Here is a 126,159-nt window from a genome sequence, read left to right as displayed (position 1 = left end):
TGTGGGACCGGTGAGCTGCTTTGTAACCCTCCGCTGAGTCGTATGAATGCTAAGCTCTTGGGAGTGCGCTGTAGCCCTTTTCCCACTACACATTAAGCCAGGCACAGTGATCTTCAGCACTGGCCAGGAGAAGTCAGTCACAATGGCGTATCTGTGGAAGAGGCATCTCATCTCTCTGTGTTGTTCACCGGTCTCCAAAGCCCTCTGTGCTCACAGTGATTTGACAGTATTTAGTGTGTTAAACATGTAGAAATGCAAAGGGACTGCTGACTTTTTCAGTGCAAACGGGCAGGGTGCTTCCCAGGGACATTGTGGCCTTTGCATGAGCATCTGCGAAGTGTCAAATGCAGTTCGGCCACTGCAGTCAAAAGCCTTGCATGACTTTTGTGTGGGCTTGCATTTGACTGAACGACTTCTGTTTTCACAGCTGACGCCACTCCCTTTGCTGGGAAGTTCTGGCATTAAGTACTTGCATATCTGAGATAACGACACCGTTACTCAATGAGGTCCTTTAGTTGTGAATGCCGGGTATCAATATCAGCACTTAAGGAAAGACCAAGCAACTGAAACCAGTATGCTTTTTGATAATGTGCAGTGTAAATAACGTGTGCCGATGCTTTCCTCACGTCTCCAAGCTCCCAGGGAAAAGCCAGTTCAAGAGAGCAGGTTCCATGTATTTCATGATTGCTGATGCTGAATAAACTATTAGATGTACAAAGCAAGAGACGACACAATAAACAGGAGTTTTTCTTTTCTCCGCGGAACGACTCATCCGACTAACTGCGGCACTGAATTACTTGTCTGTCTGACCACAGCAAACAGCAGTATCGTACGGCATTAACACTAAGATCAGATCATTAGTCAGATTAGGAAAAAAAATGTCAATACAAATATCACATAAAAAGATTTCCTGCATTTCACGAAAAGACTGACATTACATTAAGCCAAAGCTTATAATGACCTTGCTTTTTATAGCTGGCTTCGGATATAATAATCTGATTTGGTGTAATCTGTTTCAATCTCCGGTAAATGCTGACAGTATGTTTCTCTGAGGACGAGCAGCTCCCATTGGCCCAGACACAGCATCACTGACATCTGCTGTTGATACAGCGCACCTCATATATTACCGTCCAGTTCAAAAAGGCACACAATTCCTCTGACCTTTCAGATTAGAGCTGAGTAATGCAGTGATTTTTTTCCACCGTGTATAATCCAACTGTGCTCTGTAATTTAAACAAATTAAATCTAATAGTCACATCTGGGGAAATTATAACATGAACAACAGAAAAAAAAGAAGTATACAATATTAAAAAAAAAAATTGGATTAATCATATTAATTTGTTGCTATTTCATTAGTTTCTTTTATGAGTCTCACATTAAGACACGTTTTCAAAATAATAGCAAAGTACCCTTTTAAACTCTTAATAACTATAATATATAAATATACATGATTATAATGTGAAATAAATAAATAATATGATCAAATAAATAAAACAGCATGGCAAACAAAAAATGATCACACATTCTGCATAAACCGTAAAATGAAACATGAGAATTTCACATACAAATGAATACCTGCATGTGTAAGAAAAAAAAAAACATTGTACTGTTGGACTGCTCTCAGTAAAATAAGTGAATCAGGAATGAATTAAGGATTGTAAATATTATTACTGTGGTCTCGTGACAATAAATTATGGCTGCATCCCTGGGCCAAGTTTGATACTGCTGATCAAGAAGGCTCTTTTTTGGGGGCCCTGACACTCTAAGTGGAAAATCTACACCAACGTGAGCGTTACCAAGGTGCCAGTGCAATAACTGGGTCATTGCTTTAAACACCTGCTTCTGGTGGTCACTGCTCTGACAAAAACAGCCTATCCCTAACGGTGCATTGCAAGCACAGTGTTTTAAATCAGATATTTCAAAGCAATTCACAATGAGATGGGAAGGCCTCATCTGAATCCCCAGCCGTAATGTGGTAAGCATCTACATCACATGATGTGAATGGGCGGGAATGCCTCAGCATTTAAAGTGGGAGAGGATTCGGTTAACACCCCAGCTCCTTCCGAAAAGAACCATCAGGTCTTTAACGTCCTCAGGGATGGAAGGTCTTGGTTAAACACTTTGCCCTACAGCGCAATGTCCCAGTCACTGCTCTGAGGCCACTGCTCACATTTGGAGTTTGTGTGTCTGGATTTTGTCTGGAATTGGAACAATTCCTAGGCTAAATGAAGCAGGAAACCACATACTCAATATACTCAGCTTTCAGAGACGCATAAAAAGTACAAGAATTGTGTACTCGATGAATAGGGCCCCCTACTGCCCATGAAAATTATTACATGCTGCGACCTTTGGGTGTCTCCCACCCATCTACAGAACAGGCCCAGACGTGCTCATTTTAGCTTGTGAAATCTTGTGGGGGCAGCCTACAAGGTCATATGACCGCTGACTGGATGTTAAATTGCAACATTGCAGTGATGTCTGACAATGAAACAGATAATTGATAATAATATTCCTTCATTCTGTGCTGTATTTTTTAAATTTACTTCTTGCACTTGGCTCCAAGGCCCATATTTACATGTTTGAACGATCTATAAGGCAGGTTTCTCCTGGGATCTGGAATGTTTACATGAAAGAATGAAACCAAAATGTTTCAGGTGTTTAGAAATAAGCCCTATAAAGGCCACTGAACTGCATTCTCTGTGCCAGATAAAGGCATCAAAAGCTTATGAATGACACTGAAGCCACTTTGAGGTCATTGCACATGTGAATCATTTCCTGTTATTAATAATTTTTACTACAGGCATTAATTTATTTTTACTACAGGCAGGACTTCTCTGTCTTGGATTGTGGCCCAGCCAGATGGAATAACTTGCAATATACAAAGAAGATATGTTTCTCTGTTGGTAGACCAACAAAATATTGTATGAAATGGTACTGAGGAGAGGCGGTGTGACATCTCAGAACAGCTCAGGTCTGGGATGGAGGGCTGTTATAATTGCTATTTATTATGAACTGGTCCATTAACACCTTTAAAATGACTAATGATGGATAATCAGAACCTTCTACTGAAGCAATTTTCCTAATATCACAAGTGGAATGACAATCAATATCTCATATGGAGTTTTTGTGGTTTTATTCACTTTAAGACAAACACCTTCCTGAGACCTCATTACTGAATTTCCTACCTTACTGTTTGTACATTGTGTGATTCAGAGAGAGCTCACATTGTAGTTTACTCAGAGCAAGGTCAGGGTGTAAAACTGTAGCCATGAGCAGAATATGAGAGTTTGCAGGTAAAGCTAAAAATTGAGTTAAGTGGCTAACCAGCCTTAACTCAACTCTCCTTGAAATTGTGTACAGCTCATTTAGATGACCATTCTCAGTTATTACAGTGCCCCCATCACCAGCAAGTTACGTGTAGACGTTATTTGATCTGCCCCATGCATCAGTTTGTCTGTGAACAAGAAAAATGAAAAATTTGTGGACAGATTTTGATGAAACTTGGTTATTTCCTATGAAAAAGAAAGAGACTTGATTTTTAGTCTTCTGCTGCAACTGTTTAATGTCTGCGTCTCTAATTTGGACAACATGTAAAATACATTTCTACACAACAGCCACGCCTGTTTTAGAGAGAGCATAGCACAATTATAAGGGTTAGTGCACCATCTAGTGGTGAAATCAAATATTGCAGGCAACGTTGTAAAAATTTCTGCGCTGGCGGAAGCATGTCAACATGTGTCTATATTTAACCAAACAACCATTATATGTTTTATGAGTTATACATTAGAAGCCATTTTCTAATCTTGAGCGCGGAACATGGTAAACGTCCATCACCTTCAGAACTATGTAAATAGACAGACTCTGTCCCACTACTGACTTTGACAGTATTCAAACCTTAATTATTAAGCGGTAGTTCACAAAATACCAAGTTTTTTTCACAAGCCCACTGATAGAAACACTGTTGTTAGAAGTGATAGATTTCACATGTCAGCTGTCAAGAGTCTACCTATTGATCAGTTTATTAGGATCATCTGGATGACGGCAAACCCATGACCTGACAACGCAGTTTTAGGAAATGAACGTATTCAAACGGATTCAGAAAGCAACTGACAGAATCAAGGATATATCATAAACAGTCTCTGCATTAAGAAAAAATGCACAAAAATAACCGCAAAACTTTTGTTTCCTTACGAATCTGGGTATAACTAAATGTCAAAGATCTGTATAGCAGTGTACTGAATCAAACATATGAACTATTGTGCCATATTTACACAGCTAATACACTTAGCTTCAGTTGCGTATTTGTTTATTTATTTCACGATCCTTCTTCGTCTTCTTTCATCATTGCCACGATCATAAGATTTCTATTCGATTCTATTCTATTCTATTCTATTCTATTCTATTCTATTCTAATCGATCTTTCTATTACCTTTGCAGTATAACCAAGTTAATTATGTCTGAGATTATTTCCCATTGGATATTACTCTGCCAGCCATCTTTTCATCCTGCTGACACAATGGAGTTATGACTGAGGAAATTTATGCTGTTTTTCCTTAGGCTCTCTATAAACCTTACAGATCCTTCATACATGCCTTACAATGCCCAATAACAACCTGTTAAGTTCACAGCTGTGACATGATCCTGTAAAAGAGTTGTGAATCGACAGTCAAAATATGTTACAAATGTAAAATTCCAGCATACCTTTTTTTTGTATAAGAACATACTGTTTTCCAGTCCTAAGAGCACTAATCAAATGGCCTGTGTAATTTTGCAGGTTGATGAACTTTATTTTACACACCACATCTCCTTTAATTCGCAAGAATCGCTTCCCTACTGATTCGTGATCTAGTGAGAAACTGAGAGGCAATGAAAACACAACCAATGACTGTAGCCCCAGTTATAAACAAAAAAAAAACATTTATTGCTTGAAATGGAAACCAAGTAGGTGCATGTAGTCTTGTACACTGTTTATGAAACATAGTTTTTTAGTTTTCAGTCATGCAGAAAACATTGAAGTTATCAGAAAGTGACTTGGTAAGAATGGTAAGAAATGGATGGTCATCTGATTTTGTTCAATTTGATGAAAAACATCAGTTTAACAAAACTTTAAACACTAAGTATTCATTTAAAATAAAATATTATTGGATAATATGTTAACTTTTATCACTGGCCAAATTAAAATAAAAATTAGGCACTTTATATTATCTAATGTGAGATTTAAATGACAGTACAATTACTCCTGTGAGTAAGAATCGTGAAGAATCGTGATTTTTCACCTTTTTAAAGTCCATTCTAAATACAGCCATTGTGTTCCTGGATACAGGTGCTATCAATGGAATCTTTTCAATGCTAATAGCTCTGCACTCATTATTTTGATTGTATCTGAATAAACATTGTTGTAAACATAGATACAGAACTGCAGGACTGGACACACCAATTCAAGCAATGGTAGAATGTATCTAGGCTGGGTGATCATGATGTCAGTTCATTGTATATCCACATCCTTTCAAGACACTATACTGAATAGGGTACTTTAAGTGCACATTAGAAGGACAGTTTTGTCTGTTCTATTAATAGAACATCTATGTTTGTGAGTAAATGAGTTACAAGGTATGGACGCATGCCAGGAGCCTTTCAAAAGAAAGATACCTTCTCTATGGCTCTTCTAGGCACACTGAAACATGTTGTCTAAGTTTTTAAAAATGATTTAGCCTCTTCCAGCATCAGTGGTCCTGGTTTTCACTTTGTTTCAATCTGGATAAATTTCATAAAGAGCTGAAGACCATGATTTATGATTTTCTTCACTAAACTTGAATCTGTGATGAGCATTATTTTAGCTGGTATAACCACAAATTGATCCTATGTTAATTTGCAACTTCCACTTCATTGCAAGCAGGTTACTATAACAGCATAAACCGACATTAGACAAAGAAAAATGAAATTTTTTGAAACACCTAACTAACTAGCTTAATATGAAGAATGAATTTGCACTACAGATGTCTCTAGTAAAGTGTCCATACAAATATATTAATATATCCCTCCTGCATTTGATGCAAAATTATTAACTAAAGCTTTTGCCACTTTTTTTTTTTTTACATAGCCACCTAACTAGGTGAATTGTATACAATTGTAAATAAAATTGTTCCACTTGGACCACTTAACAGCCATCTGCCCAGATCAGTTTAAATCACAGTTAAATCACAGCCTAACAGTTACTCTGCAGATAGCTAGCTAGTTAAGTAACATTTTAATTTCAACATAATGGCTGATAATATACTACAAATGCTTTACAAATATACAGTGGACTTTAAATATATACCCCAGCCTTTACAGTGTATTTTGCTTTTTTGTGTCAAAGTTTTAAGTTTTGGCAAAATAAATTGTGCATCCACCAAACACATTGAGCCCTGTAGCATTTAAGACACTGGTCTTAGAAGCTAGCTGGATAAGGCCACAACAACATAATAAATAATTTAATCCAAATAATTTAATCCTTCATTGCTCATCATTTTAAAAACATTTTTATCATTTTATATGGGCACATCAGAGCTGGTATTGGTACAAAAGATCATGTAGAAAAATGTATTAAAGTTCTGTAAACCAGCAGAAACTATAATAATTATTTTGACAATACTGACAGTCCAAAACATAAAATTAAGAAACGACATGGTGAGATACACTTGAGACTTGAAATACAGTATAACACAATACATACAGATGATGGCATCTGGGCACAAATGTATACAATATGAAATTCAGTCAGCAGACAACATTGGTTCATCATTGGCAACGATTGCACACATGATCATATTGCTTTTAAATCGCAAACCTATGCCAGCCACATCTTTTCTCTAGCAATACCTGTGTACATACTGATACATATTCACATATCTTTGTCCTGCAAAACGCAACAATAGGTTCTGGAGATTATTGCAGATAAGCACATTAAACCAAACCTTAATTTGATAAGGATGGGGGGTTTTCAGTACTTTTACATTAATGAGCAACACCCATAAATACTATCTGTAAAAGGAACAAGAGCAACAGGAGATTGAAACACAGGTGACTCATGAAAACCTCCCCCCCAGCGAATGGCTTCTGAGATTCGTCCCTTGTTGGACTTGACCGACAAAAGAGGGCAGAGGGTGCATAAAGGCCCCCCTGCTCTGAATGTGAGCATGTGGGTTTCGCATGCACGGAGCGGGAGGCCCTCTCCCCTTCCTCTGTTTTTTACCCAAGCACAACCTTGGTCACGGGAGTCTCAAGCCACCATGACTGTAAACAGCTACACAGTGTCTTATCAGAGCCAGAACTACCAGCCTGTGTTGAAACTCAGGGTTAATGAAGGACGTTGGTTCTCGCTGGCGGACACACCCAGGCTGAGATTGCGCGAGCGCGCGTGTGTTTGCCTTTCCGTCTGGGTCTGGTCCCCTCTCCCTCCTCCGCTCTTACGAAGCACGTGCGGCCAGCTGTGCTTCCAGGGCAGCGCCTGTCCCGGGTTCGGCCGTGCCTCTACGCGCCACAAACCGCGTCCTCGTTCACGGGTTCTCCCCGGGGCTCTTGGCGTCAGGGGCGTCGCTCTGCGTGGGGTCTGGTTCCTCCAGCTCCACCTCGCTGAGCTCTTCTTCCTCTATGGTGCCGTACAGCTGGTACGCCGGCGGCTCCTCCTCGTACGTCGCGGTGATGTCGGGGGCATCCCCGAGACGGTCGTCCTGCTCTGGGTGCTCCTCGGTGACCCATGTCACCTCCTCCCCGGTGGTGCTGGGGTGCAGGTGACACTCTCTGCCGAAGCCCAGGGAGGGGTACCCTGTGTTGGCGGGCATGGCCAGGGCCTCGTCGTACAGCGGTGGGCTCTCCAGGGCGTAGAGGTTGTAGGGGGGAGGGGCGGAGCTGCCGTTCACCAGCCCGGCGAAGGAGTGCCCACTTTGAGGGGGGTGCGAGACAGTGAAGGCTGGTGGGAAAATATAAGAAAAAGTGGATATGGGCGGGGCTCAAACAGATCACGGAATATCTAATCAAATTCCTGTGTTGAGTCAGGCGATAACAATGCACTCACAGGTGAGACACCCACAATGTTCACATTACAACATGCTGAGGTTGACTGCTGAGCAAGCGTTTCATTTGCCTGAACGCACCAGTAACAAAGAAAAACTACAGAAAAGCGAGAGAAAGCTTACAGGAGATTGTGCTTATGCTGTGTATCGTGCTTTGGTTGTCCATGGCAATGACAGTGACTTCGAAGGGATGGGCCTCGAAGGTCGGAACATGTGGCTTATTTGATCTACAGCATATCTTGACGCAGCTCCCGATGAATCCGCAACCGAGCAAGGCGCATATGAATATAAGTATCAACCTGTAAAAAAAGAATAGAGATTATAATAACAGAAAGCCGCACATTGCTCAGTTACTTACAGTTAGTATAGATTAATTAATTCCATAAATGTCAACCTGATATAAAGTTAAAGAGTGTACAAAATTCGAAACATTAATTGCAAGTCTATGAAGAGAACACAAGTGGGGCAGAACGCCGCGTAGACACGTGTCTTTCAAACAATTTTATTCCACGAGATGCGACTTTTGAGAGACAAATCGTTGGTTTGAAGCGTTGTCAACGATTCAAATCTCTCAAACCCCTTGACCAAAGACACAATTAGTAGCAATATATACTTCTTCCGATTGTCAGTGTCGTTAAGATGTTATACAAAAGCAATTACACCAAGCGGTCGGGACAGCGGAGACACTGACCATCTTCCATCGTAGACAGGACTCACACCTCTTCGGACTGCACCTTGGCTCCCCTACCCAAGCATAACTAACCTTCCTTTATTTGTAAACCTTTACGCGCGTTATCGGGCCACTGTGTAAGAGACGGATGCTTGTTCGAAACGCGATCAAATTATGTTCTGTATCATGCACCGTCTTTCACGCTCACACTATGCATCTTAGTCACCTGTCTTTTTAAGTAGCCCTGGATAAGCACTTCTGCTTAATAACAAAAGGTAGAAAAAAAGGTAGAAAAACTTACCAAACATACCACAGCTTTGACAGGTCTACTTTGCGACAGCTGCATGAGTGAGGAAAAAAGAGAAAGCTTCATTTAAGCTTTTAGGTTTGAAAAACATCTTACATTTACAACAAAATAAGTCAAATAAGTAATACTGATACAATCACAGTTAACATTAAATAGATAAATGTACACGCACTTACCCATCTTCGCAATCGTCATCGGCGACAGTAAACGATACCTGTTATTAGAGATTAAAAAAAAAATCAATTTCAAATCCAGCAAAACACAGTTAATTGGCTTTGAACTGAGTGACTTGATTGAGAAAAGGAGACGTTTGCGCACAGCCACCTACTCACCAGTAAAAGCAATAAAGTGATCACAACTTCGAAATTCCTCATTGCGCTCATTGTCTTAAGTTTTAGGTCGAAAACTTTCAACCGTATGTAGTAAAGAAAGTCAGTATCATCACTCCCTAGTCCCCTCCCGGCTGTGTTCCAACCCTCTTGGTGACTATATCCACGTATTCTTCTGCAAGCGGCTTTATAGGGCAGGTGACGCGTGCTTGTTACTTCCTCGAAATCACTCAAGTGGAATAGAAACGCCCCCCTCTGATGCCCCCTCATTGCCAGCTAACAGGTTATTGGATACACTTCAAAAATGCGTTCACCGTCGCGCTGGGTATGTCAGCGAGATTTAAATTGCAACAGTAGGTGGGATACTGTGTTTGTCCCTTTGGCACAATTCTGAATTCATTTTGGAAGTGGAGACAAAAACCCCAGAACCTTTTTGCACTTGCAGCTGTTACGATTATGGGAAATACAAATGGATTGGAAAGGATAGAAAATAATGCATTTGGAAAACATTCATATGGGCATGCGGTCATGCACACAATCATACACACACACACATACACCTTGAAAAGATGACATTACATTATTCATTTTTTTTAAAACAAAAAAACTAAGAAGAATATATACATCCGAAATATTACATTATCAGCATTTTAGCAGACACTCTTATCCAGAGCAATTTACATTGACTTTTTTTTTTGTTTAACAATGATATCCATTTATACAGATGGATATTTACTGAGGCAATTGAGAGTTAGGTACCTTGCCCAAGGGTACAACGGCAGTGCCCTAGTGGGGAATCAAACCAGCAACCTTTTGGTTACAAGTCCTGCTCCTTAACCACTGTGCTACACTGCTATGTATAGTGTAACAGTGCAACCCAAAATTTTTGATTACAGCTATAGTACCAGTCAGTTTGGACACCTGATTAAGATAGTGGGAGACATTCAAAGCCATTTTGATTTAAAGACTTAGGCTTAAATGCTTGACATTTGTTTCCTAGACAAATATAAATAGTGAAATTGATTCCGATGTATGAATTTCAAAAATTCATACATAGGAATCAATTTGACTGTTGATTTCACTTTTTCGCTACTTTGAAGAACTTAAAATAAGTTTTGATGTCTTCTATTGTTATAAAATGTGGAAAACTGTGAAAATAAAGAAAAAAACTCTTTTTTGAGCAGGTGTGTCCAAACCTTTGACTGGTACTGTAGGGCAGGAAAGTTAAGTCATATAACGGTATGTGAGAACTGAATGAGGTATGATGGGACAATTTAAAATAATATTAGCATAAACAATAGAGCTAAAGCTCATGTGCAAAACCTATTATTATAATGGAATTTTTCCCTCACTCACATAGGCGTGACTATGCCTTTTGCCATAAATCCTTGGGAAAAGGTTACATTTTAATTAGTTAACGGTTGTAACTGACTCTATGAATTAACAACCTCCAGGTCCCCTGGTATGATGTCATACAAGGTTTACAATGTCATGACCTAATCCAGGGTCCATTACTGTTAAAGAAAAGGTCTCCAGACCATTCTATTTATACCTTTACATAATATGAACCAGGAAGCTGTACAATTTGCAGGGAAACTTCTGAATTTACAAATAGTAAACGTAAAGGTCACTAAGCATATAAAAAATGTGTAGCTGGGTAAATCTCACTGGAATTTACCTCTAGCTCGTTCAGTTCTAGGGGCCGAAGCATTGCCATAGTTTTCAGCCACACACACACACACAAACACAAAAGCACTTTGAAGCGTCAGGGGCTGGAACACCGTTTCTGCTGTGTTCAGCAGGTACTCATGATGGAGTATGTGGGAAAGGACAGCAGTGTCAGCTGAGAGCTAGACACTGCAGTGCCATGTTCCAGTTCAGCCACCCTGTGGTATGGAGGAGTGGGTGCACTGGTGACTCTCTGGCATTCCCTGTGAATTAGTATTACTGTAAGCTACTCCTTACTCCAGGGCTGCTTCCTGGTTGGCATAAAGCGCAGTCACCGGTGTAGCGGAACAAATTGTGTCTGTTAGGGAGTCACGTCACCGCCAGGAATTAGCCTGATAAGTATAAAATGTCAAGAAGATCAAAAACATCTTGGTTTGTAAAATGAATTACAAGATTAGTTTTTAGTGAAGTAAGTCATAAGTATGGTATTTGAAATGTCTGTGTCATGTTTTGGTCCTCGACACAGACGTATCTGAGCCAATCAAATCTGAAGAAGTTCAGATGCTGAAATAAACAAACTGTGCATTTCGCCACACATCAGACATGGGCTTAATACGTAAATTAGCACAACCAATCAGATTGCTAGAAAACAAAAAGGGTTGAACCAGGTCCAGACAGAAGTCTGTTAATTTCTGTTGCTTATTATGACTTAATAAATCATTAACAGGTGCCCTTATCCTGAGTCACTGCAGAGGAAAAAAACCCCTCACCTACACTTGATTGGTTGCGTCTGTGACAATGTTTCAATGGTATGTATGAGCATTCCAAAACCAGTTTTCATCTTATAAGGAAACTGAACTCTGCGTGACTCCCACATAATATCTGAATGCATCACGAGACTATGCTTTTGCTGTGTTTCTGACAAACAAAAAATGATTGGTCATAGTCAGGTGTTTTTGCATGGAGGTCTTATTCATCGGCGGTCAGCAGTGAAGAAGATCTTATCATATTATGCTCGTAGTTATTCGCTGGTGTTTAGGAACAACATTACGTGACCTCTGTGTAAAAATGCTTATTGTCAAACCAGTAGGCCAATTAAATATTAAATATATTAAATAAGTGTTTGTGCTCTTATATGCTTGTGTGAGATCCGTATTGTTGGATCCCATACTTATGAATTAGCCACTGAGCTAATGATATATTCAAAAGCCTCACTTTTTTGCAACTAGCTAACAAAGAAGACAGATTTGAGAAAATTAAATAACAATGAAAAAGATAGATAATATGCTCAGTAAAGGCTCATGTGTAATATTACTAAGCACCTATTTGAGGCTAATGTATTTACATGTCAATGTCACTCATATTTACTTGTAAAAAAACATGTTCTACATGTTCTGATCAGCATTTCAGAATAATCAAATTAATATTGTTCATATAGTATATTTCCCCAGAACTCATGGGCCTGTGCTGTTAATGACTCCAGATTCACACCTCTTCAGTGTTGAATGGACATCAAATCATGACCATGTGATTCTGTGTCCAGAATCATAACCAGGTACTCCATGTTCCATCTATGGGTAGGACACCCCCCCCCCCTTTCCTGATTGTAAATGCTAGACTGTACACAGAGCGGCGTATTGAATATTATGTAATAAAGCTAGGCACATTAAATTATCCACCAGGTGGAAATTTCCGTTACTGAACTGTAAGATCCTCAGGTTCCCACATCAGGCCGGCCCTTCGTGACGCCTCGCACCGGCGTGTTGCTTCCCTGTTTCCAGGCTGTGTCGTCACACAGGGGCTGCAGCATGGATGAATCGGTGCAGTGCGTGAGTGCTGTCCCCTCCCGCACGTTCCCACAGCAAGACATCCTGAACCCTTTCCTCATAGCCCTGATAACATCGCAGCTGATTCCGTTGTTTGCCTCTGCCAGGTGTCTAGGTTAAAGCCGGGCTTATTCCACTGCAATATGCTGGTGGCCGGACAAACTATTGACATCTACCAAGCCACTCCTTGGACAGCGCTTCAATTATCCTGTGATGAAATCAATTTAATCATAATTATTTTACACAGAGCAAACTATGGAAAGCACAGCACAACTGCCCGCTCTTATCTGCCTATTGAAATAGGTGACCAAAATATGGAAACTCCCTATTTTATCTGCTGTTAAAACTTTGCTTTCCATAGAGCTGTTGAACATTTTCCATTTCCAGACTGTTTGTGTATCCACTCCAAACAGCAATCTCCCCTGTTCCCGTATTATTGATAATGGGTGATTATCTGCGTCTGTTTCACCAACCCAAACGTATTAAAACAAACATGCCAACTTGTTCCGTGGCCAAGGAATGTCAAATTACACGTGACAACATGGGACGATAAGGGGTTGTAGAGGGTGAGGTGTTGTCAAAACAAGACCAGAAATACATTTATAGCTCATTACTGTAAAACAAGCAGACCAATGACAGTGAGCCACTTTCAAGTCAAAACAGAATAGAAATGCGTACTGAAAACACAAGAGAGTGAAGATATAAAATGCTAAAAGAGGGCTTGTTAGGCTTTGGTTGAAAAATTGTGTCTCACCTTTTCTTTTACCTTTACCTTTTCTGCAAACGTCATCTTTTTTTTTTAAGTTTTTCTTGGTTGGGAAATTTCCACAGCTACATCACAACTCACTCTATTAAATGACCTGGCTGCCTCGACTGGTGTAATTACCGTATGAACAGTTTGACGATCATATTCATCATTTAATTACCTCTCTAGATGATTACTTTAATGGCACTGGCTGAGAACTGCAGTGAAAGAGCACTGAAATATTGTTGTATGTAACAGAAAGGTCAGGGTAGCTCAAAGGATCTGTTCTTTGTGCCAGTTCACTCTGGCTCATGGAGTGCTCCTCACCAACCTGCAGTTCAGCACTTGAATTTTCTGTGATTTGTGCCTGTTCTATTTCTTAGTAGAGTACAAGCCTCTGCCACCCTAATGAGCTGTAATCCCTAAAATCAATCCTTTTCTTCTTTATCCCACAGGAAAACATTTCACCAAGTTTAACCCAAACTTGGCTGCAGAGGTAGCAATTACCAGTTCCTATATAATTATTTACATTCCCTACTGTATATACGCACACACACGTACACACGTGTATGAGTTTGGCTTGAACAAAAACCAGGTATGACATGATTCCTGAATATCAAAACACCCTGTGTTTGGGTGGACATACTAAGCAGGCAGAAAGTGTAGGGTTTTGCAAGGCTAATTTATGAATGGTTGCACTGAGCAAATTGAATACCACATGGCACCAAACGGTTTCCCTGGGTTTTTACATCAGAGATGAACCTTAGATGCCCTTTAAACAGCTTTTAATTCTGGGTTTCCTAATTGCAGGTTTTTACCAGGTTTACACTCATTTGTTCAGTTTTAACCTCCCCCCTTTTGCTTTGAATTGAAATGAAGTTTTATTCATGCTCAGAAATCCAAGGTTTAGTGGGCCTGGCATTCCCAACAGTGCTCCAAAGGGCTCTGAGATTGATAATAGCAAATTGTTGGGGAAGACAGCCTGCTTCTCTGCTCATAATAAAAATGATCATTTTGTATGATTTGAAGAAAATACAGAGGCCAACACTGATGTTTCTATAGATGAAAAGCCTGATGATAATGATGCCATGTCACCCTCTCATAGTTACTTACTGTTGTTGTTGATTGCATTGAGCAAACTTGTTTTCAAAGTGGGCTTTGACTGTTCAAAGCAATGATTCTTTAAAATGAAAAATAAGAATATCTGGCAAAATAGCGAGTAAACCTTGTGACAGGTTAGATGCATGTATTTTTAAATGTGCAACTCAATATTGAACAATATATGAAGAAAAAGATATTAGGCCAGTGAAGAGGAGCACCGATTCAATGTACAGACACAAATAGTATTTACAAAAAGAGCTATAGCACTGGAAATGCAATAAAAAAGATCATGGGAGTCTAGCATTTCTCCACTGTGTGCGCTTCAGTAAAGTGTATCCTGCTTGACCTACATTTGGCCTGAATAGGCACTCTGTTGTTGTTAATCTGGAGTGTTCTCCATTGCATCGGGGTAGAACTCTTCTCATGAAGTCATGCTTCCTCTAGAAAACGACTTAGCAGGAAACACATACTACAGCCGGGTGACAGGAACACGAGCGTCTAATCTGCCTTTGATAATTCACAGAAAGAGAGTGTTCACTGTAAGCTTGTTTGTCTTTCGATTAGCTGAGGGAAAAAAAGCACCATTTTATACCTTTGTTTTCAGTTAATTTACCTCGAGCAGGAATGCTAAATGACCTTGGAATTAGGTTCACGTGAAATGCTGCATGGCTGCATGGTTATAATAAAGCATGCACCCAGCACATTTTGCCTCCTGTGCAAGTGCATGTTAATATTTACTTCTGTTTTTTTTTTTTTTTTTTAACCTGGCCTGCCATATCTGAGCTTAAATCTGGCTGCATTGACAGAATGTTTTGTTCTTTACCTGCCTCTCCACCGATGCAGATCAACCACCATTCGCGGAGTCTGCTCCCTGTAAAAACACAGTGGACATATTCATAGCCCAGGCAGTCAAAGGGCCTGGTCTTTGCACAGGATCAAATGATTCAGCTTTCTTTTCCCATTTGAAGGTGTTGTTCTTACTTTCACAGATACAGTATGTACAGATCTAAATGTCCATCCAATGAACAGATGAACAAGCAGTGTTTTGTCTCTGTATTCATCACAAATCTCATTTAATTCTTTCAACATTTATGTCAATGATTTATCAGTGCATATCAATAATCATTGAGCTAGATTACAGTGTGCCTTCCCCAGGCATCCAATCAAACATTATTCACGGTTACCATACTTTTAAATGCAGCCACACCACTGTCACTCAAAGAGAGGGGAGAAGAATAACACAGAAAATGATTAAATTGTGGATGCAAATCAGAAACAGATTAATCTGGATTACCTAAAACAAGCAGTAAACCTTAAATCACCTGATTAAAAAAAAATGCAATTTAATTTAAGTGGCAGTCCATGGTTCACTAATTTTTATTAATATATTTTCTTTGTTAAACCATTTTAGCTTGCCAATTAACAGTAGCAATAAATTTAAGGCCAGATTTGTTGTGAATATAATTATGCAAATTGTATTAATGAATATTATTAAATAATATGCATGCAACATATGTAACAACTGCACTGGTTGCTGATGTTAGCCTTCTGTTTGCAGTATAAAAAAGGTAATCATTGTGGTGTACCACAGGAAGCTCAAAAAACGGACGTAAGTACAGATAGCAGAAAGCACCTCAGCCTTGCACTGCAGTTTTTTAAATTTTAGTTTTTATTTCTCTGAAGTGGGGCAGTCCTTGTTGCAGGGGTTACATATGTTTATGGTGCTCACAGAAAATCAAATTACATAAGGCACATCTAAATGCTGTGGAAAAAATAACAGAACAAAACCATGCCCTCCCGGCGCTATAAGCTAAACACTGACGCATTTCCACCCTGCATAGGGGTCTTTCCAAGGCCAACCGTCTCACACACAAAGGTAGCATTTAAGGATAGCTCAGGTATTTCAAGGCCACAAGGCATGACAAGTGCATGAGGTGCCTGTCAGCCAATAATAACTGCAGAAATCACGATTCACAAAATTGTACAAACAATGCAGTTCTGCTGTATACAGTATATACAAGACAGTGAGACATAGCATTTAGTCACCACAAACATAAAGACATGAGTATGGGTGTCATGCCATTATTTCAGGACTGACAGTGGTAGGATTTGGCACAATTATTTAGGATGAATCAGAGATTCGGTTCATTCCATTGTTTTGCCTGCGATTTAAAGACAGCAAATCAATTTTCCTATTTATTGTACAAGTACCTTATCAACGTTAACACCCAGTAGGTTGCATGTAACTACATCATTTGGCCTGAATTTAGGATCACCACCTGCGTAGTCTCTCGCCACAGGCTGCCAGTGGGGATGTGGTGTCTGCCACCTTAATGAGACCTCTGTGCTCTGTGGTATGTGTGTGTGTAAATGCGCAGAAGTGAAGGGGGGAATCAAATGGATGACTCCCTTGGATCCCCAGGCAGTAAGAGTTCTGACTTCCATGTTCTCTTTGGATCAGGGATAGTTTCTTTCAAAATGGCTGCCTCATGAGCGGTCTGCCCTACTGGCCTCCTATGTTTGGTCGCCATTTTCCTAAGGTGCTGCGAGCTGCACTTGACAGCCTCTGATATTTTAATTGCATTTCGTGGCAGTAAGGTTTTTCTCTTTGAATGTGTCACGTAGTTACAGTTTATGCCAGCATCCTAAGTCCTGGAGTCCTGTAGATTTGCTTTGCCAAGGGTGAGTACTGATGCTAGTACAAGATAGTACAAGGTGTGATTATTGGAGGCCTGGCTTGCTGGATTTTGGACTCCAGCAGTACGTTTGTATGTGAACAGAGAGCGCATTCGTGTGCTCTTTTTATGGTCCATTTGCTATATCCCCCACCTGCCAACTGTTCTTTCACATTCTTGGCTTTGGCAATGAGGTCCCACCTCTCTGAACAGAGATGTATGAGGCATAGAAACTGTTCCACTGGCAGGTTGTCCTTAAATATACCGGGGTAGTAGCTTGAGGCTAGCAACAGTATGTTGTGACCTCTTTCCTTTATGTAGCAGGTAGTTTCCAAGCCACGACCTTGTTTGCTTTCCAGAGCTTCTAAGAAGCGAACACTGTCAGAGAAGTGTTTTAATCAGAATTTCTTGTTCTTATTTCACCCTTTTAAATCAGAATAGAATGGAGCAGAGTGCCATAGGCTCATCCGTGTTATTGTTTCACAGCGGACAGACATCGTCAATGTATCTGAGCCAGGCTTTGACTTTTAGCAGTAGAAGGATTGGCCATGATGTTAAGCATAAATTTAGGCCCAAACCCCCCTACCAGCTTGGTCAAATTGGACACTGTAACTGAATCTATCATTATATCTTTAATGTGGAGACAATGGTCATTTTAAAATATGGAAAGTACTTACTGAGCTAGTCTGCCCATAAAGTCATTAGCTGGAGTCTGAATCTCTGCGTGAGCATGTTGTGTATCAGTGGGATGCTGGCGTTAAGAGCCTTGGAGTCTAATGAGGCCAAAATGATCCCCTGTGTTGGTAACACAATGCCTTATAACTTATGGATCAAATCAGATGAGTCTCTAGCGTAGGACAGAAAGACTTGGATGAAAGGCTCGAATTACTGGTCCAAAAAATTGTGATTCGGGTTCCAACAGTGAGCCACTCTGTGAAACTTCAGGCATACCACAAGGCCTGTGTTTTATTCTCAATGCGGGGGTGTGACTCTGTGATCTACACAACAATTTACATTCCCTCTTGGAAATTTTGCCTCTTCTCATGCCCGCATGGCCTGTATTTGGCTGTGTATTTGGCTTGGGTTGGAAGGAAGTTTCTCATAAAAAGCGGGATCATTAACCTATCTCAGTGCTTCTTCCCCGTATGCTGGACAGTGTCAGAATAGTACAGCTCCTCCTTTGTAAGTCTGTTTAATGATAAAAACTGTATCATTACAGAGTTAAACAAGAGCTTTTCTCTAACACTGCAATGTTGACTGATTTGCTACATGCACTTCTTTTCTTTTGTGCTGGAAGTTGCTCTGGATAAGAGTGTCTGCTAAATGAATGTAATGTAATGTAATGTCTCAATTACAGCAACTGTGGGTCCAGACGGTGAATTGGCTGGAAGATGGGGACGGAGGCCAAATGGGGTTCTCTTTCATAAAAGGTCCTTGAAGAACAATTTCGCTTTCAATTTACAAACAAATGTGTGTACATCAATTTTAGAGTCTCACACATAATATTTACCTGTAGGAACAAACCAATATGTCTGAGAGGACTTCAGGCGGAACTCTCCATTTCAGCTGACTAGGCAGGTTTAAACACTGAGAATCGGTGATGGAAAACTAGCTGGTGATACATTTTTAAGAATTAGGTCATTACTCAACCTATGATAATGACTGAAAATGAAAATGCTCTAAATGAAAATTCACATCATGAAACAATACACTAGTACACTAACATGAAAATAATGGAAAATACACATTTTAATTTTTTTTTTTTCACTGAAGCTTTATTTCCCCAAAAATCAGTGATGATTACATGGCTAGATCAAGAGAGAATTAAGAATTGGATGTAGATAAACATGCTAGTGTAGCTAAAAAATAAAAAATAATGTTCTGATTAATTTCAAACAAAAGGAGAGATCAACTACCTAAAAAGGAGAATGCTGTACCTTCCCTAAACCTGGCCACATCTCTGCCACCAATTTGTCTTTCGTGTGTCCTTTGTGTTGTCCTGCACATTTGACTACACCGGGATGGTCAGATACTCATCTGAGGTGCAGCATCCGTGGCCTGCATGACAGAGGGGATCTTGCGTTAAAATGGATTGCTTGTGTTCCAATACAATAATTTCATATGATCAGCAAAGCAGAAGATGCTAGTAATTGTTCCATATGAGGCTCAGTATAGTTACAGATTCACTCCAGACTGTCAGCCAATGATGAGCGAAAAGTACTGAATAGACTCTTCGTTTTATTATTCTTTCTTATATTCTTATTTGCATAGCTAACTGAACAAAACCCACTTGGATGCTTAGGTCACATCCACTAACATTTGCTGAAACCTTTGACCGATATTCCAGACAAAAAAAAAAAAAAAAAGAAGAGACACCTCAGACTGACAGTTAAGGATGGCTGCAGTTCAAAACAGTCATTCACCCCCACCTGACTCCGACATCCATACTTTAAAGCATACTGTAATGTTTACCGATCATTAGCCATGACCTCTAATTATAGAACATTTAGCAGAACCTGGGTGTTTTTCACATCTATTCCTTTCAATTTTTTTTTTCCATAAGCAGTTAACAGAAGTAACCACCCCCATCATCTGAGCCCCCAGCAAACAAAGGCACCCGTGAAAGCTCCGCCAACTCCTGTTTGTATGGGCAGGTCAGGACAGCCATGGTCCGGTTCCCCACCGCACTTCGGGTGCATGCAGACTGACAGAGTGAATCAGTCTGCGCCGGCCTGGGCTGGCTCGCAGCTGCAAGTGTTAAGGTGAGAACTACTCACGCCAGGTGTGAACCCTACTAGTCTGGCCTGATGCCAGGCTGCCTTTGGGGGCTTTCTGGGGGTGAGTGGGTCAGTTTACTTCAATGATGGCCTTAATGACTTCTACATCAGATACTGATACCGAAACGCTGGACAAATTGTTCACCTCAGGTGACACATTATGATCGGTGGCTTTAATTTCCAGGAATCGAGGAACTAAATGTGCCATGCTCAGAGCAGGTGATGCTCCTCTTTGTTAAACACCGGAGGAATTAATTCAGAGTGATCTGAAGGGCTGTATCCAAAACAGGCATCTATTTAGTCACTATCAGTTAAACAATACATCCACTCTGTTCAGATCTCTGTTCAGAGGGAACACAAAAACATCTAATCAGTGTAAAAATAAGGGTGAAAAGCGAAGTGATAAAAGCTAAATGGTTGCTTACACTTTTCATCAGCTCTGCGTAAGTTTTTTTCTCATGCCATGTGATTAAAATGACTTTGTTTTGTATGTCACTGTGTATGGTAGCTAACTTGATTTTTCCATTTTATTTTGGCCATGACTAGTCCAGAGGGCTGCCTCTAATATTGCCACCTGCCTGCATTCTGCTTAAGTTATAATTAAAAACACCAGAGAAATTCCCTCTTGACTTTGTCTTTCTGCAGTTAACATATAGAATGAAATTATTACTCTGTTAATAAGTACTTGGTTTATTAGGCTTCCAAGACATCAGCTGTAAGCATATTATTAATGCTGGTGTTATTTTTCATTGTAGAGCATGACAAAATGATGAGGTCATAATGACTGGTTAGTGTATAATTTGGTCTTAAGGACTTAAGGACACATGTCTTACTTTTACAAAGCGTTCTGCCCTTTCCAAAATAGGCCCCAGTGATTTCTGTGGCATGAAGAGGTAATTTTCCTGTGGCAAACTCTACAATTTCAAGTGCATGAGACAATCATACACTATTTTAAATGTCAAATTATTTCAAATTTACTAGGATACTTTTTGTCAAAATTTGTACTTGTTCCACATACAATTGTAATAGATTTCACTATGCGTCTTCTCTCTTTAGCATAAGATTATATGTCACATGATTTAAAAATTGGTCTCATTTAGATAAGTGCATGAAAGTAAAGCCAACAACAAGAAACCGATCCATGAGAGGACAATGTGTAAATGTATATCAATGTGGTCTTTGCTGAACTGAACGCACATGTAGGATCATTTGGTCATGTAAAGGCTGGCGCCTTTTTAAATTAAAAAAAAAAATTACAGATTGGTTTTCCAGAAAAAAAACAAACAAAAAAAAAAACACTGACGTACACAACACCTAATGCACAGAACACACTTTACCCCTGATACAGCTCTTTGAATTGCCCTTATGAGCTGGCTTCATGTTGACAGTTCCAGAGAAGTTCTGAAGAATCATACTTCAGATCGTGAGCACTTTAGATCGTGTAGCTTATCGGGCCCTCCGATTGATGATAAGTGCTCTTCTGAGTGCCTTAGGAGCTGCAGATTCCTGTTCAAGTATCGGGTTTTTAATGCACAGTGGGGGACTGCAAACAACCAATAAAGAGTAACCGTGCGGCATTGTAATGTGTCAAAAGCAAAGTAACGGAAAAGGAACAAGAAATTGTGTTTTTCCTTTACCTCTTCTGCACTGACAATGTTAAAATGACTGTTTAAATTAGTAACTAAGATGCCCTGCACAGGTATCCAACCATAAACATCTATACTGAGTCTTAGTCAATCTGGTGTCAGTGTTTCCATGAAAAGTCCTCAGCCACACAAGTCCAAATACATCTTCCATAGCCTTTATTACTTTCTGAATACTGGGTGTCTCTGTTGTTCTTTAGCTCTGTTGTTCTTTAGCTTGTTGCGAGTGCAACCACACTGTACAAGTAACCCTCTAAGTATAAAGAGGCAGTGCGCCAGAAATGAAATAAAAAATCTCTTTTGCTAAACTGAGGACGGACTAAAGGTGAGGCTCTTTATGTACACCTGGTTTCAGACCAGTGAACTTGCAAGAAAGAACCTGTGACGCACATCATTGGCAATACTGCAGACATGCCAATTCAACCCACTGTCCCTGCACACAGTAAGTAAAAAAGAAAAAAACATTGCTGCATCACAAGGTTTGCAGAACCACAAGGTTATTAAACATGGCAAAAACATGCAGAAGCATCTTCATCTTTAGGACCCATTTTATAAAACCCTTGAGTCATAGCAACAGTTGCCCTCATGGAGACATTCTTGAGTATACAGTAGCCCCGCCAAGCTCGGACGCCTTTGTGGTGTTTGCGCCTTATAATTCTTCTCATAACTGCGTTGCTTTGTCATTGTTACCACATTCAACAATCCACCATTTCTTTGTACTGCAGCCGTGGCAACGTCCTGCGTTCAACAGCACCGCAAAATCGACCCCCCCCTCCCTTACTTAAGGGCAACAGGGACAACATGAGCCATACGTTTAAAGGACCTATGATGTGTGAACAGCTGACATTGTTACAGCAGCATCAGGTGACCTTTCAATGCTTGTAAAGAAGAGGAAAAAATGTACAGTAAATATGACATAAATACATCTTTAGTGGTTGTCAAAGCAGCCTAATCAAAGGCCTTGTAGAGGACAGGTATACAAACAACTTTCACTCTCCACCTGAGAAGCTGATGAAAGGACTTTTCAACAGATCTTATTTCAAAGACAGAAAATCAAATCAAAAAAATCAAAGAAAATCTTAAAACTGGTTGAAAAACCACACTAAGTTAAAAACTTGAGTAAATATGAGCTCAAGGGAAGTAAAACTGATACACACTGGCAAAGTAATAAAAAACAGGATGGAATTCATTCATATGATATGAAGCTGCCTAAAAGTGCCCTTTTCTGCTGGCCTAAGATAATTATAAACACTTTCAAACCAAACAGGGAATTCATGAAGTGGCAGTGGTTTATCTCCTGATCTATTTAAGCGATGAAGTAGGGGACAAAAAAAAAACATGAATAAAACATTTGTTAAAAACACAGAACTTCTGCAAGATGCATGAGTGTGAAAGATATTGCAATTATAGACTAGATGAATATAGCAAAAAAACATAGAAAAATATGACTGAACTTATCTATATACTGTACGTCAATGGTAGAGAAGATGTTATATAACCTAGCATACACTTTTTCACTCCATTTCACATCCTGTATGCATGTATGCAGGGACAACAGTTGGATTTTGGGGGTGGGGGGTGGGGGGGTGGAAATTTTACATTGGGAAGTATAAAATGTTGCCATTTCAAATGTTTTGTGGGGTGGGGCTCCACTGTAAAACTGGGCCTAAACCTGCACCTTGTCCTGACAAGTCAAGACTGGCAACACTGGCAGATTTTAGCATTATTGTTATTATTATTCTCGTAATCATTCTTGCAGAACAGGACAGGCCATTGACCACAACAGTGATGAACTTTTCCTGAATCCACTCCGAGTCCTCATGATGAGAAAAAAAAAAAAAAAAAACCACACACACACACTCTGGAATGCAGTGAAGTAGCTTTCCTGCTCTTATCTTCACAGTCCAAGGTAAACAAACAAGTTTCGGTCCGTCTTCACCCGAATGTCTCACTCAGCTAACAGCAAGAGTTTTGGCAACTGCAGGGCGTTCGGGAAAAGCAAAGTGGTGCTGGAGGACTTTCCAAATTTAGCTGGAATAGAGGTCAGTTAAACGGTATAATTCATAACATCACACTAACCATCTGATCAGGATTGCATCTGAAGGTCTGCGAAGAAGCCCTACAAATTTACCTAAATTTTTTGAATAGTTCAAATTTGCCTACCTTCCCTTTTGGACAAGCAGTGCAGAAAACGGTACCGGTACCTTTCCCGCTATAATATTCTTTTCATGCTAAAGCTAAAATAGTCACACTTTTCTACTTTCTGGTCTGTCGCATACAACTAGTTGACACCCAACCGAGATTCAACGTGTGGAATTGGGTCCTGACTAAATCGGTTCAACTGGAGTGGCAAACTGTGCAGATTTTCTGGGCCAGCTGTCTAGCTGCCTGTATTCGGCTCAGTCTGTTGTGGCTTTGAGTGCGTCTGACACACCACTTCATTGAGCTGCATTTACTTCAGCAGGGATTCTAGCACCTTACGGACATATGGCTTCACAGGAAAATGTGTTATATAATCTGGCACGCACTTTTTGGGGTCCTATTCACTCCATTTCACATCCTGTATGCATGTACCCTGCTGCTAGTTGGGGTATTAGAAATCTCTCCAATCACAAGCAGCCAAGGTGGGTGCGCTTAAACCAGTGATCTGCATAGTGCAGTGAAATGTTCCTCGAATTCTAGGAAAATCACCCTTCTGCCCCGTGCCAAATGGAGGCAGGGCTCTCCACTGACCAGAGTATGCTGTTTGGAGTTTCATACCTGATTACACTTCAGCATTGCTCCAGCTTAACTGCCCATAACAGTTTACAGATCAAAATCATGCGCTTTCTCCAATAAGGCATATGCTGTGTCACTGGACTCATTTTGGGCTCATAATGGACTCACAAGTTGCAGTGACTCCGTCGTCATGACCACAGAGGTACATGCTAATACTTGCTTGAAAGCGTAAATCTTTCTAGGTTTTTACTTATTTGACCTTCATAGTCTGAGAACTACCTGCCGTCCCTTGTTTCGAGTTAGAGAAATGCAGAGAAATTAGTGCTTCATAAATATGACAATGTAACACATCAACTTTGTTTTCTCAATTTTTTATTAATTGCAAAAAATACAATTCAAAAGAATTGTTAGTCTTGCTATTCCATGAAGTCTTAACGAACAGACTGACCTACCTATAAAGTGTTAGTCTCTGAAGATGCACTGAACTGATATCTGTGCAAAGACTGAGCTGAGAGAGAGGAGAACCGAGCTTTGTCAAAAAGCTTGTGGACATTACACTGCAATATAGACAGTAGTGTGGGGATGGGATAGCTGCTTGACTCTCTGACTGACGTCAATCAAACAACGAATACCTTGGAAAAGGTGTACTGAGGTAAAGGAATTGCTAGCAAGTTTCCATGCAGGCATAAAACAGACCCTGACGACTGCTTGATCACAACACTTCTGCCTCTGTGACTGTGAGCCAGACTGAGGCAAGTCCATCTGGTTTCTGTTTGCGGATGCAAAAGCCCCTTGCAAAGACAGTTGATATCTTCAGGGCTCATTATATCACTTAAGTTGTTACCAAGCCTTGGGGACAAAACCTTAAAAGCCGCAGTATCGTCTCCACACCGTGTAAACTTTCTCCACCGCCTGCCGAACGGTTATCGCCCTGGGACTCTGCCTGTCGCTAAACCGCGCCAAATGGCTTTCCACAAATGATTGATCTCTCGTATCTTCAGGCCTTCATGGATGATAAAACCGGGCGAATGACAACATGGTTCGCGGCGCTTTCTTTTTTTCTTACTTTTGCTAAATAATCCATCTGACCCACTGAAGTGAGTGGTAGATAAGTCTGCTGAGCTCCCATAGGGAGTCAGTGTGGGAGTACGATTTTTACTCACCTCAGAGGCACAACAACACAACTGTATATCTAAACAAACCTTAAGGTAGCCTTAAGTCAATTTCAGCTGAGAACCAGTTAGAAGATTTGAAGTCTGACTCTTGTCGTTGGTTGATCATATGCTTCCTGAGACAAGAAGTACTTTCAGATTTGTACTTGTGACCTATCACTTATTATGTTATATTATATATGACATTATATTATGGCAGAGGTAACTACCATTGTTTTTGGGTGAATGAAAAACACTTTTATTTTCCCAAACAAAATGATGTACATAGTGCCAATGAATAAATATTGAGCTCGATCCAAGGTTTTCGCTTGGATAAACTTCCATCTGTCACAATGACGGCCAGGGTTGAAAATTTTCCATCATTATAAAATTTTACTTATCATGTTCAATAGGTCACTGTTTCGTTATTATATATTTCACAACCACTTGGTAATTCCTGCACAATAAAACGGTTATAAAATGAGTATTTCAGTTAGGTTATAGCCAGAAGATTCAATGAATCTCTCAATGTGTTCCACAAATGACAGCACGCACTATGACTTGAGACCATGACTAAAATGTTTAATTTATTCAACAGTTGATTGATTCAACTTTTTAACTTACAAAATTCATTTTGAACATCACTAATTGAATACTGACAGATTAAAGAAAAATATTGGTGATGTGGGAAGTCTGCTTTTTGTACATTAAAATACCAGATGTATTTAAAAATCTTACAAAATTTGTTTCATGGAATGCTGGTTAATGGAAACCAGGTCTGATAAGTATAACCTCAAAGGAAACGGCCAGAACAAGGCCTGCATAGGAACTACTGTTTTCAACTTGAAAATATATTACATTTCATTCTAGCTTTATTTTATATATATATTTATAATTAATATATATATATATATATATATCTATATATATATATATATATATATATATATTTTTTTTTTACACACGTATTCTATATATGTCATATTCTATATAGACATTCTAAATATTTTATATAGATATATAGAATATCTAAGTATATATCTTTCAGGTTTAATGATAAAAAATCATAATTTTCTTGATAGGGCAAAACAGCTATAAAAAAATCAGATGAGGTCCGTAAGATTTTCTGTTACTTGCCTGTTTTCTCACAATTAATGGATGGAAGATTCCCATACAGACACAGACAGAGACACCTTAATACAATGTCAAAAAATACATATAACTCTGTTATACAATTGGTACATGGTTGCATAAATTCCCATGTTCCCATCATTTATTAAGGTAAAAACCAACTACTGTGATGAATAAAACCCTTACAAAACTATAATAATAATTAAAATATATAAAATAAAAAACATGATAATAAACATTAGAAACGGTGTTTGTAACTTGGGATTACGAGTTAGGGCAGAGTGAATGGGCAAGTCCACTGAAAGCCTGAAATTTAATATGTTGTTCCTTACCTTAGAGTTTAGTATATATGCACTTTGAAAAACAAAGAACTGATTTCACAGCACATACAGTACCAGTCAAAAGTTTTCTTTATTTTTTTTTTTACTATTTTCCACACTTTAGAACAATAGTAAAGACATCAAAACTATGAAGTAACACAAATGGAATTGTGCATTGACCAAAAAGTGTTATAAACAAATCAAAACGATCTTATATCTTAAGAAAAATTAAGATAAGAAAAAAATAAGAAAAAAAATGAAACATTTTTTGTAAAGAAATTCATACATAATTATCAACTTCCCTATTTATATCTGTCTAAGAAACAAATTGCAAGCATTTAAGCATAAGTCTTCAAAATGCCTTTGAATGCATGTTTCCCATTCTCAGGTGTGTCCGAACTTTTGACTGTTACTGTAAATGCTCATATCATTCCGCTTTTCAGCACCTGGGCATTTCCCCTCTTTGAATGTGTGCGTAAGGGCATCTTCACATGTACGCCTTCAAAACATGTAAAGGTGGCTATCTTGAGAAATTTAAAATATTTATTTTTTCAAATGTTGATATTTCGTATGTTTCACTTCTGTCTGCTTTCAGTCCCAGGAATGCACTGTGAAATTGTCTGCTTCCCGTGTCTCTGTTAGCACATAGCTCGAGCACTGCTAAAGCCCTTATGAATTCAATTTCCACACAGCAAGACACAAACAAGCTTAGCATACAAAGTGCAGGGTATATCTGTATCTTAGCTAAGCGCTTGCTGCCTGTACTTGTATATTTTGGTCATGCATGTTTTCACGAATGAGTAGCAATGCAATTTGCTAATGTAATTTGCTACAATCCACAGAAAGAGAGGTGGAGTAATGCATTCAGGGATTTGTATGAGGGTTAGCGAGCCTTAAGAAGGCAACAAAGCCAAAAAATGTTTTAAAAGTAAAGTTAGCTTGTGGTCTTCCGGATAAAAATGAACAAAGAGCTTCTTTTTTAAATATGGACACATACTGAAGGAAATGTAAGGAACATCACATTAAACTGAAAATGTAAAAGTGCCAGTTAAGCCTCTGATGAATGTGGCTTAGGTGGCCGTTCCCCATTGACAGAATGTGCAGAGACATTAGACTCTTCACCGGGACGACACAGTCTTCCCGACCCACCAACAAAATCAACAGCAGTGCACAGCGCTTGAAAATGCCAGAACTGACTGATGATGCACCCTTATCTTACAGAGTGTTGCTGGCGAGCGGGTGCAGGCCGGTGCGGCTGCGGAGCTCTCAGGGCCGTGGCCAGCAGGGTGACGCTGTACACCTCCGTCTCGTCTCCTCGCAGGGTAAGCTGCGCGGTCGCATGCACCACCTCGTTCGGCTGCAACGCAAACACGTCGCGTCAGACCCACAGTCAGCTTTGTGTGAGGGACCTAACACTTCCACATTCACATCCACGCAGAGGGACGTTTCGGATACGCACGCTGAATTCACTCAGTCCTAACAGTCTAAACGGAGATTAATTATGAGATTAAAACGTTTTCTTAAAGAAGGATGAAACTTTGAGCTGGAGTATGGAATTGGTGAGTCCTTTGAGAGAAATAAAATGATAATCCTGTGATAAGACAGTTTAAATAACCTGAGTTTTATAAAATGGCACTGAACGTCCTCTTTCTCCCACTCAGATTCCACCTATTGTGTATAGTAAGTGATCTATTCATAATGTGAATCCTACTGTAGAATTACAAAATCTACATGAAATTGAAGTTGTTTTGTTGAACAAAACCCTCAGTTGGTGTACTGAATTTGTTATCCCTGTGAGAGAGTAACATTATGGGTATGATAGGACAATCAGTTCAAATAACCTATGATTTTTGAAAAAACGTTTCTTAATACTCTTGGTTCCACTCAGGTGTTTCTTAATTAATCCTTGCATAATGTCCATCATGCTATGGATTCCACCAGTATATACCAAATTAGAGGTGCACACAAAGGACCTCTTTAACCTTCACGTCCACATGCCATGATGGAGATTCAGGGCTGTGTCTGGCTTTGTTGATGGATCTCAGGCGTCTGAAGGCATTTTTCCACCTGCACTGGCTTGAACTGGCAGAATTTGTTATCCCACCGGCATCCTACTACCCTAAACTGGACCAAACTAGCACAACCTGGTTTAATCTATCAATTGATTAAATAATTATACAGACTTATACAATTACATAATTATACAGTATTTCTATCATTTGTACAGTCACTTTGTACATTCAGTTGTGTTAAACACAGTTCACAATTCTTTTTTTCCATTTGTCACTTCACTGTATTATATGTATTATATTCTTTCCATTCAATTTTATGTTTGGGATGTGGCTTCAGATTCATACAAGAAAGTATTGAGCCCCTTTTTATTCTTAAGCTAAAATACTGACAATGAAAACGGCTGCCCACTGGCATGTATGCAATATAGCAGTACCACATGGAAACAGCGCTCATGACAAGAAAGATGGAGGGATTCAGCCCTGTCGACTCACATCCAAACCACTGGGGGGCGCCCAAGTCACAGTGATGGTACGTCTAGTTCCAGGCTCCACAGTTCCCTTGCCTGGCTCAATGCTGAAGCCCCTCGGCTGTAGTGCTAGCAGGCTGTCCCAGCTGAACTCCACGTTCTGCTTGAGGGGAAGAGGGGGGAAAAAGCCACAGGCCTGTGAGTGATAAGCCTCTTACGAGACAGACACCCATCAGCCAGTGCAGTTCAGAGCTTAAATCCAGAAATATCAACCCTGCAGCTGCAGCCATGAAAAAGTCATATGGAATGGGAAAAAAAAAAAACTGGTGGTGCATCAGCATATTCCTCTTTTCTTGGCTGAGCAAGCGTGCAGTGTTTTTTTGGGGACCGGGACAGGAGGAAACAGCCCTACGGAGGGCCGCCTCCCTCTTTCACAGGCTCGGCTCTTTACCACGGGAGGACGGAAGCCAGAACAGTAGCTGCAGCCCCAGAAAGGAGCCTGCTCAGTTCCTGATTTAGGCTGAGGGCATGTAGAGAACATCTCTGCCCCCTAAAAATATTTTCTGATCCTGCAGAAGAGCTACAAATAAGACATGATAGAGTCACCTTAACCCATATATACCCCTGATGAGAGAGCAGGAGACACTAAGACCGCAGTGAGGGGGCAACACAATTTTGGGGACGGAACACAGAACAGTAGATATGAGGACTTCTGTGAAGGTGAGACAGGTTTTTAGAACGAGGGACAGAGCAGTAGACATTAGGACTGCCGGAAAGGAGTGACACGTTTTTGGAATGATACAGAGCAGTAGACGACAGGACTGCTGGTACGGTGAGAGACAGTTTTGGGACGGGGGAGAGAGGATGAGGCAGAGAGCGGTACCTTCTTGGCCACAGGCTGGGAGCAGCGAATGCACCCCACCTCCAGCTCGCGGATGGCTGGGATTACTCCATCCTCCCCGTATACAGCTCTGAGCGTGAGCAGGACAGGCTGGTGAGGCCTCTCCGAGTCTGCCGAGCAGGACAGAGAAAAGCCACTCAGCTTACCGCTCACAGACAGAGCTGCGTGTAACAGCAACAAGCGCCATCAATAAACAGCCCGCGTTCAGTCACTAAAAACCCATTTATATGGTGCTTATTACAGGGGGACAGAGAAAGTGCATTTTACGTGTATTCGCTGAACATTCACTTCATACTGTACACTGTAGCGTGAAACAGTGCAGGGCGTTGTGGGGCCACCCTACAATGGTGCGGCAGTGTAGCATACTGGTAAGGAGCAGGACTTGTAACCGAAAGGTTGTCAGTTCAATTTCCTGCTGGGGCACTACTGTTGTACAACCTTGCTTGGGCAAGGTACTTAACCCAGAATTTGCCTCAGCAAATATCCAGCTTATGATAACATGTAAACATTGTAACCCATGTCGCTCTGGACAAGAGTGGCTGCTAAATGCCAATAATGTAATGTAATGTAATGTAATGTAATGAAACAGCTGAAAGTCACAGCTCACGGTCAGAAATACCTGCACACTCCGGGCTGTCGCTGCGGGACAGAGTGGCCAGGGACTCGACAGGCACGTCCAGCGGGTCTCCGCCACACAGGTACATGATGTGAGAACGGGCCGCCCCCTTCAGCTCAAACACGCTCACTGTTTGCTGAGAGACCGGAAAACGACAGGACACAGGCTACTGCCCTGAAAACGCACTCGCAAAACAAAAGAAGCTTACAGTGATAATCTCACAAAGGCTTGTCCAGAGCTGTTCGTTTAACTAGTCTGTTAAATGCAGAGCGTGGTTTTATTGTATTTTTCTACATCTAATTTAAAAAGCAGGGCTTGCTTTTGAAAACGAATGACTATGCCTTAGGGGTTTGGTCTTTTTTTAAACAAATGAGTAAAGTCCACATTCGTAATGTAGTAAAACAGGGCATTCGAAATAGCCTGTGAAGACTGGTGTCTTATACTACTGAGGCAGCAAACACCATTTCACTGCTCTCTGCAACTTCCCCAAAATGGTGTGACCCTCTATGGCACCATCTAGTTATAGCGCTGCTGCACAAGAAAATGTGCTGACACCGTCCTAACAAAGGCAGCCTTTGTTTAGCCTACTTTAGAACATCCTTGCAAATCTGAAAGTAATTCTACTGCAAATGTTCCATAATAATATTTTTGCGCTGGTAGTTGCTCTGGATAAGATACAAGAAAAGCAGACCTAAATGAATGTAATGTAACGTCATAATATGTCAACAGTTCAGTAATCACTACAATAATGTAATAATGCAAACTATATCACACAAGTTGACAACTAATCCCTGAATCTTAAAAACATATGCATACACTAATCCATGAAAGTGCACACACCGCCGATAAGAAATAAAAACAAAATCTTTAATCGTAAAACTATGATGTGTTGAAGGCTTCCTCCACAAGTGTTCCATGACTGACACACTTCAAGGACTACTGTAAAGCGAAAGTGATCCGCGTACACGCTGGTTTCAGGTTCGGGTGGCCCGTGTCGTCACTGTTCCCTCTCTCCCTTGTTTCTCCCACTTGGGGGATGCCCTCACTCTCAGCAGGTGCCTGTGAAGTTGTTTTGATACCCGGCGCTCTCACACCATGGGAAAACAGTCGTCGGAGGCCCGGACTCTCTCACAGGCTTGTATTTCACTTCCCGCTCAGCACTGACCTTGTTTACCCACACTGCTGGTCTTATGCAACAGGCTGGAGAGGCACCCAGCCACAAGGGAGGGGGGAATATGAAAGCAGCCCCCACCCACCACAACAAGACCGCATTTGCTGTTTCTCCACTAAATCAGGCCATCTTTCAGATGAAAAAACAAAAACACGCACACCACGCGCTGGAAGCAGGTTGAAATCCTTGACTATGAACTTCGGGCTCCGGGCTCAAATTAAATTGGACCAGGATTGCGATCGCGTTCAAAGGGCCTGATTCCCCACCAGCACGGAGGGATTGAGATGCCATTGTTTCCTTTAAAGCTGGAGAGAAAGTGCCCACAGGAGCTGCTTCTCCCCGGCCCTCGTGGGAGATGCTTGCTTACTTCTAAACCCACACTGTTTTTCTTCCAACAATGTGTGCGGCAACCTGGTTTCACCGTTCTCAGGGGGGCAAGAGCGTTTCTTGAAAGGAAAACTGTCTGGTGGTTACAGCTTTGCCATAATTGATGAGCTTTATTTTTAGGCCTCGTTCTCATGGTGTTTTATCATGCCTGCTCTGATTCAATTCTCTTTGCCATCAGCTCTTATCAGCTCTAAATTTAGAAAAAATGTGTCAGCTTGGATGCAGTTAATGGGCTTGATCAAATAAATATCTGGTCGCACGCTCTGTCCCTCATGTGAAGTGCTTAGAGTTCTGTGAGACCTTGTTCATGAGCTCCACGGTCAGCCTGTCAGAGTAGTTGAGGCTCTCGTGGTCAGGCTGGAACGTCACTGTGATGTCCTGCGTTTTCCCTGGAGGTATGGCGCCCTCTATAGGCATCACAGTAAAAACGCTGAGCCCGCTGTAGTTCTGGGTACCTGGGAGGAGGATACATTATTATTTGCCAACCTAGTGACTATTTCCTTTATCAATTTCCTTTGTGTGCTGTTCTTTAAGACTAGCCAATGGGTGCCTGATAGCTGAGGACAGAAAGGGACACAGGAGGAGAGAGGCATGAACAAGGCATTCTCTTTAACACAAGCCTATGCAGGGCGCTAACAGGCTCTGTTTTCTCACCAAGGGCTGCCGGCACTTTGTGGACAAAATCTCCCCAGTCACCAACGGAAGCATGAATCATACATGAGGCATAAACATAACCCCTTTGGTGAGAAGTAAAAACATACTGCTAAACCACTTAACACTGTAGAATGTGGGTGTGTATACAATTGATTAAAATATGAAGTAATTCAAAAAGGATAAGCAAGGCAAACATACCGGTATGTATGAAAATCTGATATTAGAAGAGATCAAACACCTGGCCTTTCTTTCCTGCCAATGCCAGCTCAAATATATTGGCAACATTTTAGCTGCACGTAGTGAACAACTTACCATTCAGACATAGCAAACAGACTGACATTTTCTCATCGCTCAGGGAATCGTACTTGTTTTGACACGTGACTTTTAATTATAGCTGTTATAAATGTCAAATAAAGGAAAACTGCTTAGGTTTCTCACGGTATGTTGTGCTGAAGAATCCTGTATTTATGTACATACATACACACCCACCCACAGTAGAATACTTGCCACGTGGTAAGTATGTTTTTGTAAGTGTATAAATATATGTGGATCTTGCTGAGGGAGAAGGCTCGACCAGGTTTAGTGCATCTTGCTGAATCTTACCCACGGCAGACTTTGGCAGAGCGCCTGGAGTGAGGAAAGCTGGGAGCTCCTGCTGTTCCTGGTGCTTGGTGAGAGAGAGGCTGTCCAGGTGAACTCTGAACCTCACCTGCAGGGAGGAGGTGTTCTGCAGCTGGACGCGAGAGAGCAAGGTCAGCATCCTCAACCACAGCGACGCGGAGACAGTGAAAGCTCCGACTGAGGCGCAGCGACGCACACCTTAAACACCTGCGAAGCGCTCTCCTTCTCCAGCGCGTATCCGAAGCTCATGACCTTTCCTTCGTGTGAGCAGGCGACGGCGGGGTCCACGCCGACGCCCCAGAGAGTGAGCCGCAGGGTCAACTTCGTGCATCGGATATCCAAGGTCTCACGGTACTGCGACAAAACATTACCATTGCTGTGTCTCACAACACAAGAGGCACTTCATAACCAACATCTTCAACGTAATACAAAAAGGTTCAAGGTCACCAGGCACATTTTTTAATTTATCAAGTAACATCATATTCAGTTTTATTAGTAGCACAGATAAAAAGTTATAGGCCTTACTTGCACACCACTAACTGCCACATTCACATTGGCTCGCTGTTCCCGTCGCCTGGAACAGCTCTACAGCTCTTTCACACTCTGAACAACTGTCTTCCCTGAGGTAACGCTCCTCCTCTCGTCCTCCTGTTCAAGCATAAGCTAACCCATATGTGCCATCACCAGAATGTGTGTGGCAAACACCTCAGGACTAGACGACGAGCCTCTCTTATTGTGGCTAGTTGCCTCAGTCAGGAGAAATAACTCTGCCGTGGCTACAAAAAAAAAAAAAAAAAAAAATCTACCCCCCCCCCCCCCCCCCCCAATACAAAAACGTGCTTCAATTTGCCAGTGATGTAGATCTTAACTATGTCTAACTGTAGATCTTAACTGCTGCGATTCTCTCACCTTTTTGCTTTGGCTAGGAGTGAAACTCAGAAGGATAGTGTGTGTGGCTCCAGGTTCAAGAGGCCTGAGGGCGTTAAGAAGCATGAAAGGCCCACTCTGGTCTAGGAGTGAAGAATTCAGCTGATAAACAGCTTCGATTAAGGATTATATTTAATGGTTATGCTTTTCTGTTATCTTTACAACTGATCATTATATACATTATACACAGTGCCCTGTGGAAAACATGGCCATGTTTTCTGTTTTTTCTGAGGCTCCATTTTATGAAAACTGGAACAGACAGCTTGAAAATTTGCAATAAGAAAACAAGCAAATTTATTCTTATTTTGTTAAGGTGACAACTGGTGGCAGATTATGCTGAAGACACCAATTTGAACAGAGGATATTTTTATAAAGTCTGACTGACAGGTTTGAATGGAGAACTGTAAGAAAAAAAAAAAACACTCTGGGAAACTGACAGCACCATCTGGTGGACAGGTTTCAAAGATTTTGTCACTTTGCTCCAACAAATTTAAATGACTTTTTTTCATCAAAAGGATGATTCTGCCGACTGAATAATCCTACAGCGGAAAATGGACTCAGTGAAATCTTGCAGAGATCTACGTTCACAGGGAAGCAATTATACGGAGACAAACCGGGCTCTGGGTGGACAGTCTCTACAGAAAGGATACGACAAGAGATTCCCGCGAAATGTTCTGCACTGTGACCTTCTGGATGACTTTCTGGCCTTAGGGAGAATACAGAAGCATCAACAACAAAAAAATTAGGACACTCCTTTCAAACATAAATTCTTTAATACAACCAACATTTATTGTCCTATAAATTAGCTTGATAAGGACATTAAAGGCAAAAAACACCATTTGCTGATTCCACAGATATGTGGGTTAAGCAGACAGATAGGCAGTTACCTGAGTAATTCAAATGTTTATAGAATTTGGAATTGGGCAGACACCTAGTAAATTAAATTCATCATCACCACCATCATGAGAACAAAGATAACTGAAGGCAGGATTATTTTATGGGAGTTACTAAAATTGGAGTGTACGCAGCATGAAAAATACCTGGGTGTAATGGCTGACCAGTGTCAGAGACCAGATCTTAATCAAGACATGTGCAGGATGCAAGTGGCATTACCATTCTTTACCTGTACATATGAAATTTTAAGTTTGTTACAGCATTATGTAATAAATAAATTACATTAGTAATATGGTAAGGGGCAGCATGTGTGTATGTGTGTGTATGTGTGTGTATGTGTGTGTGTGTGTGTGTGTGTGTGCATGTGAATTGGCACAGTACAAACACAAATTCATGCAGCACGTATGGTGTGGAGCCTACGCTTACAATGTTAAAGCTGAGAATTTTGGACATGAGGGGCCGGCAATTTGTTCTGAGGGAATGTGAGAGAAGCTTCCCAGTTGGCTTCACACTCATTTGTTTTGCTGTGCAACTGCTCTGAACTTTTTTCAAAGGTGATGTATTCTGTTAAGAGATTCAGCCATTGAATGGAAAAAAAAAACATTTTTCCTACATTCCCAGTTCAGTGATGTTACTTTCTTTGCCAGTGTGGGCAGACACAGGGGACACTGTGATGTCTGGAGTGACGTCAGGGGACGATAAATCATTGATAAACCGCAGACAAGAGGAAAGTAGGATGGTGCAGTGCAGGATCATGGATCATTTTAAAGTTTGTTTTCCCAGTACTGATAATTTGGTACATAGGGCCAGAGTGAACACACATAAGTTATCTATTGTGTTGCATGCACATTGATTGCAGATGTTTTTTTTTATATTAGTCCCACTGTGTCTAATTATATATTTCGGCTAGTGAGTTTGATGAAAGTTGGGTTTTAGTATTTATGGTTTATGATTCTTGAACAGACTGATCTCTGTAATTCACTATTGGTTTTGATATCTTGGGTCTAGTTCTTTTGTGCTGAGAGAAGGCAGTTCAGATATTTTTAATGTTTTGTGTTAGTGGTTCTTTTTGTGAGAGAGCTGATGAGATTTGGATTTTCTTCATCTCTCTATCCGTGGGTATGGCAGAAATGAGTTAGTGGACAGACCTTGTTAAAGATTTTGAAAGGCCAAGTGTTCACAATTGTATGAATGTACCTTCCTCCAGGAATTTTCTGTAAAGAAACCCTTTTCAATTCCATTACACAAACTGGCATTGATCCAAATAAATTTACTTTGAATGCCCTTTTACCTTTGGCCAATATATATGTGTCTCAGTTACACATGGGTTATGGAACAATTGAACAATTTGAAAAAATGAATTTTGTTAATGCTGGACTCAACAGGGACAGGTTTTGGATGAGGTTCAATTCAAGGTTAACTCTCTCAATGTCTATGAAAGCTGGTCTTGCTCTGTGTAGATCCAATCCTCATGGAGAATGTAACTGAACTGATAGGTTTATTAATAATAAAGACAATTTGGTGCAGACAAATTTTAACAGACAATCATGCTGCATACATTTTTAAATGGCTTCTTGAAGATATTGGAACTAATGAGTGGCAGGACAGTAGGACAACATGGGGTAATATAATTCCATTTGGGCTCCTACGAGGAGAGTGGGAGATTTTTCCACATTTAAAGGTCATGTGTTACTGTATTTTAGGACAGGGGAATAGTTGAGGCTGTCAAACTAAGGTTAAGGTTAATGGAAATATTCATACCCAAGCTTCCTCACCCTGAAGACCGCCTCAGTGCATTACCACTGCATTACCCCTATCTAATGTGTTGAGATGCAGTATTTCACCCGCTGATTTTATGATCTGAAATGAGACCATACTATTCAACAGGGCTGAGTGTTCTTTGTATAGGAATACATTATCTGGACAGAGGCTTCTTTTGCAATGTAGTGTTGCAGTCTGCATACCCATAGTGAGTGGGATTTGGGCAGATAGTGGCTGCTAATGAATGTAGAGGTAGGGGAAATCCTTGTCTGGTTCCTCTTTAGTGGTCCAAATATCATTCTGTTTGTGGTGGCTGAAGGACATGGTGGCTGAAGGTATAATGTATTATGTAAATATGAAGATACTGTCGAAGTGGGAAAGTGATGACAAAGTAGGACAGACCAATTACCACAATCTACATCAGATTAAATGATCAGTTTGGGTTAGTTAATTTTATCATAAAGCAGACCAGGTTAAACAGTCTTGCTTGTGGTGTGTGTCGAATGTCGTCCTTTACTGAATCTGGTTTGGCCGGAGGTTAAGTAAATCAGTGATATTTTTTGTTTCAGGTGCTTTGCAGATTATTTTTCGGTCTGTATTTAGAGAGATGAGATGGCAACTGGAGCAGAGAGTGGAGTCCTTGTTTTGTTTTGGGATTTGTGAGATTACAGACTTCCTGGATTACGGCTTTGTGGTAGATGATATAATGGAATTTGTCATTTTGCAGAATCGAGTACACAGTAGCTCCCTAAACTATTTGTAAAGTTCGATTGAGAAGTGGTGCAGTCAATGTGACTGACAATTTTGCCCGCTGGAAACAGAGATGTGAATTTCAGAGGGGTAAAGGTGGTGTCAAAAATATCAGATTGCTGTTTTGTGAGCCTGGGGAGTTCACAGTGTTAAAGAAAAGTTTATGTCCTTGAAGGATAATTTTGGCGGTAATAGAGGTTTCTGTAGATGACTAAATGCTTTGATTTCTGTGGGATCTCTGACTAGACAGCCAAATTAACTGCAGGTCATGAGGATTGATGATTTTTCCTATTTTTGCTTCAGTTGGCTCTTTGAGGAGTATAAAGATTAAACTTCGTAGCCGTAGAACTGTCTATAGTTCATTTCAGTGATAACCCAAGTGAAAATCCCAGAATTTTTTTTTTCAATTAAATGTTTTATATATTATCCGTACGAACATATATTTTTATTTTTTATATATTTTTAATATACACTTTATTAAGTCACCAAAACCTCCCTAGTTTACTGACCACATATGTATTGTCATGGAAAGGACGTATACATGAAGACAATCAGATGATATTAAGACAGTCAGAGCGTAGACAAATCAAAGAGAAGGCACAGTTGATCTGACCTACTGCCACCTGGTGGAAGTTGAGGGTCGTGTGGCCGTTGTTTGAGATGACCACCAGGGCGGGCTTAACGGCAGGACAGTGCAGCTCCAGGTACAGGGTGTTGTGTGGGCTGGAAGGGAACAGGACCACATGTGAGCGCACAGCACGCCCCTCTCCTCCTGCTGCTCCAGGAAAAGAGGAAGCTGGTTTATGCACACGGAATTCATCAAGTTATCATATTTCATTAATTTCCCATTTCATTTATTTTCCAAACGTGAACTCCCGGTCATCATGCCAAACAACACCTCTCTCTGAAATACCGCAAATACTCAAATACCGCAAGAATCTTCAGTTTTTCAGCCTTCATTACATAAAATGGCAATTTCTGTTAGTGAGGGAATTCATGTTTTGATATCAGTAATTAAATACAATCATGCAGTGACACACTGGAAAATTCACATTTTAAAAGGCATTCTGCATTCCGCATGGCTGGTTTATTGGGGGGGGGTTGCACCTGTACAGAGAGCCGTCTGGCCGCCCGTTGTCAGGAGCGTCACCGTCAGACACAAAGCAGGGGATGATGTATCTGCTGAAGCGCTCGGTGAAAGAGCGCAACAGGGAGGCCTTGCCTGCAGCAAACTCATCCGAACTGAAAGGCACAGAAATCCCAGAGCACACTTCCTCATCAACACTGCTTAACAGGGTACAGTGCATCAACGGTAAACAGCACACAGACAGAGTGTGAAATGTTAACGTTGGCACAGTAAAGGGTACAGAACGCATGAAATGTAGACAGAATGAATGCAGCGGTGTGCGATTGCGAGCATTGGAAAAGACAGGCACAGTCATTTATATTTAATTATGTTGGTTCCACTTCATAATTCAGTTTCTAATGACTCAGTGAAATATTTACATAAAAAGGAGATATGTACCCAAGATATCTGAGATTTTACCATTTTGATGAATGTTTCAAGCGCTTCTCTTTGCAGAGAGCCCCTTCCAGACTGTGTAAATATTACTGATTTATTCTGGCACCCCATTAATTGCTGTTGCAGTGATTACACACTTGATCAGAGTGATTACTTATTCTGAGCATCTTGAGGCCTTGTGCTAAGATAAATGAGATAGACGGGAATCAGTCTTCCGTCAGCTGACACACGTACCCCGGCTGGATGTCTGCCGGGCTGGGGGGCTGGAACGGGCTGGAGGTTTTGGGTGTGAGGGACGCTTTGCCGCCCTTGTCTTTAAGAAGTGGCTTGGCTGAGGAGCGTCTGGACTGCTGCCTCTTTCCTTTTTTGGGGTCAAGCTGCGCGTCCTTCTTATTCTGGGCAAATGCAAGCAAAGACGACATGATGGTTTACGGTAGAACGGTGATGTGAAGGTCATTATAAATTCTGTTGATGGGCATAAACAAGGCGTCGTAGGTTACACCTCAGAGGCCAGCCAAAATTTTTCATTTGCATTTTCTTTCCACCTGGGAAAAAAAATCTTTCAAACAACGAGGGAGGCGAAAGGCATGTGACAGAGCACAGGCCATCACAGGTCATATAAACACACATTCAGGAGGCGCACCTCCCTGCCCCAGTGGCTGTGCTGTGGGGTAAGAGCAGGGGTAGAGGGAGACAGGAGGGACACAAGATGCCAACGAAAGCTTGCCTGATCTTCCAGCTCCCTCTGCTTCTCCGTCCTCTCCAGCTCTCTCACTCTCAGCTCTTCCGCCTGACACAGCAGGCGCACTGCCTCCTCCCTCACTGCCTCCTGGGATACTGTGGGCCTGAAGGACACCTGAACGAGGCATCTCTGCGAACACAAACAGGACCAGGCTTGTCTTTCAGTATGTGGTCAAACATTAACACCTGAGCTTTACTGGCAAAGTATTTATACTTTGCAGCTCAGGACAAAGGGGTGATAATGTGGTTAAAATGTGGTAACAGTACAATGCTTAGTTGCAGTTACCTGATAACAGAAACAAAGAATAAAGTAAGATACAATGAAATTAAACGGCACCACAGCTATGAAGCAAATCACTAGTACAGGCATGGGCAGACGTATGGTTTTGGGATAAATTTCACACATAGCAGCTAAGGCATCTGTAATTTAAATGACTAACTCTCGCACATAGAAAAGATTCATGACAGATGCGTGGCTATTTGTGTAAAGTCTGATAAACAGCAACAGTCATTGTGGCCCCTGACCCAAATCCACGGTACCTCTCCCGGTAAGACTCGCCCCGCGGTGGGGGTGATAGTTATTTCGGCGTTCTCCGGGGGCGCGAACTCAAACAGCCTGGGCCCCACGGTCGCGATGGGGCCCTTGCCGATGCGCGGCACGGGACGGGCGAACTCGTTTCGGCTGGTGTGGGAGTTCACCACGTGCAGCACGGCGGTGGCCGTGTCGCCCACAGCCGTGGCTCCGAAGCGCACCAGCGAGCGGGACAGCTCCAGAGGAGGGTGCACCCCCACGGCTCGGCATGACAGACTGAAGTCTCTGCGTGAAACAGCGGAGGCAGCAGCTCACGGCGCCGGGCTTGACACATTAAACCTTCTGCTTAATGCTTCATTAACTACAGCACAAAAGTTGCACTTTTGAATACTGAGCAGGGCTGGGTCCTTGTCCCCTTGTGCAAGGTAATTCATCTGAACATATTCAGAAAATATGCAGCTGCATATTGTAAATGCATAATACAGTAAATACAGGTTATGTAAGTCACTCTGATTAAAAGCATGTGCTAATCAAATCAAATCATCCAGTCACCCTGTATAATAATAGGTGCTTTGATTTTTGTCATTTTTCCAGTGTTTTCTTGATCTGCTTTGCTATGCCTTGCTTTAAAAAGATTATCACAAATCTTTTTATCACAGATGAAAAGATTTTCTCTTAGTAGATGCACATGGACAAAGATGAGAGGCTACTTTTCAACAGAATTTTCCCTTTGAAGCCAAATTGTAAAGTACGGCTGTATAAATACCTGTTAATTCCTGACTTGCAGGTGAGCTGAAAGGTGTATTCTCCAGCCTTTTTGGCACTGAAGACAAGATCAATTTCCAGAGTTTCCAGTGGGAGGAGTGTGCCAAAGCCATCGTTGGGCTGGATATCAACAAACTAGGAAGAAACCAAAAGTCACTGCTTATGTGCTGTCACAGTTCTCTGTGTTACCCTGCTGAAGTAAAAGTAGAAAACTGAGAGTCCTATAGGTGGCGATATCATTCTAGTCATTCCCAGCTCAACCCACACGTCACCATGTTATTCAGCCACAAAGACACATACCTTCAATACACAGTACAGCCTATCAATTATATCATTATATTGTAATTAAATACTGTTGTACATTTTGGGATGACAGGTTTGGGAATAGAGTTCTTACACATGACAGGAGTCAGACTCTTTTGCTGTAAATAAATCAACATGACATCTTTCCAGCAGTACTGAGTATTATACAACTGAGTGTTTCCATACCTCTGGGATTCCCAAAAAGCCAAAGTCCTGAGGGAGAAGAGAGTGGTTTGTAAGGAGGACACTGGTTTTCACAGACTCGAAAATGGAGCAGTGGCCGAAGTCCACCTCCGTCCTGTCAAACTCCAGGTCAGAGTTCGTAATGATGGCATGGACTGTGAACTGCACAGGGCGGACCTGAAAGGCAAGTTACAGCACATCACAGCGGGTCCACAGCGGGCCTGTAACTCAGCCATCGCTGTCCACTGCGTTTTGGTCCTGCTTTCTGAAAACCACATCTGACAGCTGAGGCATTCAGTCGCAAGGCGAAATCATCACACAGCTGAACAACGTGATTAAGGGCACCGTTTTTCCGTGCGACCGCGATACAATGCCGAGAGTTGGACGCACTCACAATCCCTGCCCCACGCATGGCAGAGGATTGTACAGAGTGAGTCACAGCAAGAAAAAAAAGAAAAAAATTACGGATGTAACAGTGAGAAGACGGCCTTTCAAGAAGGCTGTCCGGAGGCTGTGCAGCAACGTGCAGACCTGGGAGGGCTACTTATGTGCTCCCCGCCATCAGCTGCTTGAGGAAGCTCTGCAGCCACATTAGTAAGTTAGGCTCTAATTGAAACGAGTGCCCAAAGGATGTCTGCTGAGACCTCAAGCCACTGTACATCCTCCAACTGTTGTGCGGCGGATAAAAAACAAACAACAGGGGCAGATATGGTTGGAATACACATTTTATAAAGAGTTTGGAAAATTATTTGAATGCACAAAAACTTAAATCTTTACTGTTTACTTGTCTGTATCTTCGTTGTGATTTCATTACACACTGGCATACACAAGGACTGTAAAATTATTTGTGAAATACAGTTACTTTTGTGTACTAGGTATTAAAAAAATGAATGTAACTGCCACAGATTTGTTTCTTAAGTGAACTTTTCTGAAGTTTTCTTCAGAGAACACTTGTCAGGGCAGCCATGTACTTCACTGTGCTGTCCTACATACAAATGGGGTTTCCAGGTTTGTTTGTTACTTGTATATTTTCCCACAAATAAATGGGACATAATTAACATGTGACATGTACAATTACAGCTGGAGGAAAATACATATTTTTTCAGCAGTCTTTATTAATTTACTAAAACTGCACTGCATACATACACTAAGTAATTAAAGTGATACACTAATGAAACCATCAATAAAATAACTATGCATAAATATCAATATATAAATCACCACTTTTCTAATAAATGTGCATTATATATAACACAATATAAATATAAAAAGCATCAGATATAAATAGATGAATATCAAAAATATTTAAGCGCTACAACAATTACATTATTGGCATTTAGCAGATGCTCTTATCCAGAGCAACTTACATTACAGGTTTTTACAATGTTATCCATTTATACAGCTGGATATGTACTGAAGTAACTGTGGGTTAAGTACCCTGCCCAAGGGTACAGCAGCAGTTCCCCAGCGGGGAATTGAACCAGCAACTTTTCGTTAGTCCTGCTCCTTAACCATTATGCTACACTGTCACCCTGAAAGGGCAGTTAAAATGCAGTCTGAAGAGGCGGGTCTTATTTCTGCACTGGAGGTCAACCAGTGTCCGCTGCTCTACCACGGGGCAGAAAAGATGACGTGATCAGGATAGGAGGGGCGGCCAGCTGCAATCACCAAAAATGTCCTGTCTCTGAATTCAAAAATGTACAAGTCTGATACCTCCTCAAAAGTGATTCTGAAACAAATTAATCTTTTACACATCTTCATATCCAATAGCATGCGGTCTGTTGGAAGTAATCTGTTTGTGAATATTCTGTGGGATTTTTACTGAGGACTGCACCATTGGCAAAGCTTTCTGATGTTGAGCGTCGAATGTCTCCAGTGCTGTGCGGTGCTGCAGATGACCTTGTTTACTCAGATGTAGCCCTCGCTCGCTGTCGTTCCTGGTCGCAGCGCCAGGCTGACGGGGGGGGGGCTGGGCCTCTGCCAGGCCCCTGAACCGGAGGACAGGTTTGCTCTCTGCGTGCGTCTCCTGGCCTCTCATTTCGTCGAGGAGCTGCGAGTTGATGAGGCGAGATCCGTGCCCGGACCCCTTCTCTCCCCCCTTGCGGGGGGGAGAGGAAAGTGCTGGGCGGCGTTTCGGCCGAGGCCACCTGATCCCTGTCCAGTTCGAGGGATTAGATGAATCACTGGCACACCAAATGCTGTGCAGTGCTGCACCACTGTGGCCATCTTTTCCACGAGATGTGGGTAAAACGACTATGCGCATGACATTATCCTGATCTGGTTACCTGCTTTATTCCACTGAAACTGCCACCAGGTCATGAAAGCCACTTTGGATGAGGGATTGTGCAAATCACTCAGTAATCATACCACTCCTGGGACTTAATCAACATTCTAATAGCTTGGTTCTAGAGTGGAATTATGGATTCTAGAACAAAGTATGCAGATATTACTTAGGAAGTCTCTGTGACAACATCATCTGCAAATGGGATCTTCAGTGTAATACCCTTGCGGCATTTGGTGTAATATTCAAAAGAACTCATAAAAGCTTGAAGCAATTAGCATCTACATTATTAATTATCAATTTAATAACAGCCTACTTTTTGTATTCACTTGTCACATCTGACTATGAATTGTATTTTAGGGATGAATTTGGTGATGACACGCACACAGGGGACTGGACTAAAAAAATGCAGATGATTCCACATGAAAACCACAGAATTCCAAAAACGCTGTTTCCAAAGAAAAACCACTCCTCCAGAGACCCCGAGTGTGCAGGAAAACGGCACTGAAAGCAACATGGCAAACCAACTGAAAAAAAGGGAGACCTCTTTCTTTTTCAGAGAGGTTAAAACAATGCGAAATAACCTTCATTACCATGTGCACCTCATTAACACTCCCACACCAGCTGGCCTCTGGGGGCGGCTGTTTAATTTAGTCCACTGGCATTAAGTACATTAACCTTTTGTCACTAGATGTTGAGGGCTTTAATAAGAACCTGCAGAATGCTAGTCAGTCAGTGTTAAAGAACCAAGGGAGGTTATCACCTGATAGGATAATGAGCCGGCAATGCCACCCCCCCCCCCCCCCCCCCCGACCCAAAAGCTCTTAATATCTGTAAAAATCTTAATGCATGATAGGGACATCAGAGCAACTGACCTGATCTGCCACTTGTATTGACATTGGGACTTCCAGGACTCCTGTTTCACTGTCAAAGAATCTCTCTGCATCCTCTGGCAAGGAAGATCTGGGGGTTAGAAAACAACAAACAAATTAATGCATGTGTTTGAGAGCCCTGATCCAAACCACAATCAGTGTCAAAGGAAATTTACCTCCCCAATATAAGAAATGACAAGCACATGATTCCATGCAAAACTGTTAAACATGAATAATGAGAGGTAAACGATGAGCAGAAATATCAATAAAGCTGTGAACAAGAAAACATGTCATGCCACAAGGTAAAACACAAATGACTCTACAGACTGACATGAAAAAAGGTGCAATCAAAGCACTAAAGTACTATAATTATAGCAGGCAACCCATTTCAGTCACATTGGGATGATTTCTAGGCTGTTTTTAAGCTCCTGGGGTTTCAGTAAAAACACTCCTCACTAGAGGGCACAGGACGCTCAGAGTGCCAGGGCTGGAAACAGCTGGAAGACAAATATCGCCGAGCCAAGCTGAGCGGCTAAAGTCAGGCCAAATGAGTGGAGAGAAAAAAAAAGAAAAAAAACGCCAGGGTTGCCAGATGAGAAAAAAAACCACATTAAGAATGCAGAAGGCCTGCAACCAAACACAGCAGCACAACATTCGGACTGACTGAAATCCCCAGCAGTACAGTAGCTACAGTGTGCAGCATCTGTCAGGATCAGTGGAATCATCGCACAGTGCAGAGTCTCTGATTTCAGACAGGAAAGGAGAGATTGCTCCTTGGTGGTGCGGTCGCCATGACGATGACGGGCACAGGGTTGATCAGGCCAAGGATGGAGACCTATATCTCCCATTATATAATGTCATAAACAGGCCCATTAATCTCCAGGGCCTGATGCCTCTCTAAGTGAGCACTGATGTCTTTCTCTGCAAGCTGACACTGTAACTCCATTAAACATCAAAACAACAGATGCAAGTGCATAAACAATAACCTAAACAAGGCCAATAAATACATTTAATGGCATACAGTTATGACGAACAGGATTTGAAAGCAAAGTAAAAATGCTTTGATAGATCCTGGAAATGTAAGCAATTCTGGCTGCTTTTCGTGTGGAAATGTGTCTTTGCAAATGTCCACCTTAAAACCTAGAAGCATTCAATCTGTCATAATGTAGTAGTGAACAGGAACCAACTGGGTAAACATGTAAGAAAGTGCCCCTGCATTCGCTTTAATCTGCAAAAGTTGGGTTTCCAAACCAAATGAACTATATAGCGGGTGTGTGTTGCTAACTAAGCAAGTACAGCATGTGGTTCCCAGAGGCTTGGTAAAAGCGCAAGTCATTTGAGAATGCATCACTACTGTTTTGTGGTTTTTTTTTTTTTGGAAACTCAGACATCTGGAAAGTCCATTAAAATCATGTAAAGCCATTGACATTTACAGCTTGGGCTTTCGTGCCGTTAGGCAGCGCGCTAATCTGACAGAGAAGCGGAACGGGGATGGCTGGCGCTCAAGGTGAACCCACGACTGCAGCTCTGTTTCACTGTTTGACTTAACTGTCGAGTCGCCAGCAAACTGCATCATCCCATTAAAAAGGGCGTGTGCTGCCTAAAATATACAATGATCTCCACGAATCATATGGAAAGCTTTAAAAAAAAGGAAAAAGCAAAACCTGACAACATCAGGTTAGCCGGAAGGATGATGATTTCGACTTGTTTACGGTGGGTGTGTTGAAATGGTCCCCCAACGCCCATGCCGCTGATAATTTATTTACAGAACCACTTGTTCTCTGCTAATAGAATCTCTGCTGGAGCTGGACTCTTGAATTAGCTTGGCATAACGGAGTGGAAAAGCCTGGCGGGACGGCACAAGTCCCATCTGTCTGCTGAGTTTTTCGGATGGCTGGTTTCTCGCTTGGCGCATCACCACTTCATCCATTCTCAGCACTGTTTCTTAAAAACCTCCTGTCACATCTGACAGGCAGTTTAGTATCTGCTCATCTACAGTAAACCCTGGACTGAAACTATGAAGAAGTAGGGACAGAATGGAGTTAGACATTTGGGGTTAATTTTTTGTGTGATGCCTTGCATCAGTGATCAGAACTGCTTAGAAGATGTTCAGCGTGCAATAGCTTAGCACCATATGCACAGAGACAACATCCGGGAGCGCATGGCAGGAACCAGGCTCATGACTAATGTTCATCGTGACCACAGCGACACAATTAATTCTCTAATTTCCTGTACATCAGCCTGAGTCACAACTGCCAGAAAAATCCCATTTTCAACGGTCCTGGCCTCGTCTGAAAATGCTGAAAGTCTGTCTAAGAAGCCATAATCTGTATGATACCTATAATCCTAGAGCAGGCACACACTCAGAGGAAGTAACAGATATCGAAAGAAAGCATCGTATCCACCGCATTGTCAGATTGTAACTGTATGGCTCACTCATGAACATGACAGTGAATGCTTTTTTGGTAGCAGAGCACCTGAAAATAAATCTAAACACTTGGACAAAAAAAGACCATTTTTTTGCACTTTCACTTCACTCTCACTTCCCATTAGGACAGTTATGAAGAGGATTACCAAAGGGATTAAGAGGATTAACCATTCCTCATCACATCTGAAAAAGAAGGGAAAAAAATCCAAACACGTTCCAACACACTTTTTACTTTACATGCATGTCAAAACATTCTTGATTTTCCTCCAAGCTCCAGTATGGCTAGGTTCTACTGAGATCTGCACCCTCACATGCTGTAGCTAAGAACAGCACGGTTTCAGTGTTGTGTAGTATACTATAATATGAGTAATCTGAAGGCAAATCAACCATAATCTCCCTTTCACCAGCCGCGGCTGATGACTTGACAGGCTTGTCCAACAGACTTCATCACAGATTTTTTTCCTCTTCCCTACAGATTAACTGAGGACCCTGCCAAAGTTCAGCAATGACGGGGTGAGCGTAAACAATGTTGGCATTAAAAGCGAAAACACTGAATCACTGCTAAAAAACAAGCCATCTCTTCTTTAACCTCAACCCCCCTCGCTTCGAGCTCCTTCCAAGTGATGCTGCTTGCCTTTCCCCAGGGGGCTCCATCAATCCGAGAAGAAGAAACGGAGAGAAAAGCCTTTTCTCTCTGTGCTGTGGAAGATTAAAAACTCCCCAATGCTGCAGGGCCCTGAGTGTCTCATGACTATGTAATCACACTAATAAACCTATGGAGGCGAAGGGAACATGTATATAAATATGAAAAAATGTAATGAGTCATTTAAAATCTAGATTAGATACAGCTGCTGACTGGATGGCTGAGTCTATTCCTATCAAATGCATATCTCCCCCCCCTGCCTCCTATTCCTGTAGCTGTGGGCCAGGGTGCCAAATACTGTATACTGGTAAACACATCAAAACAAAGAAGTAAAAAACTGATTATTATTCCTAACTGAAAATAACCTGTACGGAAAAGCAGCAATTATTCACATCCAAACAGAATGAAAAAAGGATGTTTGTGGGGGCAATGCAGCCATTTTGTTATTGCAAAACCATTTAAAAAATTAAACGCACCAACACAGATGTGGCATTAAAATTACGGGTAGGTCTGTGATTTTAAATGCTAAACTGCATTCACAAAGATGGAGAAACTTTGTAAAGGTGGAATTTCATACTGCAATCCAATTACTTGCAGAGCAAGTACTTGGTTACTCCTAATGTTAATAAACATCTCATCACTACCTTCTGGGTTCATGACACACACGGGCAGCAGGAACGTTTCGAAGGGAGAAACAATGACACAACAACGTGCTCGTGCCGTTTTCTCAAGTCTGCGTGCATGACTCTCCATCGCATGCTTGGCCACGGCATTAACAAAAGCTCACATCCAACCCTGCGCTTGCATAAGCTCCGACGTGAGTCAGTTTAATCTATGAATTATGCTGCTTGCTTTGATGATGATGACAATGATAAAAACGTGAAAAGGGGGTCTCTGCGTGGCATTATGTAAGTGGTCCAGCCCGCGGGGCGGAGGTGCGGAGCGCGGGAGAGCTGGGAGGGAAGAGGAGCGGACTGCGGGTAATGCCTGCATAATCCTCATTTTAAAACCTTCTGATTCACTAAAGCAGATTACCGCTGTTGGACCTTCCATTCACGCTCGCACCCTCCGCTCTCAGCCAATCGGACGCGCCGTTCACTTCTGTCATGTAAAGCCCTGCCACCAGACCACAAAGCTCCTTAGCTATCAATATGCCTTGCTGCCAAACAAAAAAAAAGGTAGGAGGAAATTGCGCCCTCCACACTTGCCGCTCATACTTGCTTCCAAGTCCTGCCAGTCCCCCCTTCTGTTGCAGCATAGCCCTTCCTTTTTGCCTAAAAATAACTCACCACCCTCATTTAAATAATAAGCCCCTCAAAGTTATTAAGAGCTGTGACGGCAGTCCATTCCATGATCCCATGTAACAATCTATTATGGTCAAATGTTCCAAGACTTTCGAGGATGTAATTAAAGACTCTTTAAATTTGAATTTCATAATGAATGACTGTCACAGATTTTCGCTTCCGGTGTTATTAATTAGTGTCCTTGCACTACATGACCTAGCAAAAACTCCCTAATGGAGATACAAAAGGCTTTGTGCAAATGTTTCTTGGGAACAGTAAATATTTCTTCTCTTGGCTGCAATCAATGAGAGCTGTCTCTTGTTATTAACTTTAGAAACCTTGTGTCTGTCAGTGCATCAAACAAGGTGTACAATTTTTTGCAACTTGTATAAGTTGCAAAACATCTACAAAATTTCACTAATCTTTGACCTGTTTCTCTCAGTGGATTCAATATAAATACACAGCAATTCCACTTCAGATAAAGGCATCACTTGATATCAGAGCCAGCCCAATATGATCTACATTGTCAACACCAAGTCTAAAACAACTACTGATTATGCACTGGGCATTCACTTATTTTTCCTCCTCCAGACAGGATAATCACGGCTTTTCTGTGTGGCTTTGCTAATTACCTGGGCAGGAACTTGAGCTGTGACTGAAAGCTTGACTGGGCCTGGATATAGCCAGTTTTTGGTAGAACTTCCATGTGGTTCCTCAGCTCCTTGCACACCTCAAATGTGAGTCGGAGAGCTATGTTTGACCTGAAACACAGCACAAGACAACACAATAAACTATATTACAACAGTTAAATTATAATTATTTTTAATTTTTTTCCTTGTAGGTTTAAAGACCAGTATCTATGTACTATCTAGTATTTGGTTCAACAAGGCGATAGCAAAGCATATCAATGCATTAGTGTCAAAAGAACAATAAATTAAACATGTTGGGAGGAAACCATACAAAAGAAGAAAAGTGCAGGAAATAATATCTTTTTCTGGGTAGACAGGTCCTTAGGACTCCATTAAAAGTATTTTTCGACAAGGACACTGGGACCTGAGTTCAAGCCAATGATTGATATGTACGGCACTGAGTCCCCAGCTAAATTGCCTGATAATGTAAAATGTACTGAGTCCTCATTTTTCCCTGCGACCACTGATGTGACCCAGTTTCAGTGGGCTCCAACAGATGGTTCTCCCTGTGGCAAGGACACACCGTAGTTGGTGATAAAAATGGATCTACACCCAGGGAATTCTTCATAGAAGCCCAGCTACACCCATACATGTCCCTTTTAAAGGAAGTTACACCCTATAGCTGATAATCAATTGAACTGTCGTAAATGGAATGTTTCAATTAAAGATATTTTTACTGAAGGACATACAGACCTAAGCTGAAGCCAGTGACTAACAGGAATGCTACTGGATCTATTTAATAAATTGCCTGATAGTGTAAAATGTACTCTGTCCTCATTATTTATGCCACCACTAAAGTGTTCCCTTCTCATGAAATCCAACAGATGGTTATCCCCGTGGCAAGGACACACTGTAGATGATGATATAAATGGAACTACACCCTGGGAATTCTTGGTGGAGGAACGGCTTCGCGTATGTTGTCCCGTTAAAGGACGTTGCGCTTGATGGCTCGCAGTCAATGGAATAAAAGACGGTCACATCCAGGCATATGAGCTTTCCTCTTTCCAAAGTTTCAGTTATTCTCTCTGTCACAGAACGACCTGGGGTAATTTCAGACTGTGACGAGCCCAACCTCCATGAAGAAAGAGAAGCTTCATGCATAGAAGAGTCTTAGCTACATGAAGTTTAGCTGATGTCATCCCACCCTGAATGTAAAAAAAAAAAACTGCTGACAGGTTTGCCATAATGTGATAGGCTTGGAATAGGACTGGAAGACCTTCCCACTTCTATGAGGTGCAATGGAGACAATGGGAGATCAAACAGAAGTCATAAAAACTTCTTGCCTTACACAAGGTTTAAACATAGGGTTTCAAACAGTAAGTGCCAAATCTGAAGGTTATTTGGTACAATTGTATTACGTGTAATCTGTGTCAACAGCGGACAGATACAGTGGGGTGGCAGTGTAGCATAGTGGTAAGGAGAAGGACTCCTAACCAAAAGGTTGCTGGTTCGATTTCCCGCCGGGGCACTGCTGCTGTACCTTTGGGCAAGGTACTTAACCCACAATTGCCTCAGTAAATATCCAGCTGTATAAATGGATAACATTGTAAGAAAACTGTAGCCAATATAAGTCTCTCTGGATAAGAACACATGCTAAATGCCAATAATGTAATGTCGATAAATATGTTGCACTAATTGCAGCACTTTAAGCAAATTCATTTTGCAACGTCTGAAATGTTAAGATTAGTTAGAAGGTTAGTTAGTATAGAAAACCCTCAGCCCTGCCTGCTTGCAGTGCAGCTGGCTAAGGACTGCACTTACGAAACAATGATAAAGTGGGTGGAAATGCATACGGTCTGTCCCTCCTTCTCTACGGAAGAGCCCGGAACCTCAATGTTTATTACGCGCTTGAAGGCTGGATGGCTTTTAGGCCCTTGATTTATGGTGCTGGCCGGCCAGACGCACTCCATTCCTGAAGTGCTAATACCCGCTGCTGTTTAAAGGTTGTCTCCCCGGTAGCAGCCATCGTCACTTTCCATTCCTGCGGCGGGTCTCCAAGTCGCCCGTCCAGATGGCGGACCGGCTCACCCTCACCCCGTTCGGGCCCTGGGGGGCCCCGGTGCCTGGCGTGATAGCGAACCCCAGGCGGGAACGCGGGTAATTACTCAGCGCCGCCGCGGTAACGTCTCGTGACAGGAGGGGGCAGATTAATCCAGACAGGAAAAACCCAATGTCAAAGCCGCTAATGACGGCACCGCGGAAAGGCAGAAAGGTGCTGGGATTTTTATTGTTCGAGCCGGAGAAAGAGAGTACAGCGGCGGGTTTAGTTTGTGGCAGGCTGAGGATGGGAAACACATGGAGCTTCTCTTGTGTACCAGGCATCCAGGCACAGCTCTAAAAACAAAGCCCATTAATCAACCCAGCCTCATTTTGTCAGGGTGAAAGTAAGGTTGTACTAATAAAAGACATTTTAAACAGAATGAATGAAATCCAGGGAGGGAGAAAAAAAGGGTTTTGGAAGTGCTTTTTGGAAAAGCTGGCTGACTGCTGTGCAGCTTCTGCTTGGTGGACTTTCACAGCAGTCATCTCAGACAATGAAATCGTAGGACTCATTAAGAGGCTGAAAAACAAATGTATGGAATCTATTCACAGGCTGTAGAAAACTGTACTAAGAAAAGAGTGAGCAGTGTGCAGTGGCTGTGAATACCGCGGTTGTGCCTTTGCAGCCTCGTGACAAAATGAAGGTATGGCCGTTCAGTCAGTCAGAGTCAGAGATGTTCTCATTTCTGGAGCTGATAAAGTGCAAGAAATGCAGTAACGGCCAATGTATTTCAAAGTGAGTAGAGTTGCGGCATGGTTTGTATCAATTTAGTTTTTCTCCATCCATTTTTATTATGACAAGAACGATCCACACCTTTTCTCCTGTTCTGTGACACTGGACCTGTTGTGCTATTCCTCTTGTAATACTAAACCTTCTGAGTTGAGTTTTTAAAACTGCTTTAAAACTGTTTTTAAAACTGTTTGCAATATGGACTGCCATCAAATCATCAAAAAAAAAAAAGCCATTGTCACTGCTACATGCACATCCATGACTCTTCTCCAGGTGGTCTTTTCACTGTGACAATAATAATAAAATACATACAACACACAGATGAAATGGACTGCACTGATGCAAAGATTGAGCCATTCTACCCATTTTACTGGCCGCAGTAATTTAAGTAATTAAGTATTTTAAGCATGTGTGCACACACTCACACACAAACACACACACACATACACATACAGTGTACTGCTTTATATACAATATTCACTTCCTGTAAGAGTGTTATTGTATTCAAAAACTGTGCTATTACAGTTTCCCTTCCTGGATAGATTCTCATAAGCAGAATGCATGGTTTTGCAGAAGTAAACGGTTACAAATTTTCTGCAAGAGATACTCAGTGCATGCCAATATAACAACAGGGGGCTCACCTGCTTTGTACAACAATGCTGTCTTGATAGAGCCGATCATACATGCAGATTTTTAGGTCGATGTTCGGTTGATCGACCCATACAGGAACGCTGACCCCCGTCCCACGCACAGTGATAAGGATCTGTGGGTGAGAAGTCTTATGGTCTCACTGTGATCAATCAAAATCAAAGAAGCTTTTTTTTAAGGGAACAAAATCATACCGGCTGAGAGTCAGGGTCAGAGAATTTGATGTGGAAGTCCATCTTGGCCTCTCCTGGAATGCTTGGTGTGAACACTATCTGCAGCTTGACACTTCCGAAGGGGGCGATTTCACCCTCTCTCACCTACAGGGTAGAAAGACTAATTTCACACAACCCAAAAAGGCAACAATGGGAGTATAAAACTACTGGTGAATGATTGGAAACATCTGTACCCAGAGAAGCACTGTACAGCTCTAAATACAGGAGTATATTCTAACATAAATAGCAAAAAATGCCAAAACTGTCAATATTTAAAACGTAATCACTCAAGATTTAATCACACGGAATCTATGCTCATGTGTAATGATAACTACTCTTATTATTTTAAATTAACATATTAGTAGAAATTAGAATCTACAACACTGTAATCTGTATTGGACACCTAGGGATAGCGTTAAAACCAATATGGAAGAGAGAATAAAAGGAGAGAGCACAGCTTGGTATTAGAGAGAAAGAAGACGAGAAATAACTTTTGTCAGACCGTTTTAAAAGCGATCCTAATACGGACTACTTTAACTTCTCGGGTTTAAGATGCCTATTTGACCCACTGCAATGGGTGGCCGGGAAAGCAGATGTAGCCAGTCCTGCATGTCTCTATGTGGTGATGATAACATCTGTCGGAGTTACACCAAAATGACAGGAGTTAGCTAGGAAAAGACAGGTACGCATACCTGGGAACGTATCTGTTTGGAATGAATTTATATAGTCAGTAAGAGAGAGGACAATACTTACAAACAGGAATGATCAACTTATTAAGTTTAAACATTGCATCTCAATTATGTAAAAACTTTTGGGTAAGAGTGTGTCACTTTAACTGCCAGTGAAGGTATACTAGCAGCCTCAGAATTCATTCCACCATTCTGAACTGAAGCCACCACACTTCAAGATTTTGAGCTTTATCCAAGTGTCTTTACTGCACCTTCTACACTGCTATTGTAAGTCCATGTTCTAACAGAACACAACAGTTCTGCCCGGACTAGACTAATGTAATTTGTCAGACGGCCCCCTGCCTCCTTGACTCTCTGCTTCCTGTGTCACGGAGAGTGCCTTAGCTAATCGTCTTTGACAGACAAGGCCAGAACCTTTGACCATTTACATGTGCTTTGCTTTCTCCAGCTGACACTGTACATGACCACAACCAGCGGTGAAAAGTAAAATCAGACAAAACAAAGATGCTTGCTTCAGCTTGGATTGTGGAAAAAAACATCTATGCGAGGCAAAAATATGTTTGATGCTGAAAATGTGTCACTTTGTGTGGGAGCTCAGTCACTGTGTTTTTTTTTTCCCCACATGTCGCTACTTGCCAGCTCATATACATATTCTGACATAATCCGTTACTAAGTCACAGAAATCAACATTCATTTATGAGCAAATAAATCAACATGACAACATGCCATCACGCCGCAGTGAACACAGCGGCCGTCTCCACACAAGCGCGAGCGATCGGTGCAGGGTGGGACCATTAGCAGGCAGGCAATGAGCCCGGAGACATGGCGGAGACAGAGGAAAGACATGACTCGGAGAAGCAACTCATTACACTATGGCCCCCTTTATGTGTTTCAGTGCACATCTACCATAAAATGTAGCTGATGCAAAATAACAATGTGGGAGGGTTCCTGGATGGAAAACTGCAGCCTGCTTCAGGGGATGCCGAATCAAATCACGATGGTGCTTTGTTCTTCAAATGTAGGTTCATTTAAGTATTAAATGTTTCTCTGTTCCTCCAAAAGAACTGTAATTAATTTCAGTGAACACTGAACTTGAGATGAGCAAATATATGTATATAAAGGTAATTTGAGAAAGGTTAGGGACCCTCTCCCCTATTCATCACTAGGGCAAAGTGCTACAGTGGACAGCCTGAAAGCAGCCCGGCTGTGTTGTGTGTACCTCTCCAGCTTTGATATCATTGCAGTCCTGAGCGTCCTCCTGGCTTGGCTCCAGCAGCTCTTCTCCGTTCGGCTGGGAGGATTCGGCTTCTGCGGCACCTTCCGGACCTGTCATCTCAGGGGCGACCGGAGTCTGACACCTCACAGAGGAGCTCCCTGTCACAAATCACAACAAGTGCCATCAAAGGTCACAGATCCTCGCACCTTTGATTCAACCTCAACCTCTTGTGGCGGAACAATGTTACTGCACCCCTGCGGACAGACAGACATACTGCAGAGGGCCTGCAACGTTATAAGACTGTTCACCCATCTATAGTGTAATAATACAGGCGACCACATCTACAGCAGGTAGTGTAAATGATGGGTCACGGCTGGGAATTTCAGGTTTTGTATGCCATTGCTGCCACTGAGAGTCCAGATCATCAGAGGCCAGGTCAGATCCTTTGTGATCCTCTATACTTCCTCTCAGGTAGCCAGTGAAGACACAGCAGTCCATTCATAATTTTACTATTTTATTATTTGCCTTTTTGTAAGTTGCTCTAGGTAAGAGTGTTTGCCAATTGAATAAATGTGAATGTAAATTTGTTTAATTCATAAGCAAACTTGCAGGTACATATTTTTACACAGGACTGTTTGTTCAGTCAGTTGCTATAGAAAGCATATTAAATATGGAAAGAGATAGGAAAAAATAAAGATTTAAAGATTATTAAAGCAACACCCCTTAGCTCATATTAATATTAAAAGGTACACAAAAGGAGCGCAGTTGCTTTATTCATTATAGGAGCTTCAAATGCATAGCAACTGTAGCACTGAGGATTTCTTTGTAACAAGCAAATGTGTTTAGACCAAAAATATCTGTGAAGAGGCAAGTTCAAAATTGTAATGCATTTTGACCACAAACTGCAACGATCCTCCAAAGGTGAAAATGTGCCCCCACAAAGTACAGATACTTCACCCCCAAAATCATGTTTTACATAAAAACCACTGGGTACTCACAGAGCACTACCTCTGTGCTGTACAAATGTACCAGAGAAATGGGTTGTGTACAATACCAATGTCTGACTTTTGATTGCTGATATTTTGTTTACCTACCGGAGAGTTTGTGCTCTGTGCTGGGGTAATCTGTACCAGCTGAAACCTCCTGAGTCTCTTCTTCTGATTTAGAGATTCCTGACCCATGTTGCATGGGGCTCTCTGCCTCATCTGAAATAGCTTCTGAACTGCTGCTGACCTGTGGTCCCTGAGGAGGGATAAAGGCTTACAGGGAACACTGGAAACTTCATGCAATATTCCTCAATTTCTTCAAGTTACACAACTTAAACACCATTAAGAGATAAAATTAAACACCATTAAGCGATAAAGTGCAAATACCGACACACACAAATTCTGAGGCCTGGGGAGAAATGGCTACCAAACAGACAGCATCTTGAAATCAAAGCAAAAGACTCCAGTTTCCTTTCAAGAGGAATTCAAGTCAATTTCGGTAGCCTGTTATCTGTTACCGTAAGGCCACAGAAAGATAATTTATTGAAAGGAGCCCGTGAGTGAGGACAGAAGGATGAGCCTCACCTGAGCAGCCTGGGGGGACGGCTTGGAGAGAGGCTGCAGCGGGCTGGGGCAGACGGATGGAACCAGGATAAAGTGTGTGCCCAGGGCTCCCTGGTTGGTTAGGGTGATTGTCCGTGAAATTGTCTGCCCCACCACATGGGTGCCAAAATCAATGAGGCTGCTATCAACCGCCAGCTGGGAGAGGCAGAAGACAAATAACACACTCAGGCAGACGAGGGAGAGGAAAAACATGCACACATCCCGTCAGGGAACAGCCTCACCTGACGCTTACTGGTGAGAATAATGAAACTATATTATGTAAAAATGATCTTGCCATTGATTAGTATGCATTTATATACACTGGATTAACGTGTACAAATCTATTAGTAATAACACGTGTTCCTTTTGAAGTCAGAGAGTTCATTAATTTGTCTGTTTAGACTAAAGAAAGTTTTTACATTTTTCCTAATGACTGCAATATCATCCTTTTGCTTCTCCAACCCAACTGTGTAAAAACATAATACTCAGAATGCATTGAATTTTTGTACTCACAGCACATTTCTTGATAGTGCATTTAAGAGGCACAGCAAATGGTCCAGCTGATGACAAAAACTGTACTTCTCCGTCCAAATCTTTATTTATCTGAAAAAAATGTCAACAAGTAAAGCCGATTAACAGTTATCACAAGATTTATGCAAGCAAATATTTTACAGCAAATATCTGGCATATGTTTTGGTTTTCACTTCAGACTGAATGCACTTACTCTATTTAGCATTTGTAAATATTCAACAAGGCATATGTGCGGGTAGGTAAATATGCCTCTTTGCTCTCAGCTTAACCTTTTTGCTTGCACATTTGTAAGTTTCTCTGGATAAGAGTGCCTACTAAATAACTAAATGTAAATGTAAATAAATGTGCAAGAACAGGAGATCCCACTGTAACACTCAACACATGTAGAAGTGTTAAAGCCATGTCTTTAGAATGGACTGACAGTGAATGGCATTTGCTGAAAATAAAAAAATACAGCATCATCATATACCTGACAAACAAAAACCATTACTGTAATGTCATTCATCTGTGTTTTTTTGTGGAAACAGTACGACAGGTGTGGTGGAAATGCAATCTTATGGGGACCTATTGTATAGGGACCTATTGTGGCCTCAAACAGAGCGATCCCTTTTGAAAATGAAGAGAAACGACTCACTCCTGAATGTACACAATGTGGCCCTTTCTTCAGCTTAATAACACAACAAAGGAATTAATGTGAATAAAACCAAATACACCTCTGCTGTGGGGGGCCCTGTTTTACACACAGAAGAAAGACATATACACAACACTAAACAAACTGGATTCTGCTACATGTTTGTGAGAGCCATTGTTTTCATGTGAGGGGAATCTTGGGAAATATATCGTCACTGGTTTCAAAATATTAAACACTCACATCTATCCTTCTGTTAAAACAAATTCTGATTGTAAGGTGAAGAAATGAGTTCAGTCTTCTGTCTAAAGGCTCACCATTGGTTTAAAGGTGGTCGTCATATCACAGGCCATTCCAGCAGACATCGGACCAGGGGGCTCAAAGCTGCAACAGAATGTGGGAATTACGGACGACTGACATTTTCACAAATACTTTCACAGATGCTACGCCAAAACATTTTAAAAAATTAATAATCACTCTAGGCCACCCAATTAACTTTTGTGCACAAAAAGCACAATATCACAACAAATAAACAATCTGCAATAAAAATGCAGATGTTGTATTGAACAAAAGGTAGCCATTCAAGAATGAAGCTACAGCGCAGCTAAGAAATTACACTTTATTATTGTTCTATTTTCATACCAGTGTTGAAGGAGCCACTGCCTCAAGCTAATCTAATTCCTCCTGAGAAAAAAAAAGAAAAAAAAGAAAAAACAATCGAAAGAGCAAGTGGGCTCAAAAGTCAACATATTGCTGCTGCTACACAGTCAAGCTCATTTTGCTAACTGTTTTCTTCAGGCAAAAAGACAGTCTTTGGCAACAAACATGCGGCACCACATGTCTTGATCTCCAGATAGGCCATGATAAAAAGTTAGATGCCTGGAGCTCTTTTGAGAACTCAAGCCTCTGAACCACACAAGAGAAGTCTGACAAATCAATGCAACAGCACAGGAAGGCTGCAATAACCCTCTTTTCAAAATATGGAAAAAAATGTCAAAGAGCAGAACAGCTGTGTCATTCTACCAATGGTTCCATAAAAATAATTACTGAACTCATTCGTTTTTGTAGGCTGGAGAGAACAGAAATAAGATTTGCATTCAATGTGATTTACTTCTGAGGCACCTGATAGGCTGCACTGTTTTATTTCCTTTTTCCGGATTCCTTTCGTTTCCATTCCAACCAATTGTGTCCTCCCAAGGTGAAGAGATGCTTCACCCACAGCTGGGTGAATGTGATGCCTGGAAGTTGAACAGTGGTTCTTGGGGCTGTCAATCACTTTCATGATCCAAACCTGATGCCTTCCTCTCAGTTTCACAGCCGACTAACTGTCAGTATTTGTAGTCTCACCAGTATTGTTGATAGTGGAGCAATTCCTGAATTTCTGATGTGGCATTGAGGCATGTGAACTTCCACTTCCACTTAGAATTACTCCAGACTTTACACTAACAGAGACACATTTCCACTGACACCCTCCATTGATCACGCCTTTGTCTCCTCTAGACTTAATTAATTTCTTGTCCCCCTAAATGCTTGCAAAAATTGTTGTGCCTTAAGAACAGTGCTGCTTGGGTACTGACCTCCAAATTAAATGTTTGCCCATATGACCTTCACTGGCAGCTAATTAACTTTTATGTCAATTTTATTCCTTCATTTACACTATAAATGTAAATGCATCTGTTATGACCTACATAATGGCAGGGCCTAATTTCACTAAAAAGCAACACATGCTGTTTTAAAGTTAGTAGCGCACACTAACATATATTTATAATCTTTTTACTTCAATGTATGTCATTGAATACATGTATTTTAAAAACTAAATCTGAAAAACACATATGGAAAAATATTTTCTAAAATGTAACCCATAAAACTGCACATATGAAAGTGCCAGTATTTTATACATCAGCGTGTCTTTAGAGACCTCATTGCTGACAGAAGCAATCTAAATTCCCTTCTAAATTCCCTCTTTGAGGGAATGCAAAATCCTTTGCTGTATTTAAAACCAGTCATATACACCCATTTTATTGCTTGTTTATTTGAACAATATACATACTAACAATTAATTAACTAACATATATAGCTTCTGTCATGGTAATACATCTCCTCACCTTATAATGCTTTTCAAGCCAACTTCTCTAAAATATTCCTACTATAACTTTATTGTTTGTTGTTGATCCCTCACTCAGAGACACATCATTGAAAGAAGTCATGTATATAATATGTAATGTAATGTAAATAATATCAGTAAACTAAGACATTAAAAAGCAGTTGGGAATAATGTGGGGAAGTGTGACATGTGAAACAGGTGGTGGGTTCATACTGTAGAATCTGCTTTGTTGTTACTGACCTTGGTTCTTAGCTGACATGGTTGACGAATAAACTTGGCTTAAACCACATGACAGGCAACTATTATTTCCAACAGAGCAAGAGCCTTGTTTTGCTTAGGCTGAGAGGAGCAGGAGAAGAGCAGGTAATCACGCATAACACCCACAGTGTGTAACACCCACAGTGCGTAACAGCCACAGCGCGTAACATGGTGTGAGTCAACTTGAATCAAACAATAGGCTGGATTATGTAAGAGCTTTCTGTAACCTACCACAATCACACAGTGACTGAGGAACCAAAACGGACACCCTGAAAAGCATTGTAAATCAAACCGATTGCCAGCCATTTACTCCACTGACAAAAGACACTGCCCTGTGGCAACTTCAGAATGTTAATGTTTATGTAACACAGACTATTACGAGGGGATTTGAAATGGCAATACTTTGAGATTATTTCCCGGAATTGTTTACTTTCCGAACGATACACTCCTTCACATTCGTACAAAGCCTAGAGTAATAAGAAACACGAAAAAAAAAAACCCAACAAACAAACAAAAAAAGGATAATATATTCATATTTATACCAGCAAAATAAGCCTGTGTGACTCTATGTGCCTCTGCACAGAATAATTTGATGTGCAGAGAGTAAGCAAGAGCTAAATTAAATGATCTGAAAGCTGTCTGTCTACACGGCTGCTGGAATCGGGGATTAATCTGAGAGGACACATGCTGACTGTGGTAATTGCATGTCCAAAACGCATCTCTTCTTCCAAGGATTCTGCTTAGCGTAACATTATCTAACCCTTCCAGTCCTTCCTGATCCCATTATGAATCAATTATCACCCAGTGTTTTAATTCATGCTTAAATAAAGCTCTAAAACAGAAGTCAGGAAAGTGCAGCAGATACTCATAAGGATATATCCCATCGTATTAGACTGAAAGAGCTTCCTGCCTCCAGCACACACAGTATGTGGGGGGAAAAAAAGACCACTGTGAGACCCTGGTTCCATCAAAGTTGTCTGTGCAACACACTTCATTTGCACACATTTACAGCAGTGGACTGCTCAAAATTGACAACTTACACTATAGTTGAGGATTTAAACATTTCTTTCTCTAGGATGCTTATACAAAGATACTGCCTCGAAGAAAATATAGTAATCATCAATACATTCCTCTAAGTGCACCTGTTTCAAGCTCAGCTTGTAAAATCCAAACATGCGTTATTTCTGACATTAAACACTACTGAGATACTACTGACTCGGTGATGTAATATGTGGTGGATATACTTCTTTATTCTGTCTAAAATGCCATTATAGGATGATATTATTAACTTAGGGAGTCATGAAAATGAATGAGTTGAATAAACTACAGCTTGTTTGTTCAAATATATTGAATATACATAGATAATATATGAGTAACAGGCTTTCTGTGACACATTATGGTGTTTATTTGTTAGAGTGTTTTTTTTTATTGTTTGCCTCCAAGAAACAGATGCCCACACAGGAAAGGAATAAAATTGTCAAGCTACACATTTAGGAGTGTGTTGACAGGAGATAAATGTATTTCATTTGTCTGTGATCATGTTCTTATACTTACCTACACAACTCAAATCTGGCTGAAGCTTTGTAACTTAGCTGGGACACAAACGGTTTGAGCACACCTATGTTTCTGGTGTAAGGGGCGCAAAGCTGAAAAGCTTGCATGAGACTGTGTGCTGTACAGCATTTGGCTGGCATGGGCAGGAAGTGTAGCCGGTTGTCTCACCGCGCTGTGACAGAAACACAGGAGACGTGGCTCTGGCGCACAGAGCCACACCGAGATAAAGGGCTGTCTGCAGCTACTTTTAGTATCACTGAGGGTGACAACAGGACTACCTGCATGTAGCAAACAGAGCAATGACTCATAAATGTCCAATGCTTAAAAACGTGGAAAATTCTAGACATAAAATGCTATGCCACTTACAAATGATAAAAAGACTTACAATGCATTGCTTTTTCCTAGAAAAATGTACCCATAATGGTAACGGACTGCACAAGAGTTGCAGGACTTAAATCTATTTCTCTCTTAGATTTTCATAAGAAAACTTTTGATGGCTTCTAACAGCTGTACATGACTTGTTGCCTGTCTAATATTTTATTGATCAGCTATACCAGTCTACAGAGTGAGCAACGGCTTGTCTTATTACAACTCTAGGTGCACTGTGCATCACTCTAATAGATGTAGAAACTGAACCGTGATCCATCAAAATTATGTACTGGGACATCTATTGAAACAAATATTTAATAAACCTTTCTCATTATATCTTTCAACATCTACTGTTCCTTCATAGGGAAACATAAAAGATAACAACGCCCACCCCATAGCCGCTTGTAAAACGTATCTACAAATATCCTTAGACATCCCATGCCAGTTTTTAAAATCAGGAACACGGCGGGTGATGTGCTCTGACAGTTCTAGAGACGTTGAAACAATGGAAGTGGTGTATCATGTAGCAGTGCAATTGCGTTAGATAACTCCTGGGACTCGGCGGCTTCCTTGTAGGGTGCCAAAGGAGGCAGAAAGAGAACAAGGCACATTCTTACATCACCTATAACCTCCAGTGAAGGGATATTTCGCCCACCAGATGACTTCCCCCATAACTGTGACTGTGTTTGTGTGCGCGCACTTGTTACAAGACCACATGTCTAAATGGGGGTTGTAAATGGTCTGCTAGCATGCAGATTTATTGCTTGGTTTGAAACTTGCATGATGCTTTGAGGGTAACTGTTTCTTCATTAGATTCCTCTTATTCATCTATAGGGTAACTTTGCCTCCAGGGAAATTAGAGAACCGCATTGAGTTCTCCCTTCAAATGACAACATTTCATATAATCATGCAAGTTTGTTCTACCACCCATTTTGGACATGCTTCTCACTCTGCTTTGAGATTCACCTGCAGAACAGCTTTAAAGAAAAAAATGCCATGCAAAGCAACATGGGACCCCACTTCTCCATTTGTATCTCAATAATGTGTAATGGTTCCATTAAAAATTTCAGTGAGGACCATAATCTAACAGTCTTCAGACAGTAATCTGTACTGTATATTGCATAGTCGATTTTGCCCAACATTTCTAGCAATAGGAAACAAGCGTACTATGATTCTCATTAGATACTGAATTTGTGGAAATATTAATCACTAACGCTGACCAAGGCTTTGTGAAACATAATGGAAGAGCCACCATGTGCCAATGTGTACCAATTTAAAGACCCTGCTTTCCACAGCAAAAAAACACCCTGATGGGTTCCAATCAGTGAGTCACTGAAAAGACATGACAGCTCCTGTCATTCCGGGGTTCATGAAGCTTCACTGTACCATCACAAGTATTTAGGGAACTTGGCTTGTAAACATAAAGCCTCAGGTTCAGCCCTGGAGTGGAGCACTGCTGTTGTATCCTGAGGTGAGGTACTTACCCTCAATTGCTTTAATACTGTATATATCCAGCTGTACAAATGGATATGTAAATGTAAGCAATGTAAGCTCCCCTGGTTACGGGTGTCTGCTGAGCAAATAATGTGCTTCCTTGTGTTCCATACATAATGGGGAGATCAGGGAAACAGGAGTGCAGAGAGGAGGGAGATAAGAGGCTACACACACACACCCTTACACACAGGCTGCTTCATGTACAGATGCACGAATGTAAATTTATGGTGAAACAATCACGGCAAAGGAAGGATCATTGGTATACATTTCAGTAGAAGACAGAACTTACTGTACAGAAATGAAATCTTTCAGATGCTCACTGACATCCAGCAGTTTGCAGTAATTTGTCGAGTATGTGACATTGGTCAGGGTGATCTTTTTCTTATATGTCTTTCCCACCTCAAAGTCCTGCAAAAAAAACATGTGTATGCATATCATCGCACATTTTCTGCTTACTGGACCTACCGGACTTTTTTTGTCCCAATGCAAAGCCTAACATGAATGGTTCAGCAAGGTTCAGTGCCGTTTTTCCCATGAGGTACCAACTTAGTCAGGATATTTTAACTGTTATGAAAAGATACGGTTTACCTTGAAGGTAATGCATTCTGGTCTGCTGACAAAAGGACATCCCTTGAATTCCTTTCCATGTACAGCTTTGCTCCTGAGCATTGCATCCAGGTGTTTGCCCATTCTCAGAGCAAGCCCGTCCTGCTCAGCTTTGGGTAGGGAAACCTCATCATCTTGGAGATTCTTGCAAAGCAAACAAGGAAAGAAGCAGTTCAACAATCCACATTGTACAGTAAACGGTTAATGGCACTATTACGCCCTCTTAGTGGGAGAGTGTTCCTGTGAGGTCTGTATAAATAGCTGTACAGTGTATAAATCTGAGCATTAAATCAAATGGCAAAGCGTTATATAAAATTCCCATTGATGGTTAATTTATGTCATAAAACACAAATTCGGCTGCTTTGCTCAAATATACTTCTGCGTATACATGCTGCCAGCTTCTGTGGAGATTTAAATAATGCAAAAGCCTAGATTTTGACCAGAGAACCGTTACATTGTTGCCCCTCAGTTTCAGGATATGCAACTGATAAATGACCATATTCACTTAGACCTAAAAAATTTCTAGTCCTAATTTTTCAGATTTAGAAAGGTACCAAGAATACGGCTGTCGGCAATTGTTCGTAATGTTTTTGATTCCCATGTTGTGAAGTATTGTAAATAAATGGTCTTTACAAGGTGGTCATTTGATGTAGCAACACACACTTGACGATAATACTGTAACATATCAATATTCTGTTGGTGTAGCATTATTATTTGTTCCTATATATAGGATTATATGTCAGATTATATGTTAGATCATATATTATTATATATCTGTACCTATAACAGGCCCTCTAACATAGAAGATCCACCATTTTCGACCACAGAGGAAACCATAGTGGCAGATCTAGAACTACTGTGTGACCTGTGTGACAACTTTATCTACAGTAAACATACTACATTACATAGATACTGTTTTACAAGCAATGCATTAGGTTTAATGCAATGTAATGAAAAGTGGAACAGGAGCACAGCAGTGGCAGTAGCACGAGTTTAACCACATGAATATATATTGCTGTATTTCTCCTCCAGCAAGACCAAAATTAATTATATCTAATGATTTAGGATGCTACAAGCAGCCATCAGCATTTCCACCCCTAACCCCTCATGAGAAATGCTTTTTTGATGCTTTTTTTAAACTCTAATCTTCCATCAAGTCTCTTATGTGTCATTAAACCTAAGGGTAAGGCCCAATAGTTTAAAGCTAGTCTTGCCAACGAAATATTCTTACAGTATGTGACTAACTGCGAATATCCCACAGGAAAGCATAATCAATATCATAAAGAGGATGAAATGCTCTTTCATACTGTAAGTACTGTAGCAGTGCTGAACTTTTTGTTCTTGTTTTTGATGACATAACCCAGCGCGCTGTTCACATGGCCCAGTCCACCGTGCTGTGATTTCAGGACGTGATTTCCTGAGCTAAATGTTAAAACCAGCCCTTTCCGCATGGCTTCCTCTGCGCTGAAAGAGCTAGGCTGAATGTCATGTTCTGTTCGGAGCTTCAGCAGTACCAGTAAATGAGAAGTGATGCTTGTCTGCACAGATGAGGGGAGGAGGACAGAGATGCCCTGCTCCTGCGGTGCCTGAGAATGATCTGACTTTCCGAGGCCCATCCTGGTCTCCTTTATGAACCTGCCAACCACAGGCACAGCTCTCCCTACCTCCAGCTTAATGTGTTGCTCATTATGTAGAAAGTAGACCTTGTCCTGGTGAAACCTCAGTGCTGACCCTGTCCAGTGCTCCACCCTTCTAGCTTAACACCTTGGTGTCTCTGCATTAACACTGCTGATTGGCATTATACTGGTTAAGCATAACGGCTAGGCCACTGCTCACTGACAAGATTGTGAAATCATACTGACTGTCTTAGACCAGAACAAAAAATGTTTTGTAATGTAATGGTACACATCCAAAGCCCAAATTATTTTATAAACAATACTGGGGCAATTTATTTCCACACTGACATGGAAAGTCTAATCGTAAGACTAAATCAATTTATGATGCATACTTCAACCTTACATTTAAACCATACGGCTTGCAAAATGTAGATGTACTTTGACTGGACTTTTAAACCGGATACGGCCTAAATTTGGCCAAAGCACAATGACTGAAAAGAGAGCGCCAGAGGCAATTCCATTTGCAGCCATGTGGTACCTGGTAGTCTTTGTGCCTCTGGTCCCATAAGCCTGTGAATTCGGGCAGTGCAAGGCTTTCTTCCTCCTCCTCTTCCTCCTCTTTCCCAGGGAGGTCCACTGAGTCACGGCCAAACAGAGAGTCCTCCTCGCTGCCACGGCTCTCCTCATCTGACGTAGGGGAGGGGGTGCGCCACTCCTGCGTCACAGAGAAATTACAAAGACTTATTTAGAGTAATAGAGAATATTAAAGCATCTGATCTTGAGAGCTCAGAGAAATGCAATGAAATGGGATATAATTTACATTTCATTCACTGACTGTGCTCCTATGAACACTGACTGTGGAGATGACTTTGGCATTTCACTCACAGGTCTCAGTCTTTCTTGTTTGGTTTGTGAAGGTTCTTCATCTAGGTATTGCAGTAAGGTGTCTGTAGACTTGTCCAGCGCTGTTGGCTTTTTAGTGGCTGGTGGAACTGGTGGGAAAGGTAGAGGATGATGTTTCTTCTGTTTTTCAAGTAAGGCCTCTTCCAGCAGTAACTTGGAGATGACTTTAACCCTTTTGGATTTCTGTTTCTCTGCAAACTCCCTGAAAAAAGAGAATCATATTGAAAGAAATAAACATGATTATACTTAACTATCTCTCCTGGTATTGGAAGCCTCATCTACATAGACAATATTGCTGACAACATTCCTCAGTCCCTAACCTCCACTGTAACCAGGCTACTCTTTACTGCTCACATTCATATGCTGTCTGCGCACATGGATACTGACACAAATCAGACTAGAATATCACCAAACTAGCTGCTTTATGACATAAAAATAAATGCTGTTGAGAGCAGTTTCCTGCCACCCCCTCTGTGACAGCTTCCTTCTCAATGACATGGAATTCTGACTCCCAAGTACAAACATCCATTTCCTCAGACTCATGAAAACTACAGATAGAACACAACAATCTGTACATCCCATTAAAATCCCGTCTAGTAAAACCTCAGCATGCTATCTAGTAAACATCACGAGCGTAGCTCTTTCCCTGTCAGCTCACTCTGAAAATCGTCCCATTTTCCTTTACAACTACCCACAACTCTCCTCCTATCACATCACATTTAGTGTCAAACACTGGTCAGTTGTGGGATATAACTTTTCATAAAATGTCATATAACCACTGCTATGTAAATCGGTAAGCTACGCAACTCCCGAACAAGGTAATCTTTTTTCGCAAAAGCAGGGGTGGGAGGCACAGAGCACTCTAAGTGATGTTCATTGCCAAGGGCAGCAAATGAGCTATTAAAATGCTGTTTTTTTTCCTCTGACACAAGGAGGTAAAACGGCGATAAACAGAGACGCGTAAATGCTGAAACGTACTCCTTCCTTCTCTGGGAATCCTGCAGCAGTTTCTGCCGGCGCATGTACTTTGTCATGTTTCTCTCCTCTGCCCGCAGCAGCTCCTTTGCCTGCCTCTCCTCCTCCTTCTGTCTCAATAAGCAGGCCTTGTCTCTCGCTTGCTGGACACGCAGCTTCTCCTGAAATAAAGCGGTCTCTCTTTCAGACCCAGCGCACCATCACACTCTCCCACAGCCTCTGATTGCCCCAAAATTAATTACTAAAAAATGTCAGATGAATGTTATAATTACTATAATTAGACTATTATTACTAATAATTACGAATCATTACTAATTATTACATTAGATAACATTATGTGCATTTAGCAGACGCATCCAGAGTGACTTCCATCACAACAGAACATAAGAGTATCCATTCAATTTACCCTAACACAAGTTCGCTTGTGCACTCTGACAAAAGCCAAACAGACTACGATAATTATATGAAATTAACTTTTTGACCCATCACCCAGGGTGGCTGGTAGATGATAAATTCACCTGCCAGCCAAAGTTTTCACTGGCCAAATTAATTTTTGAGTGTTTTTGTGTGAGGCATACATCTGTATGGTAGTAGCTTTGTACGAGCCAAATCTGTAACACACAGCAAAGGCCCTGACTCAGAGAACCAAGGTTATTTAGCTATCCCTCCCTTATCACAGCAACATTCTTTATAATAGAAACCACTGTCAGAGAGACAGTAGCACGACTCCTAAACATATTGCCATTAGATCAGTAGCAGCACCCCTGACATGAACACGCTGACCTGTACCACCCAACAGAGCCCAGAGCGCCACAGGTCAGACTAATCAAGGCAGAGAGCAAGAGGGGCCATCAACACTTGACAGTTGACTCAAAGATCCTACTCCCTGGGCCTAAACGTGTAAACAAACCATCTACTGCTGAGCGGGGCAACACCTCTGGATATTGTTGTGCAATACAACCTAATGCAACAGCCTGGATTTTCACAGCATATATCAACAACCATTCATTTCTTCTTTTAACTTTCAAGTAAATAAAAAGCCAGACTTATACACAATTTCTTGCCAAAAAGTATAAGAATTAACAATAGGTTTTGAAATATGTCATGCATTATGCAATTCTAATTTGCAAAATCAAAAAAAGCCAAAGGCCCAAAACATGATCCCCTGATGATCTGTCAGAACCACATGTGGTTAAAAACAGTGGGTACAACAATACCAAATTAGAACTATTTCTGTTAAATATTTAAATAATAATTTTCAAAATTTGATAGTATCACAGTATAAGCTAAAATATAAATGACTTCTGAGTTACACGCATGAAAATGATCTTAATGTTCACCCTGCCATAAAGGCAACCTGAGTGGGTGTGTTTGGGCGTAGATAAAGAGTGAGATGCAGATGACTAAGACAATTACAGCCTTGCAAAGTACAGTGGTATGCCTGTATTTCTACAAGTAGGTGTTATACATATTGGCACAAACTTCCACACCCTGAATGTTGACGGCCATGTTTACAACCAGAACCTCTGTAGTTATATCACCTTACACCTTCCTCCTTCCCTTTTCTCAAACTATTCCAGGGCGTTCGTCACAGTCTTCGATATTTTATAATGGTACCTTTTTTGCCTGTTTCCATCACTATTGAGCTATAAAAATCACATGCATCCTTTCGAAAAATGAAAAATGCAAAATGTTTCCCAGGGTTTGTGTGATTTTTCATATCAGAATTGTGTAATGGCTTTCAGATTGTACACTCTATGTGTGTGGGATGCTATGATGTGCCTCTTATTTAGATCTGGGCCTTAGCTTATATAAAATATTCACATGTATATAACAAATGCCAATCCCACAAGAGATGTCCAATGTTTTATTTGTCAGGGGCTATGCTTTTTACTCCAGATGAACCTAACCCTCAGCAATGGGCAGATGGTCTGAGATTAGAAGACCCGCAGGTGACTAAGGTTCCAGTGGCCTTACCTGGGTGGCTGCGATGCTGGACTTGAGTGACAACACCGCCTGCATCCTCTTCTCCATCAGCTCTCGACTCTGTAGCTCCTTTTCTGCCTCTTTCTGGCGAATTCTACAGTAGAGTTGAATTAAGCACTTATTAAAACACATCGTAACAGTGGCACTTCCAGTACATACGTGGATCACCCCAAATGACACCTTTTCTGGCAGTGTAGCACAGTGGTAAGGAGCGGGGCTCGTAACCGAAAGGCTGCCAGTTCGATTCCCTGCCAGGGCACTGCTGCTGTACCCTTGGGCAAGGTCCTTAACCCAGAAGTGCCTCAGTAAATATCCAGCTGTATGAACAGATAATATGTAAAATTGTAGCCTATGTAATTCGCTCTGGACAAGAGTTTTATCCAAATGAAAGTAATGTATGTAATGTTTTCCTGGTATCGAGTTTCAGAAAGGTTCTCTGGCAGGTTTTTTTTCCCCATGCAGCACTATGGTTAAGTGTTTAATAGGTTTGACTGTAAGATATGTTAGCATGCCAACAGCAGGTCAAGTCTGTTTTTCCCTCTCACAGAGGAGATAAGAAACTTCAGCTGTTGCCATGCTTTCACATAATCTGGCCCTAAATCACCAAAGGCAAAGGTTGAGGTTATACTCCGTCTAATCTTAATTGGCGAAATACCCTGTTTAACCCTCAGGTCACTTTTATTGGGGGCTGCTTGAAAGGAAACCATTGGATTTACTGTGTCTGAGCCTTAGTGTGACACGAAGACCCACATGATCCTATTTCATTGATCCTTTTCAGTGCGATGCATTATTGACTCATAGGTCCTGAAAATCCCACAGTTCTAACACTGGTCATTTCTAGAGCTATGACCCAATTCATTTCTCCCACTATAAAACTGAAGATTTCCCCAGCAGTCAGTTCCAAGGGGATATTTTCCAGAAGGCCAGCTTACTTCTACAATAAATGCTGCACTCCTGTTTTTCAACACACACCGTGCATTTCTTCAATGTCTCTGTTCACTTTAATGTATAATCTGCCAACTTCAATTGGTTGTAATGTACTGAACCAAATCCATGCACTTGTAAGATGTACAATAGTGGGAACGCCAGATGGGAAAGCCAGATTTTAACGGGCATTATTTTTGTGTAATATTTCAAAAAGTGCTCTAGGCGTTTCATTTTCTTCTCTTTTAAATTCTATAAATAATGATTTCTACCTTTATATCTATTCAATAATATGAGCTCCACACAAGGCTTTAAATCAGTGTCCCATGTTACAAATTGTAGCATTGCCACCCACCTCCAGGAGAAGGAACATTCTAGAGGAACACTGCTGGGAATGGCTAAGAAGCCCTGCTGCTGCTCTCTGTGATCCCTCTGGATTTACTTTGCTTACTCTGCGAGATAAAAAGAGCCGCTACCTGTTCATGGTCTCCTTGAAGTACACTGAGGCTCTCAGATAGCTGGCCTGTGCCTCCTCCTCTGTCCTGCGACGCCGAGCCTCCGCCTCCTTCATAAGGGTCATCTGCTTCCTGCCACCGAACGGTAACGTTTCCATCAGCAGTCAAGAATATTCACTACAGTTTGCATATAAACTGCATTTAACATGTCTGGCATTTCTGAAAATAGACTAACACAAACGTTGTTGTGAAGATTGTTTAAAGTGGAATACCACAGCACAGCAATCACCAGTGTATGATTTGTTTTGTAATATGAAAGCGCAAAAGCTTGATTTTAAATTTGTAACCTAAATACATACAGGGTGCAATACATCACAAAGCAAGGAATAAACAACAAATAGAGGCTTCCACCCTGGAGACCAGGTGAAATCAAAAAAAAGAATTACAGGGTTTGCTAGGGTATTACAAAATTCTAAAGGCAAAACCTTAGAGGACATGACATAAAAATACCGAACCACTGTTATTTCTTGCTGTCTTTCCTTTTTGTATGTTTTAAACAGTTCCAAAATGTGACAGCGGACATTTTTAAGATAAGTAGAATAACACATAATAAAACTTTTTTGACAGTTTTCAAACTGCCACATGTACATCTAATGCATTTTATTACACTCAAATATAAAATATTGGGTATTCTCACTCAATTCAAATTCAGTTGTTTTGTTCAGGAAATTCATAACCACTAAGTTATAGTTGCATCACAATTTCTTAAAGATATTGAAGGCATCTTAATTACTTGACCACTGACTAGCGTGAAGGTTAAAAAAAGAAAAGTAAATTTCTGAGAAGTATGCTGAGGTGCTCCTCTATCAGATGAGAAATGGGAGACTCAGCCAGGCGCCCGTTCACCTTCTCTCCATGCGCCTCCTGAGCTGGATGCCCCTGGCGACAGCGTCTTCCTTCTCAAGTCTGCAGGCTGCTCTCCGGGCCAGCTGGGCCTGGACGCTCTGCTCCTCCTGCTCCACCTCCTGTCGCAGGTGGAAGAAGCGCCCTTGTTCCACCTCCACCTGACACAGCTCCAGCCTTCAGGGAACAGGAGTCATGGAAAGAATTACTGTCACCCAGTCATCAAAGCCACAGCTAAACCTCAGGACTCACATGCTGAGAAATGTTAACACTTGTTTCAAAAATAAACACAGACAGAATAATGTGAATTAGAAAGTTAACATGTCTTAATATTCTTTATCCTTTGTGTGTTGCTAAGCAGACATTGGAGTCTATTGACTGTAAGTAAAAGGCACATCGGTTGCTCTCGGAAGGATGAATGTGTTTAAGAACAGTACTCTCTTTAGAGGCCATCCCTAATGATCAGAAATAGATCAGCTCTTGGAAAAAAGGAAAAAAAAAAGTTTCACGCTCCTAACAAAACAACTGAGTCGGGTAGTACTCCAGGCACATGAAACGTGTGCATCAAACTGTGGACCCCAGGTCTGTAAAGTGCAGCTGGGGGCCTGTACGTAGGTCTGACTCACTCGTGCTCTTTCAAGGTCTGGGCGATATGCGTCTCCAGCTCTTCCTCCCCGAGCAGCTCCGCACACAGCCGTTTGTGCTGAGCCCGCAGGCGGAAGAGTGCTGCACTGCGGGACCCATATGCAGAGAGGAGGGGAAGCAGAGATCAATATCTTAACTTACTGAAACAGGGAACAATTAGAATGCCTGGAAGCGGGAGATAAAGATACGAGGTGCCCAATCCTGGCCTTACGGGGCTGCGGTGTGAGAGCCTTCTGTTCCACCTGAGCAACCTCATCCCGTTCTGTCAGCTTTTTTGCAGTCATGTTTGACTTTTTCACTTCTCTAGTTTTGAAATTGTTAAATACTACTCACACTGAAATGAGCACTGGTCCCTGTAATTTTAAACCGGTTTTTCTACTTACATTTGAGCGTTTCCCTGAATCATCACTCTTTCTCGTGGCCAACAAAAAAAAAAAAAAAACTGACAAGATATGTGTGATTTGTGATCATCTGTTTTGCTCAAATAACACTGGATTTTCAAACGGTTTTATAATTTTACATACAGAAAAAAAGTTTGGAATACATTTTTGAATTGAAACTACTGTTTCAGTTCTGTGTAGGGGACAGCATACATGCTTGGTCCTGTCCCTGTGACAACACTTATCTTGTTGTTTATACTATTTTGTAGAGTGACCTCTCCAGGTGGGAATGACAAAGAAGCTTAGGAAGAATGTGAAGCACTGAATTCTGGGAAACGCTTCAACATTGTAAATCAGCGCCATTGACCAAAGTGCAAAGCTGTAATTCACTAAAGGCACTGCAGTTCTTAAGCGCACAGCTTCTAAAGTAATTTTACAGAGCTGTTATTCATGCGATAAACTCGGAGGACCACAGGTAATTTCACACCAGTGTGAGTACCATCTCAGCGGTTTAGGGAGAACCTGCTGAGTTATGTTCCTAAGGACTGGTCCAAGATGGAGCACCCTTATCCTGGCTAATTTTCCCAGTGGTACGTTTTTCTTCATTTATGTTGTTTAGTGGTTGGTTTAAGACTTTCAACCTACGCATTGTCAGCCTCTTTCTGCTGGTCAATGTCCCTCTCCACCTTGTCCCTCTTCTTATGCAGCTCCTCGATGTTCAGCCAACACGCCTTCAGCTCCTCCCTTCACACCACGACACACATACCAAAGCATAGTAACGCTGCTATTACCATCACTGTCAGAAAACACATCACTTTCAAATAATGATTTCTGTATTCTGTACTTCTGTATTACAGTACATTTCAGACACCTGGGGTGCATGGTCTTTAAATAAAATACCTTATGGTATTCCATTTCCAACAATTTAATATATAACACAATGAAACACTGTACATGTATGAGTCTGCGAACGAATTCTCCCTTTAAAAAGGTAAAAAAGTGGAATACAATCTGAAGTACATTTCATTCCTCATTCGGATCATTACCTTAAAATACTACCTCATACCAAGGGCATAACTGTATGCATTAAAGTAGATGACGCGAGCTCCCGTTTCCTGTGGAGCAACGACACTCGTTTGAAAAAAAAAAAAAAGAGGCAGAAATGTTTTGCAATTTCAGTCTCTCCCCGGAGTGCACACAAAAACACACTACTGTGATGGCTGGGAACAGATGAAGGTGTGGTGGAGTGGAGAAAACACCAGCTTTGCTCACACAGACTCGCTGTTCGCAGCAATAGATCAGCTCCTGCCAGCTTAATGCGTGTTCTCTTTGCCACCTAATGAGCTGCAACACAGCAATCTGCTACTAGGCTGCATAAAACCGCCACCACAGCTCTGAGGTATAATCGTTTTTGTCATATTTGTGAGCAACTTCTTTGAGAATTTTCTCCTTTTCTGATTCAGATATTGCTGTGATTACAGTATATTTTTATCTTTTACCAAAGATAATTAAAGCTGCAATCAGAAAACATAACAAAGGCATAGATTACGAAAAATAACCACAAAATAGGGTATCATTATTGCCTCTCACATTATTCACTGTAATGGAGAATGAGGGAATGCCAAACACTTGGCTTTTTAGTTGCTGCTGTATCACAACTCAATAGCTGCTGAAGGGGGCTTGCTTTAAAGAGACAGAAAAAAAGGATGTGGAAATATGTTTTTTCATGCTAACATTTTTAGCGCAATAGGGTCTAAAATAGATGAACTTGCTGATGTGGAAATTTTCCTTCTGCTACCAGGGACACAGTCCCAGGAAAGGACCAATCACTGACGGGGGCCAGACCTGGCTTTCAGGACGTCGTACTCCTTCTGTCTGTAGAACGAGTCCAGCTGGTCCAGGTTTCTTCGCAGCTTGAATATCCGCGCTCTCTCGGCATAGCTCTTCTTACCGCCATCTCCTGCAAGATCGGCCTCCATCTCATCGCTTTCCCGACAGACGCAAGACCATCAGAAAGGCAGCTTCAGCTGTTATTCACATTCTCACATCAAAAAATCCACTTTTCAAGATTAGCAATATTCTCATTTACCTTAATTTAGAAACATTTTACTTTTCATAACCAATTCTATAAACTTTAGCTTTTTAACACTCTTTTCCTCTCAACAGTCCTTGCCACATGAATGCTCAGTGTTTTTTATTCATTATGACTGGCACACTTAATTATGAATTACAAGGACTCATATGTAACAGAAGATACTATGAGGCAGCTATTTTGTTTGCTGAATTAACTCAGAAAGTCAGCAATATCTGAGCAAAAGGGTCATTCTGTGTGCAATCAATTTGACTTCAGCATGACTCTCGTTTTCTTGAAAGCTGCAATGTTTGTCTTAACAATTGAGGTACAGCAACAAAACTTCACACTTGCATACTAAATAACTTTTGTGATACATCTGCGTAATGTAGTTAACATTTGATCTCATTATTGCAGCAACCCATACTTCATCAGTGACTGTCTGTTTTAATGTTTATGCAGACATAATCTTAGTGTCATATTAACCCTTCGTCATTTTAGGTCATGACAGTGTCCTAAAGTGCAAAAACATTAAGTTAGCCACACGTACAAACCCTATATTCTCCACATACCTGTACAGCTGTGTACTGACAGCTCTGCAACCAAAAGTACTGAAATCAACAGGAAACCACCTCACCACTAACAATGCAAGCGGCATGATTTGCTTCAAAAACACATACTAGAAAAGCACAGCATCACGTCAGGAAAAAATTCAGCACTCTCACACAAAATAGTGCAGTACCAACCTGCTTGTGGAGGAATACATGTCCGTGAATTCATCTTCACTGTGTGACAACACTGTATTTTCATCTCTGAACACCTCTCCAGCCTCCTCGTCTGGAATGAAATTAAAAAGCAAATTTGTGGAAGGTTTTTGTTTCCCAACATGCTTTTAAATTCATGTTTTCCTGACACAGTAAGAATTCGGTAAAATTCTCAACTTACAGTAAAGCACTGAAATGGAAAATGGAAAACTCAAATTTTTGGGCTTACACATCATCAGAAGTTCAGTGTTGACTGAAATTTAAAAAAATGAAATGTTTATTATAAAATTAATATTCATCAGGCATTCACTGCTGCCTGCTAGTGATGATCTCCAGGGTAGAATAATATGACTTTATAATATTACATTTCATTACATAATTCATCACTCATGACTGTCTTGGTTGCCATAATCTAGGTTAGAATTCACAACCATTTTATAAATCTTTTGCACTTACTCCTGTTCTGTGCATGCTATGCTTAAGATGCAGTACATTTGGAATTAAACTGTGTTCAGGAAGAAGGAGTGATTGCCTATTCTATATCAAAATTGGATGTGCAGAATATAAACACTTGGTCACTGGCCACTTTCTGACACATCCTGGAAATCCACCTATTCAGACTACAGCTGTCTGAATAGGTGGATTTTCAATACATATTTAATATTACTTTTAGGTTCAAACAACTCCCAAATCCCATTTTGGCTTCCCAAACTCTGACACCCTCCTCACGTTGTAAACAAACAAAAGCAGGTGCATATGTCCTGGCATCACAAGTTTGATGCGTACAGGCTTGATGGTTGAAATTCAACTTCTCACAGCAGTTATTCCCTTTTCTGCCATGTTTCCCCCAGTGGCTTCAAGGATGGCAGTAACAATTACGTATATTTGCATCTACTTGCATCCTGAATGCACCCTTAACATAGAATTTATCAGCATGTCTCTATCACCATGTCTACCCTGTCACACTGCTGAATGTAAATAGATTTTGTTCTAGTGTGACTTTGCCAAAGGTCTACGGAGCTAATTATAATAATTTGACAAGGTTAGACTTTTCTTGACTGTATTGACTGCTGGCAAGTCAAGTTAATATTCTTAGTAAAGGCTGCCTTCATTGTCGTATTTTTTGTGACCGTTGCTACGATTCATTCAACCCAGCACTCATGCAGATAACTACTTCCACCAATTCAAGATGGATGATTATTCACCCCCCGTTTCCTCGTCTGTCCAGGTGTTCAGGTGAGCATTTTCAGCAGGTAAAGGTGACATTTCTTCAGAGGTCTCCATAATGTTCCAGCTGTGAGTATTCGAGAACGATGTTACTTACGTTATCAGGTTTCACATTCATCTGGCTTGCTAACGTTAGCCAACTAAACAATACAGAAATAATTACGAAGCAAACAGATCAACTTAAATGCGTCATTCCTACAATATTAGCGGTAGCTAAGGGATAACTTGAGTTAGAATGTTCTTCAACACTTCTTAATGCATAAAACATCCCTAAACTAGCTAACGTTTAGCTAGTTTAGCTAACGACATCCCTACGTGTAAAGTACAACTATTTTATTAGCGACCTAGCTATAGCCAGTTAACATGTACCTATCTCTAATAAGGCAAACAGTAAATATTTAGCTAGTTAGCTTGCAAACCATAGCGTTTGTGAAGACACATTTTCCATTTAATAGCACAGGACCTTATCTAGCCAAATTAGTCAGCTAACGTTAGCAACTATAGGTGTTAAGGTTAACTAGCTACGACTATTATCTTGCATATAATTCTCGCCAACAACATGACGAATATATTATCTTAACTCTCTATATCTGTAGAGGATTTTATTTTGCTAATGTGAGTTGATTTCTACCTTCAGTAGACGGAGCAGTTGCTAACACCATCCACTGTTTGCTTGAAACTTTCTGCAGCGTCTGATTCTTTCTACTGCTTCCATGGCAACGGGACTGAACCAACAGAAAGGGCGTGCGTAGATGGTTTGGACATATTTTGGAAAAAATATTTGGTATGGTGATTTTTTTTTGTTAAAATTTCTTAGTATGTCATCAGCTTAAGAGTGTTGCATTAAGTGGTTGCAAACAGGGCTATTAAAGTGTTGCCTGATTTCATTAACGGAGCCTCACGTTTTGTACGTCTAAAGACGGTCATTCAAATAGGCCTGCTTTTGGTCATTTTCATACTTTTTTTGTTTTCATGTGCATAGTGATGTGAATGAATTATAGACAGTATTACTTTCAGGGTCACACAACACATTTTTTTTTTACAGGGGGAAAAAGGAAAAATCGGTTTTCATAATTGCAGGGTCTCTAGATAGGCCTACAGTAGCCTACGTTCCTCGGCGAGCCGAGAGTCGTGCTATTCGGTTATGGATTGAAACAGACTACTGATTATGTCTCGAAGGCCAAGACAGCATTAGAGACCCTTTAAATGTATTTAAATAAGACTAAAGGCAGTGCATTCCGGTCTTACGTGGAATACTCAATTGTATCCATGAGTAAGGTCGCACTGCGCTGTCGCTACTACTCCTGAAATGGGCAATACAGTTTTGTACAATTAAATACATTAATTAAATTAAAGAAATAATGTGCCAGCAAAAAAAAAAACAAAAAATAAAACACCTAAACCAAACAAATGTCAACAGTGATTTACTATTTTGTTCGTTTGCCACATCTGAATCAAGCTGAGAATGTGCCTGTGAAGCACAAGATCCCTGTGTGAGGCACGCACGAAATAGAGGTCTAAAAGACCCTGGTCCCAACAATTCCTCTGTCCTATGAAGAACTGAGAGAGCAAGAGTGGAATAAAAGCTTCACACATGAGTGAAACTATGCAGTTTTGTCTTATTTGATAATCTTGCTTCTGACACTGACAAAAAATAATCAAAAATAAATACAACAATACAATCTGTATGAGCATTTTAGAAATTATTTTGATTTTTTTTATCATAGAAATGTGCAATCACTGTCATCATTGTCACACTGGGTCACACATGCTTTCCATTTATTAAAATAAGAGAGTCAGAGGTAAATTCTGAGGACTAGAGATTGCCATACACACATACACCCCCTCCCGATATATCAACAGAGACCTAGTTTTGTGTGAAACTGAATCATATCTTTTAGGTTAATCTTGTTTTGGGCATAGATATTCCCTAGATGCATATTTTGTTTCTCTTGATTAATTTTTTTTCCATCTTTACACAACCAAATACCCCATTTTTGATAAACTCTTCCTGGCCATTCACACATAAATGCCTATTTGCAACTGGCAGAAAAACAACATGAGCCACACAAACACGCAATCGGCTAGGTGAAGTTGGCATCATTCCAGCGCTCTGCATAACACCTGTTAAAACATGGTTGTGTAATTACAATTATAATGTCTGCTTACAGCATGCCACACTGTTTAATTTGTTATATATGGGGCAGTTAACGTGGAATACCCCTTACCTGAAGTGTATCATTGTAATATAATGTGAAACATTGAGTGGTTTCATATTTTGTTTGAGCTTCCGGTCTGACATGTAGTAACAGATCAGCAGCAGATTATTTTAAGCTTCCTGCTGTGTCCATATGCACAACCTATTTCATTTCAATCAGACTGCATTAAGGTCCTTCATTTGAGTCAGGCTGCATTATGAAATATTACATAATAGCAGCTGAAGACATTAATACCTCTGGTGATATGTGATATTTGAGAAGGTAATCCAATACAGATTTTAGAAAGGAAATAATTGTTCTCCTTTTGCTTGTCCTTGGGGAACTGATCTACCTTTAAAAAGCTGAAATACAATGACAGTGGAATGGTAATGTGTTAAATGAGGGGAAGATTAATGACTCTGAGCTGTAGTTTTGAGGGTAATTTCTGAAATGTCCAAAATGCCAGTGAAACTTTGGAATAAATGAGGTCTATATTTAATTTTACTGAAACTATTTTACAAATGTATCAGAGATGGTTGATTATTACAAGATATGAAATTCTGCCTTTATTTCTGGATCTAGCTTCATGCAAGATAGCTAGGGCTGGCTTTTTGCAGGCTGACTACATAAAGGCTAAATACTCTACATTTCAACAACTCTGATTTGCAATGATTGTTGGTAGTTATAACGATTATGAGAAGTAGTTACATCATGATATATGTCATTATTGTACTCATGCATGTAGTTAGCCACTTTAAACACAAGCTTTGCCTTGAATTGAAGGTTGTATCTCCTGGATGCACAGCTCATAATTGCAGAAGAAATGACATTACACACTGAATACATATTATAATAACTATACATGCCATGACCATTATAACAATAATTTAATCTGGCAACTGCCAAAATGAGCCATTACAATGCCTTTCAATTCCAAATACAAAATGAAACATTCAACCACAGCCAAATGTTTAGCAAAAATGTAAAGACATTTTAATGGTGAGACATGGATGTCATATTGATGTCACTTTTTGAAGCCATACAGATCTTTGTGCAATTATAATTTGTGGAAAAAGAATAAGGATGAAGGACACAACAAAAGCAGAAATTAAATGACCAGGTCAGATTTTCATGTACTTGATCCTTTTTAATTACTCAATGAGAGCCATCATTTTCATATGACTCAAAATGTCAGAAGTTGTGAGTTGTGCTATTTTGTTTTTGTGGACATGAACATGACAAGGATGGTTTATAGTTGAATAGCTGCTGGGTTGAACAGTTGAACTCACCACGCTGATTTTTTGTTATAAGTACCAGTATAATCATAGTGAGTGATGAGAGTGGTGAGAGTCAACTTTAACAATGAAAACAAAAGGGCCGTTCTTCATGTAATGTTCATTTTCTCATCTAAAACCACAATACTTTACGTCACAGATGGGAGTCATTGTATTTAATGCAGGAAGTAAATGCATTTTCCCCTTCAAATTAATTGCATGTGAAAGACTAAATTATCACATGACAACATACTGTCTTGTAGCTAATAAGTATTTAATATATGCATAGATCATACTATTACTATAACTACTACTACTAATAATAATATCAATGATAGTGTCGGATACAGATGCAGCTCCTGCTGGTGCAGTCAGGATGTTGATAAAAGCTATCATGAGTGGTGAAAAAGTTTTGTTTCTGAGTAGAGAAGGGAGAGCTTAGATGTGTGGATAATGGCTCATTTATCTTTGATTGCTGCAGTAATAGATTCTGAAGATTCTAATAAAAAGTGCATGGGAGCTTTTAAAATCATGGACCAGAGCTAAAGCTGCACAGTGGAATCGGTCTGAAATCAATCCCGAGCTTGTTTGAAATGAGATTTCTATAAGGAGAAGGGATTAAAGCAAGTATTTAATGCATCGAGAACCTTGCAATGTGTAATCAATGCGGGAGGGCAGAGTGGGGCAGAAGAAGTAGTCGTGTCAGGTAAATGAGGCTTAAACTTAGCAATCTCCTTCTGTTACACACACATGCCTTTGCCCTGGGGCCAGGTTAATGACAATGTAATGGGCTGAAGTCTCCAAATACCAGTGGAAACATGGGCACAGTGCTGAATATGAATTTCACCGAGCCAGTCATTTGAAAAGTGACATAGAGAGTACAAGTTAAAACACACAATATGTGGACTTTTTCTTCGCTTTCTTCGCTAAACATTTGCACCTTGGAAAGTCCATGAAGGGCTATACTGCTCCTTTAATTTAATAACCCTCTAGGTTTGACTATTTGCTACAAATTACAGCTTGTTTCATACAGTGTAGGTAGGGAAATAAGCTGTGAGAGAGATAGTGGGAGGCTGGTACAAGTGCTCTGTACCGATACCATTGTGAAAGGCTCCATATTAAATCTAAATGTCACAATGTGATGGACTGAAACAAACATCATATAGCCTACATTTAAAAAAAAAAAGAATCTTTGGAACTCATTGATTTTTGAATATGAGTCCCTATGATCTCCTAAATGATAGATCTGTATATTTCTCCAGGCAAGGTCAAATTGGAGGAAGGGCTGTTTCACACTTGCCCTGAAAGCAGTGCCTGTGTGGTCCATCTCACATCAGCAGATCTCGCCTGCAGGGTTTGGGAGTAGAGTAACCAATGGTAATTCATTCAGTTCAGAGGACATACACGAGGCAAACATCTGCTTGTAGAAGAAAACTTGGAGATTGATGTACCTTTTGACTGAGATTCTTTGGCTTTCGTGCCTGTTAATAGAACCTGACCATCTGTCCCTCCACTTGCATTCATTGCAAGTGGCGATTAATTTTGTCCATCTTAATCAATCAATCAATCAATCAACATGTATCTGTTACAGTGCTATGTGTAATGAAATTGTCAGGGTGGTTTTCAAACTGATACCCGTACACACACACACACACACACACACACACACACACACACACACACACACACATATACACACACACACACACACACACACACACAAAGTCAAACATTGTGACTTTCACATTCTGGGCTTCATTCCTCATTCTTTTGTACATGTACTAGTGTAGTTTAGGTCCCCTATCACATCACCATGCCAGCTATTGTCCATGTCAGGTTGATGTCCATCACTATGGAGAGGCAGTCAGATCACCCACCTGGGCAGCAGTGTCAATGTTCCTCATTGAGAGACCCTCTAAAACACTGAGGAAATGGTTGGAATAACTCTCAAAGCATTCTTTACGCTGTATTTTCTCATGGTCTGTAAGTTCTCTGCTGTGAGAAATGCATTTATACAAGGTTTCCTAATGCATTGTGCAGCTTCAGGGAAGACTAGGCTTTTTCATCATGACCTCTGTAGCTCTAAGGTCCAACTATGTCTCAGATGTTCTGGGTCTGTCAAGTGTAAAGCTTGCTCCAAGAAATCGTTTTCTGGCCTTTCTAAGGAGTTATCAAATGCTCATTTTATTAAATTAAGTTCTGTATACTGCCTTTGTATTTCTCAGCCCAGACATATTTCAATCAGTTAGTCAATTGTTTTAAATAGGTGCTGCAGTAATGATGTAGAACAATAACTCTTAAAGGATAACACACATTCAAAAGTAAGCCAACTAGGTAGTAAAAAAATATTATTGTTATTATTTGATGGCAAAATGATGTAAACTGAATTATAGAGGGTGAGACTGTAATCAAGGAATCAATTACAAAAATGAAATAAAATTCTTTTTAGGTGGCTAATAGGTTGGTGGAATAATAATGGTGTCCTCTGACCAACTGAATAATTAGTTTCTCACTGCATTATAGTATATAATGATTTTAATACAAGTCTCTGAAATCATATAGCTAAGAGTTATCATGCCTGCTGTTTGAAGCTGCATGTAAATATTTTGACTTCATCTCCTAGGACGTTATTGGTCCTCTGCAAGATCATTATTTGAATTTCAGTTTTGAGAGTAATGGACCATGAGTCCTTCGTGTATGTCTCCTCTTTCACTTTCTTGTTCTCTTTTGATGTGCGTGCTCTCTAAATCTAACCAGAGCTGAATTCAGTCTCAAGACTGTTTCATGTCCAGAGAAAGAGGAAACCTTGCAGGCAAGTAGACACCAATATGAGAAGATATAACAGGGAAAAAAAGGGAAGCAATCTCAGGCCACGTACTGTTTGTACAGTTCATTCCGTCGCTCTTACTCAAAAAGCTAGCGCTCTTTGTATTATTGTACTTCAGTGTTGCTCAGAAACTACAGGGTGCTCAGAAGTGCTTAATAGTAGATTCTTCGCTGCTGCTACAGCAGATAAAGGAAAATGCATGGCTGGTGCTTTTTCGTCTGATAACGATCTGCCTTAGTCCAGCAAAAATTCTCTCTCACTTGAGCAGCCAGGTGGACACAACTGATACATCAGGACTTTTATCTTTTTCTTTTCATATCACAGTATATTCAGAGAGTGTACATGTACATGTGCACATATACACATGAACACACACACACACTTCACATTGGAAAGATCTTGCAATTAGGTCCTGCAAGCCAATGCTTCATCCTATGGCCTGCCAAACAACGAGTTGGACATTGCACCAATAAGACAAACTCTAACAGTCACATGACCATGACAGACCATCATGTTGTCTGGATCTACAAAAAAAAAATGTAGTGGCTTTCAGTTTAAAAGGTCACATGGTTCTCTTGTCCCCACCGACGGGCAAGTGTGACTTTTAGCCCCATTAATAATGGAGCCGGCTCAAGTGGTTCTGGGAAAATCTTCGGCCTGATTACATGTGAAAAGAGCAGGCAGGACCCTCCTGTGAAAGCAGGCAATGCCAGAGGGGAGAGCGATCTAATGGGACGCCTGATACATTAGTGTGTGCACCATCCACCCTTGGCTTTACATCCACCTACCTGCCAGACAACTCCACACTGCGACTCCTCGGAGGAAAAAGCCTGGCTCTCTAATTACACGCAGCATCCTGGCTCACATCCTCCCACTTCCCTTGGGCAGAGCAGACAGTCAGAGCAGGTAACCCTGCAGGAGATTTCAAGCAAAGTTACTCTAACGTTTGTGTCATAAGAAAACGTGTTATTCATACTAGTTCTTCAGTTGGCACAGAGTTTAACACAAAATAATACAATTTTAGATGGAGCAGATAGAAAACTGAGGAATGCTGCTTTGCAGTGGTACTCCATACACACTTTTTATAGTTCGAATTGCGTGCTTGAATCCCTCTCAAACTTTCACTTACATTAAACGCTGGCTTATCAAAAGCTGCAGTTCAGAATGAAGCCATTCCAGATTCTATAGGAGCCTTAACCTGTAAAATCAATTCAATGTGATTAAATGTATTAATGGATTTTCTTTACAGATAATCTTCTCATTTAATTCCAGATACATGCCAGTAAATATCTGTCTCCTGTTGCAAAGGTCAGGCATTAGTTTACATCTGCCTGAAAACTGTACATACAGAAATCCAGATAAGGATTCAGCCAATTGTTTTGTTTTGAAAATAGGTCAGATGAACTGAGCCGATGCATATTTATAAAATCGTGTGGTGTAGCTTCCAAATCAATAACACACTACAAATGCAGATATCTGAAGGTCAGCAAATCATGTTGTTTTGTTGTTTAGCTGATGGCATTATGTTCTATGGTGTAAGCGTGGGCTGAGTGTTTTAACTTAAAACTTCCCCCACCATATCAATTTCCTCTCCTATTGTGATTTTCACTGGAAAGCTTACATTATCATCTGTCCAGCACTTTCAAAGGATTTATTTGGAAAGCAATAGTGAACACAGCATTTCGAAATATGTATGGCGTCTTATGTATAGAGTCATTTATAGCAATCGGGGCTGTGATCAGTAGCAGCTTGCTCTATTATTGTTTTCAGATGGGGAAAAAGTCCTTTGAACTAGCCCATTGGTATCTTCTATACACTCAGAGAATACTGACATAGTGAAGTTTCTTTTGCCAGTGTTTGGATTCTCTGCAAAATTCATTCACATTATTTCAATATCAAGCAGCGCCCCAACACAGCACTCAGCTTTGCATCAGATGAGAAATATTTTCAATGCATCCAAAGCTATACCACTATCTTTCAGTGAATCAGTTGAAAACAGCTCAAACATCAGTCTCTGGTATAGAACTGTGAATAATGGTGTATGTTTGTATCTAATCTCTTCATCGTTTGATGTATTGACAAGTAAATAATGGGTGCCATAGTGTAAATGCTGTTGGCTTGAAAGCTAGAACACTTATGCGTTGTCGGCAATAAATAAGTTTCAACCATTCAAGATGAAGTAGACAGCAAAGCAACTGAGATAACCTTGGTTCTTCAGCTGGAGACATTTGGCATTTGTGCATTCCACTAGTATCTCACTTCAGCACTCACTTGAAAAGTCTCTCACGGGCTTTGCCGCGACTGTGCAGTAAACGCCGTACTTTATTGATATTTTAAGTTGTGATTTTATCATTTCAAATCCGAGGTAAGCAACGATAAGAGTAAACACTGAGCTCCGAGACAGTTCGGAATTTTTTTCCGGTCAGGAAGGACAGTCGGATGACGTCAGAATGGAGGTCTTCAAAAAAGCCTTCGACCAGGGCGAAAAAGCTGTATCCCAGTGCTTCCTCTGTGGGGTGCGTATAGCGGTGACTTCATGCGTGAGGTGACAGAGAATGCAACCCAGAATTCTCATCGTACCAATGTATTATCATGACCTAATAATATATCACTACTGTTTAATGGACGACTTTAGAATTAGAGATATGAATTTATTCCATGAGTATGTATTTGCTCAACTCGTCATGCAATCATTGAACAGAAAAGCGAAGTATGTGTCTGCTGTCATGGGAATGTTTGACCAAGTACTATATGTTCTCAACGGTAGTTCCATAAACCTAAAGATTTAAAAATAAAGATTCACGTAGTGCTTAAGTTTAGAGTTTCTGAAAATGATTGTATTTGTTCCCCTCCAAAATTGTGCTTGCTGTGTGTGCAATAGTATTATGTCTGTTGGCGGAAATCCAATAGTAGCTTACTGGTTAAAGCCATAGTAGCCTACGCTGTCTTGTCACGATACTTTTCAAAAGGTTGAAATATGTGGTCTCATGAATATCAGTACTACTTGCTCACCTTAGAATAAACTAGGTCGTTTAGGGATCATTGCCAGTTAGCATTTTTTTATGAGAAATGTCAGACTTCAAATGACCATGTCTCAAGCTGACATTATCGCTTTCACGGTCTGTGTCTGCATTGATGTATTATGATTGATTTAAAATCATGAAAAAGGTATACACGCTATTAAGAAATAGTATATCAAATTATACTTTCACGCTGGACTGAACCTGCAAATTCGTTATTGATCTGAAGTAATCACTCTTCTGGTAGTAGTGGCACTGCGATTGAATCGACCCCTTGAACAGTTTAAATTCTATGGAATTCTTCTACGGAAATTCTATGGCATCCTTTGGCTGTAGTCTAATATTACAAAAAAAAGTGTTTCCACAGTGAACGCTTTTCACAGTTTATACATTTTTTTAGAAACACTTGCAACCTTACACAGTAATTTCATGTGAGGCGGAGAAGGAATTGCAGTTTAAAGCGTACTGCATACTGACATGAGCACTCTCGGGTTCCACGTGTGGACCGAGAAACCTGACGTCGCTCTGAGCAAGGGACGTACGGTAGCGTGGGCTGAAAAGTGCTTATTCTCTTGATGCCGGAGGAGTCAGTGCTGCGAGTGGGCTGTACGCGAGAGAGTGGCGAGAGCGCATCAGTCAACTCCACTGCGCCCGAGTTCACTTTGAGCATCAATTGCGCGGAGCAGGACAAGGAGGCGGCGGCGGAGCGGAACATGGGAAGGCAAAAGCGGTGCCCGCTCGCAGCTGCTCGTTTCCAGCGGGACGGGACCGCGGCGGCGTCGCTGCTGTGACCTCCTACCTGATCTCGTTCACCTCTGGAAAACTTTACGCGGCTTTAGAGATGGAGATATTCACTTTGATTTTGCCAGCCCTGTTACTCCTGTCTATCGAACGGAGCAAATTCACCAGGTACAGTAGCAGTTTTATTGTTTTCTTTCCTCTCCTGTTTTAGGACTTAAATTAGTTACGCAGCAGATATGAAAGGCATGCGTTTACAATGAAACAACATTACGGTGAAATTTCGTAAAGAAGATGTTAAGTGCGTGTTGTTCGTGAACTCATTCATTCATCGACTAATTCCTCACCTAGGCTACAGCAGGAAGACGTGCTGTAACCCACTTGATTAATGATGGACGTGTAGTTTTTAGGTCAATCGTTGCTGCAATGTTCTCTTTTTCAGAATCATATAAGCATTATTCCTGCGCTCAATGACATTTTCACTGTTACCATTTAAATCGTTTGAGCAATTACTTCGGATTAAGCTTTGAGTTCAGTTCAGGATTTACGTCAAAACAGTAGCATCTGCCGCTACAATCACATACTGAGTTAAAAGCTATATGCAAAATACATTTCTTCTCGAATTTTTAGTTTCACCATCAATGAATGAAAAACAAAACGCCTAAAAAATAACTGCGGTTAGAAATGATACTCTTCTCATCGATCATAATACGTTTTGGTAAGACTTTACATGCCTCCAAACTTTTATTTTTTCCATATTTACACTGGATTAATATGAAATGGCAGAAACGAAATTGTGGGTTAGAAATAACAATGAAGGCTGCGATGCCCCGAACGCAACTTTTTTCCACTGCCAATTTGGGAGGACGATTGAATTCTGATAGTCCAATATACGTGCCTCTGGAGAGCACATGTTTTTTATGCAAACGATTTGCATTAGTAGGTCATTTGAAGTTTAAAGAACCTTAAAGGATTAACAAACAGCGTTTGAAAAGTCTAAACTGAATTTCAGAGTTAAATGCTTAACCGAATTTAGCTCCTTTGAACGAAAATAATCTAGAAAAAATGGTGTTTACATAGAATAAAGGTTTGCTTTTTTCAGTGACGGCATCGTTAACTCAAATTGAATATTTAGATGAATTTAAGATGACCAAACGGTGTAAATAGCTTGTTTCCCCCGGTAACATTTTAACTGTAACATAACACGAGCTCTCATTCTTAAACTACACGACACAGTACAAATTTATCCAGTACTTAGAATATATCAAAGATGTATTGTTTGTATGTCTACATTCCCCAAGTTGGTATAATTTCTTGGTTTTAGGAGGCCTGTACATACCTGTTGGCTTTTGAGAAAGTGTGATTACACTGTATAAGGTGTTAGAAACTGTCAGGCCAGGGCCTATATATATGACCCCAATGACAAGATAGAAATATAGAGTTCAGGGTTTGTATTGCTGAGTTCAGTACTAAGCAGCATTTAATTAAACTAATCAAAAATCATTTTCAACAATCATTTTTAATGTAACATAGAACTTCTCACAGCATTACTCAGCAGTGGCAGCAGTGTGGTATAATGGCAAGGAGCAGGGCTTGTAACCCAAAGGGTGCATTGGATTCCTGGTACAGCACTGCTGCTGTGCCCCCAGGCAAGGTTTTCAATGTGCACTGCCTCAGCAAATATCCACCTGTATAAATTAGTAACAGATATTGTACGTTAAATAAGATCCTCTGGATGAGAGAGTCATGGAGTTTAACTACAACATATTTACCTTTTGGGAGGTTAGAGTTCAATTTTGGGGGCATATTTTCATTAGTGTAGTGTTTTTTGTGCTCAAAGACAAACCCTGGAACACAGAGGGCTCATGGAGCTGACTCTTGGCTCTGATGTGGTTGCTCATAGCAGTTTTGGATTAAGGACTGCCCCCTGAATAGGACACCTGTCCACTGAAGAGCCTTTACTTCATCTCCTCTCCGCTAGTGAGTTCGAAAAAGACATGCTGCCATTTCTTAAGTAGTATGACTTGGCTGGAGGTTGGAGCCAAGAGCCTCCCATGACCACACTGTAACTCTGAATGTAATGTTGACATCTACCAGAACGTTGTAAAACACATAGAAAGGCAACAAAATTAAAACACAGTCCTTTCAATTTTACATTAAATGGATCCAAACAATGACTTCCGCTTCTGACAAGAGTCTACTCTCTGCTTGTCTCTGGATTTTGTGTATGACCAGACTTTGGGCCTGTCTCTTAAAAAGAAACATGATTAAATACATCATTCCAGCAGTTGCTGTGATTCTATGAAAATGTATGACCCAGGGAAAATGTGCAGTTGGTTGTACCAAGCATTTACAGTATACATCTGCCTTAAGGCCCACTGACCAGCATATCAATAGTGAGTTCTTGTTACACCCACCTAAACACTTTCCCTGGAGTCCATTTTTAAAATCATTCTCAGCATTTCAGAATCAAAGCACATACTTGGTGTGTCTATGCCATTTGGTAACAAGCTGCGCAGACGATCACTGATCTTTAAATCATCTGAAAGGCTAAACTCTTGGTCTGTGCCTGCATGCAGGTCATCCAGGTAATATAAGGATTAGTGGATCTGCACAGACTCTGACCGCTGACCCTTTATGCTATAGGCATTTGGATTTCTGGTAACCTCTGTATTTCCTGTGTTGCTTAAACATAGAGAGAAAATAGATGTTATCACAAGACCATCTGGTCTCCAACATTTGATCTTTACCTTCTTCAGTACAAACTTGCTCTAAGCTAGCATTCTCATTTATTACAACCCTTCTCCAGCAGTATGAGACAGAATTTGTTTTTCTGAGTGGCTACAGTCACTGAAAAGGGTATGATATTCTCCACTGCACTTGTATTACGCTCAATCTGCATGATAAATACAGTACATTCACAAGTCATTCTTTGCAAAGTAATTTATTTTTTGACGAGGTATAAGAGGAAACCTAAAAATTTAGATTAGTTATGTAAAGGCTTTTAAAAGTAATTAGAAATATAAATAAGAGCTATTTCAGAAGTATTAAACAGAATAGAAAATGGTGAACTGCATATTAGTGCTTGCATGACCAATAACAACTGAACAGCTGAAATGTTCTACTAATGAAGGCACTGCAATGTAAAAACTAATCTCAGGAAAATTTGTGGTGGATCTCAAGATAAATGGTTTCGACTATTGTAAATAATTTAAAAAATGATAAGAAAGTAGTAAAATTGTGAGACAAGTTGATAGCTAGTTCAAAAACAAAAGCTACAGCTAATGTAGGTCCTGAGGATAGGCAGTTCACCAAATGATTTTTTTCCCCCAACAACAACAGTAAAAATACAAACTGACAGCTTGAACTAGCACTACACGATAATATGCATTATTCATATCTGTTTAACGTTGTATTTATGTAAATAGGTGTCAAGTGTAGTCAGCCTTTTCCTATACTGTTCAAGGAACATGACAAAATAAGTAGAAAACTCTGCAGTTAGCTCAGGTATTCAAACATCAAAGAAATCAATGAAAGGAACCTGTGACAGGAGCACTGCCTTAGAAAGAATTCCAGTTCATACCCTTACATTCTGGAAAAAATAACAGTTGGACATCAACAACATAAAACTGTAAAAAGGAAAACGAGGACAGGGAGCCCACAACAGCAGAACAAATTGGCTTTATTTCCCTGGGGATGGGGGTAGGTAGGTTGGCCAGGGGTTCCCCTTGTCACACCACTCTCTTGGCACCCTGTGACTTCTCAGGTGCCTGTGAGCTTGAATAACATCAGTGGAATAGCGCCCATCCTCCAGTGAGCGCCCACTGCATTGTAGTGCATTGTGGTAGTTGTAGTGTGAAAAATACCCACGCTAGTGTGCGGCCATATCCAAGGAACTGCATTTCCCTCACCCTGTGCTCCTGCACAAGTACTGAGCTTATGATGGTGACACAAGCTTAAGAGTTACAACTGGCAATTAGCAAATTTGTGTGAAAAAGGGTGAAAATGCAAAAAAAGTAAATTAGTAAGATATTTTACTTCATTACAACATTGTTAAGCTGCTTGTAAGTCAGTTACGATGGTGATGTCTTTCCTACTCCACTTTTGTGTTTGAATTCCACATTCAGTCTGTGTTCTATTCAGCATTGATTTCATTAACTTTGAAAACAGTGGAGACATGCCACTTTCCAAGTACTGTTATATACAATATGAAATTATTGATGTTCTAGATTAGATTGAATAGAACTCTGATACATTTGTTATAACGGGAAGTGCATATTATGTACATTTTGGCCTGCGTATTTTTAACATTTTCTTCAGCAGCTGATTTTTACTGATTTTAATTTTGGGACAGTTAATATTGTAAGCAGGTATTGCAGTATAAACATGATTTCAGTGATTTCAATTAATTTGCAATTTAGGCAAAAATAAAATGACACCGCATTGTGTCATTTCTGTTCATATGGTGTACATTCACAGTAGACGTTTTTGGAATGACTAGCAGTGTTTAACAGCACAATGTTGTAGGATTATTTATTATATTTTTAATATATGTGTTACATTTAACTAAGTCCAATAAATCCATCAGATTTACAAGGAATTGTCCTTAAAGTTGTTATTTAGTGTTTTACAGAGTGCAGTACAGAGATGTGATATGATCTGTAACAGAGACAACATGAAATAAAATGGAATTTGAGAAGAAATGATACAATGACAAACATGTAAATCTATCCTGTTATTAAAAACAATGACATATAGTTAAGCTGCATTGGTCTGAAAACAAATATATGTCCTGATATCACACTATATTGTTAAATATTATGAAGTATAGTTTATGATATTCCTGTGCTGGTATTTGGTTTCACTGCACACAGTGGTGTTGAGCAAACCCATTTTACTGTGTCTTTTGATAAACCAGAGAATGAAAGAAAGAAAACTCAAAGCAATTAAAAAAAAATTAATTAGGCATTCAAGTTACAGAAGAAAGCAAATTTCTTCCCACATCATTCATGGTCCTTCATCCATGGAAGATTGCTGAATATTGTCTTGCGTTTCTATGGAGTAAAGCTCTGTGATGATTGCTTTTAAAGCTGATGTTGGATCTCGAACAGAACAACATTGAAAGGCCACAAAGAGAACAACAAAGAGAAAGGCCACCCAATGTTTGATAATTCAGTGGTGATAGTTAAATAAGAAATGCTAAAGAGGTGTTGGTTTTACTCTTGATATAAATATTCACACATATGATGAGGCAGGTCACTCTGTAATTTAAGCAACCTGAAGCCAAAGGCTCTGCCACAATTTTCTTCTTTTATTTGGGGAGGATAAGGCAGGCAGCTGCCTGAGACTGTAAGGATTTAGGATGGATAATATGGAATAATGAGCTTGTTGAGCCATAACAGAGACAGCTCATTTAGGGGATTGTAAGGTAAGGGACAGAATTTGGAAGTCTGCTCAGTATTTAATGAGAAGCCAGCAAGGAGAAGCTAGGGCAGGGGAGAAGTGGTCTTGACATTCCAGAATGTGGACAAAATAGACTTTGGATGGCCAGGCAGGAAGACGTGATAATCAAACCTTCAGGATGGAGACATAGAAGTGTCTGGCTGCATACAAAATGGTAAGCATTGTAGCTTGGCAGTGTTTCTGAGGTGAAAAATAGCTGTTCTGGAGATGTTTTACACAAGGAACCAGAGATCAGGATCTAATATTACAAGGGATCTCTAACCTCTGCTCTTGGAGTTGAAGAAAAGCCATTGTATTTAGGCCAAACTGTGTCATTTTGTCAGAGAACCACCTGGGACCAAGAAGCATAATTGCCTTTTCATCTGAATTCAGTATGAAAAAAATGTACAGCTATCCAGCTACAAATGCCACATAGACACACAGAGTTAGTATATGGATTGAGAGAGGTTGCTCTGTTTAGAGAAGCTGGCTGACACTTCTACCAAAAACAAGCAAAAAAGAACCAAATGTTAAAAGAAACAATAATTTATTTTTTAAAACCAAACAACAAAGATGAAGAAACCAGCCCAGCCAAAGGCAGGGACAAAACCAGCCTTCCCTCCTGCTCTCCAGCCACACCTGTATTCAGTCAACATTCAATTACTCAGGTGTGACTTGTTAGCCAATAGGCTGGCTCCCCAAACAAGTCACACACATGTGACCAATTAACCAATGATCAACACAGTTAACTCGTAGGGAGAGGTGGGGAAGGCCCTCCTTCACACTCTGGTTTTATTGAGATGTTGATGCACCATCTACATCTTGACAAATATTGACACCTGATCTCCAGACCACTGAGGAGTGACAATTATAGAAAGAAAAGCAGATGCTGAAGAAGAGAGCATTGTGGTGCTGCATATTTCATGTTTCATGCTATATAAATATTAGAGGTCACTGAAAGAAACTGTACGGGTTAGATTGGGATGTCTGGTTTCAAGATGCCTCTTCATTTTGACTGGTTTTAAACTCTCATTAGCCAGAACAATACCACAAAGCACACATTGTGGGTGGTCCATTTCATTTTTGACTTGGCAGATGAAGCCGTATCGTATATATTCTTTCTGATAGTACCGATGCTTAGTGGAAGGCTCTTTCTTATTGTCACTGGTTTTATGTAGGCCCATCCCAGCTGAGGATGCTTGTGTAGGAACAGTAGACCCAGTTGTAGATGGTTCTTCTGACCTTTTCACTGGCTTTTTCTGGAGCCACCGGTCCATCTTTTCATCTTAGCTGGCCAGCAGCTCAAGCATTCAACTTGTTTTTGTTTTCTTTAATAAAGTGGGAAAGATTTGAGTTTGCGTAGACAGAGCACCCGGTCCATTTCTTTCTCTCGGAGGAATAGTATGGAAACACTCTCAATTGTGCATCCAGGCCACTGAATAATACAATGATAGATTTAAATTTTAAAAACTTTAATATAAAAAAAAAAATTTTGTTTAATACATTCAGACAGAAAATCATCTCGCCCGAGGGGGTCGCGTCCCCCCAGTTTAAGAACCGCTGACTTACAGCATAAACATTCAGTATCAGGACATGGCGCATGACACGGAGAACAGCAGGACCCAAGTCATGGTTGTGTTTACTGAGGTAGAGGGGAAATGAGATTGTACACACACTCACAGGATAAAATACTGTAAATAAATCTTCAGCTCCACCTCAGGAGTTCACTGACTGAAAACACCATGGTAAAACACAGGCAATACTTTAAATGCAAAAACCGCTAATGAAGAACAGATAGCAGTTCCTTTAACAGGGTTTGTTTATGAATGGGATCCAGCAAACAAATAAAAGATGTTGCACTCTTATTTATTCTGTTATCTTAGACTGAGCTGACCTCTCAAAGAAAATGACTCTTGTTCAAACAAATTCAATGTACATGCTAGCTGCGGTATCAGAAGAATAAAGGAAACCACAAATATTGCAATTTTGCCAAAGCTTGACTTGGATGAATGCAAAAATCAGGTTTGTTTTTATGTTAGCGTGCATCAGACACGATATGACTTCCCAAAACTATATGACTTCCCAACACCTTTCACTCCACATGTAGGGGCTGCAAGTTACCCATTCATGGTGACATTGAGCACATTAATATTTACCATCACAGGCCCGGGCTTTATCCAACATGGTTCTGTTCACAGCGTGCTATTTAGGGTGCAACAGAGAGGTATCATCCATAAAACAGTAAACCACTCTGTCGTACTGCAGCTTTACTCTGGGACAACTGATTCATTACTAACAGATTAATACACAGGAAGTGCTTTGCCACCGCTGTGGGCCCATGTCTACTTGTTTTCACTTGTTTTGTCTTCTCACCCCTCCATCCTTACCTCTTTCTTTCATTTAGCCCATGCAATGATGGTATTAATCGTACTCTGCATAGAAATAAAGAAATCTCACCTACCTCACCTACTCAAACCATGTCATATGCCTAAATTGCTTTAGTGACAGATTTGAATGAGATATAGCACAATAAAGTCCCGCATCAGTGGACGGTTGGATGTGATCCACGGCAGTGGATTTTTTCGGTTCTGTTCAGTTTTCAGTTTTTTTTAAAGAGCAATCACAGGTAAGGACCTCCTTTATCTGAGTGGAAACTGATAGCACTATTGAAATGAGTATTCGTAACAAGTCCCTAGAATACAGTGCGCAGTGACATGGAGGCTGCTTGAATTTGCATGTGTCATCACCACACTTGTGGGTTTTGCCGCGCATTTTCAGGTTGCTCCCCTTGAGAATTTCAAATACAGTGTCCAGTCCTTTCAATGCGTGCCGTGCTCTCATCGGTCTTCTCATTCCTAGGCGCGTTGTAGGTACGACCCCACGTGTGTCTCCGTGTCTTAATGCACACAGCGTGTTTGTGGTAAATGACAGCATACCATTGCGTGGCTGTGTGGACACACCGGGCTATTGCTACGGGCTAGGCGATTTAATGGAATGAGAGGATATGCGCCACATTGGCTTGCTGTTTTATTTGGTCAAAGTGCTTTTACGCAAGGCACTCAGCTTGAAGAGCGGTTTCAAATGCTGCTGAGTGACCAAGGCCAGGTTGGTTTTACAAAAAAAAAAATCAGGGCTGAAAAAGCCCAAATTAGTGCTGATTTCAAAGTGCACTACCTTTCCTGTGTAGCTTTGGCATTTTCATGCGGCTTTGATGTTCATTTCGCCGTTGATTTAATTAGCCATTTTCAGGCCCATCGCACTTTGGATTTACTTCGGAATTCCAGCAAGGCCGGGCTTGGCAAACCAAGGGCCTTTTATTTCACCAGGTATAAGGCAAATTTTATTGTATGAACCTAATTAAGCTTGTAACGCAAGTGCCAGATACTTCAGGGTGACGGGTACATCTAAAGAAAGATTTTTTCCTTCTCTTTCCTTAGTCTTCTCCTGTCTTTCACCTGCTGCATATGCTCATAAATAGACAGTTAGTGAAACAAGGCCTCATGAGGTCATGCTAATGGCCAGAAATAAGAGACTAATAGCAGAAGGATAGGGAGGAAAATTAGCTTTGAACTGTTTTTAGAGGGTTTGAGAACAGGAATGAAGAAGCATTTATGAAATCCCTCTTGGCCAATCAGAGAATGTGCTCCATTATCTTTTTCCTGCACATCAATTCTCTTAAGCCAGAAGGGAAAAGAGACAGAGGATGTTGTTCATATCCAGAAGTGCATTGCATGTTTATATGAAATGTGTGGTTGCAGGGATGCGCTCGAGCAACACGCAATCTGATGTAATATTGATATAATATTGTCTCTGACGCAAATGCATACCAATGGGTATTCTTTTAACTTAGTGAAATTTATTGGATTTGCCATTATACATGAAACATTACTTTAATAATTTAAGATAAGAAGGCCTTACATACAACTTCCCAACTGGTTATATTAATTTGTCTGCATCTGCAGTACAGCTGTTTTCATGGCCGCATATATTATACCTAAATTTATGATGAATGTTAAATGTTTGTAATGGCTATGAGACACTCATAGTAATCCAGATAATTTCTACTTGGAAAGAAATGGAGCTTCAAGTTTGCAGAGGTCATTACAGATAGGAGCGTTCTAAAATTAGCTCTGAATGCAACAAGTATTCTAATATATATGATATATACAAAACTATATAATCACTCTTTTTAAATCACACTGTTCTCTTTTAAAACAAAGGAAGCTGATTCTGTGATTCTGCAGAGATCTTTGCCTTGATGTGTATACAATGCCATTACCAGCACCAGTTTGAGTGAAAAATTATGACTTTTATATTACACTATTACATTATTTGAGGGGAAATGCACTGTTTTTTAGGGAAATTTCCCTTTGGCAACAGGAGTAACAGTGGACTTAGTTATATGATTATTTATACAAAGTCCATCACTTTTAATCAGTGACACTCACTTTACATTGTGTAAATGTAAATGTGATGTAAAATATTTGTAAGGATCGTGTCAGAATTGCCTTTAAGATGTGCGTGACATTGTTTACATGTCTCTGCCATGAATGTTATCTAAAAGCTAAATTGGTACTTTGGATTACCCTTTGATTCAATTTCTGATTTAACAAAATGAGTAGCTTTTCATAATGATCAAGGTTGGTTTAATTACACACAACCTTTTTTTACATTTTACATTACATTACATCAAACAGCACTAGTGTATCACAGGGATGTGAATTCCATGAGGAACTGCAGATGTGGTACTGGCATGGTTTCATCCGCAGCTATGTAGAGATTATGTGGTATTATAGATATTTGTGAGGATCAAAGTTGGATGTCAGCTGACATCCTGCGATTCCTAATTATAATAGGACTGCTAATCTGAATTCTGAGTACCTACACACTTTTGGATCCATGCTCACACTCTGTCAGAAATATAAAGAAACAGGTCAATTTATAACAGAAACAGAAACACAAACACGCAAGACAGAAAGTGAGTGAGAGGGTGTGAGAGGGAGAAGAACTGAGAGAGAGAGAGATGCCCATTACTTGAGGTGTTGACAGAAAATTCATGACAAAAATATCACAAGACCTTGAGACTTAATTTAAATTGCAAAATTAAAAGTGAGCGTACTTTATTGAAATCCAGAATTAGTTCAATTTTGGTTTTGAATTGTGAAATATGTTGATTTATGATAATCGTTTTTCCAACTCCGGAAAAATCAAAGCAAAGAAATGATTCCATTTAAAATAAATGTCATACACCCCTAACGCTAATTTCTTAGGTAACTAATTTAAAGGGAAATTGCATGCTGGTTAAACATGGACAGCAAGATATGCTTATGTTAAGTGCAATACACAGGGATTGCCTAATGTATGAAATGTGCATTTGGTACAGACACACGGAACAGTTTGCACAGGGTGAAAAGTGAAAATTAGTGTTCACAAAAAAATTAACCTGGAGTTATTTGTAGAAAAGGGCAACCAGCCATGCAGTTGCAACTATAGATGTGGTCCTGTCATCCTCCAGTATTTGTTCCTGTAGCAATACAATGCTCTTTACATTGGAGGACACCGCCAATGCACAGAGAGATTCGCTCATTCTGATGGAGGGTTTGGCAGGCAGAGTTTGCATGTAAATGTCTGTTATGTTGGAAATGCTTTCCTGCCAATTCTCATCTGTGTGTCTGTTACAAGTGAGCCAGTGTTGCATGGGTACACAGAATGCACCAGTACCTGTAGACTGATCCAAATGCAATCTTTTCAGGTGTTAACTAGACAAAGGAGGTGTAGTGGTGTAGGTTTATAGGTTCAAGCCTCATCGATTAAACATGCAGGGTGGCTTCCATCTACATCTTGTTACAAGCAGCATTACTGGAATGCTCAGTACCTTTCTTGAATGCATTCACATCCCAGCCGGCATGCAGCCATACGCAAAATATCGTAGCTGCTTCAGTTCAACGAGATAGCTACAAAGTATGCAAACCCCAGCAGTAACTCAGAGCTGTAAATGTGCCTCTACATCTTGTTTGCTCTGGACGCAGTGCTTCTGAGTGTCTGTGCCATCGGTGCTGAACGAGTAGGTGATAGAAGATGAGAGCTGGATGTGAACCTTGGCCACTTTCCTCCCAGGCAGCCCTGCGTGAAGCTGAAACCTGGTGTGCAAACCCTCTGCACCCTTTTTGTCTGCCAAGCACCACTCACCATCAGTCAGGCCTGAGCCTCATCGGCCAGGTGACACTGCCCCCTTGTGGTGTCTTTGCATTTCTGTCTGTGCCTGTGCCCTTTTGAGGAGAACACAGCACACCTACATTGACAGTGAACGCAGTATGTAAAAGCTCAGTCGCCTCATTTGAGTTTTTTTTCCCCCCCATAACAATTTTTTACAGCAGAGACCCTTTGAAATCCCTCAAATGTACATTAATATTTCAGCTAAATATGTCTAATGAAAATGCCTGGAAAATGTTCCAATTTAGATTACAGCAGTTTAGATCAGATTAGATCTGTTTATTTTAGAATAGTCCTGCCATTAGTATCCTAATTTCCCCTCCTGTGACCTTATTTCAACACAGCAAATGTTCAATGTAGAATATTACAGATGTTAATGATAAAATGATACACCTTGAATTTAAAATGTGTAACTATTTTCAACCAGTCAGTTACAGTTTGAGTGAGTAGCCAGATAATATTTATGCATCTAAATATTGCCTTAATTCAATTTGTTCTCTTTTGGATGGATTTATGCAGGGGGTTATCTGACCCCATTCTGACAACTGATGTTCAGGTTATTGTGGAGTATTCCAATATTTTTCTGGGCTGATTACGGTTGAATGTGTGTTTCTCTTGTCAATTTTATGCACCAAAGTTCCAAATAATGTCTGCTGATAAAAAGTCTGCTGATACTGTGTTTACCCTGCTCTGTCAAAAACCTGGATCAACACAACACTTTCCCCTTTTTAGTTCATAATACCTGGATGATTGGATGTGATTTATCACCGTTTAACTGTCATAATTTGAATTGTTTTGTTATGTATTAAAACTCAGAATCTACTGTACAAAACCAATGCACTTTGTCCTTAACTTTGAGGACAACCTTTAAGAAAGAGTTACGTTGTTTTGTGTCTTGCACAACATTTTTCATTGATGCAGTAATGCCGTGTAAGAATCATAGCAATGTGAAGCAAAACGCTTGCTTAAAGTTTCCTCTGAAATGTTAAGGGCAAAGCACACAGCATTCAGAGTGAACCTGGGCTGAAATGATTATAAAGGAATTTTAATGTGGTTTCCTCAGTATTTCTGCTTCCTGCCTGCATGATGTCCCCCAGATATCAAGCCTTCTGTCTCTGTTCCCTCAGGGCGATGATGAGTGACATTGGGGACTATGTAGGTACAGACATTGAAATATCCTGGTTACCTAATCTGGATGATTTAATGAAGGGGTATGCACGCAATTTTCGCCCTGGGATAGGAGGTGAGTATGAGATCTATCGCTTGTATCATTGGATTGCAGTTCATCCCCGCGCATTTCCAGTCATTCTTAACATAAACTTCTCCACCGAGTAGGAGAACAGCCCCTGGTGTCTGATTTTAATACAATGTAGGTTTAATATTTTGCCTTGTAAAATATGCCCCTTTGAAAAAGGTGTTGAATCTGATTTATAAATTCATATTCTCGTCATATATTTACATTTCTCCATGCGTGGTATAACTGCTATCATCAAAGCATAGTAGATGACCCAGTTTAAGAATGTAAAAAAATAAAAGATCTTGGAAATAATGTTTGTGTAGCTTTTATTACACCACGAATGAGAGGATTTATTATAATGTGCTGTAGGGCAATGGTAGGAGCCAGCAACATCAGTTAGCATCAGTTAGCACAAATGGGGTAGCATCAGAGGAATGTCAAAGGGAAGCACCATACGTTTAACTGCGCGTTTTGAGAAAATGTTGTTAAGAATGGCTGCCAAATGCAAAACATCCAATGACCACAGCTTTAGATTTCTCAACCTCACAGCTTAACTCAGCTCGGAGTAGGTGCAAATTGCATGGGCCGGAACGGGCTGGGCACGGCCGAGGGGGGCAGGGTTTAAATATGTTAGGAGTAAGGCCGTTGTTCACACGATCCTTGGCGTTCCACCTTTAACCCGACACGCTAAGGACCGTAGCATCCCCCGGCGAACCCCCCCAACCCCCCCCGCGTTGCCCTTGGGGAAATCTCGGCATGTTGACATGTTCTGAGGCATCTGAGGTCAGCGGCGGTTGTAGATTAGCGATCCCATTTGCCCTTCCCCTCTAAAGTGATCATGATATCCCATCTCCTCAGCTCAAACCCATGACATTTTCACGTGGGTATTAAAAGCCCTCGGAAGCGGGGGTCGATGGCAGCGGCCTGACACGTGCAGCTCTCTCCGCAAAACAACATGACCTAGTCTGCCCACTCCGGGAAATGAGACGGATCCTGTCAGTAATGAGGCCTTAATCTTTAGGGTTTTTCTGCCGCAGCTCTGGTCACGTCCCCCCTCTGCACGCATAGAAAGATGGCCTGCCGTATGGAGCCGGCTCACGAGAGGTCACCTTTCCCCTGGAGCTTTCGAGTGCCTCCACGTTGAAAGTGAACATTCAGACATGCTTCTTACAGGCATTATGCTGGCTACCACGGAAAAGGGACATCTGATTCATAAATAAATTCCGAAATTTTCCATGTTAACAGAAATTCTGGATGAGGAGATGCTTTTCTGCTGTCAGATGGCATGTTGTCATGGAAACGTAAAGCCTCTACCAAAAACGCACTCACACGAGATGCGCTTTCCTCCTTCCCTGATGAACATTTAATAGCACAGGGAAAATATCCATTTTTTGGGGGGCATAACATCACTTCGTTTGATGGAACATCTCATGTGTTCATTGTAATGTGCTTCTTCTGGTGTATGGTGAGTGGGTGGGGGTAGGGTTGAGAAGGGGGTGGGGTTGTCTGTTTTTTTGGTCTCATTTGTTTTTCTGCAGGCCCTCCAGTGAATGTAGCTATGGCTATTGAAGTAGCCAGCATCGATCACATCTCAGAGGCTAACATGGTAATGTCAAGCTTTTACATGCTCTGTTGCTGGGATGCTTACCAAGCTTTCATGTTTTTCACCTTTCCATAAATGCATGTGTCAAAACTGTGGGAACATAATATTACTGTTAAACATTTTCATTGGTTTAAATATCCCCAAATACTTACAGATTAAAAGCAGTTTATATGCTTGAACATCAGCAAAAACATTGGCTGGATATAACTCCTGTCTGTGATGCCATTACCTCCACCTGCTTGTGATGTCACTGGGTTCCATGCGTGTGTCCCTGTGACTGGCAGGAGTACACCATGACCGTGTTCCTGCGGCAGAGTTGGAGGGACGACCGCCTGTCTTACAACCACACCAACAAGACGTTGGGGCTGGACAGCCGCTTCGTGGATAAGCTGTGGCTGCCGGACACCTTCATTGTCAACGCCAAGTCAGCCTGGTTCCACGATGTGACCGTGGAGAACAAGCTCATTCGGCTGCAGCCGGACGGAGTCATCCTCTACAGCAGCCGGTGAGGCCGGGGGGAGTCACAGTCTACGTGCTGTATACAGTCACGAGTTAGAGGAGACAGAGATTAGGTCTCACATCTGACACAGCGTCATAGTAGGCGTGGTGGGATGAGTGGGATGTCATCAGTTAAGCACCTGGAATTATGCACCCTGCTGTTACTGAACAGCATTTGTTTGTTTTTAGCATGTGCATCAAAAGCTTTTAATTAAATATTACTTTTACTTTTAAAAATACTTTTTAAAAAGTCCTTTACCTCTACACTTCTTGCTTTGCAGAATCACCTCAACAGTGGCCTGTGACATGGACCTGACCAAATATCCTATGGATGAACAGGAGTGCATGTTGGACCTGGAGAGCTGTAAGTCCTGACCTGTGCTCCCAGGGTCCTCTGGAGAAAGAAAAAAAAAAGAGAAAAACGACAACCACCTGCAATTCTCCTGTACCAGTTGATTCACAATAAGTGCCTTTGGGGAGTGAAGCAATCCATCAGAGTCATTAAAGATGGCAAAAGATATAACCGCCATCATAAAGGAACGCAGAAGGGGGGGGGGGGAACTGTTTCAGCGAAACTATTCTTGTCAGTGTGTGTGCTGTAAATGGTGGGGGGGGAGATGGGAGAAAAAGCAACAGTGAATTCAGGGTCATGACGGCTCCATCCGGTTGTCCCTGTGCGCCTGTTCCAGATGGCTACTCCTCGGAGGACATTGTGTACCACTGGTCCGAGAGCCAGGCGCATATCCACGGGCTGGACAAGCTGGAGCTGTCCCAGTTCACCATCACAGACTACCGATTTGTCACAGACACTATGAACTTCAAATCTGGTGAGCCCAGGCTGTTTTTTGGGGTGCTGGGATCAGAGTGAATGCAAAGCATCTTCATTTGTTACACTTGGAGTGAATGAACAGAAATATGTACTTTTATGCTGGTGCCTTGTCGGCTATGCCGGTACGAGATGTGAAGACCTTCTCTCTTCTTTCGCTAAAACAGCTGGACGCTTTCCCCGGCTGAGCCTGCGCTTCCAGTTGAGACGGAATCGGGGCGTCTACATCATTCAGTCCTACATGCCTTCCATCCTATTGGTTGCTATGTCCTGGGTGTCCTTTTGGATCAGCCAATCAGCTGTGCCTGCAAGGGTATCACTAGGTTAGCATTAGAGTGTTGAGATTGAGTGTAGAATTTGCACAGTGGCAGTTACAGTTCTCATACAGTTAAATAAAACAAATTAAGTCATTTAAATTGACATGAGCAAGTCCTGTCTACCATTCGATATGTTTCCGTGGTGGACATAGAACGGACCTGTTAGAACAGATTCGTTTCCAGACTCTAGTAGTATATAGTGTAGTATTGCAATGTGGTTTGGGTTCTGTGATCTGGTGACTGATGTATGGTAGTGTGTGTACTTGGCCGCCCTTAAGTTCTAGGCTGTCTGGTTAACTTGTGGTAGGGCTTGAACAGTGTTATGCTCACACTCACTAGTCTGGGAATGTTCTTAGCCATTTCTGACGCTGATGTTTGTTTAATTTAATGGACACACATCTGTTGTATTGTGCTGGAAGCTGCTCTGATAAATGAACGTAATGTAATGTAATAAAATGTGTTGTTTTCCCAGGAATCACCACGGTCCTGACCATGACGACCCTGATGGTCAGTGCCCGTTCGTCCCTCCCCCGAGCGTCTGCCATCAAAGCCCTGGATGTGTACTTCTGGATCTGCTACGTGTTTGTGTTTGCCGCCCTGGTGGAGTACGCCTTCGCCCACTACAACGCTGACTACAACCGCAAGCAGAGGGCCAAGATCAAAGCCAACAAGCTGAGCTCAGAGGTGGGGAAACCAGTCAGTATACTGATTTTAGGAGGAGCGTTTCATAAATATATAAACGTCTAGTTCCATAATTACTGTATCAGTATAGTAGTATAATATATACTATTTAGAGCTACTACTTAGAATCTACAGGGTATTTCTGTTACACATGCGTATAGTTTTATGTATACATGTAAGCTTGTATGCTTTTATATATATATGTATACACAGAAACATACATATATACATAAAAGTATAAGCATGTGTAACAGAAGTACCCTGTAGATTCTAGGTGCATATATATATATATATACATATACACACACACACACATACATACATATATATATATATATATACACACAAGCATACACAAGCACAAGCATGTGTAACAGAAATACCCTGTAGTTTCTAAGTACTTTAGACCATAAGTGGTAGAATTAACGCAAACATATTAGATTTATTTGTGCATATCAAAACATTCTGCGAATTACATAGAGAACCACTCCAAAACAAGAAACAAAATATATAATCTCCTAAATTGGTTACAATAGATTGCACAAAACAAATTAATCTCTCCGAACCAAGCGAAAATTTATTCATTCTATCCTCCCTTGGGGTCATGCTTATTGTGTGGGTATGAATATTTCCAACCGGTTGTTTTCTGTAAAGCATCTGTGTGTTGAGAGGCAAAAGCGAATTGAATGGAAAATTGCTTTTAATAATGTTGTTACCCACCATTTGTTGCCGGTTCATGCAAAACCTGCATAGCTGGAAAAAACTTGAAAATGTGAACACTGCATTTTCTGTGTATTTAATTTGAGTGATAACGAGTGTACATATTCCGGGTGATGCAACAATAGAATACCACAATGTCACCTGAATGTCATCAGTGCCTTCCTCTCAGCTTCATTCTGTGCTGCTGTTCTATTCCCTAACTGACCTAAAGCAGACAAGCAGGGTTATATTGGTTGAATAATGGCTGTATTTAACTGAATGAAGCACTTAGTGCTTGGGTGGAAAAGAAACCTGCTGGACTGGGGTAAATTGACCTAAGAGTGGAGGTGCTAGGCTATAATCCTGGTGCTATTCACATGCACGAACAATCAGATGCCACGTCTGTAGGGGTAACGTAGGCCGGTGTTTTGTGTTCGCAGTCCATCGTGAAAAACGGGAAGCAGGCCATGGTCCTGTTCTCCCTCTCGGTGGCGGGCATGAACCAGGGCCTGATGGTCTCCAATCGACAGGGCCGGGCGCAGAGGTCTGCCCAGGCCTCCGGCGAGTCCGAGGAGGTGGAGAACGGGAAGACCAAAGGCAAGAAGGCGGCGGAGGGGAGCGAGGAGAAGAAGAGCAGCCTCAAGTCCGTCTTCAAGCCCATTGACGCCGACACCATCGACATCTACGCCAGGGCCGTCTTCCCAGCAGCCTTTGCGGCCGTCAACGTCATCTACTGGGTGGCGTACACCATGTGAGCGGACCTGGGGACCGCACGGGTGGCACTTTTCCACTGGGGATGTGTGCACACAGACGATTTGGAACAACTGTAGCAGTCAAATTCCTTGACTTATTTACAGGGCACCTGTCCCTGAAGCAAGCTTTGAGATATAAAACGATTCAGAAATCTCTAAAGGGATAGACACAATCTCTATACTGTAAAATGTCATGTAATGGCTGGGGAACAGCAGCCCTGGAATGTGAAGTGAACTCTCAGCACTCATTGGACAGCGTGGGTCACCTGACCCCTCCCTCTGACTCCTACATCCCATAATCTCATCTCAGTCAGTCTTGGACAGCCTTTACTCCTCCAGCGGTGAGGACGGCAGTCTGCCTTGTTAAAGAATGGTGAAGGCAAACAAGAGGGAAAAAAAACACACTGTCGTTTTTAGCATTGTTCTGTATGTTTGAAGATGTGAGAAAGTTACCTTCAAAAAACGAGCGCAACAAAAGTAGAGCTGCCAAATGCCGAATGATCAAAATAATGTACGTTAGTCTGCATGGCTGTTACCCCTCCTAGTTCTTTCCTCCCAGCGCACAATCCCCCACCGTTTTTTTCTCCTCTTTTAACTCCTCCGCCTTTTCTGTTCACTTTATTTTGATTTTATACGTGGGGCTTCTTATCACTTCCTACCAGTCCTGCCTGTCTCTAGATTATTAAAAGCAGTTCCCTCAATACCTGTGTGTATCTCTCTCACATTAATCTTCCACAGGCTTCTTCTTGCTCCATTTTTGAGTTCATGCGTGCTGTAATTAGGAAAAAAAAAATTAAGAAAAAAATCAGAATGATCAAACTTTAAAGGTTTCCTTTTAACAGTCTTCATAAATGAATACTGGTATGTAGACTATGAATGGCCAGCTTTGCTAGGTCCATAACCTTTTATGTCACAGGTCAATTTCTGTTTTATTGACCTGGCCACATTATGAGATCATTGCATAGCAAATTGGAGCAAACAGTGAGCTTCAGTTTGACACGAGGCAGTAAAGTTCAGATGTCATGCAATACAACCAGGCGTCCCATTATCACAAGTTTGAAATCTTCACTGGTTTTGTGTTTGAATGCTTTTCCCATGTTTTGGTGGAGGGATGTTGTGAAGGCCAGAGGCCCTTATCACTGCCAGCACTGCTTGCCTGGGACGGGCCTTGGGTGGGTAAGGGAAGAGCCCTGATACTCTTTGAAAAGGTCCATCGCCAGCTGGCTCCTCCGCGGGAGATAACTTTGTTCTCGGCCCTGAAAGATGACATCATGATGGATTGTGATCGAGACGTCTCCTCTGTGGCGGGGACCTTTATCTGCAGCCATTCATCCGCGGTGACAAACCCTCCGCATGAGGACCTGCAGGTCCCTGACGTTGTCCCCTGTATTTCCTTAGCCCACCTCATAACGCTCTTTACGAAGGGCCCCACACTCCGGGGTCCCACCAGGCGAGGTGGGTGGGGGGGTGCTCTTTAAAAGCCAGATTCTCTGCCCCCTGCACAGACAGGCCACATGAATCACAAGAGTGGCCACGCTCCTTGTCCCAGAGTGCCACTAACCCAAACCGTTCTGTAAACTCAACGCCTGCAGTCAATCTGGCTGGACTGAGAGGAACCGCACAGCTAAGAGACGCCGGGTCAAGGAACTAGGGCCGCGGCATCCTTTCCGTAAGTCCCACCGGCATGCATGCTTAGCAGCGCAAGGCAGAGATTGTTTCAGTGATCGCTCGGAGAATAGGAAAAAGAGCATGCGTCATCGCAGGACGACGCCGCTGCTGGCGAGAGAGAGGTGTACTTTTTGGAGAGAGGAGAATGATGACAGAGGGGCTGAATGGACCGTGAGAGGAGACTGAGTGGGTCACCAAAGAGCTGATTAACTCCTGTAAAGTGGACTGTGACTGCAGCACTAGCACTTGCATACAGATCCCCTTCCTGTGCTTAAGAGAGATGGGCTCTTTATTCTGTCCTGGCAAGGAAGCAAAACCTTATTACAAGAGTATAGGACTAAGTAGCTAAAATTGGAATCCTCGAACATAAACAGCTCACAAGAAAAAATAAGAACCTCATTAAAACCCCTGTACAAAAAATGATATATTGAGGATATATTTTAGAGTTAACGTTCTTAAGATCATCCAGTACATTGGAAATATGTAAATTCTGGCAGTTTTGGTATATTGCAATGTATTTCTGCTTTGAATTGATATATTTTAAATGAATTTGCAATATATTATTTGGCTGAACAACATATTTCTCAATATATCACAATGTATTTAATTTTTGTATGGGCCATGATATTATAGGTAACACTTGTGTGTTGCTGCAATACTGCAGTGTTCTCCTTATTCAATAATTTAGGAGATTGGGGACTTTCTAGTATTATGATATTATCTTCAACTTGTATCTGATATGCCTCAAGAGGGGTTTGCACAGAGGTCGGCACAGTTCTAAAATGAAGGCAGTTACCACCTGCCTAAAATGAAGGCAGTTACCATTTAAAGGGCTGATGTTACAGCAGTGTTTGAGAGGCTGACGTTACAGTAATGACTTTATCTCAGAGGCTCTTAAGGGCCGCTATTCCAGTTTGCAGGGCGTTCATTTGATGCCTCTCCTCTGCCGCCAGCCTGGGCTAATCTTGCACGCAGTCGCCCGCTGGCGCCAACGCGGCCGCACACCCCGCACGCCCGAGCGGGCGGCCGGTTCTCCCTGAGCATGTGCCGGCTCTTCGACATCCTGCTGGCGCTGCTGAGCCGCTTCCTGTTCGCCGCGCACGGCGTGGTGACTGTGTGGCGGGTGGTGGCTGTGAAGGGCGAGCCCATGTACTGGCTGCTGCTGACCGGCGTCGCCCTGCTGGGCGTGGAGATGGCCATCACCCTCAAGTGCACCCGCAACGCCGAGTGGAAATGGTAATGGCGCCGTGCTTCCATACTCCTCTTCCTTCGCTCCTTCTCAACTGTGACAATCCATCGATCTTTGATTCCGCGCTCGTATTAGCAGCCCTGCCTCGGAATGAAAATATAACATGCTTCCATATTGCCATATTGCTGAGAACATAAACCTAAACCCAGGCTTAATCGTTAAGTGAAGACAAAGCTGCAAACACCAGTAAACAAAAGTACAACAACATCCTATGATGACTGTTGGCTCAGCATTATCAGGAGAATAATAAAGCAAGCAGACACACGGGTTTACTTTCATATAGGCTGAATGTCTCCCTATCCGTTTGCCACACCACATTAATCCCATATCTAAAAATAGATTAAAAACAGGGAAGCAAAAAAAAAAAAAACAGATAAAAACAGTAAACAAAAATACACAACGTTTCCAGGCAAGTGTCAGAAAGGCTGTCTTGCTTGTGTGCTGAGTTGTGATTACATTTATTTTTCTGAGAAATAAGTTTTATAGAAACATTTTGGTATTGGGATAAATTAGTTTAGACCTTAAGAAAGCATTACAATAAGCAAGCTTTATGTGTCAGTTTGACAAGATAAGCTGCTTATCTGACCCAAATGATAGTGCTATTACAGCACATTGTCATGGCTAAACACAAGGCATTTCTCTCTTTGTAAGTGTCTTCTGCAACTTCTTTCTATTTCTTATTGACTTCATATCCTTGTGTTTAAATAGTTGCTGAATTAACATAACAACAGCAAAATGACCTCCGTGGAAGAAAAAAAAATGCATGTCAGCATATGGTTTCGGTGCAGGCTTGCATGTCTTCCTCCCGTCGAAATTCCGGACTCCTGCCTGCGTCTTTTCTCGTAAAACCAAGAGCATGCTGGGAGCAACTTTACTGCAGGCCCCTTCACTTCACTTTGAAGTTCTCCTCTGCAAGAAAAGCCTTTGCGCTGTCAGGGGGGATTTGCATGCACGATGAGAATAATTTAGCATCTGAAATAAGCCACTTCTGCGGCCTGTCGCATTGAGGGGGACAGAAATCCCGCACAGCTGAAGACGATCCCCCCCCCGTCTACCTGTGTTTAGGTTCTCCCCGATGGTCTTCCTGTACCTCAGCACTGTCATTCCCTCCATCTGGTTTTTGGAACTCAACCTGCTGCATTCGAAGCTGCCGGCCAACGGTTCCTCTGGGAGCGATCTTCACCTCCTCTCTCACATACCGATTGCGGTGGTAGGTATCACGTGACGGGCGCCCTGCAATGTGCTGTTTCGATCTCTCTCCTGCCATTTTTCAGCGAGAAAAGAAAATGAAGGATACACTGAGGCTGTTCTTCACATTTTAGCCCCGTCTGTCTGGTTGCTTTTGTTTTCATCTCTGGTCTTGAGTATTAATGTCTGCAGGCCTGTGCATATTGTTACAGTGTGAAAGCAGGGCTGCTGTTTGAAGGTGTTGTGTGTTGTGAATGATGCAGGGCCTGGTTCAGCTGGACCCAGAGAACTGGGCTGCCGGGCTGGAGCAGACCATGCTCATTGTGCTGGTGCTGGGGCGGTGGCTCATGCCCAAGGGCGACATGTCCCGGGACCAGCTGTCCCAGCTCCTCATGGTCTACGTGGGCCTGGGCGCGGACATCCTGGACATTTTCGACACCTTCAAGGAGCCGGAGGTCAAAACCAACCGGGCCGTCATTCTGGCCGGTCTCAGCCTGTTCACCTGGGCCCTGATGCAGTTCCCCCTGGTGCTGACCCAAACCAGTCCCCTGAAGGCTCCACTGGCTGGGCCCGGCGGGGCGGCAGAGGACGCCGGGGGGCGAGGTGGCACGGGCGGTGCGGCGGGCGACCCCTGTGGCTACTGCTGCTCCAGCGAGGTGTGGAGCCTGCTGCTGACAGTGGGCCTGCAGGATGGGCCCTTCCTGGTGTACCGCCTCTACCTGATGGTCCGGGAGCGGGTGCTCAACCAGCTGATGATCTTCTTCACCTGCAAGAACATCCTGGTCGTCCTGCTGGAGATATACCGCATCCTGGTGGTCCAGTGTGAGCGTGGTCAGCTGCCAGGCCCGGGGCGGTGCAGTATGCCTTGTGGCGAAGCTGAACTCGGGTGCGGAGAGAGCGGAGATCCGAGCTGTCAGGCACAGACTCTGTGAAATGCCTTTCAGCATAACTCCGACTAAGGCGATATTTTACAAAGCCTACATGTAAAGTCGGAAAATAAATAATAAAACAGCACAGGCAAATATATGAGACCTGGTCCACCATTTCACTGCTGAAGGCAGCTGTAGGTAGATCTGCAGAACAAGCCAGTAATTTTGGTTAAATTATCATAATAATAATTCAATAATGGAAGTTACATTAATGTAGTGAAACTGAAGAGGATAGGAAACTGAGGTATTCCTCAAACGTTTAAAGCAACACATATAAATTTAAATCACAGTGTTTCCAGTGTAATATTTCTTTGTTCCAATGAATGATATTTACTATACAGACACAATATTCTTGCTTTAAAATATTGTAAAATACTAAACTACTTATTTTTAAATATAGTATAATGGTTATGTGAAGAAATCCCTTTGTACCCATAAAAGAACGTTATTTTGTTATGTTCACGGTTGTCCGCTTAATTTTAAATGAGAGTTCAGTCAGTGAATATGCCTCAATTGTCCTTAATCACTAGAAGGAAAGTTCCGTTTCTGGAGTCGGACGAGAGAAAGACATTCCTCATACTTCCACGAGATGGCAGTGTTATCATATCATCCGTACCGTAATTGAATGAAAGATGAGTCAACCACATAGTGGTAACGCTAGCAAGAACTGCCTCGACAAAATGCAAGTTGCACCCAAAAACATAAAGCGACAGAATTAAACAGATTTCCTTTCCAGATGAACCGATAATAGACACTCGTATAAATATATCGTACACTAATTTACAAAATCAATATAAAGTTGATGGAATTAAAGAGTATATTTATGCACGATTCACATTGTATATTAAAAAGTAATTATGGTGGTAATTATATTTTCTTTGAATTGCTGCACGGGGATTTAAGCCACAGATAAATGTAATTCAGCGAGGAGTGAGAGAGAACAAGTTCAAAACGGGTTTAGGTTCCAGATAACAACACGTCAAGTCCTTCGCAAGGTGCGCGAGTAATGTTTGCAGCGCGAGACATAAAGCGCAGTGGGATATAACAGCCAATTTTACCGTTCCTCTTCAGCGGGTCCTCAGCTGGGAGACTTCGATTTATTTTAACACCCGCTGACAACAATTATCAGAGAATCTCTCCACACAAACCTAAAAAATGGCATGTAAATGCATATAAATGGAAATAGGTATCTGACTTAAATGGCATACAAATGTATATAAAGCGGGTTTTTTTCTTCTTTCTGATGAAAGAAACCTTGTTTATTTGCGCATGATGCCCATCGCTACGAGGGATGCCGCGGCTGTGAAAGTGCGCCAGCGCCACTTGCTTATTAGCCAAACTGACTGACAAGCTCAGCCATGAAAATGTAATGTGTAAATTGGATGTGTAAGAGGAGAAGCTCTCATTTCCTCCGCTACCCTAATGATATCTCAGTCAGATTGATCTGAATAAGGGACTGGCGAAGATGAACCGATTCAGGGGAGACTAGACAAGCGTTCAAAGACTGAGATAAGTGCTAGGAGGCTTGAGTCAGGATTTTTTAACCGGGCATTAAATTGTTGTATTTCTTCTTTTTCTTCTTCTTCTATCCGAAGTATCTTGAAGTGGCAACACCACTGCATGATTCTGTACAGGCCTCCTTTATTAAGTATAAAATGTCTATGAGCAGGGGGTTGCAACACTGAAGCACAGTATGTGCAGTCGGTCCTTGGACAGGCACAAAATCCATGAATGTTGACCAAATTTCCATTCAGTAAACCAAAGTTTAAATTCAGTAAATTTGCAGTTTCAAATGTTTTTTTTTTGAATCTTTGGGTCTTTCTTCATAGGCTTCATTTTTAAAGTTTTAGGTATGTAACATTTCAGTCTGCATGGCATGATTACAGATTATTTAATTAGATCAGAACATTAGAGACAGTGGCATCCATGTTGAAATAATGTACTGATGTTAAGTATCCCATTATTTGCAATACTGTAGGTGTTTTGCCATTAAAAGTTTGAAGTTTTTCTATTAATTGTTTGGAACAAATGCATGCACTTAACTGATGCAAAATGCTCAGACTCAAATTGAAATACTAATTGTCTGCATAGGTGGGGAGAGTGTATGAAACACCTGCTTAGCAAGTCAGTTGGAATCCAGGATCTGAAACTCAGGCATTCACTTACATGTTTATTTTATACTCTGTTTGATGTATTCATGTATTACTTCATCTCTCTCACAGTGGTAGGACATATAGGGAAATGGTTAGCTTATGTGTTACAGATTCTGCATTTGCAGTTCAAACCCTGCTCTCATCTTGATCTGTTCATGCTGTGAGCAGTGCTCTCTGCTTTCTGTAGTAACACCTTGGCATTTATCTTAATAATAATATTTATTATTATGATGATCATTATTAATGTATTTGTTATGTTAATAATGTATCTTAGTCTCCCAAGATTAACAACTCAGTGAGATAATCCATGTGAACCTGGACACACACACACACACACACACACACACACACACACACACACACACACACACACACACACACACACACACACACACACGCATGCACACACACACACACACACGCACACACACACACACACAAAAAAACACAAATACATTTTGTATTCCTGCATGCAAATGCAAGTCTGGAAACAATGGAAGTAGCATCTTCCATCATATGAGTTCCATTTTTTAATAATACAAGGTACATCTAAAATAAACCAAAATGAGAACAATAGTACAATTGTTGTGGTACATGGTATTGTTGTGACGAGTAGAGTACTGTAATTGAATTATGTGACTTTTCTTGGCAAAAAATGCAGGGCAATAATAACTTTAGTCTCATAAATTCATGGAGAAACATAAAACACCAGATCAGACAAAGGAGAACAACTTTACAAAACCCCCACGGAGAATGCTGGATTCATTTTAAACCCAGCCGTCTTAATGAGGTCTGTAATCGTCTAAGCTCATCCTTTTTAGACAGCAGCCCATCTATCCTGTATCAAGATGACTGAAAAACTGTTTTCATGTCCTAACTTCAGTCTGTACTTGTGTTCCATTCTTTATTCTCCCATCAGAACAAAATGCAAGCAATCAACCATTCCCAAAACTGGGACCACATGTCCCCAGCATCTTTGCTAGAGAATCCTTTTCAGTTTGACATTAGTCATTCCGTTGGGATCAGGCCAGTCACAGAGCTGCGTGTCAAAAGCAAATCAAACACATTTTCCTTTTTAGATTTTTCTCATTGTACTCTTCTTCAAGTTCTCAATGAGTGATATTAATAAAAAAAACCAATGACAACAAAGGAAGAGAAGACAAGGTTTTCACAAACCAGTCTACAACTAAACTCCAGACCTGGCCTTTTTAGCCAAAAAAGTGAATTTTTATATGGGCCAAAAAGAAAAAAAAATCCCAAACAAAAGAAAAAGAAATCCCACCAACACTCAGTTGGTGACTCCACAACAGACTTTTTGACTCAATATCTTGTCAAAAAGTCTGTTGAGCAAACAGCTCAAGCCGTTCTCAACGAGGTTACAGTAAACCATTGCACAAAAATGACAGTAATAATGACTAAAGGGAAAAAGGCCATAGTAAACCTGTCATCCAATAATACCTCCACACTGGCCTCCATAGAGCAATAACTTACAGCCCTACAATCAGCCAGCCGCCGCCACCGCCCTCCCGAGATAAACTTCCAAGCTGACCACCGTGAGTGTGCGTCACTCCCTTTTATTGTCATTGGAAATATGACTACCTCCAGCTGGATGGTCAGAACGCATATGTGCATTGAGCCTACACAACACAGACAGCTTTGCTGTGAGCATCTGTGTGTGTGTGTGTGTGTGTGTGTGTGTGCGGCTGTGAGCTCTATATTATAAACCCACCCTAAGAATCTGCTGTAGTCCTTAACTTGTCAAGACAGCGCAACCCAATTTTGATGCACATTACAGCGCTCCCTCAAATAAGACGTTGAATGCTAACCTGGAGAAGGAAAGGGCAAATGCACTCAATTACCGGTGTAAAGAGCAATGCATGCTGAATTAACACTTAACAGTGGAGTGGTGGGAAGGTTTGAATCTCCTTCAGTAGATTTATCTCTCAGCCCACTGTTATTTTGCTTGTGCAGAGGAAATATTCCAGCAGGAGAAGGAAACAGCAGGCATTTTGGGTATGGATTTTGATACGTGTCCTTTCCAGCTACAGTGGCTCTGGTTATCTGAACGGCAGTAGAAATGTAACATTAAATGTTAATGTTCCTCTGCCTTACAAAGCAATGTTTCACTTTGTCATACCAACTGAATTCTCTCTCAACAACTCTGAGTGGAAAAGATTGAAGCCTGTGGAATAATCCAAGAACCTTGTGACACATTTACTGCCCAGAAGGAATGTTCTCAAGGTGAATATGACTTGCATGAGATGACTAACAGTCTTAATTTAGGTAATTTTGTCTGTTTTGATTTTATTATGCGCTTTGCCATGGCATTATTGTTTCAATCACATGTGCTGAAGCTGAATTACACAGTGAGCAAAACCAAAAGAAAATCTATGCTAATCTATAGGTGTTAGCTTATACTGAAAGTGTCTTGCATGTAAAAGCAACAGTGATTGTACACAGTCATTACGTGCTGGGTAATGACTCCAAGGTGCTTGAAGTTAAGAGAGGAAATGAAAGGGTAGGCAGTATTGAGGAGAGGGAAGCACCTTGGCTGAAGGAGAAGAGGCCTCTTCCTCCACAGATGAGCTGTACGCCTTAATGAGATTGTGTGTGCACGTGGGACGATGAGCCTGTCAGCTGATCCCTGCTGGTTAAACCGTCAGCTGCCCCAGATACAGACGCGGCCACAGACAATAGGGCGCGCAGGAATCTTTACCTCCTCTGCTCTGAAACACGAGGGCTCCATCATGCGCGCTTCCACACAGACACACACACACGCACACACACTTGCTTCTACACACACACACACAGATGCACACACACATATATACACACGCAGGCGCCGGCGCGCACACACACACTCTCACACAACCACACAATGAAAGAGAGAGACAGACAGAGAGACTGCGTTTTCAGACTCATCTGTACACAAACAACACACACACACACACACACACACACGAGACAAAGAGAAAGACAGAGAGAGACTGCATTCTAAGACAAACCAGCACCCATCTGTACACAAACAACACACAAAAGGAGAGAAAGAAAGAGACTGTGCTCTCAGACAAACCAGTATCCATCTGTACATGTACACACTCAGAATGAGAGCAAGGAAGAGAGAGAGAAAAGAGAGAGAGAAAGAGTACTCCAGAAAAAAACCCCTCTCCCATCTGTATGTGAAATTATTTCTCGAAACACAATCAGTGAGTAAGGCCTAACCGTGAGCCTAAACCTACTGAGTAACAGGCATGAAATGCCATTTCAAGATTCAGCACATCATGCCCACCCTTTCACTCAGTATGTTAGTGTGTTACTGTAGTTTTAAAAATCAATACCAGTTGTAAAAATGAATCAATAAGCACCTGGAGCATTGTTATCCCTCGGTGTGATTTCCAGTGTTACATCACAGCCAAGCCAAGCCAAGACTTATTCTTTATCTTCCACCCGGTTCTCTGGTGTAGGGACCAATCAATGCGAAATATTGGTAAGTGTTTTCAAGTGATTCCTACGCTTGGGGAATCAAGTCGTTTTCCTGACAAATTTGAGAAAAGCTTTTTACTCACACTGCATTTGTAAAATTCTTCCAAGAAACAGGCACCGATGCAGCAAACAGCAAAGTTAATCTCTTGGAATATGTTGCTTTAAAAAAAAATAATGGAGAAGTTATGGTATTGGACCATGCATTAAACAGAATTTAAATACAAGTACATTTGAAAAATTGTTGAAGAGGATCCAAAATTTACTGCTGTAGTCGAGACACTATTGAGAAAAAGCAACTAGTATGTATATTTTAATTGACTGCCTGTGGTAAAACAGCATGACCCACACACTGGTGGAGTAACAGTTCAGCTTAAAAGTTCAACTTAAAAGTTTAAAGTAACGCCAGATTGGAATTAATGCAAAGCTGAATGTATTGAGTTCAGGAGCAAATGCTTTTGGGCTCACCCAAATGACTGGTAGAGCTTTATCTTCCTTTTGATGTTTGGGCAAAAAAGAAAAGAATAAGTCTAAATGTGAAAATCCAACAAATGCAGGTCGCTCTGTATACATCCTGAGCTGCTTTACACCACTACTCTCTTGACATTTGACTAAATGCTGCTAAACAAAAGCCTGAGAAAGATGGAGAGCCTTTTTAAGCAGAACATGTTACCGTCAGATGCAGGGAAATACAATGCTTTTAATTAAGGCCTCACAAAAAAACCTTAAGTCTTTGATGTCCATCAGTAGTTCTGCCGCAGACTTGCAGCGCATGCTAATGTGGTGACCACAAGTGTTGGAAAGACCAGGGATTTCATTTTTCAAACACAGCCCTCTAATGCTATATCCACCACACGGCATTCAGGCTTCGCACAATGCGAAGAGCCAGGCCGACCTTTTCGGTTCCCCAGTTTATTAACCATTAATAATATCATAAGAGCCGTCTTGAGGAAATGCAAACAAACTCTGTTGAACTCTGACATTTACCTCAATGGCATTTATTATTACATTTCACCTGTGCAGCAGTGTGCGATGTCTTCAATAGAAATATAATGGGACTGAGGGAAAATGTACGTCTGAGGTCAGCTAACGCCAAAAAACACTATGTTGTGGGTGTAATTGATTTGCTGGAGCCCAGTCATGATTGTGTCTAACTTATTATTTTACAGAATATTTGAGAATGATTAAAAAATGGAGCACTGTGGTCAGTAACAATGTCGTTTACAATGCCTACATTAATTAATTTTTAGATCTAGAGGCTGCAGCACTCAGTCCATTGTAACCCTCATGCTAATTATGATAATACTTACAATTTGCTGTAAGAAGTACACTTTATAACCACAACTGGCCTGGCCCTGGTTCATGCATGTGCAAATTCTATAAGCAACAGCAACTTTGACATTGCACCTTGACGTTTCAGTCACACAGGTATGTGGGGAAAAAAATCAGAAGCAATTAAACAATTCCTTATTATTTCTTAAGAACGTCACTCTTTATTGGTAACACATAATGTACAGAGTAAGAGAAGTTGAAAAGTTGGGTTTCTGACTTACCCTGCCCTGAGCATGACAGTTTTTGTCAGGTAATTGAGAATTTATTCGGTTTCACTTTGGCAAACATTTCAATATTTCTCATCAAAGTTGACTTGGATATTATACATGATGCGGAAATGCGAAAATCATAAACAAGGAAAATACAAAATTTCAGATATGACAGGATAAATAATTAACAACATTGAGTTTATTCGTCAAAAAGACTGATGCCCTAAAACGCTTTGAACAAGATGAGGAAGAACTGAATAAATACATAAATTGCATGTGTTGACGCACGGCGCGAGCAAGGAGCCAAGCGAATTCAAATTACGCAGAAGGGGATAAAAGGGGGGAAGTAATCTAAGCATAAAAAGCGAAGTGCCAAAAAGCTGTTTTAACTCTGAACAGCGAAAACGCATCTCACGACATCACTTCCTACAATTTTTATTTATTTATTTATTTTATGAATCCTTTTTATAATGTACGCGCTGCCTCTGAATGACAAAATTTTACCTCGCTAAGAGCAATTCTAATTCTAATGCCTCACTGCGCTGCCTTCCACAGGTGGAATACGCCGTCATTTACAGATTTGATGCTAATTTACACGTCTGCAACTCTGATTTGCCATGGTAACATTTGTCTCAACGTCGTAATGGTTCCACTTTCATACCAAATTCATCATCAAATTCACTGCTTCAGTCATCTTTCACAGGGGCATGTCTAAATTAGCCTACCTTTCGGTACCGAGGCATGGGGTTTGTGGAGACACCGAAGATAAACGCGTATTGATCACAGCTGTGGCCACCAATGGGCGTCTTCCTTTCTGAATGATAATGTTAAATGATAATAATCCCATTCTCACCTACCTAGTGCATACTAAATAGAAACATGTTTAAAACACATGAAATTACTTTTTTACACTAAAAATATTAGTCTCTACAAAACAGATTTAACCGTTATTATTGTATGTAGTAAACGTATGTATCTGTACAAATTTGTGCAATATAGCGTTAGTTATAGCGTTAGTTAGTTATAAGTAAGTTAGTAATGTGCATTTTCAATATAAAAAGAAATTAAGGTTTTAAGTTTTCCTTTGAGCAGCCCATTGAAACACGTATGACAGTGCAAATATTGACCTACCGCAACACTACATTGACTATCAACAAAAGCATACTCACACGTGACTACTTCTAGAAAAATTAAGTACACAGAAGATTTTGAATATTGATTTCAATGTCACTGTATTTAATTGATAACTGGCCGTGATACGCTCCAGTGACTTCGTCTGTGGCATAAGCTTCTCGCTGCCTCATTAGCCAGAGAGGTAACTAGGCACACGTGATGAGGTGGTTCTACTTCTTGAATGTCAAACCTGGTTAAAATCTAGAAGGGAAACCACTGTAAGGAACCAATATTTCCACACTTATGAAGAGCACAAGAGTAAATGAATCAAAAACATGGCTTGCACTGCGACTCAGCCATCTTACCATCAACTTGATTTGTGAACACACTTAATATTTGTTTTCATTTAATTTAAGTTGTAAATGGTGAAACTTTCCCCATGCACCAGCCACACATTGACAAACATACATCTGTTTTTTTTCCTAAGTTTTATTCAGTTTTTTTTCCCATTTTCAATGGGGTTTTGTATTTCTCTGTTCTCTGCCCGGTAGTAAAGCTGATGTGAGTCACTGACAGGAGGACGAGGACTGAGTCATAGGCTTAAAGGAAATGGTTTGGACTCCTGAGTCATGCATGCAAATACTTCATATGCGTCATAAAACATTTTTTTTTTTATAGCCAGAGTCTTCCATCAACAAAAAGAGCAAGTTCAGATCATGGAAATAGTGCTGAATAAATTAGGAAAATTACATTCCAAGTTTTGTTTATACAATGCATATTAAGAACTGACCAATTAGCAATATTAGCTAAAACTAGCTGGCTGGCCAAGCGACTGCACTGTTAATTTATATTGCCAGCTGGATAAAGAAGGCACCTTTCTAGTATTTTTGGATTTTTCAATAATTCAATAATTTCTATGACTACTAATGTCAAGATGTAATGGCACAAATGTGTACAATATCATCATATGATACAGTATGGAGGTTATAAAGATCTAGAAATACAGCCTGTTTCAATGCTAATATTTAATATTTTTGTATGGAATATAATGGGGTGAACGGGTGAAAAGACTGCAAACTGCTTTGCCAATGCTTAATCTGTACAGTGTATCAATGAAATAGCTTGTCTCTTAGATGTGATATGTAGTATGCATGAGACGTGATATGGCTGTAAATTTGAATTCTGTATTAAGCAGTGCTGTTACACAATTGAGCCACTCAATACTACAAGCTTTCATATGATAAATAATGCAGGTTATTGCAAACACCCTATACTGCTCACTAACATCATGGCAGGCCCTTTGAGGAGACTTCTTAGCATATACCTTTTCCATTGCACTGTGCGATCATGCAAACTTGTTTTTCCTTTTAGTTAGATATACTTTTCAGGTGGCTCACAAATTTGATCCACAACCCAGGTAGTGAGGGGAATTTTTTGATTATGCACAAGTGTTTCCAAGTTGTTGCTGTAGACCCATACCACAGAGAGTGTTGAGGAATGCGTCTTGCATGCCTGCATGTATTACTGCTAATATGATGCCTCACATCCTTGTCCTGCTCTCACGGTCACACAAGATGAGATCTCTAGAGTGGGATGCCTATATACAACATATCAATGTACAGGAGATAGCCTATGCTAGGAAAGGAATAAATAAGGTCCTCTATCATTGCCTCTCTGACATTTGGGGCAGGAGAACTCCCACACGGTGTGCGATAGCTATCATAAGTTCACTACCCAGAAAAGGTTTTACTCAAGGTGTTTGTGAGTGGTTGAGGTTTTCACACAGGGATGGTGTTTAGGGAAGGCTTGCTTGCTGTTATCATTAAGGTGTAAGGGGATGAGCCCTGGCAGCAACTGAAACAAGGGGCTGAGTGTGTACAGATATTTCCTCAGTTATGGGTGAAATTTCTGGCTTGGTCTATACGAAGTGTGACGAGAATTGTGTCCAGAATTTCTAAATTATGATGCACTGACTGTGGTGCATTCCGTGTTGTAATGTTGCAAGCTGTTGGTGGAGGGTGGGAAGGAGTAGGTTTGGGGGAGGGGGGGGGGGGGGGGGGGCAGAGCAGTCAAGCAGCAGACTTTTGGATGATTTGGAAAGGTTGCACGTTGTTGACGGGGAGGCCCGGCAGGATGGTGTTTCTGGAGCACCAAGCCTTGGACAGCAGAGGAGTAGGTGGTGGAGAACGAGCGGATCTTTCGGGTTTTTGGACTGGGAGAATTGGCAGGGGAGGCTCGGCAACACTCTGCTCTGGGAGAGGGTGAGAATTGTGTTGTGTTTGCCCCCAAGGCTCTTGGCAGAATGGGAGGAGAGTCAGTGTGGTGGCTTCCAGAAAGAAGGCGAGACTCTCTGGAGAATACAACATGTTGGACATGAAGAGGCTGACCTTCAGAATGGTAGGGAGTCAGATGAACATCCCAGCATGTCAAGATGAAATTTGAGAGGAGGCCTTCAGAACAGGCAGGAAATTGAGCAACATCTGATTGTTGCCTGCTTTATTTTTGACCATCTGCATTGCAGTTAAACAGAATTTACTGAAATAGACTGTAGTCACAGTGAAGCAGAGGTGAATTACATTTTTTTTTTCAAATTCAATCAAACAAGCAGCTAAACAAGCCAAAATGAGAAGACTAAAATGGCATAGCACTTAATTTAACATAAATGGAGTTATTGAATATATTCAAGTACCGCTACAAGTGAATGTCATTAATTTACTGAGAAAGGGAATATGTGCTTTTTTTTTATATAGTTCAGTTCTTAATGTTGTTATCCGCCCTCTGGATGGTGGCAACCAGTCTTTAAACTCCAAATTAAATAGGTTGGAGACAAAATCAATACAGTCTCCCTCCCTTCTTTTACTGAGTGAGGATGGATTTAGTGTTTGGAGAGCAATGGAGTAGCAACTGTGAGATCTGCCCAGGATGATCCAACACGTTCTCTTCTGAACTCCACTGACAACGAGACACCAAGTGTGCGAGTGAGCGCTACGGATCGAGTGGTATATTCTAATTTGGGTGAATCTAACCAGAACATATTGTAACAAGGACATCTTGTGGGATGTTGAATCTCTGAAGGAGGCGTGTCTGTGTCACTGGAGGTCGTGCTGTATCGGCGTATCCAGGATTTCAGACAGGTTTGAAAACGTGGACCCTTAATAGGGTATGTGGGTTGGACTGGAGTGTGGGCATGGGGGGTGGGGTGCGGAGCTTAAAATTTGCACCACTGGGTGCATTTAAATTCATCCAGTGGTGCAGTGTTAGGGGTACTTTAAATTTATTTTGCCAGAAATGACCAGAAAAGACCAAATTTAGGACATCAGTTTCCAGTCATTGTGAATGTCACAGGCAGCCCTGTAAGGTGCCAAAGAGATGTGCTGTGTGGGGGTGAGGTTAAATATGGAAAAAGCAAGACCACTGCATGCCTGTGGAGAACCAGAGTGAGATCTCTGGAGGACAGCAGATGTGATGACATGTTAAAATGACTTACAGCCCTGCTTGGCAAAAGCACGGCGTTAGACTTGGAGTTGTCCTATTTATCAATCCACTGACATTATCACCAGATGTTTGTCCCATTTAAAGCTATACCCCTGAAAGGTTTCTTTGAGACCACTAACAAATGACGCTGATGCTTGCTGGCACGTCAGTTAAGCATACTGCAAGTACATTATGGTTTGAGTGCTTGGTGTAGCCATCCATAAGACCACAGGAGTGGAGTGTTAAACTGTTAACCCAACTGGATAAGTACCTACGAGGACACATAGGCACACATTCATGTGTTTAATGCACATTTGTCGTCTGTTTCACTGATGCCTCATTACAGAGAGATGTCCGCCCTGTGGATTTACACGACAACAGCATTCATTAGAATCTGCAGTGTCTGAAATTTATTACATTAGATTACATTACACTATTGTCATTTAGCATGTGCTCTTATTCAGAGCGACTTTCAAAGTGCATCTAATAAAATGGCATGAAAATGAATACAAACAGGACTCCGCTAACCACATATGAACAAACGTCATTGACAAACTTAGTGCTGACATTGTAAGTCCATGCTAGATTAAATCGTAAGCGCATAACAATATACACAACAGAGGGACCATACCATTCCAAACACATTACACCCGAGTATGCTAAATAATTACACCCCAGACAATATCCTCAGAGTTTTAACTTGCAAAGGGTCAAAGGTTTGTAATAATCTGACCCCCTGAGAGTAGCCAATTGGTGTGCGCGAGCTGAAGGAAGTAACAAGTTCATGTCAAATTCAGCCCTCATTAATGTTATGGTGAAATGACTTGTTTTGGCTCAGATTGTTAAGAAACAAAGAATTTAAGTGAAAGGGAAGTTTCTGCTTCTGGAAATTACTCATTGATGTATTTTTTATTCATTTATTTAAAGAGGAAATGACAGTAATCTTCCAAGTATACAGAGTTCCTGTAATGAGGCAGATTTCCAAGAAACATCTGCAATCCCCAAAGACTTATTTAAATCTCTAAACAAAATCTTTTCAAAATTAGGTCCAATTACAAGCATCACACTTTCAAAGAGAGATTAGGAAGATCTACTGTGGGCTATGTTTTGGTATTTCTTCCCCAAAATAATTTTTTTTTGTGTGAAGCAATATGAATTTTCATGCACTGCAACCTGAAACAGCAGACTGAACAGTGATTGCTGAAGACTAAACACTTGATGATTTTGTTCTTCCAGTCATTTTAAATGGGGGACCAGTTGATTAAATTTTATTGCAAGTATATTCCAGTGTTTCCTGATTTATTTATTGTATGCCAAATATATAATTTTGTATGCATATACTTTTGAAAATTAGCATTAACATCATTAGTGGCTTATAGTGTTTAATCTAATTAGATAATTTCAAATCATTTTTCAACTTTAAATGATTTATTTATTCCCATAATAGCGTTAAAAGCAGCGTAAAAAAGTCATGTGCTGGAGGGATAATTCCAAAATATATATTCCAATATATATATATATATATATATATATATATATATATATATATTTTTTTTTTTTTTTTTTTTTTTTTTTTTCCAATACTGTTCTGAGTTAACCACTACCATGTTTCATTAAGCTCAAAGTCCTTCAATGTAGCCGTAATGGAGACTACGCTCTAAAAAGAGGGTAATGACATAGGGTAACATTACATTAAAAGAATCTCGATAGCATACATAAAATATTCAGATGTGCTTTATAAATGGAATGTAAAATATTCATCGTGTCACAGTACACATCGTAAATAATGACTAGTAACCTTCAAATGATTTAAACAATTTATAGTGTGTGGTGACCACTCACAAGAGTGAGGTAAGTGTTGTGTCCTCAAATGTACCAATGTGAATTAATAAACATTGTAGCACTCCATTTCATGTGGAACATGACCACCTTACATACATGACTCAACCACCTTAACGACCACCTTGCATGACTTGTTCAGTTATTTCTACATACAGTATATGTAATGCTGTAAATCATGTAGCAGGTACTGTGTGTCATTTTTATATACACTGAAACTGTTGTAATGTAAAGTGTTACCACACATTAGCCTCTCAGGTGTTGTGCCCACACCTGTTTGGATTAACTCTGCTGCTGACCAGAATTGGTGACTAAGAGTTTGGACGGCACAAGAAAACACAGTATCGCTTCACTTAACCCTTTCGCGCGTACAGTCACACCGGTGTGATTAGCCGTTTAGTGTGTACGGTAAAACCAGTGCGATTAGAACACTAGATTGGAAAGATTCTAACTAATTTTAGCTTTGAGGAAAAAGCAGTTTAACGTTAAAGAATATAGCAAATGCGGCGGTGGAAAGTATGAGAAGCTTAATAACACTAATGAAAACATAACGGACCATGTCGTGTAACACGCACACTACATAGCATAAAATAAGTTACACGTGAAAGGGTTAAATGTTTTTCTCTCTCTTCCCCATTACCTCATAGTCAAGGCTGTGTTCCGGCACTGCCATGCCTTTCACAAGTTTGCTCTTTGATTCACTCGCCTCTGTCCTCTCCACTTCTGTTTTAGGCTCAATGTGGCATAATTGAGGCCTGCCACTATTTGTGGTCTCATTGCTGGAAAAGGTGTCCTCAAATTAAATTCACATCAGAGGCTCATATCTGCAGGTTCATATGCCTGACTCTTTTTTTTTTTTTTTTTACAGTGGAGAAATTAGCTGCCTTTCTAGCACTTTCAAAGCACAGAGCAGTGGAGAGTGGAGTCATTCCGTCTCCCATCTGGTAATAGAAAGCTTCTTGTCGCGATTGTGCTTCACTTTGTCATTGTGGGAGCAGCCGGTGAAAAATTTCCATTTCTCACGCTCTGGGCCTTGGGTGTCTCCATCACTTAAAAGTGAGAGTGTTATCGGTGCCAAGCACTCTCAATCCTGTCAGAGCCTCCGCCACTGAGCTGCGGCTGGTTTTTTCGCCGTGTCCTTTCTGGGGTGTCGAGCCGTTGGACG

General features: G+C 41.0%; 4 protein-coding genes across 4 annotated transcripts; 2 read left to right on the top strand and 2 right to left on the bottom strand.

Moving 5' to 3' along the window:
- Positions 1–6,464: 6,464 nt before the first annotated feature.
- LOC118781108 (transmembrane protein 52-like) lies at positions 6,465–9,502 on the bottom strand. The gene is made up of 5 exons (XM_036533993.1): positions 9,364–9,502; positions 9,208–9,245; positions 9,026–9,064; positions 8,178–8,353; positions 6,465–7,951 (listed from the first exon to the last, which is right to left on the bottom strand). Exons 1-5 carry the CDS (start codon positions 9,412–9,414, stop codon positions 7,539–7,541), a joined length of 717 nt encoding a protein of 238 aa, XP_036389886.1. The 5' UTR covers positions 9,415–9,502; the 3' UTR covers positions 6,465–7,538.
- Positions 9,503–28,325: 18,823 nt separating this feature from the next.
- cfap74 (cilia and flagella associated protein 74) lies at positions 28,326–75,952 on the bottom strand. Its single transcript, XM_036532705.1, is given in 37 exon segments — positions 28,326–28,472; positions 29,620–29,754; positions 30,478–30,605; positions 31,115–31,247; positions 32,970–33,124; positions 33,927–34,056; positions 34,143–34,298; positions 34,854–34,973; positions 35,522–35,577; positions 38,890–38,999; positions 39,384–39,518; positions 40,033–40,193; positions 40,503–40,552; positions 40,555–40,669; positions 41,080–41,356; positions 41,838–41,971; positions 42,326–42,499; positions 45,479–45,566; positions 50,462–50,590; positions 53,930–54,051; positions 54,131–54,253; positions 56,057–56,211; positions 57,148–57,295; positions 57,625–57,798; positions 58,156–58,245; positions 59,119–59,185; positions 64,870–64,988; positions 65,169–65,330; positions 67,341–67,517; positions 67,688–67,907; positions 68,684–68,841; positions 70,658–70,760; positions 72,067–72,177; positions 72,952–73,125; positions 73,575–73,679; positions 74,619–74,717; positions 75,819–75,952. Coding segments are annotated over 37 exon segments (4,974 nt in total).
- An 11,890-nt stretch (positions 75,953–87,842) lies between these two features.
- Positions 87,843–107,054, top strand: gabrd (gamma-aminobutyric acid type A receptor subunit delta). Its single transcript, XM_036532637.1, has 9 exons — positions 87,843–88,263; positions 100,875–100,990; positions 102,523–102,590; positions 102,872–103,092; positions 103,367–103,449; positions 103,775–103,912; positions 104,079–104,234; positions 104,701–104,912; positions 106,049–107,054. Exons 1-9 carry the CDS (start codon positions 88,196–88,198, stop codon positions 106,361–106,363), a joined length of 1,377 nt encoding a protein of 458 aa, XP_036388530.1. The 5' UTR covers positions 87,843–88,195; the 3' UTR covers positions 106,364–107,054.
- A 2,016-nt stretch (positions 107,055–109,070) lies between these two features.
- Positions 109,071–111,397, top strand: LOC118780283 (transmembrane protein 26). Its single transcript, XM_036532704.1, has 3 exons — positions 109,071–109,264; positions 110,343–110,487; positions 110,729–111,397. Exons 1-3 carry the CDS (start codon positions 109,071–109,073, stop codon positions 111,395–111,397), a joined length of 1,008 nt encoding a protein of 335 aa, XP_036388597.1.
- Positions 111,398–126,159: the final 14,762 nt, after the last annotated feature.

This window comes from Megalops cyprinoides, chromosome 7 (assembly GCF_013368585.1).
Source record: "Megalops cyprinoides isolate fMegCyp1 chromosome 7, fMegCyp1.pri, whole genome shotgun sequence".
NCBI lineage: Eukaryota > Metazoa > Chordata > Actinopteri > Elopiformes > Megalopidae > Megalops > Megalops cyprinoides.
Note: the sequence above shows the minus strand (reverse complement) of the source record. Positions and strands in the feature narration are given on the sequence as shown.

What these genes read in the sequence shown, in the direction of transcription:
- LOC118781108 (XM_036533993.1), bottom strand. Translation starts at nt 9,414, where the DNA reads ATGAGCGCAATGAGGAATTTCGAAGTTGTGATCACTTTATTGCTTTTA. An exon ending in TCACTTTATTGCTTTTACTG is followed by an intron (nt 9,246 to 9,363) that starts GTGAGTAGGTGG and finishes CTCTAATAACAG; the next exon opens with GTATCGTTTACTGTCGCCGA. An exon ending in GATGACGATTGCGAAGATGG is followed by an intron (nt 9,065 to 9,207) that starts GTAAGTGCGTGT and finishes TCACTCATGCAG; the next exon opens with CTGTCGCAAAGTAGACCTGT.
- gabrd (XM_036532637.1), top strand. Translation starts at nt 88,196, where the DNA reads ATGGAGATATTCACTTTGATTTTGCCAGCCCTGTTACTCCTGTCTATC. An exon ending in TTTTCGCCCTGGGATAGGAG is followed by an intron (nt 100,991 to 102,522) that starts GTGAGTATGAGA and finishes GTTTTTCTGCAG; the next exon opens with GCCCTCCAGTGAATGTAGCT. An exon ending in GCCTGCAAGGGTATCACTAG is followed by an intron (nt 104,235 to 104,700) that starts GTTAGCATTAGA and finishes TTGTTTTCCCAG; the next exon opens with GAATCACCACGGTCCTGACC.
- LOC118780283 (XM_036532704.1), top strand. Translation starts at nt 109,071, where the DNA reads ATGTGCCGGCTCTTCGACATCCTGCTGGCGCTGCTGAGCCGCTTCCTG. An exon ending in CGCAACGCCGAGTGGAAATG is followed by an intron (nt 109,265 to 110,342) that starts GTAATGGCGCCG and finishes ACCTGTGTTTAG; the next exon opens with GTTCTCCCCGATGGTCTTCC. An exon ending in CTCACATACCGATTGCGGTG is followed by an intron (nt 110,488 to 110,728) that starts GTAGGTATCACG and finishes TGAATGATGCAG; the next exon opens with GGCCTGGTTCAGCTGGACCC.